The 110,470-nt window shown below is 48.3% G+C and overlaps 1 protein-coding gene across 6 annotated transcripts; it reads right to left on the reverse strand.

The window, feature by feature from the left end:
* Positions 1–6,837: 6,837 nt before the first annotated feature.
* Positions 6,838–101,978, reverse strand: Adck1 (aarF domain containing kinase 1). Of its 6 annotated transcripts, none has more exons than XM_075947922.1 (11): positions 101,904–101,978; positions 93,599–93,744; positions 90,987–91,070; positions 66,039–66,242; positions 39,047–39,205; positions 29,044–29,202; positions 23,775–23,891; positions 14,018–14,167; positions 12,445–12,642; positions 10,285–10,478; positions 6,838–8,451 (listed from the first exon to the last, which is right to left on the reverse strand). In XM_075947922.1, the coding sequence occupies exons 2-11, from the start codon at positions 93,731–93,733 to the stop codon at positions 8,280–8,282; spliced, it is 1,572 nt and encodes a 523-aa protein (XP_075804037.1). In that variant the 5' UTR covers positions 93,734–93,744; positions 101,904–101,978; the 3' UTR covers positions 6,838–8,279. The 6 variants fall into 6 exon arrangements, with proteins under 6 accessions (XP_075804037.1, XP_075804038.1, XP_075804039.1 ...); XM_075947923.1 differs by lacking the exon at positions 101,904–101,978 and adding an exon at positions 101,528–101,685; XM_075947924.1 differs by lacking the exon at positions 101,904–101,978 and adding an exon at positions 100,228–100,251.
* Between the last annotated feature and the right edge of the window lie 8,492 nt (positions 101,979–110,470).

Here is a 110,470-nt window from a genome sequence, read left to right on the forward strand (position 1 = left end):
GAGCCCTGGCCTTTGGGCAAAGGCTGCTGGTAGACTCATTCACTGAAACACTAAGACAGTGAACACATGCTCTTTAATCATAATGAAATTCTGGGACATTCTAGTCCCACAGAGATGATCTCGAATCTTCCTTCCTGGTAGGGCTGCCAACAGAAACTATTGTTCCCCAAGAAATGCCAGAATTCCTTTCTCTCCCCTAGATCATAGACCCACTTACCACTGTACTCCCTAGCAAAAGACAAAGCCAGCTCATGCCCACGGCCCCAGCCTTCAAGGCAGCATCACGTCAGACTAACCTGGCTTCTCCAACCAGGACACTGGCACTGGGGCCAAGGCGAGCGTGGACAGCCATATGTAAATGAGCTGACTTTTGTCTCTGATGTCTTGGGGTGGAAGAGCCTGAGAGAAAACCATCATGAAGCTCAATGTCTAGAGCTGGAGACAACACAGGCAGGGGAACAGTTGAGGGCTGGATGACTGGAATAGAAAGGAGGGTCAGAGGACTGAGATGGGCAGATAAAAAAAAGGAGCACAGTGGTCTAGAGAGGTCCCCACAGAAGGCAGGACTTGAGATTTGTCACCAAAGTAGAGGGCAAAGGGTCAGATTTATAGATTCTTTAGTCACTGGATTTGGGATAAACCTACTTATCTGGGAAGGCCAAGATGGGCCTTTTATGAATCTATAAACAACGATACAGCAGACATGGGACGAGGTGACAGCTGTCCACCGAGTTCTACTAATCAACTCATCCAGATGCATGGAATGAAGAATGGCAGGAGGGAGTCCACACATGAGCCCAGCTCCCACACTCACACACATGGCTCAGGTAGGTAGCCTAGTACGCAGCAGTCAGGGGAGGAGCACCTGTGGGAGCCTGTCTTTATCCTAAACCTTCCCAAGAATGTCTGTATCAAGTAAATCAGTGATTAAGGAGCCAGTGCCTGCCTGCTCTCTGGGGATCACCTGTGTAGACACCAGCAAACAGAATCAATAGGAAACAAAATTAAGCCAAATAGCCTGTTCTAACTCCCTTTTCCCCAACCTGGGTCATCAGAAAAAGAGACACAGTCAGCTTACAAAGCTAATCTCTAGTGTGGGAGGGGTCACAGATGACGTATAAAGCACCCAGTCCATAGTGTGCCTTTCACGGCAGCAATGACAGTAAGAGTGTGTGGCCATTTAACTGTCTGTTCTTGCTCAGCTCTCTGCAGAGTCTCCAGCCTGCAGACTCATTTTCTAGCCCTGCACACGGGTTCACATCTAGACTTCTCTAGGCTCCAACATAGATCCAGGCCCCCTAGGGAATGACCAGGACTTCTTCCCTCCAAAATCAAGTAACCGACTTAAAGTAACTCACATAAAATGACAGAGTGACGGACTGCAGGTTTATTGGTTCATACATTTGAAACCTCGAGGGAGGATCTGGCCTGCAGGAATGGCGGGGACCCAAGAGAAGTGGTTATTCTCCACAGCTCCCAATAGCCTGCTCAGGAACACCACTGGTACTGGATGCCATCTCTGTGACCATGATTTGGGCAGGAGTCTGTATGCTTGTAAAGATCAGTATTTGTGAAAGCAGCAGGCTCCTGGGTAGATAAGCTGCCAGCGCTGGGCTGCACGCCACTGGGTTTGCAGTGTCGCTTTTCCATGTCACCTTTAGCAACTCTATTCACAGCCACTTCAACACGTCAAGAACACCCAGGGACAGCTGCCGCCCTCCCACAGAAGGGAAGTAGTGGCTCAGAGACCTGGTGACCGGAGAACTAGGAAGACCAGACTAACCTCTGGCTGCATGGCCCAGCGTGGTGATGGACTGGAGGCTACTCAAGGCGCGGCTGCCGTGATACTTATGAATCAGAACTACTCCAAGACAGAACTCACTCAGCTCCTTCAAATCTCCTGAATGGATGTGGTTTCCCTCCCAATCGCCTCACATTCTGGCCACTCTTCCCTGATTTGGGGGGATGGAGGGAAAGAGAAAAAATTTGCAACTACTATATTCCTAGAAAGAAAAATTGTACTTCTGATACTAACTCCCATGAGAATTTTCTGGAAAGGGTGTATCGTGGCAGGCAGTGTTCCAAGATGCCTGACTTTCAAGGACTCAATGCCTAAGTGAGAAATAACACTCAAGAGGTACCCTCACCTAGCGGTACCCTGTGCTCAAGTGTCCAGCAACTCCAGGCAGAAGAGGTTTTGAAAAGCAGCAAGGGCCTCTCCTCCAGCAGCCTGGCAAGGATCAAGTTCTAGCCAAGCTGTGCACTCCAATGGAGGAAAACAGAAAGTCAGAACAACATGTCATGCAACAAAGGGCAGAGGACAAGTCCTGGCTGTGGTCCACCTCAGCTCAGAGTCTGTCTCCATGATGGCCCTTGGTGGCCTCCCACAGTGACACACGCCTTCTGTACAGTGTGTCCTATCTAAGGTGACAATGGTGCTCCTTAGACCATGTAGAGTTGTCCTATAAGCTGAATCCATGCAGAGGCAACATGTGATCAGTGTTCAGTATTCACTATTAATATTGTTATCTTTGCTGCCTTAAAATAGTATTTATTGGTAGGTAAGTCTTCCACTCAGAACAACACCGACTTAGCACTACCAGTACCATGGGAAGTAGAGTATTCATGCTCTTGGCCCTCAAAGATGTCCACAAATGGTACCCTACATGGTCAGAGCGCTTTGCAGATGTGATCCTATCAAGGTAGATTCCTCTGGGTTAATCAGAGGTCCAGTTTCATTAAAGCAGTCTTTCTGCAGAGAATTGGAGGCTCAGAGAAGAAACGTGACAGCTAGGAGAGGATGGAGTGATACAGCCACAAGCAGGGGATGCAAACAGCCTCCGTGACCAGAAAAGGCCAAGCAACACGTTCCCTTCATTCTCTGTAGCCTGACCAATGTGTGGTTTCAGACTTCTCACCTCTGGAGCCAGGAGAAACTGAAGCTGTGAGGTGTGTGCCACTCCCTAAGTTCATGCAAATTCGTCATAGCAGCTAAACAAACAAACCACACTCAATACAAACCAGGACCTTTCAGATCTAACGTGGCTCTCCTGGTGTCAACCACAAATCACAGGCTTAGGGACAACTCATTGACAGACACAAGGTCCTCCTGGTGCTCTGAAGCCCCCAGTCCCATTTTCTACAACAGACATGTATCCTGGGTCTACTCTCACAAATAATCATGGTCCCACCCCTGACCACAACGAAAGCCATTCACAGAGGTCAGAGAGGGCACTGGATCCCCTGAAACTGGAGCTACTGACCACTGTGAACTACCAAGCAGGTGCTGGGAACCAAACCCATGTCCTCTTCAAGGATAAGTGAGCCACAGGAGTTAATTGTAAGTATTTACTGGGCATTGACTAGGTGGCTTTCTTCTCCAAGAATACATTATCATTTATATAACCTGGTCCTCTCAGTAATTATAAGAGATAATAAATAAAGTGAAAATTATTATCTCCACTTTTTTCCCTTTTTTGGTTTTTTTGAGACAGGGTTTCCCAGTATAATCCTGGTTGTCCTAGAGCTCACTCTGTAAACCAGCCTGGCCTCAAACTCAGAGATCCCCCGCCTCTGCCTCCCCAGTGCTCGGATTAAAGACGTGTGCCACCACTGCCTATGCACAGCTGCAGCTCTACTTTTCTAACTGAGAAATTGTGGCCAAATTTACTTGTCCAAGATCATATTGACAATCTAGGGTAAACACATGAAAAGAAGACTAGAACTTGGGCCAACTCCTGTCCTTACCCTTCAATGCTACCCTAAACTGTCCGACTTGGAGATGGTGCATCCACCGTCTGTGGACACTCATGGCCACCTGGTTACACCCGCTTGCTTTGGGCTGCAAAGGAGCTCTAACTACCTAAATAGCCCTGGCAGTTGAGCTGTGCCTTCTCGAAGCACCGTGAGGGCAGAAACAGCCAGATCCCTCGCTTTGACCTCTGTTCTCCAGCTTGGTGAGTCTGAAAGGACTTCATGTTCACCCAACGTCTATACTGAAGAGAAGAAAGTCTCTGATCCCTCTGACTCTACCTCTTTATTATCACCCCGGGGAGAGGTCCAGCCATCACCTCCATCGCTCATGACCAGCAGATCTCAGTACAGCTGGCCACAGTCCAGGGAAGGCTCTTTTGTCCCTGCTAGAGTTGTAAGCACCAGTGGGCTGCCAGGTCAGACCCACCCTGCATGACTGGCTGACGGCTCCCTATGAAGCCCACAGGTCATTTCCATTCTCAAACTCCCATCAGTGAGTCTGCCTCTTGGGGAGGAAGGGGATTAATGGTTAAGGTTCTGGTGGTGCTATAGCCACTGGTCACTACAATTAGGGATGGTTAAAGAGTTCATTTACAGCTAATGTAAACATGGAAACCACAATACCATTTTAATTACCTTGTGCTTATTGACTTGTGTTATCTGTGGGGTTTATTTCTTGAAAGCTTTTTTGATTTGGAAGAGCCTCTGCCTGATGCCCAGAGATGAGGATTCCTAAGCTGTGTCTTCCTTCTCTGGAAGAATCTGGAAGGCATATGAGACCAAAGCAGGAGTCCCAACCCCAGCTCGGGAACTTCAGAGAGCAATGTCACATTAGAGTTGTATTCCTACAACAGGGTGGGATAAAGAAGGTGAGCCCCTAATCGAAACCCCTCAACAAAGTCTAGTCTCAAGCGTTAGACACCAGACAGAGCCAGTCTACAAAATCCCTAACCAGCACTGTTCCCAGGAGTCAAGGCCTCAGATCACAGGAAGTTTTGAGAGGCTGTGCTGTTCCAGATCAAATGAGTCTGAGGAGATGGGATAATGAAATACAGTAATGGTCTAGACGGGATCCACAGCGCAGAGAGGGCATCGGGGAGGAACGGGCCAGATCAGCAGCCCCTGGACTTCGGTCATTAACACTGTACCAAAGCCGATGTCCATCTTACTAATCAAGGCAACCTGGGGGTGTGAGATGTTTCCCAAGGGAAAGGGGGATGATGAATCTGCAAATCTGCTGGCGATTGAAAATTATTTCAGAATAACAAGTTAGCCACAAAGCTTGGGACGGGTTTGGTGTGCACTGGAACCAACTAACTCAGAATCTCAGGCACATAAGCTCTGCAGGGATTCTGCTATGCAGGAAGCCTGAGAGCCACTGAGGTGGAACTTCAGAGGTAAGCATGTGTCAACATATTCTGGAAGAATTATTAAAGCAACTGGCGGCCTTGGGCCAGGGTTTGGTTCAGTGAGTCTGGGCAGAGCCCTGAGAGTCTATATTCCTAACAAGTTCCTGGGTGGTGGACTGGGGGTTGTCCTGGGACCACACCCCAAAAACCACTATTCTCCATCCTCACAATTCAGTATGGTCCCTGGTTCAGCAAAACTACAACCCCTGGAAGCTGATTACCAATGAAGTGTCACCCAGACTCGCAGAGGCAAAACTCAGGACTTAAGAGGACCCCAAGCCGCTGGTTTACACAGGGGAATCTATAGAAAGATCATGCATGGTGCCGGGAGGGGGAGCAGGGAGGAGCTGGAAAGGCAGAGCTGAACACCCATCGCTGTACTGCTCTCAATAGCCTGACCCTTCCCCAGGAGGAGAAACGTGGGAAGAAAAGTCAGGAGTTCCGCACCTCGGAACCAAAGGCAGAGTTGGAAGAAAGAGTCTCATGATCCCTGCAGTCCTGGCCAACGACAGCAGCCTGGCATAGAGGGGAGGCAGGCTGGTGCTGGGCTGCCATAGCATCTCCTGGAAACCAGCAATGGCAGCACAGTCCAGGCCTCCCACTGACCCTTCCTGGGGCTGAGCCCTCCTTCCATCAGATGAAGACCACCTGACCCTCCAGGCTTTGCTTCATAGACTAGGGCAAAGAAGACGGGGGAAGAGGGGAAGGAACAAAAGAAAACGGAAAGAAGAAAACTATGGGGAAGGGGACAGCAGAGGGCTGTTGAGCAAATGGCTCCTTGCCAAACATGGCTGGAGGCACCTCCTTCAGCCCAAGGCGATGTCCCCAGTTAGATCCTTGGGCTGCTGAGGATAAGGAACCTGAAATGACCCTATCCTATAGCAATACTGACAAAGCCGGAACAGTAGCACCAGGTTACCTGGGGTTGAAGGTCTCCTGCTAAATATGGACCCCCCCCCCATGCAGTCAATGTGCCTCGTGTCCCCACTGCCAGGAATGCACCACACTCTGGCTTTATTTATTCTGCCAGTTCTATTCATTGTAGGCCACATGCTGGCTCAGAGCCCATCTCTTGCTCCAGCCACACCTGCCTGACTGTTTACCCTGCTAAGACCACTCTTCCACAGGGACCCACACTGACTGCTGCTGATCTCCCATCTGCCCCACTACCCAGGATTTGCTTGGGGGCCTCTTAGAGCCGTTCTGTCTTCACAGGGTGGCCCTGTATGGTGTCAAGAAGGCCCCTACAGTCTGCAGTATAGAGGCTGACCAGCTCCCATCCTGCTGTGGAAAAGATAAATTGTTGACAGTAACCTGGCCGTCCTCACAGCACCTCCTCGGTGCCCGTGAGAGAACATGCAGCCTTTTAAAACAGTTTAACCTCCCTGAAAATGGCGAAGTCTGCCAAGATTCCCACTATCTCCATGCTTACAGAGCACTAACCAAAGGCCAGGGCATCGACGTACTGGGTACTTAGAGGCACTCGGCTCAGGCACATAAAACAACTCGTCTACAGTGCCGTGGGAGGTCACCCGTAAGTACCAGCCTACTCCTAGATTTACAAAGTACCCTCCACTCCCAACTCTTTTCTCACCCTCCTATCCTGAAACTGTTTGAAATCCCAGAGTAAGCCAACCATTACATCCGAAGCAAAAAAGCAAGCGACCATTATCTTGAACAGAAAAAACATTTATATTTACTTCAGGGGCTGTAAAAGACGCCATAAAATAGAATATGCAGTGCGTATCCTTGTGATTAATAACAGAGTTTGCGAATTAGTCCCCCGGGTCCCTGGGTACATCCAACTGGTCACCAGGAACAATCAATTCTTTGAGAAAATAAAAGAATGTAATAGTCTCTGATCACTAGAAAAATCTGTGTGTTGTATCATTAGCAAAGAGAACAGGAATAAGGCTCAGATGTGGGGTTCTCTGATCAGAGAGTCACCCGCCTGTAAGCGTGGGTGATCGTGGAACTGAGCCTGCCACGTGTGGGGTCTCGGAGCCCCAGAGGCCATGCAGACGTCCGAGCGATGGTGGACTTGGGAGAGGTGAACACTGACAAGGCAATATGATTAGACACAGCGTTTCAACAGGTGACATGGATGTGTCCGAATGCTCCATCAGGAAGGCTGATGTCTCCAAAGACCTGGAAGGACCAGGTACAGTCCTAGACCTGAGGCGGAGGTGAGAGGTAAATTAGGACCTAACCATCTGAATGAGCCCAGTGCCCCAGGCATCAGAAACAAGGGGGAGCCTATCTCTGCCCGAGGTCCGAGCTTGCGGCTTTTTAATACCGACAAGGAAGATCCAGGATGTAGATGGAAGAGGAGAAGCCTCCAAGAAGCAGGGTGTGGCCCTGTGGCAGGAGGAGTCTTACAGCCTGCATGGTTCACAGGGGCAAGGTCCCAGTGTAAGTGGTGTTCAAGTCCACCGCGAGCCATGTGGATTTGCTCCCAGCCTAGCAAATGAACCAATCCAGACTTCATTCTCCTAGGCCTCCCTGAGAAACCTAGGGGTTTCCCAAGGAAGCAGCTACCAAGAGCAACCAAAAGTCCAAATGGAGCATTGGAGTCAGAAGGGACAGTGCCCGCAACCTCGAAAGGGTTTATTGAAACAACACATACAACACTGGAGGTATCACCCCGACAGCATGAACCCACAGCGGCACCGTTTACTCCCGGATGCAGCCTTCCTCACTGAGGTGAGACACCGTTGGGAGTGTTATGGCAAAAATGCGAAGTCTGTTCTTTAGCAAGTTCAAGAACCTGCTTATTTCCTACAAGTGAAATGCCCTGTTGGCGCATGTGGTTGGTCCTTTCTGCCAATCCCCAGAAAAGTGGGGATGACCAAGCCCATGGCACTTACAGGAGATGGGAAGAAGGTTGCTTTATCCCCTCCCTAGAAGAAGCAAACTCACTCCGCAGTACAGTCCAGGGCCCCAAGACAAGATTTCAGTGAAGAGGGCTCCAACAGCAGAGCTAGGTGGTGCCAAGGACGACCATCCTGGCACCACAGGCCAGCCCTTGGCAGACACAGGTCAATTGGTACTCAGAGCAGGAAAGAAGGAATGAGGTGTAGAGAGACACTAGGAAGGGGCAGGGAATGACAGCCACACTCAGTGTGGAGCCCGAGTCAGCCAGCCCAGGAGAGTGGAAACCCAGCAAAACAGCCTCAAGCCCTTCACTCGAAGCAGAAGTTCATGCAGGTTGATCTGCCAAAGACTAAAGGCCTCGCTGAAAGATATCTGGGTCCTTCTGAAGAATGAGCCGGCATCTCTCTTCCTGTGCCTAGAGGAGGGAAGAAAACAGAGGTGAGAAAACACCACCTCAGCATCATGGAGAAGAATCAGAGACGGCAGGTGACCTGGCCAGCTCAACAGCTCCCTGACCCTGGGGATCGCTTGCTTACCTGACTATACAGCTGCCCAACTGAGGGGGGTGGGGGGATGGGGGGACAGGACGACTCGAATATCCCAAAGAAGATATTCAAAGCAGTAAAATAATGAGGCACAGGGGCTCTGATTCCCTCACCCAGTAGAACACTCCATGGTTTAATTGAAAAGCACAATAAATATACGTCAACGCAGAGTCCCATTCCACCCCAATTCAAATACAGTTAAAGTCTCTACAGAAGGTCTGGTGACACTGGGAAGCTGAGCACTTTACATGTCCACCCGGCTCAGTCTCTCTGACCAAACAAAAGACGTAACAAAAACTAGAATTTATGATAATGACCTCTTGTTAGGTTTTCGGCTAGCAGCTAATCAAGCCACAATGGTAAAAGCAATGACAAGGCTCCTCTGGGAAGCTATCCGTGAACCTGTAAGCCCCTGGGAGACTCCCCAGGTGTCTGGATCCCAGGAGATTAGCAGGCTCCATAATTCTCATTTCCCAGAAGACATTAACAGAGCCAGGTTATCAGATTCCAAGACATCAAAGGGTGCACCCTCCATCATATGAGTTTACCTAAACTGAATGTGGCCCTCCTCCCTCATCCTTGGGGTCACACACCCTTCCAGGAAATGTAGCAACCCCCTCAACCCTTGCTGTATGGCAATCAAGGACAGCCTACACAGGGCCCTGCTGTGTCAACTACATGGTGTGAAACCCGCTCTTCCTCTGAAACCTGTAGGAAGGGACTCCCTCTCTGCTACTTGAGCCTGAACTCTCTGTAGAGGCCCTGCCATGCTCTGTCTGCCCGTTTATCTGTCTATGGTGCTAGTGACTTCTAAACAGTCTCTTACACCAAATGGCTCTCCACCTCCCAGACCCTGCTGAGCTCCAAACCCAAGACCTTTCTCTTTTTAAGACTTGGCTTCCTTGGCCCTCAGCGAAAAAGAGAAACCACACTCTGCCCTTCATTAGTAGGAGTATTTTGTTTTAACCCAACCCATATTTGCTAGTGAATGATCTATGCAGCCAAATAGTTGTCCAGAATAATCCATTCCTTTCCCGGGATTGACAGGCTGAGATGCCACACTAGCGAGGTTTCTTCTCTGGGCTGAGAACATCCTGCCAGACCACAGCCTTTGCAGTATATTCACCCGACTCCACTGGAGGCCCAGAGCTTGATCCCCTAGATCCTTTATCCTAGATCCTGAAGAAGCATGGTTCTTATCATCCGTGTCTCCAGGATGCTAAGGCATCTAGAAGGATCTGTGACCTGAGAGAGCCTACTAGTCACACCTCCCCAGGTCACAGCCACATCTCCAGGATAAAGAGCAATGGCCTCCATGTTTAGGCTGGTACTAGGAGCCAATTAGAAACAGGGATGTTGGGACTTCCTGATCACAAGTCTAGAGGGCACCTAAATGGGTTGAGATGCTCAAAAACCAACTTCAAACTTTTTTGAGGGAAAGAATCATCTGGGAAAGCTGGGCTGGGAGGATGCGATCCCAGGTGCCATCATTTGGCAAAGCTCAGGCGTCCTAGACCACACAAAGGAACCATCTCAAGGCACCTGCTGACTCGCTGCAGCTGACTTTGCCCCTCTGGTTCTCTGAAGGGAGATCTAGAGCTTGATAAACCAAGATTGGGCCCTAAGGATTGAGTGGTAGGGAAAGCAAAGCCCATGGAACAGTTCCTGGAATTTGGAGGTGGCCGAGACGGGAGCATACTCACTCGGCCAGTGCCCTGATACAACACCGAGACATGTTGAGGAAGGAACTGGCACTGGACCGGGTGCCCAGGGTGGTCTCAATGCTGCGGAGGAGATCATTGGTCTTCAGGATGAGTAGCATCTGGCGAGGCACGTGGTTAAGGAGCTGGCTGATCTCAGACAGGTAGCTGGCCGCATTATTGCGGATCTCTGAGTCCTAGAAGGTGGTAAGAAGACATGAGAATGGGTGGTATGGCACACAAAGCTCACAGTGCCAGGGGTGCGGGGAGCCCAAGAGAACACTAATAAGCTTCAGGTGGGAGCTTCTAGCACATAGCTGTCTTGACACCCTGTGGAACATCCCCACACACACGAAAGGAAAGCAAAGCATTGGGGCCTTGTGATCTGAGGCTGACTCCCAGGCAAGCCCTGGAGACGGCACTCGTGTACACTGAGAAAGGCCAAGGACTCTCAAAGGCTACTGGATGCCAACGTCAATTGGCCTGGAAGAAGCCCTAATCAAACCCAGCCCTATATAGTCCGTGGATAGAACTCCCAGGTCCCACCCCAGCCCTGCACATCCTATCTACTGTCCTCTGTGCTCTACCACTGCCTGGGTCCTGATGATGGGTATGTGCCCAACAGCCAGAGCCCAACTGTTTATCTGACCCTTCAGGTCACCTTCTTCAGGAACCAAGAGCTACTTGCTAGCCCTAGGCTACTGGTTTCCTTCTCAACCAGCGGTGGCTGTGAGCATTTATTCCCTCCTAAGTGACTGGCCCATCATACTTCACTCCACAGAAACTCTTAAAAAAGCAGACCTGAGCATCCTGCTCCAAGCCTGCCAAAGGCTTCGTTTCCTCCTGAGAGCTGAGTCCATTCCTCTGCCCATAGCACATAGTCTCACGTGGTGTTCTCTGGGCCCCGCCACCCTCCAGACCACACCAAACGCTCTTGCCATTGGGCCTTGGTGTGCTGGGAGTGTGGGGTCTCTCGTAGCTTCACACCTCAGCTCGGCTATCAGGCACTACCCCAGGTCTGAGCCAGGCCCCGAGCCCCTTCCTCCCATCATTTTGTTTCCTCCAAGGCGCCCGTAACCTGCAATTATCCCACCTGCCTGTTTGTTCAGTTGTTTACTGTCTGTCTCTCTCAACCAAAGTGTAAATTACACAAAAGACCTGTCTGTCTGTTGATCACAGGATCCTGGAAACACGCTCAGGGGCCAGCGAAAGCAAATATTTATTGAATGAATGAACTCCAGGAACTGGGAGCAGGCACTTGATATGCCATGACAGTAAAACAGAAAGCGTAGCTTCTACCATCCCTAGATCGCCCCTCTTCTAGGGGGCCTCTTAAGGCTGGTGAGCCTGGAATAGCGGGTGGTTTGAAGGAAAATGAGCTAATAACAGGTGAGGGGTAGACTCTTTAAGACATGGTTTGAGACTCTGGATCCAGCCATTGTGAGAGGTGCTTGTGACAAGCCAGCTCGCAGAGAAGGGCCCTGAGGCCCAAATGGCTGATGGGAACATGGAATGCCATGGGACCAGGGAGAAGAGGGGCTGGAAGCAGTGTCCATGGTCTCCAAAAGCATGAGGAGGACCACATCTGTACCTACAGTGAAGAGAGGCCTCAGGGAAGCCTGCGTCTGCTCACTAATAACCAAAAAAACTCCGGTGAGCCTGGGCGGGTATGCAGAGGTGGACAGGAACATGGGGAACATGAGCTCCCTAAAGTCTGCATCCTGTCTGGACAGACTAAGGTCATGAATGAAGGAGGGGCTGCTTCACTGGGACAGAGCTGTTTGTGATGGAGAGGAAGCCAGAGGGGACCCAGGCAGAGGGAACAGTGCCCAGTGGGTGGAAGAAGTACAAGACCCACAGGAGTAAGATGGCCCCTGGAAGGTGCCGGAGAAAGCCTGGCATCTCACCAAGCTACTGAGGTCTAGGATTTTAAGTCCACAAGCCTCATCTCTCCTCCAGGCTAATGAGGCCCCAGGGGACACAGAAGGCTATCCTTCCCCTGCCCTCCTCACCCCAGTGCCAGTTCCTACTCTCCTCCCTACTTCTCATCCTGTGTAGCTCCAGTCCAGCCCTCCCTCCACAGCCCACCAATCACGAACCTTAGACGCCGGGCTGGAAGGGATCCCCAGGCCCCAGCCTTGCACCTGGGAGAGGGTCACCTACCTCAGTGGCAGAGACGGGAGCTTGGCCGATGCCTCTTTTGACTGAGTCCCAGGACCGGGCTGTCAGCATACAAGCGAACAGCGGGTAGAGCTCGGCGGCCCCCAGGCGCTGGCTATACTGTTTCACCCGCTCCATGTCGGTCCAGATCAGAGACTGCCACAGATGGCAGTAGTCTAGGCGGAACTCCTCCGTGAGCACCTAGAGCAGGGCAGCAGTCAGCAGGCAGTCTCTCTTGGCCCCAGGCCTGAACCCTGGACAAGTGCTGACCACTGCCCAGGGGGATGAGGAAGGCCACAGCTCCCCCAACACTCAGCCGTTTCTAGGGGCCCAAGTTCAAAGCCAAGAGTTTGAATATAATGAATCTGAAATTCCTGGGACCAGAAGCATTCTAGATTGCAGTTCTTCTTTCTCGGATTTGCATATCCATCATTTCTTGGGGCTGGATCACACATCTAGGCATGAAATTCATTTGTTTCTTACATGCTTTACATACATGGCCTAAAGGTGGTTTTATACAATGTGTTTAGCAATTTTGAGCATGAAATGAAGGGACGTGGCATAGAATTTTCCACCTGTGGTATCACAGAGCTCCAAAGCTTCAAGGGCTGGGAGTGCAGATTTTTGGATTAGGGATACTCAACCTGTACCGCAAGCCTTGGTCCTAACTGGCAGAGACTGCTGACCGCTCTCCAAAATCTATACTACCATCTCCTTTTTAGGTACAGGCTACTTCCCTGGTCCCCCACAAAGACATGCACAGTCTCCGCCTCCCTCGAAGCTCTCCCACACATCCCCTAGTCCTCTCTTCTGCTGTCTCCTCCTGTGAATCCTAGGGAACAAAGCCCTGTGGACTCCAGCTGCCACACCCAGGACTAGCATGTGAGCAAGCCAAGAAACTTCTGTTATGTCAGGGCCAGCTGTCACTGGGGCTCCATGTGACACAGCTGGCCAAATTTGACCTGCACCCTATTTTACCAGGCCTTTCAGAGGAGGCTGAGACTAGCGATGTGGTACCACGGCCTGAGAAAGGAGCTGAGGTGGATGTGGAACCTCTTCAGGACCATTTGCCACACGGAATCAAGTCAAGCCAGGGTCCCAGGCTGACGGTGAACATCCCACTTTGATGGTGCTGATTGCAGCTCATTCCTATTGGCTGCTTATCCCAACTTCCGGAAGACAAAGTCTACGGCCTCCAGTCCTAGCAGTCTCAACCTTGTTTACTTCATGAGGGCTAAATATGCAGTTATCCTTCTCCTGAAGATCCCACACACACCCAGCAGAGTCTGAGGCAGCCTGCAGTTCCCTGGGAGGACACAGCCACCCTGGCACACTCCTCCTACCTGCTCCTCACAATGGCTATAAAAGAGGCCCGAGCAACTTCGCTTTGTTGCACGGATGCTGAGGTTCAGGAAACCCTTGAGCTAGGACTATACAAAACTGACAGTTCTGGTGCTGGGTTGGGGGAGGGGAGGCTCCCAGTCCCAGCTACCTTAGCTATCTGTCCCCCATCTGCAGGGCTTCTGGAGGGCATCAGTGGGCTCCAAACCCATGAAGGAGCAGAGTTTTCTCCTACCTGGTAAAGCCCATGGTCCAAGAGGACAATCTCAGCCTTGCCCGTGTCCGAATGCCTCCGCACTAGTATGTTGCCGGGGTGGGGGTCACAGTGCACGAAACCGTTGACAAAGATCATCTCACTATACATTTTGCCCAGGTGGCAGGAGATCTGAAAGAGAGGCAGTTGAGTGGGTGCTCTGCCCTTCCCACACCTGCTGCAGGGACTTCTTTCCTCGTCCCGTCTAGCCACGTTCAAGAGATTCCAGGCACCATTGGGCCAGAGCAGTCTGAGACAATGCCATTCTCACATCGAAGACAGAGGCTCAGTTCAAACACGGCCACACAATAAAACCACTTGGAACTCAGTCGTGCTGGGACCCTAGCCTCCAGAGTTTTCTGAGTTCCCACTGTGACTTCCTACGTGTAAGGGAGGAGAATGATGGCTGTCAGTCTTCACCTCCCACCGTCCTGCCCACTCTCCCCATCTCTCTCTCCTCCCTCACCACTCTTTCCCAAAGGTGAGAATGGGTTGTGGGAACAATCCCACCCACTCCCTCAAGGAACGGGGTTGGGTCAGGAACAAGTGACAGATACAAAGACCCTCCTCTGGAGCTGCCCTGCCTCCAGGCTGGTCCTAGACGGCCCCAGAGTCCAGGCCCTGCTCCCCTCTCCCCATCCCCCAGAGCCCAATGCTAATCTGATTTATGATGTCTGTACAGAAGAAACGACACTGGAGAGGCCATTTAAATCATCCTGTCACTTCTGCACGCCCTGCCAAGGCAGACTTCTTATCTCTACTGCCTTTTTTTTTTTATTATGAAAGCTAAAAGCCTCTTCCCAGTTAGGGAGCAGCTGGTGAATAGAACCAGACCAGGGCCCCCAGATGATCTGTCAATGGGTATCCAGGGGACAGTGATAGACTCGGCCAGAGGATAGACACCCCAAGACACCCACTGCCCTTAGCGTTCCTCCCAGCCTCAGTTGAACCTCAAAGTCATTAACAAATGAACGCAGCGGAGATGAAGGAGGCTGAGGATTAAGATTCTCCCTCAACCGTTCTGTGCCTCTCTCCTGCTCTCACGGTGCACCACACACACACACTCGGACCACATCAGCCTCCTCTCCTTCCATGATCCCAGTCCTTCCCACCTCAGGCATTTGTGCAACCCGTTCCTGCTGCCACAAAGCCGTCCTGCCATCTCCCCACCTCTAGGTGCCGGCCCTCTTCCTTCCTATCCAGGGCTGGAAGATGCTCTCACCATACACCCCTAAAGGATACGTGCCTTTCTCTTTTCTGGCACTTGCAATGACTCGTGTGATTGTTTGACAAATGGCCATCTGGTTCACTATCATAAACTCCTAGGGTAGCGGGGACTGGCTCTGGTCTGTTAAACGGCTTTACTGAGGTGTAATGGATGTGCTATAGACTGGCTCCGTTACACATGCGCTTGCTTGTACCAGCACCAGACAAGCAAAGGAAGACTCTGCACTCGCTGTGAGTGAGCTCTCCATGGGCTTTAAGATGCTGTGTCCCCCTGGCATTTACGCCAATCCCATCAGTCTCCCCCAAGACCCATTTATAATCAGCACCGTCAGGATATCAAGAATGCGTAATGATCGAGAATGGTGGCACAGACCTCTAACTTCAGCACTCGGGAGCCGAGATGGGAGGGTTGCAAGTCTAGGGATAGCCTAGGCTACAAAAAAACTTGAATAAAATAACCCTGCATTAGAACAACAGCTGCCATCCTGCTAATAATGCTCAAAAGGCAAGAACAATTATAAGCCCCCCCCCCACTTTGCAGACAGGGGACTGAGAACACGGAGGTTAAAGCTGCTCACAGCAGAGCCCCCTTTGTTCAAAGCAGGTATGCTCCCCAGTCACCTAACAAAGCCCGTCTATAGGGCTCACACCCACTTCTGTACTTTTCCCTTGAGACCTTGAACCAGCGGCTTACACTGCTGATTTCAGGGACTAGCCATTCTCATGGGTGACTGCAGAAGTGAATGAGCATGTCACAGGGCTTGGGATCTAGTGACCTCTTGTAGATGTCTCTGTGGTATTTGTCACTGGTTCTTCAAAACAGGCCAAAGGCACTACCCTACCCCACCAGCACTCAGATGCCTGAAATTTGCCCCAGGTAAAACATACCTTGGGACTTTCATTCTCATTAGGAATAAGACTTTGCCCCAGGTCGAATCTCAGGGGTCCCGGGGTCACTGTGTTTTAATTCCTGGGAGATGAGTCTTGGCCATAGCAAGGCCTGGATAAGCCAGCCAGTTTCCCACGTCTGTGTCACCAAGAACCCTTTTTGTTAGGCTCCTTGGAGCTCCTCGAGGCACGCTTCAAAAGGCCCTATCTGACAAACCGATTCCATTTATTAAGTAATCATTCATTTTTATTTGTCAAGGACGCATATAAAGTCCAATCAGGGCTCCTGATCAGCCCAAGATAAGCAGCGCAGCCAGACTGAGCTGACGGAATTCCAGTCAAAATGTGGAGAAGTGACATTTCATTTAGTCTGAGCAAACCTGTCACGGGGAGATGTATGATCTCCCTTAAGCTTTCTGAAATATTGTTAATCGCTCCGGGCCCCTTATTTCTACAATGAAAGATGGCCTTTCAGGGGCATGGGGATCCAGGGTGGGGGTGCTCATATCCCTGATCTTCATGGGCAGGTGGGGGTGCTGCTGACTACTGCCATACACACGCGTGGAGACACCAGAGAGAGTGTGCGCACGCACTCACACGCACACCCTTTCAACACTCCCCAGCCAGCTTGGGAGCAGTTCTGAATGTTCAGGTCAACCAGATGTCATTAGGATCGACAGGTAGAGAAGGCAGAGCGCAAAGAACAGGAGTTGGCTAACGCCGATAACCCAGCACTAAGGCCATGTTGGTGCTGCCGCTGTGGGCACGAGTGGCCTGAGAGGTAAGCCACCCCAGTCCTCGATCTCCAAGTAGCAGCTACGTGGGACTGACGTCATCTGACGCCATCTGCTCGGCCGCCTCACAGGGCAACCTCACAATTCAAAGTCAAATACCACTACCCAGGAGAAAGCCATTACTCAAGGTTAGATACACAAATGTCATCGCTTTGGTTTTTGAATGCGGTACACACTGTTTTAGACACAGAGAAAAATGTATACCAGTTCCTACTGAGGGTGACTGTTGGTGTCATAAGCATGGCTCACAGACACGCCAAGAATGAAGTGGCCAAGGCTTTTAACCCATCAGTTAGGAAGCAAGTGCGATGGCAGACATGCTTCGAGAGCATCTGTGAGCCGGGACTTACTGGGAGCATTTAAGTGGGAAGAAAGGAGAGTTCCTGGATGAAATGGGAACTACTTACTGTCCTATGGGGTCTTAAGGGAAAAAAAGTTTTTAAAAAGATCAACCTTTAGGATTATCTTTTCTACTGGGCAGAAACTATTTGCATCCCAACTGGAAAAAAGCTACAAGCTGATGCATGACTTCAGGCTGAGCTCCTAATTCTAGAGAACAAAGAAAAGCACATTTCTTTAGATATTAAAAAAAATCCTCAGGGGAAGGGAGTCGGAACTGGCACAGTGCTGGGTGAACTACACTCAAGAATGATTTTGAAAGGGCATGTCACTCTTGAGGTTCTGTTTTCTTAGTTTGGGGTGAATTTTCTTTGCATCTTGCAGAACTAGGCCGACAGCCTCTCTAGGAATCAATCTTTCCACAGGGCATCTAGCCCTTCCTACCAGCACAGGTATTCAGGGCTCTGGAAAAGTCCCCAGGCCTCTGCTGGGCTGGTGGCATCCCAAAAGAAAGGCTGATATCCCTGAGCCCGTCTGACTACTCCTTATTACTTCAGCTGTACCATCTGCTGAGGCACGGTCCGCCACGCCCCCAGTGCTGCCTCTGGTGTCTGCACCCTGATGGGCAGGGGCACATTTCTGGAGTAGCCACGATGCATAGGGCTCTGCGACAGATACTAGTCATTCTCTGCAGGAAATGGCTGAAGGGGCTGGGGAGGGGGCGGGGGGGCGCGATAAAAGACAGGAAGAAGCCTGATAGCTTGCTCAGCCCACAGTGACATCGATCTGTCAAGTAACCTGACTCCAGAGAACAGGTGCTCAATGGTCAGTCCGCCTGCTTCTCCACTGCAGGGGGAGCTTCCCTGAGGATGACTTCTGAGGTGCTCTCTGTCTGAAGAAAAGGACCTAGGAGGAAATCCTGGCTGGGTGACTCCCCCCCACCCCCACCCCCGTCCACACCTCGAGGCAAAGGCACAGGACAGTGCTCTTTACTAAAAAGCCCCTCAGAAGTCGGAATTGTACTGTGTGAAAGGAACGTGCCACTCATACGTGATTTCACTAATTACAAACGCCTTTATTCTCTAACAGTAGGAAAGACGGGAAAAACAGGACTCCATAAAAAGGCTGAGTAAAGAATTAATTGAGTAAATAATATTTAAATCAAGGAGTTATTCTGGGACTTTTCTCAAGGCCTGAAGTGGCTGAAAGTAGTTTAATTGGTCTATAATTGTGTGGATTAATTCATTCCTACCCCCAAGGAAAAGTCTATGTATGTTCCTGGGTGGGGGTGTCTCCAAAGCAAGGCCAGCGTCTGTGGGAGAAAGGGGAGGCTGCTGTCGTGACATCTGTCCCCAGAGCCAGCCAGATTCTCCACAGAGACCAGCCTGCTGACTGGGGCATGTCACCATCACCCTCCTCCTGTCACCAGGAACAAAGAGTGAGATACAGAAACCGCAGACCACTCCAGCTGCCCAGCACTGCCCAGTTCTGCCCAGCGCTAAAGTCGATGCATTCACGGCACCACGGCACACGGCTGTCCAGGATGAGCATGGCACATGGCGATCCCAGATGGGCAAGCTGTGAGGTGATGTCCCTGAACTCCTCAGCCTTACACTGTGGTAGTGAGGACAGGAGCAGAAGTGCCAGGGGGTCACAGGAAACTGGGGAGTGGCTCTGATGGTGGCACCTGGAAAGCCTTCTGTAAAGACTCGTTTTAACCACACCACGGGCTGGTGCTTTCAGTACCTGGTCCCCACCATGTGACACTATTTGCAAAGTGGTTGAGATTTTAGGAAGTGGGGCCTGGCTGGTGAATGTAGGTCATTTCAGGTCATATCTGCCCCTGGTTCTGCCTGAGACCTGGTTTTGGATCTCCGGCCATATGAAGACCCACCCTGTCATGGCCCCCTCCACAGACAAAGCCATTCCAAGCACCACACCCTCCCCGTCATGACAGATGCAACCTTTAGAAACCATGAGCCAAAATAAACTTTTCCTCAAGTTACTTCTCTAACAACAGTAAGTGCTTTATCACAAAAAGACCAAGGCGGCTTCTCTAATTAAGCCTTACCAGACTTAACATGAGAGCCAGCCATGAGTACCTGAGAGACAGAAAAGCCTTCATCTCTCTACCAGAGATGCCCTGCAAATCAACCCCAAGGGGCAAAAGTGAGTCCCAGGAGTCACTGCTATCAGACACATGTGAGAGGAAGGAACTGGTATGGGCATCTGGAGTCTTATTTCTAGGGAGACAACTCACCTCACACAGAGACTGCACCTCAAAATTAAAGGCCAGGAGAAGGATTCTCCCTCCCTATTTCCCTTGCCCTTGGACAGACATTGTCCTGCCAAGACAGTCAGAGACTGGAGTTTCGGTGTCATCGTGTACTGGCGTATACTCTAGGCTCAGCGCTGTGCCTCGGCTATCAAAGGATACTCCAGGTCACCCGCAGACTCCTGCACACAGGGAGACCTGGGTTCCTAACAGCAACACCACAGCAGGACAGCTGACAAATGACCGTCCAGAGACAACACTGGACGCCACAAAGAGAGGCTCCAGAAAATTCCTTCGGCCCAACCAATACCTCTGCAGTGAGAAAACAAGTCCCCGGGAACTACTAGGACCCCCTAACATTCACGAGCAACTAAGAGGGATGGGAGTGAGAGAGCAGAACTATTTCCCTTCTGATGATTGCAGGAACTGAGTCCCCAGCATCTTCGGATACCAGCCAGCCAGAAGGGCTGGAAGATGCTGAGCCAGCCAGAAGGAGGTTAGAACAATACTGACAAAAAAACGGGAGAGTTCTATTCTGTCCACATAGGGTAGAGACAGAAATGAAAGTAATTAAGGGAAAGGCAGAAACTTCAGCCCGGCTTTTCTGATCGATGGCACTGCATACCAATCAGGTACGTCCAAATCTATACACTCACAGCCTACAGAAAGGGGACAAGAAGGAAACAAAGGTTCGCAAAGACTCTAAGAGGAAGAGATGCCTCCATGAGTAATAATACCCTCATGAATTATGAATTATAGAAAATGTTTTTACACGATCCTATTGCTTATAAAGCTTGCATGATAGCATCTGTCCCATACATAGCAAAAAGGACGTGGACTCCTATCTCAAGTACTTTACTCAAGAGGACCAGAGCAATGAACGGCAGAGCCAGACAATCCCAGGTACCCATCCTGTCCAGCACAGGTCTCTTAGAAGCCCCATGCTTGGCTCTACCCACATTTCTATTCTAGCACACACAGGCAGTGCCTGCACATAGTAGGTACTCAGAAAACATGCTGAAAGGTGACTCTGACTTCAAAGGGAAAGAAGAGGCAACACCTCTACCACAGGAACAGCAGAAGGCAGCCAGAGCAGCCAGCATGAGACAGCAGGGGCACGACCTGGGGACAGCGGGCAGCAGAGCAAACTAGGGACAGCAGGCAACAGAGCAAAGGCTAAGGAGCCTTGAACCAGCTATAGGTCCTCTGTGCCTATGACCACAGCTCCAAGGAGGTTCAGTACCTTGATCTCTGGAAATGGGTTCTGAGGTACTAAAAGAGAAGATTTGTTAGAAGGTTTCAAAGGTTTCAGCTAAGTCCTAAATCCAACCCCCCACTCTAACAGAAGTTTGCTCCCTGGAGAGGGAGGAGACAGACTCCATAGTCATCCTCATCCTCATCCTCTTCCTCCTGGGGATCCTGGGTACCAGAGCTGAATCCAAGACCATGTAACAATGGCCCACTTTTCCGACTGGCCCTCTCCCTAAGGAAGTACCTGACTGGCATCTCTGCCCAGTGCCCCTGGATCCAGTCAATCTTGTAGTCATGTGATGTCTGCCCACCAGGCCTCCTGCATCTGTCCCTGCAGCCCTGTGGTACCAACTCACTCACCTCTCTCTTGGCTAATTTCAAGGCAATTAAGTCAGGCCTCAGCCCAGGCAGGATCTTCAACCCACACTCACTGAAATCCAATTAACCTTCGATAAAGGTCTTGCAATCGATAGTCCTTCTGTGGCTAGAAGAAGCCCTGTCTGCCTGCAGAAGACTCCTGTACAACCTTTGCTTTTAATGAGACCAATGACAATTGCTGCCACCAGCTCTGAAAGTTATTGGCAACTATGATCCCTGGATATATATGCTGCTAGGCTCAGGGATATAAACGGAGCAGCCCTGGCAGGCTTCTGGCTCCCAGAAGGTGAGCATACCTAGGCAGGGCTGCCTGTGCTGCAGGTACAAATGACAGGTGAGCACTGACCACTCAAGGGCTTTATACTGTGGTGAGGTCTTCTGTGAAGACTCTGCAACCCTTCCTACCCCAGATACTCATGTGCACGTATAGATATGAATAATTTGCATTGGTATGGATCTTGGTTTATTGATACAAATTTAAGGTCAATTTTGCTATATAATTGTGCTCTTGATTAAGTTATTGTGTTTGTACAGCTCATTTAAAAATGTAATGTTTAATTAAGAAATATAGCTCAATAGAGAATCATCTGTAATAGTCAAGACTGTAGTCATGTTAGATTTTCTAGATGTACAGATGTACAGATGTATTTCAGATAGGTAGGTATTCTTCAAACCTTTCAAAGACGACAGAATATGGCATTTAAAATGTTTTAATAACTTAGGACTTTTCATGACAATGAGACACGTCTGCTCCTGGCAACACCAATCTACTTCAAGAGGAAGATGGGCATCAAAGAGGCTCCTTATAGAATTTGCTAGACATTTGGGCAAGAAATTGCTCTTGCCTGGATTGCTTTACTGGACATGCAGGACCCACAGAGAAATGACTGCTGAACTTGCCTAAAGGTGAGATGCTCTTTCAGGGTTCTTGCTACATGAAAGAGTCTACTAGACATTCTGCAGGACAGAAAAAAGTGACTGACAAACTGTCAATATATATTATAGATGATTCTCTATCGAGCTATATTTCTTAATTATACATTACATTTTAAAATGAGCTGTCTTTGGAAATTCCTCCTTCATGGAAAAGTCTGCTGGTCAGTAGGCTGAAGATGGATGCCCCAACAGTACAGAAAAACTTTGGGTGACTGTCCAGACAGTGAGATATCTCTGTCAATTCTAGAGGTTTAGAAGTTGCTTACAATGTACTTCTTATTTATTTAGGTAGTATTATATCCTCTGGAGTCTTTGATAAAGTTGAAGAATTTATAGTTATAGTTTTCTTTAGTAACGATAAAATATAAAGTAGATATAAATATTGTAACTGTAATTCTTGTTTGATACCTGTTTTGTTATATGTAATCTTACTATGTTAGAGTTAAAGCCTTCATTTTTATTTAAACAGAAAAGGGGAGGTGATGTGGGAGTCCCCTCTGTGTGCTGTGACTACCATTAATGAATAAAGAAACTTCTTTGGACCTATCACAAGGCAGAACTTAGGTAGGCAGGGAAAGCTAGGCTGAATGCTGGGAGAAAGAAGGGCAGAGTAAGAGAGATGCCATGGAGCTGCCAGAGTCAGACATGCTAAAACTTTGCTGGTAAACCACTGCCATGTGGTGATACACAGATTAATGGAGATGGGTTAAATTAAAATGTAAGATTAGCCAATAAGAAGCTAGACCAAATAGGTTAAGCAGTGATTTAAATGGTACAGTTTTTGTGTGATTATTTCAGATCTAAGCTAGTTGGGCAGTCAGGAACCAACAAGCAGCTTCCTTCAACATGCACCCTGGGTTATTTCCCAGGGATCTGCAGAGCTACACAAACTCCCCTATTTGTTCTGAAACAGGCGGCTCCTGAAGCACCCTGAGTCAGTGCTCACTCAGCCAGAGTCACTAGCCTATAAAATACTCAAATAGAAAGGCTCCTTAGAGGTCATCAGGTCCATCACCTCCACTAAGAAAACTGAGGACCAGAGAGGTCAGTCTGGCTTGTTTCATTCTTGAAAACTCAGGGTGTCTGATGCTAGCCTGGGCATCCTGAGTACCCAGACCCCACACATGCAGAGGACTTCAGTAACAATGCATGTGGGTGAAAAAGCACAATGTCCTTTTTCCTAGGGGTCCTGGGGTGACCAGGAAGCAGAAGGTTGGGTAGAGCCTGCTCTCAACTAGCCAGTTTCCCTGATACTGGGGAAACAGGAAGTAAGGACACAGCTTCATCTTTTCCCTTGCTCTGAGAAACTGATCCAGGTGACTACCGCAGTCATCTTGGTTCCATGCTGAGTCCTGCAGTGGCGGCCCAGGAAGGCAGGGTGGAAGTTGATAAACAGGCACCAAAGAGACAGACAGACTGAGTCCCTGACTGGGCACCACTGCCCAGCTGTATGGACCTAGCTGCTGTGAGCAAAGAAGCCAGCAGCAGCCTCACGCCCAGAGAGGCTTATCCCCATTGCCACTATAACCCAGGACTGGATACGGATGCTTAGGAGGACCCAGCCAGGCTCTCAGTGTCTCAGAGCCCCAGGCCTAGCCAAGCAGCCCCAAGCACACTCTGTCCCCCTGCCCTCGGCACTAGCCCACCTCACCTCATTCACATCGATCCCGTTCTTCTCCATGTAGGCCCTGTCATTGACCTGCCCTCCCTCCACGAATTCCATCAGGAGCACCCTCTTGGTGGACAGCTCCCAGTGGATCTGGGGGACCTGGAGAAGGAAAAGACAAGTCCCATCAAAGGAGGAGGCTGTGGTCAGGGCCGGGCCCTAGTATGGACACCGGCTCATACTGCTTTTAGGATGGAGCCGCTGCCAGAGAGGAAGCCGGGATGAGGACTAGGCAGACTGCCTCATCGGGTGGCCTTTTCAGCAGACCTCCCTCAAGGTCCTTCATGATGGTGGGAGCGGCTTCCTGACTGCCCCACTGCCACTCCCCTAAGCCTTCTACACCACTCACCCCCCACCCTTACCACCCCTCCATCTTACTGCAAGCCAGACACTATACAGATATGGGTACTTAGTAGCAAAATGTTTCCTACCTACCTGGAAGCTGCCACTGTTAAGACTTCAATTGGAAATGTCCGCCAAAGGCTCACCATGCTTTGAAGCCTGGTCCCCAGCTGGGGGCGCTATGTCGAGAGGTTTGGGAACCTCTAGGAGGTGGGCCCTGGCTGGTGGAAGAAGGCCGCAGTAGAGGCCGGCCTTTGGGACAGGAGCTCAGGCCCTGTATCTGGAAGCTCTGTTTTCTGGTCCCCTATGATGGAAAGAGTCTCTAATGCCCCCTTCTAAGTCACCACCATAATGAAGTGCAATCCTCTGAAGATGTGAGCTGGAACCAGTCTTTCCTTCCTTAGGCTGTTTCCATCAGGTGTCATGGTCAGTGTTACACACGCAGCTCACACTGGTGTTAAGAGCTGTTTCCTTCTACCTCTCCCTCCATCAGAGCCTTGCGGGGCCCTACCTCTGCTACAGTGTTCGGGAGGTAGAGATTTTGAACCAGAGGATAAATTCGGTTTCCTGCTAGCTTCCTATCAGCCTCCTATGGCAGACAAAGCTGGATCGGAACTCAGTGTCTATGACCCATCTTCCTCTTCCCCACACATGGGAAACTTAAACCCTTTCCCAGCTGGCACATAGTAGGTGGTCATGGGATACCAATTCATGCCAATCAAATGCAAGTGGCCGTTTGCTAGAAGATCCAGTGAAGGGTTATTTTCTCTTTTTAAAAGGATGTTTGTGGTACTACTCCTCTCTTTCTCTTCCACCCTAAAAGTGAATGTGGGTCTTAAAACAGTAACTGCCATCTTGTAATCAAAGGGGTTAAAAAAAAAACCCTCAGAGAATCACAGGTACCATCCCTGATGTTGCCAGACTACTAAGTACCATCAGGAGGCAACTGAGGGACTCCTTCCTGCTTTATAAAGACAATAAACATTTTGTGACAAGTTTTTAATAAGTGCATGGGGGGTGTGTGTGCCCAAGGAGACCAGAGACATTGCATCCTCTGGAGCTGCTCTTGCAGGCGGTTGTGAGCCACTTGATGTGAGTGCTGGGAACCCAACTCAGGTCCTCTGGAAGAACAAGACATGCTCTTCAGCACCACGCCTTCCCTCCAGTCCAAAGAACAACCATTTAAAAAAAAACTGTTGGATTGGCCTTTTAGTCATTTGCAAACAAATTATAAACTAATTGACACATTCCTACCCTCTGTGACTCTAACACCACCTAAAAGAAAAGAGAACAGGTTCCCTCAGGAACAGCGAGGGGCAGAGGGCACCACAGGTTGCACGATACCACGTAAGCGGGTGATGCAATCACCACCACCAAAGCCATGATGTTTTCAGCATGCTGTTTCTCCAAAGTGTTGATAAACTATTTCCTCTTAAGGAGAAACACCAAGGGCGACTTCTTCAAGTGTTTTGGAGACTGAGTCCTCCCTCACCATGCAAGACTCAGCTAGACAGCCCTCAAGTCCAACCACATACTTGTCCTAGTTCTTCTGAGAAAGCCGTACCATCAGTCACCCTCTTTACCTCCTGGTGCCCCCATCTCCATCACTGGTGAGGGGCCCTTCAAGGGGTGCAGCTAACCACAAGAGCTGAGAACGCAATGAGCCTAAGCTAGGTTTTCCCCATCTGGAAATCTAGACTGATCAGGAAATCTGTGCCTCTTGTGTTGTTTTGAATGAAATATTTAGACACACTGTCAACTGAAGACAAGTGCATGTCTGTTGTTATAGCTGGTCCTGGTCTCCTGAGAAAGGTACATTACTCAGGGATTGAGTTCTTCCATTGATTTGGAAACCTAAGCTTGGCAGCGGGCCCTGGGGCTCTGTAAACATTAGGCCAGAGCCCCAGCAGGACCTACTGGGACATTTAGAGGACAGCCAGGGGAGCACCAAGGGCGGAGTGGGAGCCCAAGGCTGCAAGCTCTCTGGGCTGCCTGAGCAGGGAGAAGCTGGGGCCTCCCTCCCATGTCTTCATTCCCTACGATGTGACCATTCCACCCTGATAATCACAAGCCCTTTTCCTCACCTCCTCGGGACTGGAAAGTAGAGTGGATTATCACACGGAGATGGTCACAAAACAACAGCAAACTGCGTGACTTAGCCCTCAGGTCCCCAAATGGCTACATCTCACCACTGCACATCTACTTCTTCCATCCAGGAAGAGAACGTGAGAGACAAACACAGGTAGGCAGCCATAAAGAAAGCAAGCTCTGGGAGGCACCTCACCAGGTACTCACAGGCCCCGCAGGCCACCACTGACCTAGAGAACCCTGAATGACAGTCCCATAGAGCCCCACCTGAGGATTCCACCTGCTCCCACAGCAAGGCCGTCCCAAGCCCAAGAAGCAGTCTATAAAAAGGTCTGAGATCTTAGGTAGTCTTGGCCTCATGGTGGGGCCTAGCCTTGGATGTCTGCTTTGTCCATGCGCTGTGGCTTGTCTAGCCCCTCAGCTATCACCCAGGGTGCATTCCTTCTGCAGTCAGAGCCTGGCCAGGCAGAGCACAGCTCAGCCTCCTACTTGCTGTATTGACTACGGACACAGGCATAGTCTCTCTGCATCTAAGTGCGCCCCCAGTTAGATGCTGGTGATGGTTGCAGGGGAAGCTGCTTCACCTTACTTACCATTGGCATGGAGACACGAGATGCTGACCTGCTGGTCAAACACCGGCTGCCCTGTGACAGCTACACAGTGACTCAGGAGGGTCCTGATCCATCTCAGGGCTGAGTCAATGCAATACACTCATGCAAGCGTATGTGGCTCTGTGATTCAGAAATTCTTCCAAGAAGTGCTACAAAGGCAGTTTGATGCGCGGGCTTTAAGCATGACTGTTTCCACCCTAACCCTGCTTCTGTCCCCTGCTGGTTCCACTAGGCTAATGACTTGATCGCTTGGGACTTCTGCTTCCCCACTGATGACATGGGGTTTAACACGACACCACGGGGCTGTTAAACATTAAAGAGGAAATACATGAGCAACACTTCTAGGAGTGTCTAACACGTTGAAAGGTCAGCTGTGATCATACGTGTTGTTCATCTGGGAGTCTAACGAGCTATGACATGGCTCCAAAAGCACACATATCCCTCGGGCTCCTGAGCTCATATGAAGAAACTCTGGCACGACCCTGCTCAATGCAACCCACCCTTGTCCCCACTCTACCCATAGGCATGCTCTGACCTCTTCCAGCTCCAAACCTATGCTTAGAACAGCTTCTCCCTTCCTGCCCGACCCCAACTATCCCCCACGTTAACCGCAAGCCCGACTGCCTCTGCCTGGCTGCCTCTCACCTCCTTCCAGCCTCCTCTCCAAAGGTTTACCGTGAAGAGTCAAGGTTATTAGACCCCTTCCCCCCTTAGGCACTAGAAGAGGCCTCGCACATGAGAGGCAAACTCTTTGCTGCGGCTTGATTACGCACAGATGTTGTGATGGGGTGCCAGCGTGCAGGAGCAATCTATCTATGGTTTTAAAGGCTGAGCTGCGTTTGCAGCGCAAAATTTGTTTCCTGCTTATGATGTGCTTAGGCGAAATTAATTACTCGGGAGCCCTCGTTTCCCCCATTGTCTTAGGAATGGTATGTGAGTTCTGGCAGCCGTGGGTCAGATCAGTATGTCAATTATTTACCAATTTGGCATCCTTGTTTCAAAAATCTGTGTTGTTGTTATGATTATTATTATTCCATGTCTTGGTCTGGCGGTTGCTAGTTGGCTCCAGCCAGGGGAGGATTCTGCTGTTTCCATGGAAACACTGGAGGAGACTGTTGGGTTGTCTGGCTCAGCACTCTGGCACAGAGGGACACCTCTGCCAGGTAAAAGGTGGCAGTAACTCCGAGGGGAGCAGCAGACACAGAGTCAGAGAGCCTGACTAGAATTGGAACTCCACCCACGACACCACTGTGCGCCGGCATGGACTGGAAGAGGCCACCTCCAGATGTGCGCCGGCGTGGACTGGAAGAGGCCACCTCCAGATGTGCGCCAGCATGGACTGGAAGAGGCCACCTCCAGATGTGTCAGCGCTTTGTTAGAACAACAGTGCCTGACACACTATGACACTCACTAAACACTGATGTCTCTTCTCCCCTCTCCAGCCAGCACTTTGGAGGTACTCTGAGCTCTCTGTCCTGGGTAGACTAAGCACGTCCTCGTGGGAAGGCATCAAAACGAAGACAAGTGTCCTTTGTGTGCAAAGCACTTTGTAAGACAGGCAACACATGGGTCTGCTTGCTCCCATTAAGAGGGAAGTTTCTAGAGCAGGGGCCCATCAACGGTGCCTACCACAGCAAGAGATCAAGAAAACAATAAATACAGAAAAAGAAATTTTTTTTAAAAAAATGGGACATGCAAGTGGGCACTTGAGGCCCTGCAGCCTCGTGCTTCTTTTTCTGCGTCCCTGATGCTGTGGAGTGTTGAACCCCGTGCCTGTGTCTCCCACGCACCCTGAGGTTTCTGTTAAACAGTTTTGTACACTGTAGTGATGGTCAGGGACACTGCTGTAACAGAACTGGGTACTGCATGAGCAAATGTAGTAAGTCTCTTCGGAACAGGATCCAATTGCAGCAGTGCTGGCTGTCACTGTCGCCGGCACCAGCATCGTTCCGTGTTCTATGGCGGCCGAGGCCACAGCACACAGTCCCACAGGGGTGCTCAGTTCATTGGCGGGCAGGTCAATGGTCGTACCAGGATTCGCTCTTTTGGAAATGGCCTTCAAGGGCTTTAACCTGGGTCTCCAACTACCAATCACCTACGTAAGAAACTTTGGCAGAGATGTCCCAACTCCCACCCAACTCCCTGGGATAACCAGGGTAGGACTCAATCCCACCCCCACCCCCGCACTCATTCCTACTGCCCCGCCCTCCTACCTTTAGGAAATCAAAGTGCTTGAGCATGTGGGCCACCTTCTCTGCGTTCCTCCCTTCATTCAGGAAGTCCAACTCGAGAGGCAGATTCTTCTTGGCTTCATCCACCAGCCACATGAATTCAAAATCTGGGAAGAGTTGCTTCACAGCCAGGACAAGCACCTGAAATCCAGCACGCAGGCTGTCAGCCAGCTCAGGGTGCCCAGCAAGGAAGAAACACTTCTGACCCGCTGCCTGGGTTTCCCGTAGAGGACACATAGGAGGGGAAACTGTTCTCCTGGCCTTGGTCACTATAACTGTACCAATTCCAAGACAATGAGAAGCTAACGGCATCCAGAAGTAACCTTGACGACCGTTGGCTAGGTGCTCCCTGGCTGGGTACCAGCATGATGCTGAGCACTAATGTCCCTCTGAATCCACACAATTATGGGAGACATGTACCTGCCATGTCACTAATTAGGGCTCTGAGAGCTCCTGTGGTCTCCACAGCTGCCCAGCAAGGAAGCCCGATGCCAGTTTCAGGTGGGTCTACCAGGCTCCCAAGGCCTTGATCAGGTCAGCTTCCATAAACCATGCTGTGGCCACTCCCATGTTTGGTCTTACTTTGTGGTTTGTTTGGGGGTCGAGGAACTAAACTTGGGGCTTTGCATGTGTTAGGTAGGCAGGCTCTCGACAGCTGGCCCAAACCCCTGGCCCAGAGTTGTTCTCCGCCAGTTATAAAGGGTGGAGGGGGTGCTGCCGCAGTAGCTGACACTTTGCCTTTGAAGCAGTTACCATGCAGGCCTAGCATGCCTGACTCAAAGTTCTGAAAGCGGAAATGCCCGAGAGCTGAAACTTCGAAGGCTCGAATGACATCACAAATGGAAACTTCCTCACCTGACCTCATGACAGGCTGCATTCAAAATGCAAGCGCACTAAAGTTATTGTATAAAATTACCATCAGGCTACGAGTGCAAAATGTATATGAGACATAAATGAATTCTGCCTTTCGACATCCCCAAGATGCCTCATTATATAGGTACAAAATTCCATAACCCAAAAGATCCTAAAACACTCCTGGTCCCCAGCATTTTTTATTAGAAATATATTCACCCTGCCTTATTTTCTGTTGCCTTCATAAAATAAGGCCTTTCATAATTTAAAAAAAATGGAATAAATAAACCTACAGGCTTGACAAGACAAAGGTTTGTCCACCTAGATGAAAAACTTAGAATTCTGGCACTGGGTTCACCGCAGCTTCTTGATGGACAGGATGAAGATGGGAGTCCGAGGATCTATCTGACATCTGGGTGCGAGTTTGAGGATGTGTGTTAAACATCAGAGGAAGAGGACAAGAACCCAGTGAGAGGAGCCAAGCATGTACCACATCCTGACAGGTGTGGACACTCGGTGTCAATGCCCCCCTTGTTCCCCACCTTTCCTTTCCAGTCCCCAGAAGGACTCTCTGATTCCCCCACCGACAGGCTGCTTCTGTGCCTGCTTTTGTGCTGGTCTCAGATTATGCACGCTATACTAGACACATGTGAGAGAAGGAGAAATCAAAATCTATCAGAAAGCCGTCACCCTAAAGGCGTTTGCTGCTTTGTTTTGAAACCTTGTGATCTCTGTGATGTACCAGGTACCGTTTTAGAGCCATCACACGGGGTTACTATGGTCAATTTCTAACAAAACAATTTTTAATTACATTGGGACATTGTCTAATTTCTTTTCAGTCTTGTCCAGTCACTTACCAGCTAGACCTGTGACCTTACACCAACTGGCTTCGTTTATTGTGTTTCTGTTTGTGTTGCACGAAACAAGAAGGGGGTAGTGACCCAGTGGGCCAGGGCACTGTGCGTCAGACCCAGGCACCTGGACATAACACCTACAGGCACCGCTTCTCATCAGGTATCCTCAGATGACCCTGATAGATAGAGCAAGCGTGCAAAAATACAAGTGGCTGTCCTAGACCTAAGTCCAGCCTGGGGCACCAAGGCTACTGAAGGCAACTGAATTCCTCTTTCTGGGCCCAAGTTCAGAAAAAAACAAACAAACAACAAAACTCTGGGTGTTTTGCTCAGGTCTGAATGCTCAGTCTCACCTAGAGGTGCAGGAGAGCAGCCCAGTGAGGTCTCTTACTTGTCCAGTTAGGACTTGACCTCTTGGGCCAAACCAGGGTATACACAGGGAGGTACCTGTAGCCTACACTAGGTGAAGCTGCTGACCAAGCAGCCATTACTCACTGCTTTCTGTATGTTCGTGCTATTTATGAAATTTTTTAATTATTCTTAATATCCAAGCATACTGAAAGGCATTTTAAAGGTTTTTCCATCACTAACCATTCATATAATTAGTCATTCCTAATGCTATTGGTCACCATTAGTACTTTACGCCATTCATCACAAAGGCAGACACTTTATTAATATTCATTGCTAATAACTAATTAGCACATTAGTTCATAACCCAAATCTTCACAGGACTCATAGAACTGGGTCCCATTCTATGGGTGGTGGGTCGCTCAGTGACTACACAGGCCCTCTTTCCAGGGGAGAAAACAAGAATCCTGAGGGCATCCAAAACTACAGACAGCACCAAGCCCTTTGTTTACTATTCTTTCCTATGCATGAAGGCTTATAACTCATACTGAGGCATAGCAAGAGAATAAGGAAAATAAGTATTTGTGATAAATATACTGAAATAAAAGTTATACAGATGCAGTCTCAAAATACCTTCTTGTGCTGTGCAGACTGTGGTTGGCGGTGGGTAACCAAGCCACAGACACCTGAAAACCGTGAAAAATCAAACCGGATAAAGGAAGACTCTGTCCTTCAAACTGAGAGGTTTGCAGGTCAGTAGGGAAACTCAACTATACAATCCTGATGATTTGAGTTCAATCCCCAAAATCCAGAGTAGAAGGGAAGAACCTGACCCAAGAGTGTCTTCTGACCTCCACGCAATGCCATGGCACGCAGGCACCCGTATATTCTCTCTCTCTCTCTCTCTCTCTCTCTCTCTCTCTCTCTCTCTCTCTCTCTCTCTCTCTCATATGCATGCATACATGCAGACCATACATAAACACACAAGCAGCCTTTTTGGAGGAAGTGTGTCACCGCTGGGGCAGGCTTTGAGGTTTCCTATGCTCAGGATACCAGTGTGACACTCAGTCAACTTCCTGTTGCCTGCAAGATGTAGGACTCTCAGCTTCTTGTATAATACTGCATGCTGCCATGTTCCCCACTACGATGATAATGGACTAAACTTCTGAACTGTAAGGGAGCCACCACAATTAAATGTTTTCTTTATAAGAGTTGCTGTGCGCATGGTGTCTCTTCACAGCAATAAAAATCCTAAGACAGGAGCATACACACACACACACACACACACACACACACATATATATACATACACACATACCCCATACCCATACCTTTTTTTTTTTTTTGTTTTTTCAGACAGGGTTTCTCTGTGGTTTTGGAGCCTCTCCTGGAACTAGCTCTTGTAGACCAGGCTGGCCTCGAACTCACAGAGATCCACCTGCCTCTGTCTCCCGAGTGCTGGGATTAAAAGCGTGCGCTACCACCGCCTGGCACACGTACTTTTTTTTCATGTGAGACCTGTTAAAGAAGTCGTCAGTCTCACAGTTACAGCAGGTCACCAGCCCGCTATGTGAGGTGGCCAGCCTGAAATCCTGATGTCAGTTATGAAGCCCAGGATATGTGCAGTTTTGCCTCACGGGGTGAAGCAGAAGAAGGGAGGGTCATGGGTTCGAGAGGGTTAGCTGCTGTTCTCTCTTCTCACGGCTTACGAGAGTCAAGAACGCCCGCTTCCCCTTCTCTATTCACTGCACACCCATCTAGGAGCCCAACCTAAGGATATTCATTTTGGTTGCTTTCTGACAACAGATGCAACCGACTAAAATAAAGCAGGTGTTGTCTTCTGTTTGCCTTTTTAAAATTGTTTCCCAAAATGCACTTCCTCCATAAAACCCTCCCAGCAGCCAGTGTTCGCACCAGCAGCCACCACTTACTCAGCCTTGCAGATGTCTACTGGGCACTCACACGAACGGAGAAACGGAAAAGCAAACGAACACAGGAACATTTCAGGGTATCCATCTTCCCCTCCAGACAATTGCATGCACGGTTGAGTGATGGGAAGGGGCGAGGTTTCGTTTTGGAGGTCTGGGTGGGAACAGGGTTACCTCTGAGCTCTAACAGAGAATTCGCTTCCTAATCTGGAATCAAGGAACAGTGAGCAACTAATGCCTCCCTTGGGGTGCAGTCATCAAAAGAGAGCAAGGCACTGTGGTCCAGGCCTGGTGATGCCAGCACAGGAGCAGCTGAGACCGGACTGCGCTGAGTTCACAAACAGCCTGGGCTACAAACTGAGACTCTATCAAAAAAAGAAAAGAAAACTAAAGATAATGAAATTATTTTCCCATATAGTAATTTGCCTCACAGTAGAGAAAAATCAGTTGTCAGACACACAATAATACAACGGAAAACTAGAATAATGTGGAAGTTTGAAAGCAAGTGATGGTATTTATTTATTTGTTTGTTTTTAAAAACAAGATCTCTTAATCCAAGGTAGCCCTGGATGTACTAGAGCTAGCTATGTAGACCAGGTTAGTCTCAAACTCACAGAAATCCTCCTACCTCTGCCTCCCGAGTACTAGAATCAAAATCGTGTACCACCATGCCCAGCCACAGTGGCATTTATTTATAATTGAAAAAAGGAAAGAAAACACTCGTCACTTAGTACCCATAGTGCCCCAGATGTATGCTACAGGAACTTTGCAGACACGCTCATTCCACCATCCTGCCTACTTTCTGGGCACCCCTGAACACCCCTGGAACAGTTTCTATCCGCCCAGCCTGAACCTGGACCCAGGTTTTCCTCCATCCTTCCTGGAGTCCTGTCTCCTACGAGACAGCGTGAGCTGATACAAAGAGGAAGCTCGGGGAAGGTGCAGAGCAAGCTGTGCAATCAGCAAAGCACAGCGGAGGTTACTGCTATCGGGCGCTGCGTGGAAAGCAGCACACAGAGACAAGGCCCACACTGATCCGCGCTGGTAAAGATGGGTGCTTCAGGACGGACGGTCAGCTCGGGGCATGTAAACACCTGCCACTGGCTGGGTTTATCTTTCTCCAGGTAAGTTATTAAAGCTCATGCCTTTCAGAGCATAAAAGAACAGAGTGAACACAGTTGCCCATGGGATGGCTTACATCCCTGCATATTTATGTATCTGTTTCTTTTAACTAAAATCGGCTGTTGGATTCTGTGCCAATCCAGGAATTACCTAGCCACCCACTGTTCAATCCACCCATTTAGAAAAGAAACAAGATGACAGACACTGTGGAAATGCTACTTAAAAAGTTACCAGTCGTTTCTTTATAAGATCCTTGTGAAAGGCCAAGTGACATCAAGCAATAGATCAGACACTGGCACTCAGGCTGGAAAGCTCTGCTTCAATGCATCAGACCACTCAGGGGCCGTGGCACATGCATGGCCCGGCAACGGCCATGATTTAGATCCTTCGGGGGTGACAGAGCGAGGGTTGTTCTCCACCAGCTTCAGAAGTTCTATAGCAACAGGGGTATGGGGGGGTGACATAGGGTGGTGCTGTGGGAACTGGGGATGTCACCACCACCAGCTTAGAGGCTACCAAGTCCCACCCTGCTCCAGCAATGACCACGGCAGTATATATGGCCTGCTGAGCTCCCACCACCTTGGGCAGGAGAGAACTGCAGCGCCGGCCCGCAGGTGGAAAAACGGTGCCCGTCCCCTCGGTCCTTCCTGCTGAATCACTGTTTCAATCTCGGGGCCCAATTAGTCTGGCTCTGAGCAGTCACACAAATCAATAAGCGTCACTAGCGGTGCATCTAGAAGTGGAGTTACCCCGACTGCTCAAGGGACAGTAGCGGGTGATAATGACAAAGCTGAAACGCGTCCCTGGCTGAGCCTCTCTTGTCTGCACAAAGTCACTGGAGTCATCAGACTTGTCAGGCGCTGGGCTCTGAGTGACTTCCCTCTCCCTGCCATCTCGCTACGCTCTGTCCCAGAGACAGTCCCCCATCCCCAAGGGTATGGCCTGGTTTGCAGAAAACACCAGACCTTAGGGTGGCACGTATTCCAGGGACCAACCCGGGAGCCAACTCCCCCACCCACCTTTCTGGCTAAGATGATACTAGGGCATCCTCCGGTCAATCAGGGAAGACAGGCTTCACTGAGAAGGTGATACTGGACGGGCCTGTGCCATTCAAGGGGACTCATTCCTCTTGCCAGGACAGTTAGTGCCAGAACAATCATGGTGTTATTACTTCAAGCAACAACAAATGAAGAGACTCCTAGGGGCTCCTTTTGGAAGTGGGAGCAGGGGAAGAACAGAGGAAGAAAGCAATTGTCTTTGGCATCTGAGTGATACCAGAGCCGTGCAGCTGTTTGGGGGCATGTGAGGAACTCTGTTAGGACAAGTCAGGAAGCTGAGGAAGCCAATGGCCAGCTACAGATAGGAAGAACCTTGGTCCTTACAAACCACAATGAGGTGTCGGGTTAGCAACCTTGGGACAGCTGGTACAGGTGCCTCCCCACGTGTGAGAGTATGGGTATTCCATCTGCCTCGTTTCTCTATGGGCACTCTAATAATTGCAGCCAAAAGCGTCCTAGCCGGCACAACCTGTAGTCTTCACCTCTTCACTCTCAAAAGTCTCAATCCAGGAAGCCACTGTGCCCTCCATCTTTAGATGAGATATATGTTCAGATTCATAAGCTTGCCTTCCTAAAAAAGCAATTATCCAGAGGCTAAGACGATTAGTCCTTCTCTTTTTAGTAGGAATTACTCTAATCAGATTGCCCTTCCAACAAAGAGGCAAGCCTGAAGGCATCTGATACCTGGAATTGGTGCAGAATGAAGCCCAGCAATCTATGCAGAAAAGCCAGCCACCTACGCCTGCCCACCAGCTTCTGGTACCTAAGATGGTCTTAGTATCCCCTAGAAATAGACCATTTTCCTCCTGCCATGAAGACTTGCACACCTTCCTAGGGTTGTCATTCCTAAAAAAAGATACCCTTTAGATCTGGACTTTGGGGAAAAAAAACTGATTTCAGATGTCAAACAACCAAAGTTTTCAAATTGGGTTTCCTGGTGGAGAATGGTAACTATGACAGGACTTTCCCACCAAAGACCCTGGTCCTGTTCCTGCTGAGAGCTGGGTGGGTAGCAGCATCAGGTCCTCCTGTGCTCCCAACCCTAACCCTCTCAGTCACTACCAAGAGGACGTTGTGTGCTCTGCAGAGGACCTGCCAGGCATCCATCCCAACAAAAGCATCCTCAGGAAGGAAGATGTCAAACTTTTACTACTATTCTTAACGCCATTGACTCTACAGCCACCATTCCTTAAGAAGTCAGCGAGGATCTGAACAGAGCAAAGTGACAGCTCTCCTCCTGGCCCGTGGGGCTATGATACCTAGGCTGGGCAAAGGGAGGCTCTTGCCTGACTCTAGAACCATCAGAAACCCATGGATCCTCCCTGGCTTCTGTTCCCTCCTGCTTATGACCATGTCTTAAGTCACCAAGAGAGTCTCTAAAACCAAGGCCACTCAGTGGTCCTGGTCCCTCAGCCCATCTACTCCCTCCGAAAGACACGCAGCAGCTATTCCAAACCTTCACCCCCTCGAGCCTCCAGTGCCACCTCCTACCCTCTCATTCTTGGCAGATGGTCTGGCCTCCTACAGCAGAGAAAAAATAGAGGCTATCAGCCTGGTACACACTCTGCTGCCCACCTCCCCTCCCCTCTCCAGGGCCCCACACACTCATTTGTACGCAGCCTCGCTGCCTTCTACTTACAAAGCGAAGACTCATCAAAGGCCAATGTGTTTGTGTTCGCAGTGCCCAATCTCCTGAGCACCCTCCTCTGACTTGACTTCTCAATTATGTCTCTCTGCTGAGTCTCCCATATCCATCCCCCATCAGCTAAGGCCTCCTTGTGTCTCAGGAGCACTGAAGTCTACAGTTTGGACTAACTCTCCCCAGCCTCCCATGGCTGAACACTGGACAAGACGATTGTATACTGTGCCCCACTTCCTTGGGTCTCAGTTCTCACCTTCACACCTTCATACCTTCATAGCTGCTCTTCCTAACACCTCTAGGATCCCCCAACCCCAAATACCCTTTTCAGTGCCTTCCTGATTTAGTCTTCCACTTGGCAATGCTAAGCAATTCTAGAAAACTCTACTTTCCAAAATGGTTACAACAATGTTCCCATTCCAATATGCCTCTGGAACCTCAGATACTCAATACTTTCCTAACCTAGAGCAATTTCTTTTCCCTCAACTAGACTCTAGCTGATATATAGGCAAAGATTTTTGCTTGTTTGTTTTTTCTTTTTGTTTTGTTTTGGCTTGATTTTTTTTTTCTGAAGCATGCATAGGCAGCCCATATATGGCGGTTCTGTTGAACTTGTCCATATTGGGTTTCATGGTCTAAGTTGATGAAGATGACTGACCAGGTCTCTTCCTCAAAAGGGCACCAGACCTCATTGCAGATGGTTGTGAGCTACCATATGGTTGCTGGGAATTGAACTCAGGACCTTTGGAAGGGCAGGCAGTGCTCTTAACCACTGAGCCATCTTACACCAGAAACCTAAGATACACTTTTACCTCCTCCTCGGCCCCTCCCCACGAAGAGCTAGACACAAAGTCCAGATGACTCCTCCTCTACCCCCATGATACTGTCTTGCTTCATATCTTATTCTCTCACAACAACACAGCAGCCCTTCAATTATTCGGACTATGCAGACTTTGTGCTTTCCCAAAGCATTCTCCTGACTGCCCACACACTTTTATTTCCAGTGCATATCTGATCACAGCAGTCCCCTGACTAGAATTCTAAATGGTTCCCCCACTGAATACTGAACATGTTGTCAGAACCACATTGTTGACTATGGCCAGTGATCCACCTGAGCCTGGGATAAGGGTCCTCTCCTGCCCCACTTATCCTCCCAGTCTCACTCCCAACCCCTCCCACCATCTGAGTTAGTGGAATTCTCCAAGCTCCTTCTGCTCCTATTAGCCTCAGGGCCCTCCCACATGTGGGGCTATCCTTGCACTGGCCAGCAGTGTCATGAGTCCTTCGAGTCCACAAGGACATTAACCTTGCAGGGAAGCCTTGTCAACACTGCACATCCTGACATAGCGCCTTCCCACGGTTGAGAGCTCAGGTTTCTACTTGATGAGTGTTTGTTTACATACCTGTCTCCTGTACTAAACGGGAGGGTAGGGACAGAGCTCACTTACTCACATGCCCTCATTAGCCAGTGAGAAGGGACCTTGGTTGAGTCCAGATTAAGAAGGAAAGGAAGAGAGACTAGGAAGGAGAGGGATATGTGGGATCAACAGACCGTTGACCTCCACGTATGAGTATTGGCTTCTTCTCCAATAATAGGAGCACATACGTTCCCTCCCTTGCTGGACACTCATGTAGAAGATTCCAGGAGTACACAGGCCCTCTTGGAACCTCCTTAGGGCCATTTGCAAGAATGTTAAGTTTGCTAATTCAAAACAAACGTCAATGAAGCAAATGAGTCATCCGCATAACTATTTCTATGTGATCTGCACATCATTTTTCTGTGCTTGGCTTATCACGTACGTTCTTAAGCTATAATCTAATACATTATGATGCATCTCTGTCTACCCCTGAGGAGACTGCCTTTGGGGCCTTTCATGTCCGCTGCACCTCACTGGAGACCTCCCTGTGACTCAGGTCCCCCTCAGGACCTGAATCAGCTCGGCCCCATCAGCCTCTCATCGTGTTCCGATACATATCCCAGAGTATCTCAGGACAAATCAAGAACTGACCAGCCTTACCAGGGTGTGATTCCAAGTTCTTATGACACAGCCTTGGTCGTGCCTCAGCTCTCCTCTCCCACTCTGCTCCTCAGAGGGCCACAGTCCACCCACCAGCCTGAGTAAGTATCTGGGAGGCTGTCTGGCTCCTGAGGAGAAAAGGAGAGAGAAAGGGGGAAGCACCCACCTCCATCAGGAGAATGTCCTTGGAGCTTTGCGCCTGAACCTTCGGGTGCTGGACCTTCACGGCCACAGTCCGACCGTCATGCAACACTGCCTTGTGGACCTGGGCCAGGGAGGCTGCCCCCAGGGGGGTGTCATCGAAGCTCAGGAACAAATCATGGATCTGCCAGGAGGGGAAAGAGAAGAGAGTGACTGAGAGGAAGGCGGCCTAACCTGGTGAGAGGGTGAGGTCGAGAGATGATGCCCCAGAGCTGTCCAGCATCCCACAGCAGATCTATTGCCTCATCGGTTGTGTGGGTCCCAGATGGCCCTTTTGCTATGGTCAGAATTCACACCAAACACATGGATAAGACAGGACAGAAGACACACCTGGAGGGCATGTCTGCACAGGAGCACAGGAGCCCTGTAATCCCCATCAAAGGCCATTTAATGATCCACCACTGAGTCTGCTGACCCTTCACGCACAGATCATGACAAGTTCACAGAACTGGAGCCAGAGCAGCCTGACAGGCCAGAGGGCAGACATCCCAATCCTGCCAACCTAGACAGCTCAAGGCCCTTTAAGCCGGAGGCTTCGAGTCACAGCTACCAGTTACCTTTACCTGAGCAGAGGCCTTGATACGGGTTTCTGAGCCACTGCTGGCCTGGCCACACCCTAGCAGGATCCTAGGGTTGCCAGAGACCTAAAGTGAGTCTCTGGGAGTTCCCTTGCTCTTCCGTGCCTCAGTTTCTCTCGGCATGAAGTAGCAAGTGCACCCTGACTCTTGCTTTCTTCCCCACTTCTGTCTCTTTTAGAACTGCCACGTTGGTTCTATCTGACTAGTTGGTCACCACTACATGGTCCAAATACAAATACCCTACTAGATGGAAAGAGAGCCCCCCACAACCAGAAACTTTTCTAAAGATTGGCAAAGGCTGTGGTTCAAATCCTCTCCATTTCTTTAAGCCCAAGCACAGGCTTAGAGTTCCATTTTTGCAGACGAATACACACCAATCTATTTACTGTATTTAATCACATGCCTCTGCTTCCCTGCTCCCCATTCAAGGTCAATTCAGTCCTCTTTCCCACACCCTTCCTGCCTTTGTCCCCACTTGCAACCACCTTGTCCTGTCCTCAGCACTGTCCCTTTCTCTCCTCAAACCTGAGGTGCCAAATGTCACACAGCTACCATCCCAATTCTGTTTGCTAGGACTCCCTGCAATTCTCACGTCACAAATGGTCCCAGCTCCCTGCCATCATTCCTGTACCTCCCACTAAACGTCATTACATTTACCAACATTCTCCAGAGGACAAGACCCAGGCATCAGGGAAGCGTCTCAAACATTGGTCGTGAAAGACGCCTCTCCAGTGGATTAGATACCAGGATGGTGTCTAATCTCCTTGTTCCCCCAACAACATACTTGCCTTTCCCTCCTCTGTGAGTGCTAGACTTCCTAAGGGCAAGTCTCTTCTGCTGTCTACTCACTTGCTCTGGCTCCCTCAGCACAAGAACTATCATCATGGACTTGCTCTTGGGATGGAAGAACGCCAAAGCCACCTCCCCCAGATGCCATGTGAATGGGTGTGGGGGTGGGGGTGCTACGCTGGCCACTGCTATACCCCTGTAATTTGTACAGGAATGGAACTAGCTAGAGTCAAACAAGTACCTGTTGAGTGGCTAACTCCAGTGTTCTCTCCACTGGAGAACAGAATCAACCTAGTTTTCCCCTTGAAACAGCTCGGCCTTGGCACTCACACTGCTACGACCACAAATACTTCAATGGACGTCTGTCCAGAATGGGAAAAGCATAAACCATGTCTGAACTTTACCTGGGCACAGGTTATTCCAGGTGAGGCCTCAGCCTGGCCTGTCAGAACCCTCAGGAGCCCCAGCCACCCTGATTGGCTCAGAAATGGACATGTGGCCCAATCAGACTCAAAGTAGCCTAATCATATTCAATTCTTCTACGTCTGTTTAAACACTGGGAGACGATGTACTTTCTTTTGAAACTAGGAAGAAAAATACAATTCTGGGCATGCCAAGGGTCACAGGACAGAGACATAGGAAGCTAAGGCGAGAAAGGAGGAATCAATCCTATTTAGTTTTAGCCCTTCATCTAGCCATCCCTCAATACCTCGCCTACAATTCCTTTTCTATTTGTTTGCCTTTTTGCCTGCTTGCCTGCTTGCTTGCCTAAGTCAATTTGAGCAAAGCTTTGTAACAGAGACAACTGAAGAAGCTCTAACTAACACCATCAGACACCCGATGAGGTGACCGAGGGAGACCCAGGCCCCGGGGCCCCTTAGAGACATGGAAAGTGTGGGTTTCAGCCCCTCCCTGCCCCCTGATTGGAAGAAGGACTCAGGCTCAGTAAAAGCAGAGCTTCTGCTACTGCATAATGAGATCCACACAGATCCCTGTGGAGACTAGCAATGCCTGGAGGACCCCCAAGGAGACCATTTCTCAGGGCAGGGCTGTGGACCTCGCCCAGTCTTCCTGTGGCCCCATTCCCTAACCCTGGCCCTTGCCTGGCCCAGGGAATGGGTCACCTCCTTCTCAGAGGACAACCAGTTTTAAGCCCGTGTCATTGCGGGGACACTGCAGAGTCACTGCAACCAAAGAGTGACATGGCATCTCTAGGGCTGTGTGACAGGAACAGCTGCCAAGAGCTCCTCACAGGGAAGTGGAGGAAGGAAAGGGCTGAGGCAAGCAGATCCTAATCTCCAGAATGAGAAGAAGCCAGGCTTGCCATTTCACCCAGGAACGGGAAGTGCCTGCCCTCACAACCTCCTGCCTCCATCTAAGGATGGAAGAAGCCCCCAAGATACCCCCTAATCCCAGCTGCTAACTTGGCATTTAAACCAGCAGGAAGGGGTTAACCAAACTCTCAGTTTCACCAGCAGAAGCAAAGGAGTCATAGAAAGGGTACCAGGAGGTATCTGTTGGGCAAACCCCTGTCCCATGCCCCCCCCAAGCCCCAGCATCTCTACAGCCATCTTTCCTTCTCTAGCCAGAACTCCTCCACCTTCCCATGCTCACGCAAACACATACACACATACACAATAATTGATCGCTACTGGATGCTCCTAGCCGGCTTATAAAAAAGGTAATTAAAGATTGGTGCTTCAGCCTGTAATTAAATATGAATAAAGTATCTCTAAATGGAACCTTAATTCAAAGTGTTCAGTGAAAGTACTTTATGCTGATAGATAGTAAGGAAAAATAGACCCTGTCCCGAAAGCAGAATTATACCCCCCGTGCAGCTGGAACAAATGCTGCCCCTCCCCTCCAATCGCCAAGGCCCTGCCTCATTCCCTAGCCCTCTCGGCAGAAAACCATTAGCAGAAACAAACGGCAGCATCTTCAGCAATTAGAGTCAAGCAGGGCCCTCGGCTGCCTCAGGTTCCTCGTGGAAACTTGTCTTTCTTCTACAGCTTGCTTCCCTGTTCTCTCTCTCTCTCTCTCTCTCTCTCTCTCTCTCTCTCTCTCTCTCTCGGCAAAATCAATTAAGTAAAACAGCTGAATTTCAAAATGACTAGTTGTGTGCTTTTTAATTACCATCGGTCTGAGATTCAAACATATTGATGATATGGTCATCTAGAAAAAAAAATTATCAGGGAAAAAGTTGTTCCTGTTCTGTGTGGAGAGAAACAGGCAGAAGGACAGAACATGAATGTAAAGGGGATGGTCTTTTAGGAGGAAAAACATTGGCCAGGCAAAAAGATTAGCATCCTCCCTGGGGCTCTGGCCATTCAGTCATCAGTTGTCTGTCTTGAGGAGAAGGGGTCTCAGGACCTGAAGACTAAGTGACACTGTGCCTGGACAGGCATAAGTCAGGCCTGCAGGTTCCCAGAAAGGAGGCCCTGTAGGTATCTTTTCCAAAATACCACATGGAGTGGCTAAGTACTGGCCAGGAACCTCATTTGGCCCAAAATAAGATGACAAGTCAGGGTACCCTGGAGGAGGTAAGGAGTTCCGCTTCAATTCCGTATCTTAGCCAGCCTGAAGCCCCTCATGGCCACTGGCTCAAGGTCACAGGTTAGGGCAGAGTGGGGAGGGACTTTCTAATAAGGCCCAACATCAAATATCCCACCCCATGGTCCCCATACCATTCACATCAGGTCAATTTTAGCTTCAGAAATGCCACCATCCCAGGCATAGAAAGCATCTCCCAGGCCCTGGACAGCCTGGCTCCAGGTGACGATAGGAGCCTGTCTCAAGCAGACCTAAATGACAAGCCAGACAGCTCTTTAAGAGCTGGGACGATGCCCTGGGCACCTGAAACAGACCAATGCATCAGGGTTGTTGGAAGGTGGGGGAAGCAGGTTACCATGGCATCAGCAACCAAGAACATCTGGCTCTCTCTTGTGGAGCTGACCCACTCCATACCTGGCTGGGCTCCAGCTGCCATTCATTCAAGTCTGCTAGGCAAAATCTCAGTCCATGCTAACAGAGTAGCTAGAAGGAACCTCAGCCTAAGGCAATCAGGACAGTTCCAGCCTTCCAAGACTCAGCAAAATGCCTTGAACAAACAATACCTATATACCCCCAACACCTTCCAGCATCTCTACCTGGAACCCATCCCCCATCTCTGCTTCTCTCAGTCCCACTGACCTGCCCCAGGTACACCATTCCATTGCCGCTGATTCAGTTTGTGCAACTCCTGCTCTCCCTCTGGAACATGCTCTGGTCTGTAGTTCCCCCACCCCCACCGTCACGGTCATGCCTTTGCCTTCGAAGGTCACGTTTGGCCGGGATAGCAAATGAGTGACAATGGGGGCATTCTCATTCCCCCTGTGGTGGTTTTAAAATATGGTCTGAGTTTTTAAATGTCCCCACCTCTTAAGGAGTCTATTCCCCTTCGCTTAAATGTGAACTGGAATTCATGACCCGTTCCTAAATTACATAAGCCTCCAGTCAATCTATCCCCCTCCCTCTCATTTTCTCTTTTGGAGTTTTGTTTTGTTTTGTTTCTGGTTGGGGGAGGGAACAGATGTCCTACCACAGGTCATACCTATGGTGAGGGGCCAGGCTTTCTGCACAGACAAACCCCAGACACAAACCACATGACATGAGCCACGTGAGAAACCCTGAACGTGATTACTAGTGTCAAATGCCAGTTTGACTGGATTAAGTCCCACAGAGGGACCCGGCAAAGTGTCCTCTGGCTGTGTCTGGGAGGGTGTTTGCAGAGAAGTGAGACCTGTGGGTTAGGAGAATGAGAAGATCTGAACTCCAACTTGGTGCCATCCATTTGACTGAGGGTTCAGACAGAAAGAGATTTTTTCCTCCTCCCTTCTGGAGTTGGGGCCATGTTCTCCTCAGGCCTCATACATTAGGATCATGAGGACCTCAGTCCTTCCTCCAGTAGTCTCCCCAAGTCCCACTCCTGGGTTACCAGGCCTTTGGCCACAGATGGCAAACAGCCAATGGTTCTCCAGCTCTGAGGCTTTTTGACTTCAGAATCCTAGCCCAGGTCTCCGTCTTCCAGCCAGCCTGTCACAGAGTTCTCATCCTCCACGACTGCAAGAGCGGTTCCGCTGAGGAGTCTTCCCTTGCAAGTTTACCTCTATTGAAATCTGCCCAATTGGTTCTGTCTCTGTGGAGAACCTTAACAACCTCAGTCCAGAATCATCCAGTAAGCTACTCCTGAACTCCTGACTCACAGACACACAGAAACTTTAAGTAAAATGCTCCTTGTTTTAAGCCACGAGGTTTGAGGCTAACTTTTTCTGCAGCGATAGCCAAGCGATGCATCCAGCCACACCATGCCAGACATCACTAATCCATGCAGCATTTGGTGCTACTGTAGCCCCACGATGCCTTACAAGCTCTCACAACGCAGGGCTCCAGGCAGCCACTGCCAACAGAGCAGCTCTGTCATGATACAAACCACTGTCTTCATTTCCCCAGAGACTACACCGGCCTCCTAACCAACTCATCCACTTAGATCCTAGCTCCTCTTCTACCACACACACAGCTGAACTGTGCCACGTCTCTATTTAAATCACCTCACCAGATACCTATGGTCTGAATCCCTAGCAGGCCCACCAGGGCTGGGGCCTATCTGCTTCTCTTTTCCAACCTCCTCCCTCTGTCCCAACCAGAAGGCTTCCTTAGACTCCAGACTCCTCCCTAGCCCCTACAGGTCTTCTCATGTGTTAGCCCCTCCACCTGGAAGGCTGACCTTCCCTCACACACTGCCTCACTGTCACCCACTCAACGACTTCTCCTGAATACATCCTCCTGGGCCCTCCTTGGGACTGTCATGGCTGCACGTTCACCTCCTCCTCTATTTCCTCAGTTTCCCTCACCCCCCTGGAACTAGAGGCTTCTGGTTTTACACAGCACTGTATCCCAAGTGCATGACACAGGACTGAGCTCAGTCAGTTACGTTCTTTCTATAGGGAATGGCTAGAGCAGAGATGAGGTTCCCTGTACCCATCATGGAAAAGGAACCTGGGACCTTCCCACTGACCCCGGTAGCTGAAACACCTCCAAAAGTGACCACGGTACCTTCATGGTAGCCAAGGGGAGCCTCCTTGGCCCTGGATAGCTTGAGAACTGTGGCTGGAGGAACTCTGGGGAATTTTTTTGTTAATAATGATTAATAAAAGGCAGATAAACACCCAGTGTGGCTGGCTAGCCTGGGAAGCCAGCCCATTAGAGCTGTCACTCATTAGCGGTTGGGGGGGGGCGTCCAATCAGATCTCCTCAGCTTAAGCAAACCTTCTGTAAATTGGAGGCTGCAGGCACTGACATTTGATAAATTATTCTTCATAATCCACCATTGCCTGTCATAAATCTAATCCTTCAACTTCCCCATCTTAATAACTCCCACAGTCTTGGAGGGTGGTGTGTATCCGCCTCTGCCAGTGACAGAGGTCTCTGGGACCAGAGATCCTGGATAAAGAAGATTATGAAATCGTGCCCCCCCACACACACCAGCCAGGGTAGAACCTGACAGCTGTCCCCTGGGTGATCAGAGCATAGGCAATGAGCCGCTCTTGAAGCCACGGTGCACCTCAGCAGGCATCCCACCAGAAAGCAGAGATGTGGGTCCAATACACAGGACTAGAAGTCTGGAACTTTCTGCCTTCCAGAGCCAGCTGGTACATGGAAACACAAAAAGGCTTTTCTACTTCCTCGATTCTGAAGCTAGGTATGTCCAAGGGAACATCAGGATAACTTAGCTTCTCAAGAACGGGATATTTGAGTCAACCACAGGCAACACGTTACATCTGAAGAGTGCTTGGCGTCCTCAAAGCACTCTTACCTAACCCTCCACTCCCTCTTAAAGTTAGCTAGGGAAGCGAGTACCAACCCCATTTTACAGAGTACAACATAGTCACCAAAAGTCTTTATTCTTTTACACACACGACAGCAACAACAAAATCCTAAATGATTAACATGTACGGGGCATTGTGGTTGTCACTGGGGACTTAAGGGGGAGTAAGTACAAAATGAACGGAGCCACCATCAACCGAAGTCACCAGCAGGACATAAAGGGACATGGGGGCAGTTAGGAATTTATCAACTCAGCACCAATGAAGAATACAATGTCTGGTCCTTACGAACACTGTGAAGGGTTCTCAAGGAACGCATGGGTACAGGGCTTCTCTAGAAAATAACCAGAATAAGACCTGAAGACTGAAGAGTCAGCTAAGTTGTTACAGGAGAGAGAGAAGGAAGAGTCTTCCAGAGAGAGAACTGTGAACTGAGCAACAGCAAGAGACCCAAGGATCTGACAGCAAGCAGCTCCCAATACAGAACCCAGACCAACCTGGGCCTCTCCCCACAGAGAAGGGGTCGTCTTCCACAGTTCATGATCACTTGAAGTGTTCTGTGCAGCTAGTGAATTCTGAACCCTAGCAGACTCAGCTTTATAAACCCCACAGGCCTTCTCAACCACCTTCAGCTGTCCTTAGACTCAAAACAAGAGAAGCAGGGAGAGTATGAAGCATGGTGTCCTTCATGTACGGACACTCCATTTGCTGTCTGGACAGCCTCCCTGGGCTTTGGGAAGTGGCGGCAGGGTGAAGCTACGTTCCCATGCCTCAGAGCCCAGGACAAGGATTCGGAGCAAGCATGCAGCAAGTTTTCTGGGCTCGCTCACTTTCCACGTGAGGAAGACAACGGAGTGCAGGGATTTAAAAGGAAGAAAAACTCAGCTGCTGCAGAGCTACTGAGACCACAGGGAAAAGAGTGCGCTACAGCTATGGAGCTAGCAAGACGGCCCAGTGTATAGAGTGTTTTTTGAAAGAACAAAAGGACCTGAGTTTGGATCCCCGGCATCTACAAAAAAAAAAAAAAAAAAAAAGCTGGGCCCAACACATGTGCCTATAATCCTGGACATGCAGGTGTAGAAGTAGCTGGATAGCCAGTCACCCTAACCAAAATAGCCAAGTGTTCTGAGAGAAAGGCCCTGTCTCATTAAGAGAAGGCGGGAGCTAGACATGGTGGCACGCGCCTTTGATTCCAGCACTGAGGAGGCAGAGGCAGGCAGACCTATGAGTTCAAGACCAGCCTGATCTAACAGAGCGAATTCCAGGCCAGCCAGGGCTACACAGAAAAACCCTGTCTCAAAAAGAAAAAAAAAAAGACAAAATGATTTCCGCTCCTCTTTCTGTGCAGCGTTTCGGTCTGTCTGAGGTGGGCTGTTCTCGAATCACGGAGAGGCCGGGGGCACCGCAGCATGAGGCTGATGTGAATCCACAGGCCTCACAGATGCCCACCTCACCAAGAAGCTTCTGGACCTTGGTCAGCAGTCGTGTAACTACCAGCAGCTTCGGAGAGGAACCAATGAAGCCACCAAAACCGTCAACAGAGGCACCTCTGAGTTCATTGTGATGGCAGCAGATGCTGAGCCCTTGGAGATCATTCTGCACCTCCCGCCACTGTGTGAAGACAAGAATGTCTCCCGTGTGTTTGTGACCTCCTAGCAGGCCCTAGGACGGGGTCTCCAGACCTGCCATTGTCTGTTCTGTTACCATCAGAGAAGGCTCTCAGCTAGAGCAGCAGGTCCAGTCCATCCAGCAGCCTATTGAAAGGCTCCTGGTGTAGGCCTGTGGCCTCTGCCCTTTCCTGTCTGTTCCCACCATACTTGTGTATCATACTGTCTGTTAGCATGTAGTGTTTTCAGCCAGTTTCTATTATAAGTATTGTACTACATCTGTTTTTTTGTATTTTTTATATGTCTTACAGGGTTGTTCTGTCCCATCTCCCCATCGTCTCATACCATTTTCTAATCTATTTCACTTAATCTAAGTGAAATGATACCTAATGCAGAAGAAAGGCAGACTGTCACAGTTCAACGGTGGGAAGAACCAGGAAACACCTAAGCCAAGGATAGTGTCTGCTATCACCTGCGAACTCATCCCTCTGTGCAGGACAAGGTGACAGTAACACTGGTCCCTCACGCCTTTGTGTATGAGATCCCCATAAATGTTACCATGACTGAAGATCTTTCTTTGGGGGGCAGCCCCTCCCGCCCACTGTCATTTGAAGAGGAAGTCTGATAATGTTAGGCCTATGTCCAAGTGCCATTTATTAATGTTTGTATGTTTTTGATATGTGTAACCTTATATTCTCACCCCACTCCCTACTGAGGGTATCAAGGCAGTAACCATTCAAAGGGATGGTCTACAGACTCAGAGGCGGCCTGAGTTGGACTGCCTGGACCGAAGAGTGACAAGGACAGAATAGTTCATTCATGTTGGAACAAAGGATACCGGGGCTGAAACTTAGAGCAGAGACGATGCTATCAGGAGCATCCTGTCCTTTGTTGAATGGGGATTCCTTGTGGAGCTGCTTGACACCCACTTTAGGAGCCCTTATCCCTTTCTCCCTCAACATGGGTCAAGTGTATTCTCTATCACACGAAGGGAGTGAAATAATGTTGTTCATTCTTGAGCATGCTAATAAAGAGTTATGTTCATATTTCATTTTAAATGAAAGAAAAAATGTGGAAAGCTATAGATGAAGACACACCTAATGTTGACCTTTGGCCTCCACACACAAGCACACATTCATACACACACACATGCACCACAAACACAGAAAAGCATACATGCATACACACATGAATAGTTGGAGGGTCAGTGACCTCCCTGCCAAGCTTCCAACGACATGCCCGTCTGCACAGCTCCCCTCATCCCAGGCAGTGTTGAGTCACTGTGACAAAGAGATTACGAACTGTGAAAGACAAAATATGGACTTTCCTGGCCTGGGGTATGCATAAAAATAGCCTGTGTTCCCAACCCAAAAGGTGTAAATGTGCTCTTACATGGGATAAGAGACTCAGCAGGTCCGACGGAGTCAGCGATCCTGAAGTGAGGAGAGCAGCCAGGACCCAGTGTCACAACGGCTCAGTAGGTAAAGGTGCTTGCTCCAGGGCCTGGTGACGTCATGACAGGTCCCACATGTTGAGAGGAGAAAACCAACTCCCATAAGCTGTCCTCTGACCTCCACATATGTATACACACATACACACACACACATAAAAATGTGATTTAAGAAGGGATGAGGGGAGCCGGGCGGTGGTGGCGCACGCCTTTAATCCCAGCACTTGGGAGGCAGAGGCAGGCGGATCTCTGTGAGTTCGAGGCCAGCTGGTCTACAAGAGCTAGTTCCAGGACAGGCTCCAAAACCACAGAGAAACCCTGAAAAAACAAAATAAATAAATAAATAAAAAATAAGAAGGGATGAGGGGAAATGAGGGTGGATGCTGGCACCTTCCTCTCCTGCAATGCCCACCCCGACCCCCACACACATTTAATTCAGTCCTCAAGTATGCCAAGGCATCCTCTCCAGCTCCCCAACCTTGGTCCAAGCAACAACCCTTCTTGCCTGGATGACTATGAAGACACTTGACTGGTCTTCCAGATAGTTCCACAGACCAGCTACCACACATTAGACCATGCTGTGCTTCTCACAGGGCCCACGGATGGCTGCCGGTCTCAGATCTCCTGAACACACACAGCTCACTTCTCCCAGCCACTGCCTGCAGTCACCCTCAGTCTTGTTCCTGACTGGAGTGCTTATGCCCTGAGGCATATACAATTTCCAGGTGTGCATCATGTCCTTCTGTCCCTTAACTACCCTTGGCTCACAATGTCCAAACCACTTGCTCTGGCGGGCCAGCTTCACCTCCTGCACGTATTATCCAGAACACTATGTACTTCTCCTTGGGACACTTAAGCAAGTGTCAATGGAGTTTTATTGTTGGGATTGCCATAACCAAAAACTATGAGCTCCCTCGCGGAAGCTTGTTCAACTGCATAACACAGGACCACACAATAAGAACGATGGCCAGGTGAGGGTCGGGGAGTGCACAAGCAGGCAATGCATGAGAGACGACAAACCCCAGTGCCCCGGCCTTGGACACTGGAGCTGTGCAGACTTAGAGACACTGTCCTCCCCGCTTCTACTCAAGATTCACATACCTCCCTGGGGGGACCCTTTCAGTACAAAGAGATTTTTCTTTGGACCATCAGCTCGCAAAAAACCAACATGGAGACTTATTAATTATGAAAGCTCAGCCTATAGCTTATGTTTGCCCCACTAGCTCTTATAACTTAAACTAACCCATTTGTATTAATTACATTTTGCCTTGTGGCTTTTTACCTCTCTTCCATCTTGCACCTCATGTTTCCTCTCCATGTTGTCCTCTGGCATCTCTCCAGCACCTAGATTCATCTTATCTTCTTCTTTCTCTGCCCACAAGTCCCACCTAACCTCTTCTTGCCTAGCTATTGGCCATTCAGTTCTTTATTAAACCAATTACAATGACACATCCTCACACATCGTAAAGAAATATTCAACACCCCAGCATGACACACCTGTACTGCCTAAATTGGCAGCCAGCTCAGGACACTTCACCTGTGTAGGGGTACCCAAAAGCCTTCTTGCTCCTTCTCTCTATGTCCTGTGTTGTGGTATATTATTTTAAGGTATGTTATATTTGTTTATGTTGTGGATTATTTGTTTTAATGATGCAAAGATGTACTGTACTGCATTCTTTTATGTTGCGTTTGTTTAACTCTGTAAAGCCGTGTTACTTTGCCTGTCTAAAACACCTAATTGGTCTAATGAAGAGCTGAACAGCCAATAGCAAGGCAGGAGAAAGGATGGGTGGGGCTGGTGGGCAGAGAGAATAAATAGGAGAAATCTGGGAGGGATGAAGGAGTGAGAAAAGATTCACTGACCTTTCCAATCCCATGAAGTTGCAACCCTTTCCTTCTAACTTGAAATTTCCAAACTATGTTCAAAGTCCATAGCAATCAGCATACACACAGCAACATATAGGTACACACGGTCAAGTAACATATATACCCAAGCCTGAATCTCTATCTAGATTCAGTCTACACCCAGGTTAAAGATGAATGCACACTGGCACATAAGTTGACTCATACTACATGTGCCTGTACAAACAAACATGCATACCCAAGTCTGATTCTCCATCTGGAGTCAGGCTACATCCCTGATGAGATGTGAAGTGCACTCAAACAAACATCCATGAAATAGGACCGCCACTAGGCATCAGGTTATTTCCCTGGTTAGAAATGTAAACATGCACACACACACATACACATAAACATGCAGATATAACACACATATATACATACAGATATTTGTATTGTGTACACACAGGAATATACACATTCACACATGCAGACACATAGACACATATGTGAATGTGCAATATAGGTGCATACATGCACATTTAGACAGACACACCTACACATACATGCATATGGAGCATACATTCACACAAACATACATGCACAAATACATGGATGCACATATATGTGAATGCATATGTATGCACATACATGTGCATGCATTCACATGCACAGGCACACACACACACAAGCACACACTTATTCTCTTCCCATGGGGTATAGGCCCCAAGAAGGGGCTCTCCTTGAAACAGGACCTCCGGAGCACATATTGCCACACAGGCCCAAGTTAGGAAATGGATTTGTTCCTGAAGCGCCATAAATGAAGCAGCAGGCCCACCTGGCTGACTCATAATCAGCATAAAAAATTGATTAGCCCTTTCCAGATTAAACATTATTGTTTCAGTGGTGAACATAAATCAGCTAGACATGCAGAGCGCACCTCCCTCTGCTGCCCAAGGGCAACATCAGGTGGAAAGCAGGTGAGGAGAAACAATGATGGGGGGCTCTTCCTGGAAGAGAGCACCCCTCCCTCCAACCACAGCTTGCACACAGAACAGAGGCTTCTCCAGAGGCGCACGCCAGTGCCTGACCATCTGTCCTTGCACTTCCTGAGGCCTCCACTTAGCCAACAGCTAATTGGCTCTTCAGGTAACAGGTCAAGGGCAGCCAGGCATAGAAGGCAAGATGGCAGACCCAGGGGAGACCAGAGCAAGGAGAACAACCTCACTGTCTCCTGAGTGAGTGTCACCAGTTTCACCAGACTAGGTCCTGGCTCAACCCAGTGGCCTTGAACCACGCCCACCTCCTCTTAGGGGCGGACTAACTAAAGTGGGTGTGTCTCTGGAGTCTTGCGCATTGACCAAGCTCCTCTGCCCAGTCCCTAGCTCATTCACTGCTGTGTGACCCTCATTCATCCAGTGTCTCTAAGTCTCACCTTCCACATCTAGGAACACTGGGCCAGGGACCCCAAACACACTTTACCAAGCTGCTCTGGGACTAAATGAGACCACGTTCTTTTTTTTTTTTTTTTTTTTTGGTTTTTCGAGACAGGGTTTCTCTGTGGCTTTGGAGCCTATCCTAGAACTAGCTCTGTAGACCAGGCTGGTCTCGAACTCACAGAGATCCGCCTGCCTCTGCCTCCCGAGTGCTGGGATTAAAGGCGTGCGCCACCATCGCCCGGCGAGACCACGTTCTTGAAAACACCAGTGTCCATGTCAGACAGAGGAGGCACTTAACAAATAAACAGTAAATAGTAGTAGCAACAGCAGCAGGAGCAGCAGCAGCAATAGTGGCAGCAGCCCCTCCTCTGCCTGCCCACCTTCTCTTAGGAATCACAGGAAAGCAGTCCCCGGCCAGGACAGGAACATCCGTGTAAAGCACAGGCCAGAGAAAGTTGGCTCATGACTTTGACCTCTCTGAACTGTTTGGCTGTCAGCAAAAATGAGTTTCCCCTCACGTAAGAATGAAGAAACCGGCCCTACCTGCTCCCTGGATCTTGCCTCTTCCCAGTTGCCCCTTCCATGTGAGCATCTTGACTACAGTCTTGGGAACTGACAACCCTAGGGGCAGCCATATGTAAGGAGGTTAAAAGGCTGGAGCATTAAAAACTGTGCTCCCTTTGCCCTGGGTGTGCAACCCCACCTCCCAGTTACTCCACAAGACTAAGTCCTCCCTGCCTACAATGGCAGCTGGTTTAAGAGCATAGGGGTATCAGTTGCCTCCCCTTCCCGCAGCCACATGACCACTTGCCACGTGGCAACCCCTGAGTTCTCCAAAAAAAATTCTCTGGAAGGCTTATCCTGGAGTCCACTTCTGGGAGAGCCCAAACTGAGAAGAACACCCACCACGTAGTGAGTGCTAGCATGCTATGCTCTATGGCAGACTGGCAGAGCCTAAACCCCACCTCTAGCCGTCTCTTCTTGAACCATCACCAACAATGAAACCACTTCTAGTTCAAGAGGAGACAAGGAGACAACCCTGCTCTGGCCTAGCCCCCAGCAGCCTGCAGAACCACTCCCCTTCTTGCTATCAAGGCGAGGGAATTCACAGGCTCTGTTCTGAGAGGTGATGAGGATGCTGCAGGCCCTCTGACAGCTCTGGGAGGCCCAAGGACAGCTGCCAGCTCCTCCAGAGCAATAGCCACAACATCTGTCTTCTACCCCTGCCCAACTGGTAACACTCACACTCTGAGATCTAAGGGCTGGTAGGAGGAAGAACCACCAATCCTGACCCACTCCACAGACCCGCCCCCTATGACACTGCACTGGTACCTTCTATTAGTTCTTCACTGTGGACTCTGCCTAAAGCATCATTAGATCCATGCCAGGCTTGCATGCACATGTTCCTGTTCGAGAACACACACTCACACATACACACGCTATCTATCTATCTATCATCTATCTATCATCTATCTACCTATCTATCTATCTCTCCTTTGAGTTTACTTATATATACTTTACTATATAGCCCCTGACTAATTAATGTCTCAGGGTCTCTGACTCTTCAACTAGGAAGTATGAATGTGAGGATGTCACCTTGACAGGATCTAGAATCTGGGCATATCTGAGGGAGTTTCTAGATTGAGTTAACTGAGGTAAGACAATTCATCCTAACTGACGAATCACAATCACAAGGGATGAGGAGGTCTTGAGTAAAATAAAAAGGAGAAACAAGCTGAGCACAAACACAATCTCATTCTGTGGCTTAGCTACCAATGCAGTGTGAGCAGTGGCCTCACACGCCTGCTGCCGTGATTCCCTTCCCATGGCTGCCTGTGTCCATGAACTGTGAGCAGTGGCCTCACACGCCTGCTGCCGTGACTTCCTTCCCATGGTTGCCTGTGCCCATGAACTGTGAGCCAAATAAATCTATCGTGAAGTTGCTTTGTCAGTTGTTTCGTCATAGCAACGGAAATGAACTAATACTGAGAAGACAACTACTGAACCCTGTATAGCACCTGGCAGAAGCCACGTTGTCTTGATCTGTAATGTTACAAAACAAAATAGGGAGGGCTCATTCTCTCCTAGGGGCAAAGCTGTAAAGAGAGTGGAAATGGCCAGGGCCGTCTGGTCCTGGAGAAAACTAACTGTAGTGAGTACGACGTGCAGGGAGAGGTTGAGAGGAGAGATACTAAGACTCAGGAAGACTACACCGAAGTGTTGTGGAATAATCTTTTTGTGCACTGTGGATATGTGTCACTCTGATTGGCTTAATAAAAGGGTGAACGGCCAATAGCCAGGCAGGATTTTCAGGCACAAAGGATGCTAGGAAGAAGAGCGGAGACGGGAATAGACACAAAGAAAGCAGGAAAGCAGGATAAACAGTACAGAGATGAGGTAAACAAGCCTCGGGGCAGAACGTAGATTAATAGAGACGGGTTAATTTAAATTCTAAGAGATAGTTAGAAACAAGCCTGAGCTATCAGTCAGTCTTTCATAATCAATAATAAGTCTCCATGCCATTATTAGGGAGCCTACAGTCTGGACAAAAAAAACCAACTCCACCGAAGTCCACCCCTGCCCCTCCTTAGGTTCATGTTCCCCTAGAACTTAGGCACATACGTTAAAATCCTTGAGCTGCAATTAGCTAAGTCAAATGAGGTCATACTGGAACAAGGTGGACCCTCAATCTAGTGAGCAATGGCCTTATAAAAAGGCCAGGTGACAAAGGAGTCTGAGGTTCGGGCTGTGCAACTACAAACCAACTCCAGAGAATGGCAGCAGCTGGCAGGAGCTAGATGAGAAAGGGCAGACCCTCCCCAAATCCTGCAGGTGTGTGTGTGTGGTTCAGGCCCAGCTTCCGGAACTGGGGGAGAATGACTTTGTCTTTTCAAGACACCCACCTGGACAGCCAGTTACTGAAAGTCTGGCAAAAACAACAGAGATGTCTCTTCTCAGACCTGGAAATGCAGTCAGAGGAGGGGTGGGAAACTTGGGATTATCCAACATAGAGCATGCGCCTACCCCTACACACCAGGGATTCTGTGGCCTGGAGGGATGGATTATGAAAATATATTTTCTTCCAAGTCCACAGGAGACCACAGGGTCTCAAGGGAGGAGTGAAGGCTCCTTGGATCCTGGGATCCAGTGATTCCTCAGGACCAGCCTCTCTCTGAGGCACTAAATTTCCACTCTGGACCACGACAGTCCAGGAGGAAGAACCCCAGATAAGAGCAGGGAGACACGAATTCGACTCCCCATTCCGCCACCCAGATGTCCCACACCATGCAAGTTTCCTCACTTAGATATACGGGGTTGAACAAGAAGGCTTCTAAATCCGCATGACCCGTCAGTCTGGGTTCTTATGGGTTGCTTCTGCCTAATCTACCTATTTATCTACAGACAGTGTGAAAGAAAATAGCTGTTTGTCAAAGCCCAGGAAGACCCAGGAACCAGAAGCTTCCTGCATATGCTTTGAGGGCTCGATACATCGGAAACACAGCTGACGGTTCCTGGCATTTACCCTACAGCAGGCCCTGTGCTGCGGATGGCGTGTCTGTTTTTTTTTTAATTGACACGTACTAATTGTGCATACTTATGAGTGTACAGAGATGACATCTCGATACGCACATACAACAGGTGATGATCAAGTCAGAGCAATCAGCATGTCCATCACCTGGACCGGTCCTCATTTCCGTAAACTGAGAACATCTGAAATACACAGCATAATACTGTGAGCTGTAGCCACCCACCTGGAGAACGCTACTGCTTTTTCCTCCTATCAGACTGCGGCTCCATACCCTCGGCCAGCCTCTCCCCAGCCCTACCTCCTCATACCCTTGTCCACCCCTGGTGACTATTCTACTGGCTACTTTCGGGTGGTGAACTTCTTCGGCTTCCATATATGAAAGAAAACCTGCCAGCATTTGCCCTTCAGTGCTTGGCTCATTTCACTTAACACAATGATCTCACAATGACATGTCACTGCAAGTAACAAAATTTCATTCTTTTTTGTTGCTGGATAATCTTCTCTCGCTTATATGCACCACGTTTTCTTTTGGGCACTTAGATGGGTACCAAATCTTGGCTCTCACAAATACTGCCTGATGATACAGATGTCTCTTTGCATGCTGATTCTTTAGACATGAACCCAGCAATGGGACCGCTGTATCATATGGTAGTCTCATCTTAGCATCTTGAGGAACCTCCACACTGTTTTCCACAGTAGATCAGAACGTGCAGGAGAGGCAGGGAATACTGAAACACACCAATAACCCCAGAACCTGGAAAAACGGGGCAATCTAATCTACATAGCAAGTTCCAGGTAAGCAAGGGCCACACAGCAAGATCCTATCTCAGACGGGGAAGAAAGTGTGGGAAATTCCCAGTTCTCTATGTCTTTATCTTTCTCACTATTGTCATTTTAACTGGGGTGAGGTGTCTCATTTTCAGGAGATGGGTTGTGAAGAGGTTGAAGGCTGAGGCGGGGTTTTTGCTGTGTATCCCAGGCTACACTTGAACTCACTATGTGTCTCAGGCTGGACGCCAACTTACAGGAATCCTCTGGTTTCCGCCTTCTGCTGGGCATACACTACCACTGATTAGCAATGGTGACTGCTTTGCTCAAATACTTATTAGCCACGTGTGCTGTGTCTTCTTTTGAGATCACCTGCATATTTCTTGCTGTTACTTGTTCTTGTTGCTTTTGAGACAGGGTCTCATCATGTGGCTCTCGTAGGCCTAGAACTCATTATGTAAACCAGGCTGGCCTGGAACCCATAGAAATTCTCCTGCTTCTGCCTCCCACGTGCTGGGACTGAGGGAACATACATCACATATATTTCTTAATAAGTCTTTTTCTTTTTCTATTGAGGTTGGGTATGGGGTTTTTACTGTGGATTTTATGCCTTCATTGAGTAGAGTAGACAGCCTGCAGATACTGTCTCCCACTCTGCGGGTTCACTTCAATCGGTTGACTGTTTTCTGTGTAGAAGCTTCTTCAGTTGACAAGATCCTGGTGATCTAGTTTTTGCTCTTGTCTGTGCTTTTGAGGTCTTACCTAAAATACCACTGCCCCACCCCAGGTCCTGAAATGGAGCATTTCCAAACTGCCTGTATCTTCCAGTCCTTACCCCAGCCCTACTAATACACAGGTTCTTCGAACACCCCACCTACAGACAAGGGAACCACGGCTAGAAAGATCAGACCCAGGATGGCACAGAGCAAGACTCCAAGTCCAAGCCGAATAGACTCTCCATTCACCTAACACACCACTGCTAAGCACTTCCAGATGCAAGCCCTGGGCAGCGCCCTGAGGAGATCCCAAGATGCCAGTGCAGAGCTGACCAGACTGTAAGGCAGGGCACAGGATTTGGGTCTATGTCATATGCTTCAGATCTACAAGACAGTCCACCTAACCTGCCTGAGGAGGTTAGTGATGATTTCAAGAAAACAAAAACAACCCAATTCCAGGATTCCATTGAACAACATTTATCAATACCTACTGTTGGGCACCATGAGAGAGCCAGTACTAGAAAGTGACCAGCTATAGGTGTCAAAAAGGGTCCCTGAGCCGGGCAGTAGTGGTGCACGCCTTTAATCCTAGCGCTCGGGAGGCAGAGGCAGGCAGATCACTGTGAGTTACAGAGAAACTGTCTCAAAAAAAAAAAAAGTCACTGATCCTGACCAGGGTATCCGAGGAAACCACAGGAAGCTCAGGACCCCTTCTGAAATCACAGCTAACCTAGCAGGCAGGTGGTCATGGTGCCGGCTAGACATGGAGGTTCAAAGAACGGGGACAAATCCAGGGAGCACTTGGGGAGAGGAGAACAGAATAACACAGGGCAGATGTGGGAGATGGGTCAGCAGTAGGAGGACTCATGGCACTCACGGAGGACCTAGGTTCAGTCCCCATCACCTACACGATGGCTCTCAACCATCCGTAATGCCACCCCAGGGGAACTGACACCCACCTCTGACCACCATGGGTCCCAGGCATGCATGTAGGCAAAAGATTCTTCCACGTAAAACAAATAAATCTAAAAGTAAAAAATAAAAATAAAAGGACAGGAGCCCAGGGTGGCCCAGGCAGGACAGGCTACAAGACTGAGAGGTTCAGCAACGCCTGCTCTTCTCGCTGTGGGGCTCTCTGGACAGCCACGAGGGCCACATGAGCCCAGGTCGATATTACTCAACAAGTTACAATAGACTGGGCATAGTGGGGCACGCCTTTAATCACAGCACTCAGAGGTGCATCTCTGTGAGTTCGAGGTCAGCCTGGCCAAAAAATGAGACCCAAAACAGCTAGGGCTACATAGTGAGACCCTGTTTCAAAAAAAAAAAAGTTGCACCAATCAGAGGGAGACTAGAGAGGAGACTCAGCAGGCAGAGAGGAAGGAGCAGACTGAGGAGGACTGGGCAGGAGTTGGGGATATCAAAAGAGGACCAACCAGGCTGTGTAGCCATTGCTCGCCTCTCCTCCAGTAACTAATGGCAAGCCATCCATTGTGGCTGACGTTAATGCTTCCCGCCATCCGTCTCCTACTCATTAAATTACCATTTTGTGGCCAAAATCTCTCCCTCTCATAATTGATAAAAATCTCCTTTTGATGTTCGGCATTATTGGGGGAAAATGTTTTTTATTCTTCATTGTGTTTTTAATATAAATGTATTTTTTATCAAGATCTGCCGGGAAGGCAGGACGAGGACAAGCCTGCAGGAGGGGTACTCTCCTCCCGCCCCACACTGATCCTTCTGTTCCGTTCCCAGAACACTCCCTTGGTGGCCTTCTTAGAGACACTCTGGGGAGACAAGCCAGGTGCCAGGACAAACAAGGGTAGCATTCAGGCCAGGAAAAGCAGGTCAAAGGATCTACAGATGACTGCGGGCCAGTAAGACTAGCTGAGACCTGAGAACAAGCAAGCTGACCTCATCGGGCCCCTGCCGGAGTAAGAGCACCCACTGGGAACAGGGAGACGAGCAAGGACTCCCAGGGCTAACACCATACCTGCACAGGAGGGGCCCAGTAAACACATGTGCATAACAGGAGGACAGGGAGCAGACAGGTGGGCACCTGTGTTCAGTCTACCCATGCTCACCCACAGCAAGGCCACCCTCAGCAGAGTCTACAAGAAAAGAAATGGGAACTAGGAAGCCCAATGCCGCAAAGCTAATGAACCAACGGGGAGTTTGGCTCCTGCCTGTCAGTTGAATACAAACATCAGGTGTCATGTGAGAGGACCAGGGGTCCAAGCACACGGCTCTCCTCAAGGGCCATGTGGAGAACTGGGAAGGTTTATCTGGGCACCATCCTGACCTGCCCACTGTGCCCAGACACCAGAGCGAATGCTACCCTAGATGGAATTTTCTCTTTGGTTCTTTTGTCTGGTGCTGAGATCAAAGCCAGGGCCTTGCGAAAGCTAGGCAAGGACTTTCCCACTGAGCTACACTGGAAATCCAGAAGCTGGCTCTTGTCTCACACTGTCTCACTATGTAGACCAGGCTGGCCTCCAACTCTCAATCCTCCTGTCTCCACCTCCACAGTTCTGGGATTGCAGGCCTTCCCATCCAATTTATTAGGAAAACAGGTTGCCCTCCATATGTGAGTGGGCCTCATGCAATTAGATGATATCCCTGAAGCGAGAGGGAAGTCTGCCAGCAGATGGCCTTCACATTTGAACCTGAACTACAGCACTGGTCGCTCTGCCAGCTCTGGACTTGCTAACCTCTATAATCACATAATCCAATGTTTAAAAAGCCAATGTATCTCTCTATTTGTTTACATACATGCATATTATACATGCATATAAAAATACATATATTCATCTCGGTTCAGTTTCTCTAACTAACCCAGAGTAACACAGGAATGAAAATATCCCCAGCTCTGGCAGAGAGCTAAGAGCCTGAAGGAAGGGCGTTCTGCAGAGGACATTTTGTCTTACTTCCCACCAAGGTCGCCCTGAGCCAGCTGCAGTCCTATGTGTCCCTATCTTGGCTATCCCCTCCCCTACCTGCCCTTCCTTCCTGTCTTTGTTCTGGCTGGTATTGCACCCCACCGTGTTGTCTCTCTGGCCACTACCCACAGGTTGAATAATCAACTGACATCTTTAGGGCACAGGCTTCTTCTCTCGTCTTCTGAACTTTCGATCCGACCCGAGAAAAACAAGACAAATAAACCATCCTCCACGTGTTCCTGTGGGCATATCTACCTCGTCCTCATTGACACCCCAAGATCTCTTCTGAATCTCCATAGAAACTCCAGGCATGTATTCCACCAAGAACACTAAACACCTGCAACCTATAGCACTCATGAAAACATGATGCACTCAACCCTGGCAGCGATGGGAAGCCACACACACACACACACACACAAAAAAAAAGCTGTTTCTATATTCCTACACTCCTGACAGTGGAGTTCAGCCGCGTCTATATTCCTACACTCCTGACAGTGGAGTTCAGCCGCGTCTATATTCCTACACTCCCGACAATGGAGTTCAGCCGCGTCTATATTCCTACACTCCTGACAGTGGAGTTCAAGTGCAAAGGACTGACATAAACGTGTTCTGGAGGACAGAAGCCACACAAGGGCTTCCCCTAAACAACATTCCCACATTAGACTCTAGCCAGTGACCTCATTTTTAGCCTCTCACCCCGTTCCAGAGGTGATAGTCTATATTCCATGACAATAAACCCCCATCATTTCTCTTTGGATTGCTCTGTTTTGCTTTTCTGTATTTCAACAAAGTTTCCTTATACAGCCCAGACTGGCCTCAAACTCATGGTCCTCTGATGTGGGATGTCCTGCTGTATATGTGTTGTTTTTATTGGTTGATAAAGCTGTTTGGGCCAATGGCTTAGCACAGTAAAGTCGGGCAGGAAATCTGAACAGAGATATAGAGAGAGAGTAGGCAAAGTCAGAGAGATGCCATGTAGTTGCATAAGGAAGAAGACACACTGGAACCTTACTGGTAGGCAACAGCCTCATGGCAATATACAGATTAATAGAAATGGGTTAATTTAAGATGTAAGAGTTAGTTAATAAGAAGCCTGAGCTAATAGGCCAAACAGTGTTATAATTAATATAGTTTCTACGTGATTATTCAGGTCAGAGCAGTCTCAGTTTACAGCTCTCAGCCTCTGAGTGCTAGGATAATGGATGTCCATACTGTGTTTACATGCTTGGACCATTTGCTGAAATGTGATACATCCTGACTCACCTGTGTTTTTGGACAGGCGTGTGTGTGTGTGTGTGTGTGTGTGTGATCAAAGATGGCCAATAATCATTATCACTTCCTAAGTTCCACTATCCCCAAACCCACTTGTAAAAGAGAACCACATCTCTGCACTACTGAGCCAGTCAGGCTCAGTTTCTCAATGGCTTCCCTGCTCCACTATCTACATGTCACTCCCTTCCTCCTTCTTTTGCCCAGAACCCCTTCCAAGTCCTTCCCTCCCTCAGAGGCCCTTCAAAGCACGGCCTCTGCTCCTAAACACTACACTCTAGTCAACAAAGCTCAGTCACATCCTGCCTGTTGCCTCTCCTATGACTACACCTTTGCTGAGCCTGTGTCATCCACCCATGAGTCCCTCCTCCCATCTGCAACATCTCTAGCCCCACCAGTCTACGAAGAACCTTGGTCAGATACCACAGGTTTCAGAAGATCTCTCTGCTTAAATGGAACCACTCTCTTGAAAACCCCTTGGACCCTCGTGTGACCGGGCATTTATTGCCTAGATCAGTCTATCTCCTGTCATGGGGTCTGGAATAAGGTAAAACCATTCCACATCAGGTTCAAAATAGTTCCCTTTTCGCATATTCCAGCTGTTTCTAGAAGCAAGGAAAAAAGAAGAAGGAAGGAAACGGTGTTGAGCCATCCAAAAGGCTGTTAGAACTGGTGGGAGGCCCCAGAGGGTACCTCCCCAGGTGAAGAAGACATAAGGTTGGGTTCATGGCTGTCCAGGGGACTCATACATGAGGCCAAAGTCTGGGTGGGGGCAGGAGGTGCAGAATTCTTGCCTCAGGATTAGGAAACAAAGAGAGACGGGATGGGGCTAACAATTCCCTTCAAGGGTCCCTATGATGGTCAGTCTTAGCGGTCAATGTGATGGTATTTAGAATTATCACAGAAATGAACCTCCGTGTGTCTGTAAAGAATCCTCTCCGTTGGGTTAACTGAAGTAAGAAGACCCACCTTGAAAGGCCTGTGGCAGGCTGGGGTCCCGAGTCGAATGAGAAGGAGGCAGAGCTAAAAAGCAGCATTCACTGCCATGGGCTTCCTGACTGCAGGTTCACTGTGACGGCCTCCCACTCCTGCCACCGTGCATGACGGATTTCGTGACGGACTTTGTGACGGACTGTGCCCTCAGACCGAGAGCCACAATAAACCCCTCCGTCCTGGCATTGCTTCTTATCCGGTATTTACCACAGCAATAAGAAAAGTAACTACGGCAGTTCCCGATGGCCTGAGGTCCTCCCGAGGGGAGGTAGAATGCCAGGGGTCCAGGGCTCAAGCCTTTAAAACACAGAGCTTTGGAGAACAGAACAGACAACAGCCTTGTGACTTAGGCCTGCACCTGCCCCCTTCATGGTGAAGAGGTGTTAGTCTGGCTTCCTTGGGTCATGCCCAAGAATAAAAAGAGCCTGAACCTCATTCCCAGGGCATCCCTTGGCAGGAAAGGGCCGGGGCTCCACCACACACCCCTGACTTGTGAACTTAGGTGCCATCTGCTGGCCAAGGAAGGTACTGCATTTGGACCTGCCGCCCTAAGGGTAGTCAGGAAACAGGGTTGACTCAATCCAAGCCATGGTCACTTCTGAGATAGCAGGAAATGTCCCTTTCTTTAGAGACCAGCTCTTGGGCCTCCTTATTACTTTCTGCTGACCTTCACTTAGCCAAATGTCCCTCAGAACTCTTCTAATCCAGTCCCTACGCAAGGATGAAGCCCTTCGGTGACCTTTTCTCTACACCGATAGGACCACCTGATGCCAAGGAGCTGGGATTCATCTGGAACCAAATGTAACCATGGAGTTAAGAGTACAGGGATGCTGTAGACTCCATCTTGTGCACCATCCCTAGAGTGGAGATGCCCTCTTAGACCAGCCTGAACTACCTGGAACAGGAAATGGCTTCAGTGTACAACTGATGTTCAGGGACTCTGTGGGTGGAAAGGGTCCTGGAGAAACACGTGAAAGCATCCTCCACTCCTGCCCACCCTTGCTGTAGTCTGAGAAGCCGGCGTACTCACACAGTCTTTGAACTTGGGATGATCTTAAACTTAACTTGGCTGATGAGCCAAGGACTGGGGAGCTAGGAAAAGAGTGATATATATGATATTCAGTTTCTATATCCTGGAAACGAGGGGCGGAGCCCGGCTGCCATAGGAGGGCCTGCAGCTGGAGGGGGCAGGAATTCGCGCAGCCTGTCAATGCTGTCCTTAAAGAGAGAGTTCTTCCCCAGCAGTGTCATGGGAGGGGTTGGGGGAGGAGAGAGCGCAGAGTGAGTGATTTCCTCCGCCCTCACACCCCCACACTCACCTACCCTGCCTCCCACACAGCCCCGTTCCCCTCCCCTCCACCCACAGATGAAAAAGTGTGTCACCAGGGAACAAATGCCACCTTCCCAGGGGGTGGGGGGACTGCCTGAGTACCTATGGCACTGGAGGTTTCTAAGCCCCCCAGCAATGAGGGACAGCCACTCAGAACTGTGACCTGGACACCACTCTTGCAAGAGAAATACAAACTGGGGCAGTAGCCATACAACTGCTAGGCTTAGGACTACGTGGCTAGAGGAAGCTGGAGAAGTCGGCCTGATACTCAGGAGACATCTTCCAAGCCCAGACATTCTGCGGCCAGCTGGTTGGCCCGCTGTGACTGCTGACACCTCTGACCTTTCACTTCCCCCTGCCCTGGCCTGGTGTAGAAGCCACTGACCTATTCTTGCCCCACCCCTCACCCAGATGATCCCAGGGGTTAATCTTCTACCACCCCTCTCTCACATCCACCCCTGCTGAGCTGCCACGTGCCAGCAGTGATGCCTCAGCACTGTTATTTCGTTTCAGCTTGGGAGGGGGGTGAATCTCACACTGTTGGAAGCCAGAGGCCAACAGTCTCAGTGAGAAGCAAAGGCAGGCCGGGCTAGCACCAGGTCAACCCTGACCCTGCTGTGCTGGGCTCCTCTACCCCAGCCCTGCCCCTCCTGTGCTCCAGCCCTAAGTCGGGTCTGCCATTCATTCCTTCTCTCTCCTTCTGGAAGAATCATTCCTCAGAGTTGGAGGCATCTGTGTCTGACCCAGGCCCCACAGAATCAGACCATGAGCCTCTGCAGGCCAGGCCATCGCTGATAGGCAGGCACCCCTTGTCTGGGTGCTGGATACTTACCACCAGCTCTAAATATCAGGAAGGGGGCCTCTGTGCTCAAATTGTGCTCAAATTTTAGCACACAGTGTCTCAAGGCTGGGCCTGAGCTGCTGCTCAGCCACCTGCAGTGGGTACTGTAATCCTTCCCCGTGTCCAGAGCAAACCAGTGGGGGGGGGGGGGGGGGGCCAAGCAACCATACCCAGGTTTAGCAAAACAAAGCAAAAAACACCTTGCAGGTCACCATCTTGAGGGTGAAGGTGAGACAAAGACCCTTTCTTCTCTTTCTCTGTCACTCCAGGGTACAGAACAGACATGACAAGTTGAGTTTTGAGGAGCTCAAGTGCCTCTACTTTAAGGAAGCTTTTTTTTTTTTTTTTTGAGATAGGGTCTCACTATATAGCTCTGGCTGTCCTGGAATTCACTACATAAACCAGGTAGGCCTCGAACTCATAGAGATCCACCTGCCTCTGCTTCCCAAGAGCTGGGATTAAAGGCAAGCAGCAGAAGCCTTCTGAGTGACAGAGACCACTGGAAATAGAATGGAGGAGGACCTCGGGCAGTAAGCATTCCTTCCCTGGAGATCAAGCAGGCTGGATAAGTGTCTACCAGAGGAGCCAATGCAGTGAGCCGGACGGTCTGCTGACGGCATCCTAGCACAATGTGTTATCCCTCGGCTGCAGTGGAGTCTGCACTAGTTCTCACCTCACACGGCTGTGAGGACTAACTGTGACAGTGTCACACACGACACTCATCAGCATGCAGTAAACCCCGAGCAGCTGACTGTATTAGGTCAAAGCATCCAAACCACCTTAGGTCACCAGCCAACATTGCTGAATATGGACATCTCATATTTCAGCTGATATTTTTTTCCTGATGGTCACTGAGGCTCCTTCTAGCTTCTGGTTTAGCACTGAATGTTGCTGAGACACCTGATTCCACATCAGTGATGGCCACTCAGTACCCTAGGCCCAGGCAGCAGGAACTCTTTTGTAAGGGCTCCCCTTTGTTCCGGTCCCTCCCTGCTCCAGAACAAGGTACCTCCTTGCCCAGGTCTTCCCGGATGACCTGTCGGACCTCTTGCATGCTGCTCTGTGGGGCCTGACTGTGCAGCACCTTCAGCGTGCTGGTGTACTCCTCTGGCAGCAGGTAGTCCAGAGCCCCCAGGTGCTGGCCCACCTTGATGAAGGTGCCCCGGTTGGCACAGCAGAGCTCACAGAGACGTCTGGCGGAGCGGAGATGCACCTGCAAGGGACAGGCAAGCCAGAGAAGTGAGAGCAGCCTGTTCCTTAGACAGTATTCCCTTCTGCCTCTCTGCTCAAACACCTTTGTTTACTTCCCAGTGCCCAGGGCAGGTACACACACATACACATGCACACACACATACACACACGTGCACACACACATGCATACAAACACACAAACACATGCACACACATATGCACGCACACACATGCACACAAACATGCATACACACATGCACACACACATTCATATACACACACATGCACACATGCATGCACACACACACACACACACCCCTCTTTTCATCTTTTACTTTCCTGGTCCCCAGAGAAGTCAATTCTAATCTCACACTGAGACCAGCCTCTGCACACAGCCTGGTGATTCCAGTCTCCTCCCATTCTATCAAAGCTTAACTGGACGGAGCCTCGCTCACCACACAGCTATTAACCAAGACAAACGTACTGGCTCGTTCAAGGGTATACCGAGCTAATACTTCTGCCACCTACTCCCCAGCCATCGAATACTTCAAGTTGTTTGCAGTTCCCCCACTGACAGGTTGATAACAGTAATAATAGTAAATAATAACAACTATTCATATATATCATATTTTTTAATCCTCAAAGTAGTTCAGGGAGGCAGAGTTGATACCTTTAAAAGTAAGAAAATCAGTTGTCTTATTTAGAAAATAGAAACAAATATCCAAGGAAAGGCTACAAAACACTCCAAGTCTGGGGCTTCATTCCCACACATGGAGCAGACAGCTGGGCAGGTTTTCAATGACGGGACCCTTTATTGACACTCTGATGTGACTTGGTCCTACCTGCATTGAGAGGCATCCCTACATGCATCCAGGCTGGTTCTCCTGAGTCATCAGTCGAGTCCAGCTAAAGGTCTTGAGATTAGGGGGTCCTACCTTATTAGGTGTCAGATCCCGGAGTTACAGATAGTTGGGTGCTGGAAATTGAACCCAGGTCCTCTGGAAGAGTAATCAGTGCTCTTAACTACTGAGCCAGCTCTCCCGCCTGGGAGCTACAGCTTCTGAGTAAAGATGGGCCCGGCATGTAATTTAGGAGACAAGGAGCCCCAGTGTGCTATGGGGACCTGTTATCTGCTTCCACCAACAAGGTAGCAAAGGAGTTTGAACCCTGAAGACAGACTTACACTCCCAGGTGCCAAGAAGAAGAATGATATAATTTGCAATAAACCCAGGTGAAGAGTTAACCCGGATGGAAGAAATGTCTTCCTGTAAATTTAGTTGCCGGGTGAGTCACACAGCACACTGTTCCTTTAGACAGTAGTTCTCAACCTCTGGGGATCAAACAACCTTTTCACAGGGGTTGCCTAAGACCATCAGAAAACACAGACATTTAAATATGGTTCATAACAGTAGCAAATTATAGTTATGAAGTAACAACAAAAATAATTTGATGGGTGGGGCTTGCCACACGGAGAGATTGTATTAAAGGGTCACAGCATGAGGAAGGTTGAGAACCCCTCTTCTGATAATAAGAAGAGAAAGTTGGGGGCTGGTGGGATGGCTCAGCAGTTGAGAATGCTTGCTGCTCTGGCAGAGGACTTCGTTTGGTCCCCAGGACCCACATAGGAGCTCAAAAACCGTCTGTGACTCCAGTTCCAAGGGATACGTGCCTTCTGACCTCCGTAGGAACTCAGCACACGCATGGGTCACACCCACACATGTGGGCAAACACTCAGACACACAGACTAAATAAAAATTTAAGAAAAGAAAAAAGAACCCTGCAGCCCTGAACACCCCCGTCCCAGCTCCAGGCTGTCTTCGGGCCCACAGGGACCCATCCATTTCCAACCCTGTTGTATGGCTCTGACGCTCATCACAACCCATTCTAAGGGAAAGCTATGGTCCCACAACCCCACCCCCCTCAGTGGAGTCCTCCAGCCTTGATGCAGACGGGGTCCAAGGGGCACTAATAGTCTGCTTCCTCTAGCAGGAAACAGTAAGAAATTATTCTGGCCTTGGAGAGTGACCCCAGAGGAGTTAGAGTTGGGAGATCCCTGCGAAGTGCAAGAACGGGGAGCTGAGGATGCAGCTCACTGGCAGAATGCCTGTCTAGCATCCCTAGGGCTCGGTTCAGTCCCAGAACCACAAAGAACTAAAACCAGGACGAAGCTATTCAGTGTCAGGCAGTGGAAGGACGTACGGAGCCGGGTTAAGTTAGCCATAGCTGTCGAGGCTAAGCTGGAGTTCTGAGACGAGATGATGTGGGCTGTTGTGGGCAAACGACTCAGAACGTGTGAGTCTGTGTGGGGTCAGAGGCCAACATCCAATGTCCTCTTCAATCACACTCCACTTCAATCTTTGAAACAGGTTCTGCCACTGAAGCTGGAGCTCGTCCAGACCTCTACACTGGCTGGCCAGTGAGCTCCAGGGCCCCACCTGCCTCCTGCCCCTAAAGGTAAAAGATATTAGTAAATCAAACCCCTGTAAATGGAACCATCTACACTGCCTCTCAGCTATGGCTCCGCCTCTTCTCTGATCCCAAAGCTAGGCATCAGGTTTGGGCAGCAGGGGGATTCTTTAAGGCCTAAACAGAGGCCAAACATTGCCCTTCATGGTTCCAGGATCCAGAAGAGATGAGCAGCCAGCTGGAGCAGGCACGGCTCAACCTAGAACCTCACAGGTTAGTGGTGGCCGTACCCTCCACATCTTGTGGTCTCCTTCTGTGAGCCAACCAATGCGCTCCATAACATGTTGAGCACCCAACCATCTGTCCCTACAGTTTAGCTTGCTGCCATACCCACTAACAAGTTGCTCTGCCAGCCAGCAGGCTGCCCGAGAGGTGGAAAGAGCTTGGCTACCTCATCAGACCCAGCCTTGTTCTCTGCCCCAGCATCTCCACGAGTAGCTGCTATGTGCGTTTACCATTATCGCCATTAGAATCTCATTGGACCGCTTTTAAGACTTAGCCATCTTTCACTATTTAATAATTCTTTACATCCAATTTCCTCCGTTCAAATTACTTATGTGATTAGAAGCTGGGTGATACACAGGGCTAAACCCTGGAATTAAATTTGCAATGATTAAGATGAAAATTGAGGGATTTTTCAGATCAAGGAAACTATTAAAGCCAGTGTGTGTGTGTGTGTGTGTGTGTGTGTGTGTGTGTGTGTGTCACTGTGTGTATGCGTGCCACTATGTGTACAGCATATGTTGCTATGTGTGCCTGTATGTTATGGGGTGCCCTGGGAGCAAGTGTGTGTATGCACATGTGTGTATCATTGGAAAGACCTGCCACTGTGCTCTTTAAGCTAGATTCCCATCTACATGTCCCTTTGGCTGTGAGTCCTTAGAAAACATTGGCCTCATCCTGTCCAGCACCTCCAAAAGGAAACAGGGTTCACTGTCCCTCATCTGTGGCTTGAAACAGTGACAAACGTATATCTTTTTTTTAATTCATACTTTTAAAATATTTATTTATTTATTATGTATACAATATTCTTTCTGCATGTATGCCTGAAGGCCAGAAGAGGGCACCAGACCTCATTACAGATGGTTGTGAGCCACCATGTGGTTGCTGGGAATTGAACTCAGGACCTTTGGAAGAGTAGGCAATGCTCTTAACCGCTGAGTCATCTCTCTAGCCCCAAATGTATATCTTGACACAGAGGAATGGTCACCTTCAAACACTGTCTAAGCAACACAGGGATCCATGGTTCACCCAAACCCACGGAGACCACCAACCCTGGCTCAACTATCAGCTCCTGGGTACAAAGGCTATATGTGCCTACAATATAGTCTGTGTAGCTCAGGGTAAGTCACCCAGCCACCAAAAATGTAGACCAAAAATGATGACAAAGATAGGTCATATACTCACAAAACTGGGATCCATGAAACTGTGTCAGCACCTATTGCAATATGGCACCCCCATTTCCACTAAAGACGCCCTAAGGTCACCTTCATTCAGCTTCTAACACACACAAACACACACAACACTCAGAGACAAAGAGCATTGCCACTTACAAAAAACTTAAAATATTCTGTTATGGTGAAAAACCCAAATGCTGAACACCAGAGTAACATGCAGACCTCCAGGGTCCCTGCACTGCTCCAGCTCCCACAGGTCCACTGTCCTTTTGGATCAGAAGCCAGGCTCATTCTAACATTCAGGAAAAGTTCCTGGCAATACGAAGTTTCTGACTTTCACTCACTCCATGGTGCCTGAGCCTGCTGGTGGCACGGAATCCATGGAGGAATGGAATCCATGGAGAAATAGAATGATTCCTTCTTTCTGGGACCATCTTCCAGCCATACACATACGCTTGATGAACAAAGCATCTCCTGACCTCGTCACCCTCTTGAAGCACGCATCTTTGAGCTCAAACACACCCAGAAGTATAAGAGAGATGAGGTGATAGACAAGACTGCCCAGTCAACTTCCTGTGATATAAAAAATGCTCTGGTCTATGGCCCACAGAGCGGCTAGAAAGTTCTAGGCCCTCTCACAAAAAGTAAGAGATGGAGCGAGGAAAGAAAGGAAGGAGAGAGGGAGGGAGAGAGGGAGAAGATAGAAATACACATAGAAGCGGAGTGTTATTCTAAACATACAGACTTCAGGGTCCCCTCAGAGACCTCCAATTCCTGCCTCTACCTCTGACGTCTGGTACCCATCTGCTCACTGGACCACAGTTATGCACTTACCTAGGACCTGGCTTCACTCATCAATTGGATGTAAGGGCGCAGCACCCCCTCACCAAGATCCCCAACACTTGCCTCCCATCCCCACTGAACTATCACAGAACAGCTGGCATGGTCTCCCTGCCCGGGCTCCTTCTCCCTTCTCACTCCCAGTTCAATAACATGCCTTATGATTACCTCATTATCACCTTGCTGTAATGAGTTTTAATCTGGCCCATATTAATTAAAAGCATTGTCATTCGACAGCTTGGTTTGTGGTTTGAGGGGGGGGACAATGAATGACTAATAAGATAAACCCAGGGCTGATTAATTACTGATCTGAGCCAATGGAGCAAAGGCCCAAGCAGGACCATTCTCTCTCTCTCTCTCTCTCTCTCTCTCTCTCTCTCTCTCTCTCTCTCTCTCTCTCCATGGGAGAAGGAGCCCTACCTCCCCAAACTTGGCAGAAAGGTACCAACATCAGACTGAATCCACAGGTACCCCATCAGAACTGATCAAGTTTGGGGATATCATGAGACAAGTGCCCCACAAAAGATGGGAAGGAGTGGGGGACAGTGAAAGATAAAGTCATAGATTCCAAATGGAGTCAATCAATCTTGAAGGTGATTAAGTCTATTGTGCGCATGTCATAATGAGCTCATTGCACTGCACATTAACATGTGCATAAAGAAGACAAAGATGAGCACAGAGACAATGACAATGAACAGCAGCATCACCATGGGCAAGTTACACAACTTCTCACAACTCGGTTGTCACGTCCATAAACAATAGCTACCTCATGGGGTTGCTGGGAAGTGGGTCATATATGCGCTACTCTTTGCCAAAGCAGGTATTTCTATACTTGTTGTAGGGGAATCCGAGAAGCGTTTTAATCAAGTATGGTAAGATATATAAGCACTGCCATAATTATAATGAAGGAAAGTTTAGAATTTTAGTCACAAATCCCCAGAAGTCATGGCATACCACATGGGGTGTCAAGGAAAACTACCAGGGTAGGTAGAAAACATGGACAGAAGTCTTTGTTGCAGTTTCTACAGGAAAGACAGGTGAGACAGCAGCTTAGGACTGGCTGGCTTGAGTCGTTACTACAGGCTCTGGAGCTCAGAAGCTGTGCCTAGTTGACTGGGACCTGGTCCTGGACATTTAGAGCTAAGGGAATGAAGCCTTGAGTGTAAGAGCTGAAGGGAAGTGGCTGGAGAATATGGATTCTGCATCGGTAGGTTTGCCTACAAAAGTCACAGCGCCAAGAGAGACGCTAGCCCTCTCAGACTCAGTCACTGAGAGGAAAAGCCCGTCTAATGCCTACAAAGAACTAGGACTTCAAAGCATGCAAAGATAGAAAATTCCACAATAGCTAATATGATCCTCTAGTTTTACTCCCTCAGCAGCCTCCTCCTGTCCCATGCACTGAGGGCACAAAGGCCAGCATTACCTGCCCAGACTGCTCTCCAACCATGAGCTGGACAGAGTCAGAGCTCTGACATCACACTAGTGTCCAATCAGTGTCTCAAGCATAGCATGTCCTTCCCACCACACCATGACCATAAAACATGACCCCCCACCAGCCCCATGCTTCCCCACCTAAGGGAATGGCAACTCTAAACTTTGGAGTCTCACTGGCCATAGACCTTGATGTCCCAAAAAGGGGTTTCTCTTACCTTCACATTTGGAACACAAAACAGTGCTTTGAAAGACCCGGTGCACTGTGCAATGAAGGAAGAAAGACCCCACAATGTCCAGGAAGGAAGATGGACCCCACGGTGTCCAGGAAGGAAGAGGGACCCCACGGTGTCCAGGAAGGAAGAGGGACCCCACAGTGTCCAGGAAGGAAGAGGGACCCCACGGTGTCCAGGAAAGAAGAGGGACCCCACAGTGTCCAGGAAGGAAGATGGACCCGCTTGACTGCAGAGTCTCTGTGAAAAGGACTCTCGAGTTAAGGAGAGGAGTTGAGTCTAGAACGAGTTCACAGGACAGGACAGAGAAGTAAAGAACAGTAATAAAGGAAAATGGGCCTCTGCACAGGGCCTGTCCCCTGGTAGTCAGCTTAAGGCTGATCAGCACACAGACATGCAAAAACTGCCTGAGTCCAGAGAAAGAACAACCCTATAGATTAGAGTTAAGTAGCAGGACTTACATGCGGCCTGGTCTTAGCATCCAGGCTAGAAAAGTCTCGTGATTCGTGGGACACTGTTCATACCCAAGAAGTTCCAGCCTCAGTAGCTAGCCAGAGATAGCCTAAATATTGCCTCATTCATGACTAACAACTATTAAAGCAATACCTGAAAAGAAAAACTAACTATGCCCCAGAAACTCAGCAATGCCCTAGATCAAATTTCAACAACATCCATTACAGAAATATATTAACACCCATAAAGAGAAAGTACAGTTTCTAACATCTGAAGGAAAATTAACAGATATGCAGAGCATCGAGAAAGCATGGCATATTGTGTGTCATGAGAAGAGGGTCAAATACCAAACCATATCAACTCAAGCCCAAAACCAATGTGACAATTAGTAACGAATGCCACTGGAGACAAGCCTGGTGATGCAGGCCTGGATTTCCAGCACTCAGAAGCTGAGGCAAAAGGATCCCAAGTTCAAAACCTGCCTAGACTATAAAGTACATCTAAGCCCAGGTAGGAGGACCGCGAGTTGGACAATCTGGGTGCATCGTGCCACCGTACTTCTAAAGAAGAAACAGAAGTTAAAACAGATACTTTCCAGATCAAAGATGTCCCTAGCTCCTTCTATAGGCAATGGGGTTTTATGGCAGCAGTGTAAAGTAACGAGAAGGAACTCACCATGTAACTCCAGCAGGCGTGGAACACGCGTGTAGACCGGGCTGGCCTCAAACACACAGAGATCTGCCTGCCTCTCTCTCCCAGGCTCTGGGATTAAAGGCGTGTGCCACTGCATCTATCTGGCTTTCTCCGAACATGGATTCTGGGATTTGAACTCAGGTCCTCATGCCTGTATGGCATGTGCCATCTCCCCAGCCCAATACCTGTACTTAACTGGGAACAGGGTTTTAGACTGAAGGAATTAGTCTCTAGTGATGGAATTCAAACTGCTGACAAGGACTGAGGGAGGCAGGAAGCAAAGAAAGTTGTCCCAGCATCCCCAGAATCCACACAAATGAGCTGTCATGACAGCAAGCACTCAGCAAACGAGCTGCAAATTTAAGAGAATAACGATGTTGTTACTGGCAACCTGCAGCTCCTCCTGCCAAAGAGCAAGCCTGCCTCCACAGATGCCCACAGGAGCTGGGGACCTGCACTCTTCAAGCTGGAAAGTAACTATTGGCCACTTGACAGGGAACCTCGTGGCCAGAAAAGCTACAGAGAACTCTTCCTTCCCTCCACCTACCCCTTAATCACACATGGTGAGAAGATACGTAATTAATTTGTTCTCACAGTCGCTCTGTGGCCGGGAAAGTGAGGGCATTTCTGGAATGGCGATCATGGACAAGAATAGCAAACACTAAGACCATGAGCAGAATAACACAGCAGCCAGCCGGCCTCCCCTCTTTTCTCTCCCCACTTGCTCAGGATACTGGCCTGGATGTGGGATGGCATTCTCTTCTCATAGCTATACAGCCCTGTGCTTTCATGACTGATGGTAGGAAACCAAACCAAACCTGCTGCACACTGTGAATATGTATTATTCTCACTGGTTAACAAAGAACTAACTGGCCAGGAGCCAGGCAGGAAGTCTAGGCAGGACAGCCAAACTGTGGAATGCTGCGGAAGAACGGCAGAGGGAGTAGAGTTGCCAGGAGACACGGAGGGAGCAAGACATGCTGAGGACAGGTAAAGCCACGAGTCACGTGACAACACATAGATTAATAGAAATGGGTTAATTTAAGCTGCACAAGTTAGTAATGATAAGCCTGAGCTATAGATTGGGCATTTGTAGTTAATATAAGCCTCTGTGTGGTTATTTGGGAGCTGCTGGTGGGACAGACACTTCCAAAAGTTATAGGCAAGAAGGCCTCACTCTTGGAAAGGGCACGAGGCTGGGCGGCAGGCTCAGGGGCATGTGAAGGTATTAGGTAGGGAATCTAGGCAACTGACCATAGGTAGCAATTAGATGATGTGATCGTCAACGTGACAGGATCTGGAATCAACTAAGGGGCATGCTTTCACAGAAGAACTATCTGAGGGGGAAGACACGCCCCAAGAGTGGACAGTACCGTCCCACAGCTGCCCAGAGAGAAGGTGATCTGAGGAGAGAGTAGTGTTGCCTTTGCCTGCCCGCCTTTGCTTCCTGAGGTTAAGTCCCTCTACTCTGTGGCTGTTGCTCCCACCACTGCCGCCATCCTTTGCCAACGTTAGAACCCAGTTCCTTGGACCTTCCTACGAGGACCAAAGATCAGTGGGTCCGTCCTAGGAATCTTCCAGATCTTTGGTGTCAGACTGGAGCAGCAGAGGCGTCCGTTCTCCTGCACTCTCGGTCTTTCCAGTGAACAAACAGCCACGGCTGGACAACCCAACCTGTCCACATCAGCCAATGTAATTATTCCACTTCGGACACCTTCATGCTCGATGTTCTGTTCCTCTAGAGCGGAGGTTGTCAACCTGTGGGTCGCGGCCCTCTGTCTCCAAAAATATTTACATTGTGATGCATAACAGTAGCAAAATTACAGTTATGAGGTAGCGGTGAAAATAATTTTATGGTTAGGGGTCACAACATGAGGAACTTATAAGGGTCGCAGCATCAGAGAGCCAGAGAACGACTGCCCTAGAGAATCCCAACTAATGCAGATGAAATTAACACTTGTTAATCTCATTACATGTACTTATGACACTGTGATTCCTTAGCAAAGTGTCCTGGTTTAGAGACAGAGACTGGAATTACAATTTAAAGTTCCCCAGCAGTAAGCAAGCAAAAGAATTACGGCAGCGTATTTCAGGTGGGGGCGCCAGATACAACATTCCCGGAAAGAATGGAACGTAATATAATGTAATGACATTTGGAATTTTTCATAGGGAGATTTGTTTTCTTAACAGATCCAACAGCAGTCCACAGTCCTGCGGAAGAAAGGAAGCTTGTTAATAACCCCCATGATCTTGATAGTGAGATTAGCGGCATTGCTCAGGTGCGCCCAGGTAATCTCCACAGCGCTCGGAAGTGAAAGACAAAGGCAGAAGAGAACCAGGGAGACAGCAGCATGAGAACTGGACCAGATGCTGCTGGCTCTGAAGGTGGGGAGAGAGATCATGAACCGAGAAACCTGCGGCATCTCTAAAACCAGAAAAACAGTCAGGTGTGACGGCACACACCTTTAATCACAAGAGAAGCGGAGGCAGAACAATCTCTATGAGTTCAAAGCCAGCTTGATGTACGTAATGAGCTCTAGGCCAACCAAGGCTACACAGTGAGAAAAAAAGGAAGGAAGAAAAGAAACAAAATAGAAATCAGAAAAATCAAAAATCCAAGAGATCGATCCTCCTCCTGAGCCGCCATAGGGAACACAACCTTCATTTTGTCCCAGAGGATCATTCTGGGCTTCTGACCTCCAGCATCCCAAGTCTGTATTGTTTTAAGTCGCCATTCAATAGTTATGTTTCAGTAACCACAGGAAACTAACACAGCGGCTGTCTTGAAATGCTTTATTTCTTAATTGATGTTTCTTAGGGAAATCTAGCTCATATGGAGTCCCCAGCCTTAGAGTGGGTTCTTGGAGGCTATTCCCCGCGCTCTGGCACACTGGCTCTTCCCAACCCCAGCCTCCCTACCTCTGCCCTGCAATCCCTGAAGCTCCCCTCAGGGTGGCTTGTATTCTGCCATTGCCCTGCAACCCTGCAGGGATCCTGGTACAGGCATGAGGAAAATTAGAGTCACACAGGAGCCTTATGGCACCCATCCCCAACCATTGCTAGAATGACCACTGTAATGTCCAAAGGTCACATGACAGGGATCATCCACCACTTTCAGGGGCAGACCTTGACCATGTCCCAGTATGGGGGCTGGAACCTCTTGAGAGAACCCATCATCAGTGTGGCAAGGTAACACAGACACAAGGAAGGAAGAGGCACACCTAGCCCCAGCCAAGGCCACTTTTGCAGAGCCCCAGGAGCTGCAAAGCCAGCTCTGACAGCCTCCCCTTCTACCCTTGCTGGCTGCTGGACAGCTCTTCAGACACAGCCCAGGTCAGAGAGCTCTCCTTAACTCCGCTCTCAGTGGCTCTTTATCCTGTGACTACATTTTATCTCCTTTAGGACACTCAACAAGAGCTCAAAATATCTTGCTCATTCCCTCGAGAACTCATCTAAGAATATACACTGAGCCTACTGTGCCAAGTGTAACAACACGGCAGCAAGCAAGAGAGACCAAGCCCTTGTCCTCTTGGAGCAAGGTGCTCTTGTGAGATGCCCAGCTGTTACTCGCCTCCTGTCCCCTCAAGAACGGACTACTGTATACACAGCATACCACAGCGTGGCAGGCATGCCATAGGTGCTCACTAAGCAGTGGCTGCTCCATTGGTTCTATGAATGTTCATGCCTGGATACTCTGCCCAATGATGAAGCATAGCATGGAGATGTCCCCCCCTTGCCATACAGATGGTCAGGATGAAGATCTGTTCCCTAAAGAAAGGCCTAGGTTGAGATGAGGGAAGAGGCAATACCCCAGTTCCCAAACTTCTTGGTCTTAAATTAGCCGCCAACATGTGCCAATGTTGTCAGTCAACAGTTTATTTGTATATTTAAGCAAAATTATTCTGCTAATTGGACATATGTCTCATGGTTCTACGAGGCAGAATCTATTAAAAGGTCTTGCTGTCGCAGGCAAGAGCCGGGAGAGGAGTTTTTATTCGGGGACAGGAAGAGCACTGAGAGGATTTTAATTTGGTAGAAAATAGCTGCTTGGGGCCACAATAGTGAGAAGGAGCAGGAATGAAGAGCAGCCTGCTCGACTGCTGCGGCTTGGAGCGAGCAGCCAGACCACCTACGCAGCTGCAGTGACCACCTATGCAGCTGCAGCCAGCCCACCTACGCAGCTGCAGTGACCACCTACACAGCTGCAGCCAGCCCACCTACGCAGCTGCGGCGACCACCTACACAGCTGCAGCCAACCCACCTACGCAGCTACAGCCAGCCCACCTACACAGCTGCGGTGACCACCTATGCAGCTGCAGTAACCACCTACGCAGCTGCAGCCAGATCACCTACGCAGCTGCAGCAGATCACCTACGCAGTTGCAGCGACCACCTACGCAGCTGCAGCGCCTTCCTCCACACTTCACTGGTGAGATCACGCCATCCACAGTCCTATGGTAGAAGTGCGGTCACAGAAGCAAGAGCACCACATCCATCATGCCTGCTCAGGTATGAAGCTGTCCTCACAGCCCCTGACCTCCTGAACTCCTTAATGGTAAGGTGGGAGAATTCTTAAATCCAAGGGGAACAGACCAAAAGGCTTCAGAAGAAATGGCCAAGAGCTGAAGGGGTGGTGGGTAGGCAGAGAGCAGAGTATCAAGACTTAGCAGCCCATCCTCTCTGATACAACTAGCAAATCCATGTCTGTGTGGCTGCCGGCTTGAGGAGGGCTGGGTGCGCCCATCAGGAAGTAGTGGGCACAGGTTTAGGAAGGACTATACCATGCAGCTCATCTGAGCTCCTGGGGTGTGCTGAACAGCAGCCTTCCTTCCCAAAACACATGTGCGCACGCACACACACACACACACAGAGAGATGCAGACACATCCTAGCCCCTGGAACTTAAAATTGTAACCTTATTTGGAAAGAGAACTTTTGCCAACATTACTGAGAATTTTCAGATGTGATCAGCCCAGAGTACCTGGGAGAGGCGGGAGACATGTCTATACCAATGACAGCTGTCCCTACAGGAAAGAGAAGGGACGATGGAGGCCAAAATCCGAGAGATGCAGCCACAGGGCTGCTTGGAGCTCCCAGAGGAGGCCAAAGATTCTTCCCTAGGACCCCATAACAGCACAACCCTCTTAGTCCTTTGATTTGGGGCTTGAGGCCTCTGAAACTACAGGAGGATGCATTGTTGTTGTTGTGTGAAGCCACTCATTAAGTCATCTGTACAACAACCACAGGGAGGTAATTAGTGGTGACCCAGTGATTAGCTGTGGACTCCTAGACAAGTCACTTAAGGAGCCTGTGACAGTTTCTTCATCTGAAAGGGGACTGACTGGGAAAGAAGGGACCACCTGGAGGAAGGGCACAGGAGAGATCAGTGAGAGCGGGAACAAAAACAAGAACAAAGTCTAATAACATATGTATAAGGATGCATTGGGGAACCCAGTGCTTCATATTTGAACTAGGAAATTTACTTCTTAAGCTTCTTTACAATGGGAACAACGGGAACTACACAGCTGGATGGTCTAGGAGTTAGGACGGATGACAGAGTCCTTAGCATCATACCTGTCTCGTAACTGCTGTTCGGATACATGTGAACACCTGCTCTCAGCATCAGAGAGCCTGTCTTTGTCAGACTGGGATGCATCTAAAATGGGCAACAGCAGGTAGAAGCTGGGTTTCTGCAGTTCTTGCCCTGCTGAAGGCCTTGAATTAGGTGCAGTGTAGAAGAGTAGAGAGAGAGAGAGTGGCCAGATTCAGCAGCGGAGAGAAGGTAGCCATGGTGGGTGGGTACCAGCCAAAGTCTGGTGCAGCATCCCTTACAGACGGTTTAGGCTTGTTTCTCAAAAGGTGACCCTATGCCAGTGACAGTGTGAAAAGGGGTTCAATAGGCAGTTGTAGGTAGTACAGGGAATGCTATTTGCATGTACATTAAAGAGGAGAGAGGGCCAGCAAGACGGCTCATCAGGTAAAGGCATTTGCTGCCAAGATTGAAGGGTTCAGTCTCCAGGACCCATATGGAGAAAGGAGAGAACTGACTCCTACAAGACACACACACATACACACATGCATGCACACACACATTCACACACGCATGCATGCACATACATACATGCTCGTGTGCACATATGAACACAAACATAAATAAGTAAAGGTAACTGACTTATTTACTTTAAATTTACTTTACGATTTTAAAGTGATGACTTGCTGTGGAATAATCCTCTTGTACCCTGTAAAGATTTGTCACTCAAATTGGTTTAATAAAACACTGACTGGTTAGTAGCCAGGCAGGAAGTACAGACAGAGCAACCAAACTAAGGATGATGGGAAGGAGAAAGGCAAAGTCAGGAGACTCCAGCCAGACCTGGAGAGAGCAAGAGGGGCATGCCGCACTGAGAAAAGATACCACCACATGGCAGAGCATAAATAAGGAATATGGATTAACTTAAAATGTAAGACCTAGTTACTAACAAGCCTGAGCTATTGGTTGGGCATTTATAAGTAATATTAAGCCTCTGTGTGGTAATTTGGGAAGCAGCTGCTGGGTATTTGGGACCAAATGGCTCCAAGACAGGAAACTTCCACCTACAAAGGCTCACCTCGAAGAGCACCAGGTTCAACTCATAGCACCCACATGGTGGTTCACAACCACACATAAATCCAGTTTCAGGGGATCCTATGCCTTCTTCTGACTTCAGTGGGCACCAGGCACACACATGACCACACATACACACATGCAGATAAAAAATGTACACATAAAATAAAATGAATAAGTCTAATTTTTATTTAAAGGAGTTCAAAACTGTAATTTTACCAATATTAGTTGTTCAATGTTTCACATGTTTTAAAAAACAAGATCTATATGCAGATATGACAAAACGGGGTATTATTAATGGCCAAAGTCCCTAGGCCACTAATGAGCCTAGACCAAGTAAGAAGGCGCTGGAATGTCCTTGGGCCTACAGAGAGAGACCACCACAGGAGAGCCTGGTCTCCAGGAAAAAGCTGCAGTCCCACCATACCTCCCCACAAGGGAATGCAGGGTCTCCTAAGCCTCCCAGACTGCCAATCCCAGGATCACAAAGGCTTCAGGCTTAGGGTCCTGAAGAGAACTACACTGATTTGTGGTGTTCAGGAAGACTTGGGGACACAGTAGTCCAGAAAGGAGATGCCAGCTCAATCACAGACTGCCTCCCTCACCCCCAGCGACCCAATCCTCAGGTGACCCCACCCCAGCACATTACACGCAGCTCAGACTGCAGAATTTATCACAGGCACTAAGAAAGCCAGTCACAGAGATAGCAGGGATTCAATTTCCCTTCTCGATGCAGAATGTTCACTGGCGAAAGCTCATGATAACCACGGGAAGCAGAAAAAGGAGGTCTTAGCGGCACAGGGCGTAAAAAATCCACTGAAAAGGACCCACACAGGGTGAACAGGCACCACATATGCAGAGGACTGTGGAACAATGATGCAATCCCCGTGCTCCAGATTAGGCTTTCTCCAGCATGCACCCACCCACACTGCTCTGCTGGAAGCCAGCTGACAGGGGTGAAACGCAGTAATTCCAGCCAACAGGGCAGAGTTGTGAAGACAGAGCTGTCTTCCATGCCTGCTTGGCCTCCCCAGCACACAGTAGGAGTGACTGGTGGGGAGAGATTGGGTCTCCTTCCCTGCATAGCTTCTGAGCCTCAAGCAGCACCTAACATAGAACAGGTTAGTTCAAATCAGCTAAAGGAACAGTTAAATAGAAAAATGGTTTGGGCTGGGTGTTGTGGTCCACATCTTTAATCCCAGTACTCAGAGGGCAGAGGCAGCAGATGTCTGTGAGTTTGGGACCAGCCTGGACTACAGAGCTAGTTATAGAACAGTCAGGACTATTAAACAGAGAAACCCTGTTTCAAAAAGCCTCCCCAAAAAAAGAGGAGGAGAAGGAAAAGTGGAGAAAGAGGAAGAGGAGGAAGATGAAGATGAAGAAGGAGGAGAAGGAGAAAGGAGAAGAAGGAGGAGGAAGAGGAGGAGGAAGAGGAAAAGGAGGAGGAGGAGAAGAAGGAGGAGGAAGAAGGAGGAGGAAGGAGGAAGAAGGAGGAAGGAGGAAGAAGAAGGAAGAAGGAGAAGGAGAAGGAGGAGGGTTTGAGCAGGATGGTGCTCACATCTCCGAGAATATTCCTGAAGAACCACGCATTGCCACGGTTCCCCTATGCAAACCAAGATCCTTAGAAAGCTTCCTGAATAGCCATCCCCCTCTAGGCTTGAGGGAGAACTGTCCTCAACACAAGCAGCAGTTCAACAGCTGGACGGTTGATTCTCCTTCCAGAAGCAAAGAGCTGACATCTACTCGCTCCTCAGAGGGTCCGCTCACCCCTCACTGGGGAATATAATTGTTTAATTAACTGCTTGTCTGGCTGAGCAGGTAGGGAAGAAACTTCTGGGAAAGAAGCTCTATGGCCTGTGGCCCTCCTTCCTCCTCCTGTGTACCCCCCAGGCCCACCCCAAGGTGGAGGGATAACTCCAGCAGCAGGAGCTAATGGGAGCCACCACGTGAATATCCTGACTTCTGCTTTCTACCTGCTGTCGTGCTTTCCTTGAACTGGAAGCAGATAACAAACAACAGAGTGTAAGGTGGAAAGAACATGAGAATTTTTTTTTTTTTTTTGGCTGTGGTCTAAATGTCACTATCAAGTCTGGGATGGTGGAGGAAGCCAAAAGAGTCCCATCACCGCCTTGGCCTTTCAGTCCAACCTTACACTGGAAGCTACACCTAGCTGATGCTTCTCAAGTTCAATGGAATAGTCATCTAGAAAGGCCTTTTGATAACCCCCACCCCCTAGCCCATTACTATACTCTAGTCGGAAAGGGAATTCCTTTTTACATCCAAACACCCTACTACTACCTCAAGATTCTAAATGATAACATCAGACCCTTCCTCCTAAATGCAGATCTTGGCAATACCAAATTCAATGCCTCACCTCCCATCTAAAGCAACCTATACTCAACCAAGGTCAGTTACAACAGTTCTCAGAGTGTGATGGGCATAAAAGATTCTCATAGCAGACTTAGATATACCTTCCATCTCAACTACATGTTGCTGGGGAACCCCTCTTCTTAGTTTCACAGGGGGTGGGGTATCTCAGTGGGACATGAAGCTAAACTCTCTCTTACCTCTCCTGCTTGGGACAGGAGGAGTCATTGATTAGATTGGTGGGGACAGCAAGACCAGATCATTTGTACTTCCTCTCTTCTTCTCTTTCCAGATCTGCTTACCTGCCTAAGAGGCACCCCCATGACTGGTGTGTCCATCCAGAAGCCTGGATAAGGAAATCTATCCAGTTAGGGGTAATGTTCGGCAAGCTGACCCAAACCTCACACTACAACCTAGCATTTATCAGTAACATGGCTGACACTTACAGCATCCTGCATCTCCTTGGCTCTGCTTCTCAAGCCGGAAGAGAACGTATAATCCATTACCTCCTCAAGCCCAAATACCACAGTAACGAAGAAAATAATCCTGTTGAACTCAAGCACCTTACACAGGGCCCAGTGGTCTGCAAGTAACACAATGTAAGGTCAGCTGAAAGGCTTTGTAGGTTCAGGGCAATCGAGATCAAGGTCCCTTCCTGTGTTATGACATTCTTCTCTGCCTTCTCTCTGTGTCTCTGTCGTGTGTGTGTGTGTGTGTGTGTGTGTGTGTGTGTGTGTGTGTGTGTGTGTGGTGTCTGCTTCTGTCCCTCTGTGTGTGGTGTCTGTCTCTCTGCTTCTGTCCCTAAGTATGTGTCTGTCTGTCTTTGTCCCTGTGTGTGTATATTTGCCTGTCTGCCTTTCTGTCTCTGTCTCTCTGTCTCTTTCTGTGTTATGTGTGTGTGCACACCTGCATGTGCTGTGGGACAATGGTTTTACCCTGTAATGATTTGTTTCTTGTACTTGTTTAATAAAATGCTGATTGGCCAGTAGCCAGGCAGGAAGTATAGGTGGGGCAACGAGAACAGGAAAATTCTGGGAGTCAGTCTGTAGTCGACACATAGGAAGGCAGAAACAGAGCAAGCAAGGTAAGAATGCCTCACTAATCAAAGGTACCAAGCCATGTGGCTAACACAGACAAGAATTATGGGCTAATATGAGTTACAAGAGTTAATAAGAAGCCTGAGCTTATAGACCAATCAGTTTATAATTAATGTAGGCCTCTGTATGTTTATTTGGGACTAAATAGATGTGGGACCTGGTGGGATAGAAACATCAGTCGAGGCCCAGTCATTCACAGTCACTATGGAAAACATGTCTCACTAGTAAAATAAAGCAATCCAGTGCCTACTGTAAAAAAAAAAAAAATGCTGTTCTGGATAGACCTGGAGGATGAGTCAAAAACTCCAGGAAATAGCAAATGTATATTTTGGCAGACTTCTATAAACGATCAAAGACCAAAGCTAAGAGTGCATAAAAAAGACATTGTAATTGAGGGATTACTAGACACAGATGCAGACTATCATTACTCGAGAATATTGAAATCCAGATTGGCCTCTTCAAAAAGCAGATATTCAATTCCTAGGATCGAAACCCTATCTCAAGTAAAAAAATAAAAAAAAGCATGAGGTGGGCTGAATGCATAGGACCGGAAGGACAGAAGGGAAAACTGAGGCCATATGTAGCTAATACTGCAGTGAATTTATGGGACCATGACCTATTGCAGCAATGAAATACCCAGGTGAGCCGGGCGGTGGTGGCGTACGCCTTTAATCCCAGCACTCGGGAGGCAGAGGCAGGCGGATCTCCGTGAGTTCGAGGCCAGCCTGGTCTACAAGAGCTAGTGCCAGGACAGGCTCCAAAGCTACAGAGAAACCCTGTCTCAAAAAACCAAAAAAAAAAAAAAAAAAGAAATACCCAAATGAACATTCCTGCAATTCCAAAAACTCATGTTTCTGGGAAGGATATTATAAGATACTATAAACAAAGGTCACCAGCCATTCAGGCTATACAAGAACACAAGGCAACCAGCAAGCCTTCAGAGGTATTAACGGCCTTGCTTTTAAAATGATTAACTGAGAAACCCATATGGGTTAAACAATGGCCTTTAATGGAAGACAAACTGCAGGCTTTAGAACAGCTGGTAGAGGAGCAACTAGATGCTCACCATACTGAAGAATCAACCAGCCCTTGGAATTCTCCTATATTTGTTGTTAAAAAGAAATCTGGAAAATGGAGAATGGTGACAGATCTAAGAGTGGTCAACATGTGTGTCTGTCTATCTGTCTGTCTCTGTCTCTCTGTTTTTATCCCTATGTGTGTGTGTGTGTGTGTGTGTGTGTGTGTGTGTGTGTGTGTGTGTGTGTGTGTGTCTGACTGTCTCTTTCTGTGGTGGGTGTGGGTGTCCATCGACAGAATAAAAGCTAAAGAAAATATTCAGTAACTAATGACTTTAAACATTCTAATTTCACTTAAGACTTAATAAAACTGTACTTGAGAATACTCTATGACTTTCTACTCAATGATAAGAAACCTGGCATCAAGTCCCTCTGTGACTTGGCTCTAATTCTGCTTTCCAGTGTGTCCTAGTCTCAGTGTTTGAGTCTGCTTTGTACCCCAAAGGTTGATGTTTTAAACACTGGATTCCCACCTTGTGTTGCTATTTTGTAGGCTATTTTAGGAGACAGGGCTTGGCTGACAGAAGACAGCCAAGAGCAGGCCTGTGAAGATTACACCGCTTCCAGTTCTGACTGGAGTACTCTGCTTCCTGCCTGGCTAGCTGTGAACAGTTGCTTTGTGCTCACACATGGTAGGCCTTGTATGCCCACCACGATGGATTGAAATGTCTTTGAATCTGTGAGCCAAAATCAGTCTTCCCTTCTGGAAGACATTTCTGTCGGGTATTTGCCCACTACAACACAAGATAACCAAAACATACTGAATTATCCTCTGCTTCCTATGGACGCCCCCCCCAATCTTATCCATGAGCCTTAGCCAGAATCACTTTGTCCCTGAGAATGTATGTCTCGTTTTACCTTTCCACTCTCAGCTTCAATACTGCCTTAAGACACAACCTTACCCACCCGAGGCCACTCTGTTCTCGTAGGCCTTAGGTGTCTTACCTGCCCTAGGACATCTGTCTACGGTCATACCACTCTGAATGCACCTGATCTCATCTGTCTTAGGCCATCTAGAATTATACAAAAAAGACAATATACTGGGGCAGGAGAGATGGCTCATCAGCTAAGAGCATTGGCTGCTCTTCCAGAGGACCCAGGTTCAATTCCCAGTACCCACATGGCAGTTCACAACTGTCTATAATTCCAGTTCCAGGGACCTGACACCCTTACATGGACATGCATGCAGGCAAAACACCAGAGCATATAAAAATAAAATATAAAAATATTTTAAAAGGCAATTTACTAAGGGGGTAAAAGGTTGGCTTCTTCCTGTCAAAGACAAAGGTGACACAGAAGAAAAAGGAAGGAGCCAAATTGAATCTTTGGAGCTGGAAGAAAGAAGGGGCCTTCCTTTCTCATGTAGAATCCCAGTGTGTAATGAAGACAGGGTGAAGAAATCAGGAAAAGTAAGAAGCAGGCCATGGAGTAACCCTGTAACCCTGTGTTTTGAAATCTCACCTACAAAGAAAAATAATTCACATGCTTACATATACCAAGTTTCTCCTCTCTGTCCATTCAACAGCTGGGGCCTTTGCCACATCCTTATGGGAGGGAAACAGAGGTGCTTGGCAGGGACTAGGATCAGATGAGATGGCTCCTGGTCCACAGTGGCTCCATCTCAACCCTACACCATACAAACCACTCCTTGGCATCATTTTCCTTGAATTAATTGATCTTTCCATGACCTATCAAAATGCCAATCATGCTTCAAACCCAGACATTCTTCTCCGAGAGTTCCCAGTATTATCAAGACTCATTGGTTTCAATTAACACTCAGTGCCAATCACCTTAAACAACAAAAAAGAATTTACTGGAAGACATAACTAACCGAGAAGTCCAGTGAAAGACTGGCTTCAGGACTGACTAGATACAGGAACTGAGATCACCCAATTCTTTAATACCAGCTTCACCCACAAATGGGCTTTCTCTTCACAGTGGCAAGGTGGCTACCAGAAGAAATTAGCCAACAGCCTACGCTCTCTGTTAGCACAGCAGAAAGAGAAAGTTGAAGTTCCAAAAGAAAATGTCTTGGACCTAATGTTCACTGGTCAGAACTGACTCTAGAGACCATCCCTAAATCAGTATCTGGGACCAGCAGAATTGACCCCACCAACTGCTTGTGGGGACCTAAAACTCATACAACTCTGTGTGTGTGTGTGTGTGTGTGTGTGTGTGTGAGAGAGAGAGAGAGAGAGAGAGAGAGAGAGAGAGAGAGAGAGAGAGACAGAGAGAGACAGAGACAGAGAGAGACAGAGAGACAGACAGAGAGAGAGACAGAGAGAGAGAGAGACAGAGAGAGAGAGACAGAGACAGAGAGAGAGAGAGAGAGAGAGAGAGAGAGAGAGAGAGAGAGAGAGAATATGGTAGATCACCAAAGGAAAGTCCAGAAGTTGTTCCCTATGAAGAGGATACACACTATAACCCAATCCTTCATTCAGAATCAGCTCCATCCTGTCCTGTCACCTCCAGCCTCTTGAAGGGACATCTACACTAGGAGTGACTTCCTTCTGGACGGTGAACGTGCCCATTCACGCAAACCTCAGCTATAAGCACCCAGGCACCAGGAATCCAGTTCTCCAGAGCCCATCCTTACCTACAAAGCGTCATGTGCTTTCTCTCCTTCCCCTTCATGATGCAGTGGGAACACAAAGCCAGCCAGTGCCAACCTTGAAAGTGCTTCAAGTCACTGACTGCTGTCCTAGTCCCCTGGCTCTAACACACTCTGGAGCCTGGAGACGCCGGCTTGACAAGCGAGATAATGATGCTTTTCCTTGCTCACTTCTTTATCAGTCACGATGACGAGAACACTCCTGCAGCATCTATCCCTGCTTTTCTGTTTCTGCTGGATCCACCAGGAACAACTCCCAGGCACCAGCCGACACTCTGCTATCTGGTACATCCAGCCACCACGTGCTGCCCTCTCATCAAAAGCCTGGCTGTACTCTCCTCACCAGATCCCCGAGCCGTCAGCTTCTGGGGGAGCGGCAGTATCACTGCCTTGCAGATGACTGACTTACTGGAGAGCAAGTCTCTTCACAGCCCACCTGTTCTTCGGCTTCCCCAACACAAACCTCACCCTAGTCCTGGACTAGAAATCTCTGAAGAATGTCACTCTGGAGGATTCCAAGGACCACAGCACAGAATAGATGGAAAGAGGACATGGGGGAAAGCAGAGGGGAAGGACACCTCAAAGACAATAGCCTTGAGATATTACAGTGAGCCCTTATGCCATTCATTCATTTCTTCAAACCTTTATTCAGAACCAGCTGTGTCCCGGACCTGGGAACTCACATAATACACCAGGTCTCTCCTCATGAAGCCCTCCTTCGAGGAGACCTCTGATTTACCAGCGCATCTGCCTTATCTTTCACTGACTCCAACGGTGACTACATTATCCTCGAAGTACAATAGCCATCTCTAGTTTACAGACAAGGAAAACAGCCACTCCACAAGCCTAGAGGACATTCCCAAAGCCAAGGCACAAACACAGGACTTCTAAATGAAAACCTTAGTCTCCTTCTGTGGCCTCTCCAAAGGCAAGAGCATAGCCTGACACTGAAACAGACATTAAACATACTCCATCCTATGCACTATTTTTTAATTATTTAATTTAATTTTACATGCATTGGTGGTTTGCCTACATGTATGTCTGTGTGAGGGTGTCAGATCTTAGAGTTACAGACAGGTGTGAGCTGCCATGTGGGTGCTGGGAATTGAACCTGGGTCCTCTGGAAAAGCAGCCAGTGCTCTTAACCACTGAGCTATCTCTCCAGACCCCTAGGCATTACTGCTGATGATTAAATATACAAATTGAGAGCCCCAATCTCCAGTGTAAGAGAAGCAGCAGCTTGTGAGAAGATGTGTAACTAACCATCATATATAGCAGAAATAAAGACACAGTGACTAAATTACAGGAAGATAGCTTTGGAAAGATACACAAGAAATGATGATTGCCTCCAGGCAGGGGAATCGGATACCTGAGGAACAAGGGTCATTTTCTCTATTTCAAATATTGTATACTTTGAATTGCAAGTCATTTGAATGCATTTCCCATTAAATAGCACTTTGAGAGTGCAATCAGCCAAATCCTGAGTGTGGAAATTCTACAGGATAAATGATTTGGCTCTTCGACAAGTGAATAACTAAATAAAAAATAAAATAAAAAAAGGGAGAAGAAATAATAAATTCTAAAAGACTCAAGAAATGTCAACAAAATGCAATATACACACACATACATACATACATACATACCATGTTTGGATTCAGGTTGGAACAAACTAATTACAAGCAGACATCTCAGGGCTGGGAGATGGCTCCATGGGTAAAAGTGCCAGCATGAGAACCTGGTTCAAATTCCCAGATTCTGGGTAAGAAGGCAGATGCGGGGTCATACACCTATAACCCCAGCACTGTGAAGGTAGAGACAGAAGGATCACTGGGACTTGCTGACTGCCAGCCCTATTCCAGGTTCAACTTAAGGAAATCACACAGAAAGTGGTAGAACACAACATTCAATGTATACACACACACAGCTCACACATACTCATGAATAAATAAATAAATACTTTAAAAAGCCATTTCTGGGAGAAAGGCAATCTGGACACAAACCAGCAGTCGCTGTGCAATTGCTCATCTCGTTACCTGTGACCACAGTATTATGGCTGTGGATTTTCAAAGGCCTTTCTCTATTAGAGACACATGCTGAAGAATTTATACACGAAACAATATGGCACCTGAGGTTTCATTTAAACACTTCCGAGTGAGTAAACAAAAGAGAGAAATACAAATCACACATTCCTCAGACAGGACAGTCCCACGGGAAGGGAGGGGTGATTATTCTCTGCTCTGTTCTCTGTTACTTTTGTGGACAGTTAAAATGTGTGTAATGAAAAGTTTAAATTCAAGTTTTCATTAATTATCCCATCCACAAAGGACGCCTGGAAGGAGAGCAGCAGAGAGGAGAGGTATCCACACTGAGCCCAGAACTATATATAACTAAGTGTTTTCTCAGGACAGTCCAGCTGCAGGAACCACCTGAGCAAAGACGCACCGGTCTATTGACAACCTCTCTGTTTGACCTCATGTTTGATCCCTCATCTCCCTAGTACTGCTAATACATCTACATCAGTTACTACATTCTGACTGAGGAGGTGTGTAAGGTCCACACCTCTACTCCTACAAAAGGCCCCAATGACCTTCAGAGGATAAAATAAAAAAAATAACCTTTCTGCCTAATAACACAGCTTAGAAGTCATTATCCCTCCATAGGCAGCCTACATCTCTGCTGTCACCAGAAACACACAGTGGCCTCCCCAACTGCACTTTATAGATAACAGCCTTAGTTAGGGTTTCTTTTTTTTTTATTTTTTATTTTTGGTTTTTCGAGACAGGGTTTCTCTGTGGCTTTGGAGCCTGTCCTGGAACTAGCTCTGTAGACCAGGCTGGTCTCGAACTCACAGAGATCCGCCTACCTCTGCCTCCCGAGTGCTGGGATTAAAGGCATGCGCCACCATCGCCCGGCCTTAGTTAGGGTTTCTATGGCTGTGAAGAGACACCATGACCACTGCAACTCTTATAAAGGAAAACATTTAACTGAGATGAAGGCTTACAGTTTCAGAGGTTTGGTCCATTATCATCATGGCATAGAACAAGGTGGTGTGCAGGCAGATATGGTGCTGGAGAGATAGCTGAGAGTTCTTACATCTCAACTCACAGGCAACAGGAAGTGGTCTGAGACACTGGATGTGGCTTGAGCATATATGAGACCTCAAAGCCCACCTCCACGGTGACACACTTCCTCCAACAAGACCACACCTACTCCAACAAGGCCACACCTCCAATGGCGCCACTCTCTTTGGGGACCATTTTCTTTCAAACCACCACAGTGTGGAAGACCCAGTCTGATGTGGGATGGCAGTCTAAGTACTAAGGCACCTGCACAGGAAGGAGCAGGTAGTCTTCCACTCCCTTTGTCCCAAACCCCATGGCCAGTGGCCATTACCTCAACACCCACTCTGTCCTCAGCCCAGCTTTCCATAGAAGTAAACTGGCTGTGCTCATTCTTTAGACATCCTGGCCCAGTTCTGATGGGCCCCCCAAGTCCCTTACCTGGGATCGACGCTGCAAATACTCCTCTGAGCCATATGGGACACTCCTCAGGGAGGTGAGATAGTCGTAACTGATGACGGCTGTCTGTGAAAAAGGGGAGGAGAAAGCTTAGCACTGAGGACAGCAAACATCACACCTCTGCCAAAGCTAGAAGTCCCACACAGGAGTTACTGGGTCTATAAGGGTAGCTGGTCCCACCCCTTGGATGCTCAGCCCGCAGATCTTAGCCTGGATGCTCCTTCCTGGCCTTCAGGGGTGAGAACAAACGACACTCCTCCAGAGATGTCGGATCTCAAGTTCCCTTTAATTGATCATAACCAACCACCTGTAAACTCACTTGCCCATTTGCTTCCTTGTTTGTGAACTGTTTGGATTTAAGGGCTGGGTTTTCCTACTTTTTACTGATCTCCAGCCTCTTTTACACCACACAGGTAGATAGTCAATAAATACTAAACAAATGAATGTTGTTAAGTTTGAGTTTCTAGTCTAGATCCTCTGGCCAAAACTCTCCGGTGGGAGGAGGGGGGAGCCTTATCCACAGCCAATCAGAAAACCTTGAGCCCAAACTTTCCTTTTCAGAGGAAGTCAAAAGTGTTTGTCTGCAGCCAGGCAGTGGTGACACATGCCTTTAATTCCAGCACTTGGAGGGCAAAGGCAGGAGGATCTCTGTGAGTTCGAGGCCAGCCCAGTCTATAAAGCGAGTTCCAGGACAGCCAGAGCTGTTACACAGAAAAACCCATCTCGAAAAAAATTACGGAAAGAAGGAAGGAAGGAAGGAAGGAAGGAAGGAAGGAAGGAAGGAAGGAAGGAAGGAAGGAAGGCAGGCAGGCACAACTTAATGGCTGGTTTATAAAAGTGCCTATTGATATTTCCCTGTCTGCCTTCCTCTTGGCTATTCAAATCCTAAGGGTCCACTCAAATCCTGCTTCTTCAGGATACTCATCCTGACTCCCGAGTTCCAGTGCTCACTCCTACATCTGACCACGGCAGCAGTCCTGATGTGTGCCTGGCTTTAGACTGCTTTTGAATGCATCCATGTATATGCTCCATGATCCTTCAAAGGCTCCTTCAAAGCTGAGCCTAGATGGAACAATCTGTTTTCACCCCTCAAAACATAAAACAGCGGGCCTCAAAAGGCACTAGGTAAACAGCTAGAGATGATTTCGTATCCCATAGCCTGTTATCCCAAAGCCTGATTGTCTATTTGATTCTTTAACTCAGTTTCCCCTTGAGGACAGGCACCAAGTCAATGGCCTCCCTCTGAGAGCATTTGACAACACTGAGTTCTCGGGAAATAAACTAAACAAACGACATCATGATTCATATCCACATGGGGGGAGCAACAGCAGCTGTTATCTATGCTCACCAGCAGCAACAAAGGAGAGAGAGCATGCTGCGTGTGACTGGCAATCTAGTCTGCAAAGACCGTACTGCAGGGCCTGGGAGAAGAGCCGTAAGCAGAGGTAAGGAGCCATGATGGGTACTGGAGAGATGGTCAGTGGCTAAGCTGACTTCCTGCTCTTGCAGAGATCCTGGATTGGTTCCCAACACCTGGTGGCTCACAACTATCTGTAACTTTAGTTCCAGGGGATCTGACATCCTTTTCTGACCTCCAAGGCCTGCATATGGTGTGCATGCACGCATACTTACATACATACATACATACATACATACATACATGCAGGCAAAACATCCATAGACAAAAAATAAACAAATCTAAAAACTTTTCTAAAAAGACATAACACCAAGAGGATATTGCTATTGAACCACCAGAGAAAACATCTAAAGTCAAATATTCAAATCAGATTCTCTGTTTGTTTTTGGATGGAGTTCTCCCAGCCCCAGAAAAATCAACATGTAAGTGCCAACTCTTCATATTAGCTCACTGGAGTGAAATCAAGTTTGCTGCCAGAAGTTTTTCTTTCTAAAGAAGGATTGTGTACGTAAATATGTGTGCGTGCATGCATGCATGTATGTGTGTGTGTGTATGCATGTATGTGTGTGTTTTCAAAACAGAGTTTCTCTGTATGGCTCTTACTGGCCTCAAACTCACAGAAATTTGCCTCCCTCTGCCACCCGAGTGCTAAGATTAAAGGCATGTACCACCAGGCCTGGCTAAAGATGGATTTCTTTCGACTTGTGATTTCACAGTGTTCAATCCATGTTAGCTTTGCCCCATGCTCTTGCTGCAACACCATGGTGGTGGGAACCTGTGGTAAGGAAGGCCTCCTAAAGAGTTCACCTCAGAGCAGACAGGAAGCTCAAAGATGGCAGGCAGAACTGGACTGTCAAAGTCTTCTTGACACTAAGTCTTCTGTCCTCGGCACTGTCCAAGGAGTACTGCCCCTCTGAGTGATCACTACCGTAAGACACGAGCCTCAGAGGCTTCAGTGCAGGGACCTGGCATGACCCTGTTGTGTTCAACCACAGAGTGGCGGGGGTTGTTACAGGACCGAAAGCCTGTGAGGATGCACACGTGAGCCTGCAGCTCTGGAGACAGAGCTGACATGCCTGCATATCCACAAATGCCAGCACACCCACAAGCCACACCCACGGAACACCTACAAGTAATGCTGTAACTCCTCTGCTACCCCCAAAGGAGAAAAACCTACCGTAGCAACAGCTCTGCCCACTCTAACAGCGCCAAAGTCATTGGGGTCCAAGTAGTTGTTACTGTAGAGGTAGACACCGGAGGCAGCAAGAGCCACACTGGTCCATGAAGCAAGCTTGAGGGCCTTTCTGGCCATGTCCCCAGACCCTGTGCAAGAAAGGAAGGTCAAGAAAGGTCAGCAATTAAGGGTTTCATAGAGTGTCGGTCCAGAATACAAATCCCAGCTCTGCCACTCACAGATCGATGACCTTATGTCGTTTTCTTAATCCCATGGGACCTCAGTTTCTCCATTTATAAAACAAGAAAATGCCTACCTCAAAATTAAGATGAAGTAAAATAATCACATAAAGTGCTTAGTATAGCACCTGGTACAAATCAATTCCCAGCATCCTTCCTTCGACAGCACCAGGTGCTGTTCTAGCTACAGTGGAGGAGGCGAACAACAACAGTTCTTGTCTATATGGAGCTTACGCTCTAGGGCGGGGCAGCGGAGAAGCAATAAAGATACAGAGCACACTATCAGAGCTACCAGGAAGTGTCAGGAATCAGAGAGTCGAGGGGCTAAAGGATCCAGAAGTGGGTGCTTTTTAGACAGGAAAAGCAGGAAAGGCATGTTCACTTTGGGCACTTGGCACTAATATTACAACAATACACAGCTACAGACACCATTCACCTTGATGCACAGATCGGAAGTAGGCAGACCCCTGCCAAAATGGTAGCTAGGTAGAAGCAGCCAGTAGTGCCTCCATATCTAGCCGATATCCAAAATGCCTACTACAGGCAGATGGTTCATACTGTGCTCCTGGGGGAAGACTGATGCTACCCTGTCCATACTCAGTCCTTGGTGTCTATTGGGAACCAAACTTAGACCACTGGGCAGAAAGACCCTATCCGCTTTTACTCACCCCTCCTCCTACCACCAGGTGGCTACGCAGACATTGTTTGGTGACAGTGCACCCAATGGACGACCTCCTCAACCATCCCTGAGTACTCTACAACCAACTAAGCCCTTGACCCAGCTGCAGGTGCCAAAGGACAGGCCCCAGACAGAAAGGAGCATCACCAAGCCTCCTGTCAGTGCAAGGACTTCAGAGACACAGTAGCAAGATGCAGGTCATCGCCTCCTAAGTATCTGCCCTGGCCCCGTTCTGTCACTTGGTTTCTCTCTGCGTAGAAGCTACTGCTACAAACAGTCTTGTCTTCCATTTCTCTGTAGTCTATTTTGACTCATGCCTCATGACACAGACACGGGCTTTCCTTTAAATATACACAAAGCACATCTTTTTCCATTCTTTCACTTTCAACTTAGACTATATACTATTTCTTTAAAGAGCGTATAGTTGGCCTTCTAGGCATACATTCAACTAGCTTGTGCATCTGTATTGAAATTCACCACCTTCTCTCGACCCTTCCAACTTTTCCTACCTGTTCTGCTTCTTGCCTTTCTTTTTTTCAAGATTTATTTTATTTTATTTATGTGTATATGTATGAATGTGTATGTGATCGCATGCCCAAAGGAGACAAAAGAGGATGTCAGAGTCCCTGGAGCCCAAGTTGCAGGGAGTTATGAGTCCCTAGACACAGGTGCTGGGAACCACGTCCAGTCCTCTGAAAGAGCAGCAAGCACTCTTAATTGCCAAGCCATCTCTCCAGCCTACTTTCTCTCCTTTCTTGACGTCTCCTGGACCCAATGTTACTTTGCATTGAGATCCATTATGTTTCCTTTTGCTGCTGCTCTAGTTACTGTTGAAGAGACACCATGACCAAAGCAACTTATAGATGAAGCATTTGATCGGGGGCTTGCTTACAGTTTCAGAGGGTTAGTTCATGGTCATCATGGCAGGGAGCATGGCAGCAGGCAGGCAGGCATGGTGCTGGAGCAGTAGCTGAGAGCTCACAGCCTGATCCACAGACAAGAGGAAGAGAGTGAGAGACTAGGCATGGTGTGGGCTTTCGAAATCTCAAAGCTCACCCCCCGTGACACACTTTCTCCAGCACAACCATACCTCCCAATTCTTCCTAAACAATCTACCAACTAGGACCCAAGCATTCTGACTGATGAGCCCACACAGGAGTGGGGAGGTCCTGTCATTTAAAACAGCACAGTAACCTTGTTTTCCTAGCCCAGAATTTGTCAAGGATGGTCTGAGGGACACCTGAACTGAAACTAGCCTTTGTGCCGCTTCAAAACACAGGGTGCTGAATCCCACCCTACGGTCCGCTGAGCCACCAACTCTGCAGTAAGGCTGTGAGCAAGCTCGCGGTGATTTTCCTCAAAAGCTCAGGTCAGCAAGCACTCTTCCCTACCTGTACTCCAAGTGGATGCTGAAGCCACGCAATATTGCAGGCACCCAGTCCACTCTATTATTCATTTGTCGATTGATAAACGCTGCTGGTAGAGGAGGCAGATGGAGGCTAGACTGTTGGGGATAGAAGAGCTTAATTGTTAACATCCTCCACTAACTCTCCCAGACACCTATCGGGTCAAAAGTAAGATGTATGACCATGGTTATGATTTTAATAAGAAAAAAAAACTACAGGCACATGTGTCAAACACCGGGCTGGCAATATTTTAGGAGGTTCTAGGAAAGTCAGGAAATGGGGGTCTAATTGGAAAAAGTAAGGCTTTGAAGATTAGACTGGTCCTTGGCCATTTCCTCGCCTGCTGCATCCTGTCCACCAAGAAGAAAGCATCCTCAACCACAAGATCCTACTGCCATGATGTTCTCTGCCCAAGAGCATGGGAGGCCAAATGACCCCGATGTGAAACTATGAGCAAAATAAATTCATTCTCCTTTTGCCTATATCAGACAGCATAACGAGAAAAAGAATTATGATACAGTCTGTGGTGGTTTGATTACGAATGACCCCCACACACACACATAGGCGCACATATTTGAAAGTGTGGTTATTAGGGAATAGTACTACTTGAGAGAGATTTAGGAGGTATGGCCCTGTTGGAGAAGTATGCCACTAGGGGTGGGCCTTGGCTTTCAAATACTTGAGCCAGGTCCTGTCCTCCCTTTCTCTCTCTCTCTCTCTCTCTCTCTCTCTCTCTCTCTCTCTCTCTCTCTCTTTCTCTCTCTCTCTCTCTCTCCCTCCCTCCCTCCGTCTGTCTCTGTCTCTCTCTCTGTCTCTCTCTCTGTCTCTCTCTCTGTCTCTCTCTCTGTCTCTCTCTGTCTCTCTCTCTCTCTCCTGCAAATCTGGATGTAGAACTCTCAGCTACCTCTCCAGCACCATGTTTGTCTTTAAGTCACCAAGCTTCCCACCATGATGACAAAGAACTAAACCTCTGAACTGTAAGCCAGCCTCAATTAAATGTTTTCCTTTCTAAGAGTTGCCTTGGTCATGGTGTCTGCTCACAATAGAAACCCTAAGGCATAGTTATTACTCTAAAACAGTGGCTCTCAACCTTCCTAATGCTGTGACCCTTTAATACAGTTCCTAATGTTGTGGTGACCCCCAATGATAAAATTATTTTCGTAGCTACTTCATAACTTTAATTTTGCTACTGTTGTGAACTGTAATATAAATATCTGTATTTTTGGATGGTCTTAGGTGACCCCTATAAAAGGGTCTCTGAGGGGCTGGAGATATGGCTCAGTGGTTAAGAGCACTGACTGCTCTTCCAGAAGACCCGGGTTCAATTCCCAGCACCCACATGGCAGCTCACAACTGTCTGAAGATCCAGTTGCAGGGGATCTGACACCTTCACACCAATGCACATAAAATAAAGTTAAATAAGCCATAAAAATATTTTTAAAAAAATAAAAAATAAATAAAAGGGTCTCTGAGAATCACTGCTCCAAGACCTCAAGATCAAAATAGAAGTAAACACAGTAAGCCAGCTATTAAATAGAGCAATTCTCTTCCCTCAGTAGGCTTATTGGTTGGTTGGTTGGTTGGTTGGTTGGTTGGTTGGTTGACTGACTGACTGGTTTGAAATAGAGTCTATGTAGCCCTGGATAGCCTGGATCTCACTATATAGACAAGGATGGCCTCAAACTCCCCACTTTCCCAAGCTGATGCCTATGTAGAAACTAAAGTTCAACTATTCACTCTGTGCATGCAGCTATCCAAATACTCTCAACTGACTCACAAGAGCCAAGGTCTTAAGAGATCTGCCGCCAGATTTCTCGAAGGATCTCTGGCCCTTCCACCCTGACCTCCACTCACTCTATTCCAACTTGCTAGTTTTCCAACACGACACAAGCTGCACTCCAAGGAAAGTAAGGAAACTGTGTGCTTTCTTCCTAGAACAGAGGCCACCAAGCTCTTCTACAAAGGGCCACACAGTAACTACTTTTACCTTTGGGGGCTACTCCATCTCTAAGGCCACTCCTCAACTCCCCATTCTAATGCAAGGCAACCAAAAGGGCCATGTAAAGCAATGGGCCTGGTCAAATGTGGTCCCCAGGATGTAATAAGCCAGACTGTAAGTGTGCCAAAACATTTACTAACTGAATTAATCAATGAATGGAACACCTATATGCCCCATGAGGCCTGTGTAGAGCCAGTAACACAAGTCTCTAGATGAATATACCCCAGACTTCCAACTCAATAGTTATTCTCTCCCTAATACCCCCATACTGCCCCCCACCTTTGCTCCTCTGAACCCCACCCTCCTGCTGTACCATCCTCTACAGCAGCCCATGATGGACTGCGGTCTCGCCTACCCTTGAGACCACCTCTGAGTATCAAAGGAACGGGGAGGCAATCCCATTTTCAAACCAATGTCCTCAGTAATAAAAGCAGTAGGAATTGAAATACATAAAATAGATGATATAAGAGCCAAACTGTGTCTAAATAAATTGGAGTTGGAGCTTTCCATAAGGTGTCAGAGAGTCTTCAACATATAAATGAGCTGTTTCCCTCGGGGTATTTTAAAAGGCCTGTCACGCATGAAGTATGTCTGTCAGTGAAAAACACCTTTCATTATTAAGGCGTCTGCTAATGAATCACCTGCCCCGTTCTGTTTTCTTGCCTTGACTTTCACCTGCGTTACCTCTGAGAAGGCCCCACACCTTACAGGAGGTCTGAGACTACCAACAACCTAAAACATAATCACTAGATGACATTATTAGCAATAATCAACCTTTACAGAGTTCTCTACGCACGCGGGGTCGGGTGGGGCACACTTTTAATCCCACCACATGGTGCACTCACTGTGTTAATATTCCACACAGAGCAGTAAGGTGAGGCAAGCATCATCCTCCCAGGTATAAACGAGGACACAAAGACACAGAGTGTCCAGCCCCAGGTGGCACAGCCAGTAAACTGGCAAAGAGATGACATAAACAGGACTTTCCACTGCAAATGTTCAGCCAGTCCTTTTGTTCTTTTTAAGATTTATTTTAACCTGTGTGTGTGTATGTGTATGTGTGTCTGTGTATTGTTTCTGTGTGTGTCTCTGCACGTGTGTCTGTGTATGTTTCTGTGTCTCTGTGTGTGTGTTGTCCATGTGTCTGTGTGCGTATCTCTCTCTCTCTCTCTCTCTCTCTCTCTCTCTCTCTCTCTGTGTGTGTGTGTGTGTGTGTGTGTGTATGTGTGTGTGTGTGTAGGTGCCCGTGGAGATCAGAAGGGGAGCACAAGATCCCCTAGAGCTGGAGTTACACATTTGTGAGTCATCCGATGTGGGTTCTAGGAACCAAACTCCAGACCCCTGAATAAGCAACACATCTGAGCTCATATCCATAAGCCAGCTCTCCAGCCCCATCTTTCTCTTTTTTTAACAATATATCTCTTTGGTAGTGAGACTTGGACCTCAAGATACTAAGGAAGTCCTTACTACTGGCTTAAAGTAAACAGAGCTGCTGCAGACAGAAGCTATCTTTTCTGACCTGCTACCAAGCCCCCAAAGAGCTAAGCCTGTGGAAGGCAGTGTTGGCAGCTCTGGAAGTCACTAATACCACGTCAAAAATCAAGCAATATTCCTCACTAGAAATGATACATTCGAGCCTGAAGTGCTGACCAACGTGGCTGTTTAATTGTCAAATCAATGGGAAGAATGAAATCTTTGTCCCTGGGCCAGATGAGACCCCCAGTTTGTCATGACACCATATACCAGGAAGCTGAACAAGCGGAAGCTGACGGTCAAACAAAAATGTCCATCTCAAGGACAGAACTAAATAGGAAATCAAGCACTGATTGTGAATGGCCTTTCCAACTAACGCCTGCTGGCCGCCCCTTCCCAGGCCGCATCCTGAGAATACCAGCCTGAAATTACAGCCCCCACTCACATCCCCCTCAAAAAACACCACTGAGGGAAGTCACGGAGGCAGCAAATTCACTTTTTCATAAAAGTGACCCTGGCTACCTCCCATTTCCCACAGAGATTATTGGACAAATGAGCACTAATTTGTGTTTTGTTCGTTCTCCAAAACAGAAAAGACCCAAAAATACTCTTGAAGAGAAACAACAAGATGAGTCAATACCCAGGAACAGCTGACCTGAGGAGACTCCCAAGTCTTTGCCATCCTACAAATAGTGGTAAAGTTCAATGCAAGAGTGAGCTTTAACTACACTGTCTAGAGTGTAATGGCTAGAAGTTACTCAGATCAATATCAATTAAATTAAGGAGTACCTGACCAAGGCCAAGGTTCCTCAGCAGATAAGGAAAATAAATCTTACCCAGGCACAGTCGAGAAACATCGAACTTAGCTCATCTTAGAAAAGGGACTAACAACGTAAGGCCAAGAGCAAAGGGCAAGCAAGCAGCAGAGAGGTCAGGGAGCTTCCCAAAGGTGCTTAAAGCAATAGCTCACGTAACTTACACAACTAGATTCCCAGGTGGTATCCTTGGAGTTTCACCCTACAGACAAGGAAGTGGAAGGAACTGCCCAAGGGTTAAGAGCCAATGGAACAAAACCTTGAATCTAGGTGTGTCTACTCGGCCACCAGAACAACAGGTGGATATAAACAAAGAATTGGCTGGGTCCTGGGGTGGCCAGTGGTTCTCTGTCATGGGCACTGAGACCTAGGTGACCCAGTGTGCTGTCTATCAGGGTTGGACAAGACAGGGAGGGATGACAAAACCAAGCATTCTTCTCATTCACCAGAACCTTCTCCGACAAAAATCCGGTGGGGTGGAGTCTATTTGGAAAGGAATGAAATGCAAATTCTCTCAGCGGAGGTAAAAAATCTCACACCACACGGCCTGTTGAATACCAATCAAGCAAATAACACAGTAAAATAAATTATGCTCTAGCCCGGGGGGGGGGGGGGGGGGGGGTAATGATTCGAGTGACGAAACTACGTGAGTATACATATATAATGTAATGGGGAGGAGGGTGGGCCACAGGAAAGCAATGGGGGGGGGGGGGTACAGCTACAGTAGTGAAGCTGGCAAACATGGACAAAAGCAAAAACAAAAAAAAAAACACAACCATAACCAGGTATGAAGAACTTATGGATTTTTTTTTCCTTCTAAAATAGTAGCATCCAAATCACGGTCCCCAGGATAACAACATTGCATCTCCAGGATTCATGTTGGACATGCCGATTGCAGACTTCAAATACCATCCTAGAATCAGAAGTTTGGAGGGGAGTGGGCAAAATTCTGTAAAGTAACAAGCCCTCCACATAATTCTGAGGCAAAATTCAGCCTGAGAACTACGGTGACGAGAAGACGCTTAAAGAAAATTTGTGCGAGGACAAAAATCTAATTCCTATCAACTCAGCAATTCTTTCTCGAGCGCCTACTAACAGCTAAGCTTCCCTCTCGGTGGCAAGTGAACGCCACTGAAGTCTGGGACAGTTGTACTGGGTGTCTTCTAATGGCTTTCTCTCCATAAACCAGCGGGATGCACAGGGCATCTAGAAACTAGACGCGCGGTTCAAAAGTAGACTGGCGCCTGTTGCAAGCTTAGGTGACCTGGTCTCTAGGGAGCCCCCTGCTCTTCACCACTCCACGCTCACCGCCCCCGGCTACCTCCGCGTGGAAGCCCACAAGGCCACCAAGGTGTGAATGCTTCTGGCGGAGCCACTCGCAGCCCCTCTCCGCCTCCGCCTACTCCGGTGCACGCAAGGTTGGGCCACCTAAGTGACCAGTCCACGCTAACGACCGCTAGGGCACAGAGCTACAGAGTCGCAGAGAAAGGGGGCGGGGCACTGAGAGTCACCAGAACCACGTGGTCGCTCCTACTGAGGTGACAAGGTCACACGCCCTTGTTTCCTCCCAGCTTCGCCAGGGTTGCAAAGCCTGAGCTCAGGAGATGAGGAGCAGGTCTGCACCCGCTCCCCCGTGCTCCACGTGCCGCGATCTGGGGGCCGGATCTCCCCGGGCTCGGTGTGCGGATGCTACTCACCCAGAGGGAAGAGAAGCAGAACCGCCGCAGCCGGGATCCCAAACTCCAGGAAACCGTACCTCCGCCACCCCGGCGCTTACTAAAGCCGGTGCCGCGCGGCCTGCCGGGACTTGTAGTTCTCCTCGGTTCCTTAGGCCGCGGACTCCAGCCAGAGCACCTGCTATTCTGAGACTAACTACGCCACTCTCCATCCCTGAGCCAGAGCGGAGTCTTTCTCTGTCGTTTCTCTCTGCCTGAGATACCGACATGGAATCTTATCCAGAACGTTTTTCAGGAGTCAGGTTATGGATTCGTTTTTAGTGGGAGGATGCAATTGTAGATCTGTAGGTTTTAAGTAGGCATTAGAATGAGTCGGCGAAGAAGAAATTTATTGATAGTTGTCAAATAGTAAGAATATGCAGATGGATCTGAGTTATCTGTAATCCTGATATATTGAGCTCTAATGACCAAATGTTGACTTACAAGATGTACTTTGAAAACATTACAAGACATCCATGCTATAAACATCAGAAGCTGTTCCCGTTGTAGGAAGACAAAGATAGAATGGGGGAATTCATCTGTCAATTCAATATAATTCTAATCAAATCTCCAACAGGACTTTTACCTGGCCCTTCACTAGCTGATCTAAAGATTATATAGAAAAACAGAATAAAGTATAATCAAAACATTAGTGAAGAACATGCTTCAAGGACTTGGACTTCCACATTCCACAAGTACAATTAGGCCATGAAAATTAAGACCATGTGACATTGGCATAGGCATGAGTAGAGGGATGGAATCTCCAAAAGAGCCCAGAAGCCTCCAGACCTCTGTGGAAGCTTGATTCTGATAGGCAGGCATTCCAGATCACGGGGCGGGGTGGGGGGGGGGGATAGGGATTCCAGGGCATAAGCTGAACCCTACTTATATGTGGGACCCTTCAACTAGTTCCACATGCAGAAACTAATTGAAGTCAAGAGTCCAACGAGAAAATTAAAGCAAATTTTAAAGGAAAACATCCTCATGAGCTCAAGAAAGGGCTTAGGTGTCATATGCACGAAGTGTAAAGGAATCCTTGATACATTTATTAAATCAACTGTATTAAATGTAAGAACTTAGCTTCATTGAAAGGCATCATAAATGAAAAGTCACATATTTGATTGAGTGTGGTGGTGCACATTTAATTCCAGCACTCAAAGGGTAGAGGCACGTGGATCTCCGTGAGTTCAAGGCTAGCCTGGTCTACAAAGCAAGTTCCAGGACAGCAAAGACTACATAAAGAGACCCTGTCTCAAAAAAAAGAAAGAAAGAAAAGGCGGTGGAGGATACTTCAAAAAGAATAAAAGAGCCACATGAAGACTGGAAGAAAGTGATCGCAGAGGCTGGAGAGCTAGCTCATCAGTTAAGAGCACTTCCTGCTCTTACAGAGGACCCGGGTTCATTCTCCAGCACCCACATGGCAACTCACAACTACCTGAAACTTCAGTTCCAGGGGATCCAGTGCCCTCTTCTGACCTTTGTGAGTGTCAAGCACACATGTGGTATATACACATATATATAGGCAAAATACTTATAAAATCAAATTAATGAATCTGTTTTGTCCCACGGTGCACAAATAATGGGGTACAGATCACTGAAGTCTAGGAACAAGAAGCTATCTTTATTCCAGTCACGCAGGGAAAAGAAAAAGAAAAAAAGAAAAAAAAACCTCCAGCTCGCTGGGGCCACTAGTCAATAGAAACCAGTTTGAGCCTCTTCTTATAGTAAAAATTAAGCATAGGTATGGGTCAAAGCGCTTTTACAATCTTGATGTTAGGCTTAAAGTCACGTTACATTTTAAGATTTACAACTTTTGATCATAGGATGCAAACTTAAGATGCTTGCAGAAGCCTGTGGATGATGAAGCTGTTTTTCGCTGTCCCTGAAAAAAATGTAAGGCAGAGAGTAGAGTTGGAGGGGGGGGCAGTTAAAAGCAAAGCAGGGAGTCTCTGATAGAGGCCATACATATAACCTTTGCCTGCGGTAACTGCCTAGCTAGAAGGCAGGAAGCAATTGTTAAAAGTTTGCAAAAAAAAATAAATAAATAAATAAAAGTTTGCCTCTGTACACAGGTAGCTGCCAGAATGTTGGCTCTTACAGCAGAAATTAATTGTTACAAGTTAACAGTGGCTGTCAGCTTCAACTTCCTCAGAGTGTGTTTGGGTTTATGACTTTTATATTCTGGGCTCTTCACTAGCTTAAATAAAAAGATAAGGAGAGAAAGTGAACACAGCACAGAGACAGTGATGACATAGAATTGACCAACATAGTCCTCACCAATTCAAGTTTGCAATTCATACACAGTGAAGATCAATAATGTCCAGATGGAGCAAGAATCAGTAAAGTTACATATGAATCAAGGAATATCAGGCACAAAGCAGGAAGCATTAACTCTGTCCAGGAGGAAACTAAAAGTTGGCTCATAGGCTGGGAATTAAAAGTTGAACAGGGAACTCCCCGAAGGAAGAGTGTTTGGGGGAACAACCCAGGAACAGAGAAAGTCACCCAAAAGCACTGAGAGGGAGCAGAATGCGGCCAATGGTATGGTTCTGGGGGTAAAATGTGTGTTTGCTACACACACCTGATGATATGTGTTGGACCATCACACCACATACTGGTGAAAGGAATGACTCAGCTCCACCAGGATGACCTCTAACCTCCACGTGTGTCCACATGTGTGCTGTGCACGAGCCCATGTGCATGCACACACAGCCACGCAGACATACGCAAAATAATAATTAATTTACAAAATTTTAAAGGTTGAGAAAAGTATAGCAAAAGACTGTGATATTTAATTTTCAAGGGGTTGGAGGTGAAGCCCAGTCATACAGCACACTCTTAGCGTGGCCGCGGTCCTGAGTTCAATTCCCAGGACCACAGAAAATAAAGAAATAAATCTCCAGACGAGAGCAAATGAATGTATTTGCCTAGCATGAGTGAAACGGCGGGGGGTGGGGGCGGGGAGGGGACATAATTTGGTTGCTATAATTAAACAGTAAGTTTGACTAAGAAACTGTTAGTGCTACACGCCAGCAGTTGTCACTGAGGAATAGAAAGTGTAAAGCGCTTTCAATTTATATAGTGAATGTGTAAACTTTCATATTAAAATTTAATTAAATTGATTTTTCAAGTTTGCAGACTCTCAATTAAACATGATAGATTAAGCACACCTACTTAAATCCTCTCCCTTCTGAAATCCCGTGAAAATTATAAGGGAAAAAAAAGAATTAAAAATGCTTCTCACCCAAGAACACACAAAAAGACAAAGCAGATAGAAAAATCAGAAGAACAGAGTAAGAAGCTCCAAAGCAGACAGGCAACTGAGGTACCTTTAAAACAAGTAGTGACTCAATCCTAACCCCCACAAGATTCTTATTTTAGAGTCTAGATTGGGATCTGGGCCTCAGTAATCTCCCAAAGGCTCATGGGTGGTTTCACCAGGTCAATTGTCTTAGGGTTTCTATTGCTGTGAAGAGACACAATGACCGCAGCAGCTCTTTTTGTTGTTGGTGGTGGTGGTTTTTTTCTCTGATAATTTTTTATTACTTTATAAATAATAGGAATCAAAATCTCCACTTTCTCCCCTCCTCCCACTTCCCTCCTGCTCCCCTACTCCAAGGCCCTCCCCACTACATCCAGGCTTAGGAAGGTGTGCATCCAAACAGACTAGGATCCCAAAAAGCCAGTACATGCAGTAGAGACAAATCCCAGTGCCATTATCATTGGCTTCTCAGTCTGCCCCAACTGTCAGCCACATTCAGAGGGTCCAGTTTGATCACATGCTCCTTCAGTCCCAGTCCAGCTGGCTTTGGTGAGCTCCCCTTAGATCAGTCGCACTGTCTCAGTGGGTGGACCAACCCCTCGTGGTCCTGACTTCCTTGCTCATATTCTCCCTCCTTCTGCTCTTCAACTGGACCTTGGGAGTGCAGTCCAGTGCTCCCATATGGGTCTCTCTCTCTCTATCTCCATCTGTCGCTGGACGAAGGTTCTCTCCGGATCCTCTCAGCCCACACTTACTCCAACAAGCCCACACTTCCTAATAGTGCCCTGTGGGCCTGTGGGGCCATTTTCTTTCAAATCACCAGCCAAGGGAAAGGTTCTAGCAAGAAGGTAATGTGCTATGGTAAAAAAGAAGCTGCACTGAGAGTTGTTCTCAGTCACATCGTGTTTATCTACAGAGCCCTCAGCATCCTCCCAGGCCATCCCTGGACCAGTTATATTCAGCTTCCATGGGCAGGATCCAGATATAGTACTTTGTGGAACTTCCGAGGGGTTTTAGTCTATAGCCAGGATTAACAGCCCTTAGTGCAGACGCAGTGAATTATGTTTGCACCACGTGCCTTACAGCAGATTTTCTAATTTGATGGAATCTTGAATTCCTTCTTGATAAGCATTCCATTTTCTTGGCCTCTACTTACTTAGGAAGTCCTTGTAAGAATCAGCTGAATATTGATGTGCAGAGTTGTTACATTACATATAAAAATCCACCAATGCTTCTCTCCCCTGGCTCACCACACTCCAACGAGAGTAGCTTCTTTTTCATTCCTCAGCCTACCAAGCTGGCTGCTGCCCTCACACTTGCTACTCCCCCTATCTTCATAGGTTTGCTCCATCCTGGAATGTCTGTTCTCTGTGCTAAGGTCACTTCCACAGGCAGGCCACCTGTGCTGGCTAGTTTTATGTCAACTTGACACAAGCTAGAGTCGTTTGGGAAGAAAAAAACCTTAACTAAGAAAATACCATCACCTGATTGGCCTTCAGGTAAACCTGCGATGTATTTTTTTTATTCATGATTGATATGGGAAGGTAAAGCTCACTGTGGGTGGTGTCTCCCTGGTCTGGTGGTTCCTGGGTTCTATGAAAAAGCAGGCTGAGCAAGCTGTGAGGACCAAGCCAGTAAGCAACACCCCCCCCCCCATGGCCTTTGCATCAACTCCCGCCTCCACATTTCTGCCTTGAACTCCTGCCCTGACTGACCTGGATAATAGACGCTCTCCTCCCTACGTTGCTTTTGGTCATGGTGTTTTATCATTGCAATAGAAACCTAAGACACCATCCTTGTTTAAAACTGCCCAGCCACCCCAACATTCTCTGAGACTTACTCTATCCCCTTTATTATAACATTTTATTATAGCACTTTTAACTTGAAATGATATCATTCATTTCTTCAAATGGCTTTGTCTGCTGCTAGAATATACATCTAGGACATCGAGGATTTGGATCCACAGTGCCTGGCATAGAGTCAGTATTCTGTGCTGAAGACAGAATGGTGACAGAGACAAAGTCCCTGCCCTGGTAGATAGAGAGCATCGTTGGGCTAAGGTGGAGAAGGAAAGGAAATGATAAGAAAACAGTTTATTACAGTCATGCGCTATAATAAACCCTAGGGAGGAGAGATGCAGGAGTGGGACAGAAAACCTGGGCAGAGGCTACTGATCCCCACTTTGGAGAGCATTGTCAGGTAAGATGTCACAGGTGAGAAAGCCAGCCACGGTGGTAGGAAGAGGGCTAAGCGTATTCCAGAAAGAAGAAACAGCAAGTTTGAAGACTCAAGGGTAAAGGAAAGCTTGGTGTGTTTGAGAAACAGAAAGGAATCCGGTGTGACCAAGGCAAAGACAGTCGCGTGCAAGAAGGTGGAAGTGCCGGCCTTGAAGGGTTTAGATTTTAATCAATGCGTGATAGGAATCCATCGGAGAGTTTTAAACCAGGAGGGGGTCTGACCAGAGAAACTCAATAGAAAATGCAAAATAAGCAACAAAAACCAGAAGAGGAACATTTCAGAATCTCCCCAAGCCCCAGCTGTGTTTCTGCAGCAGCAAGATCCGAGGCTGGTGATTGAGTATTTAGGATTTCATGCAAGATTGTGTGTGTCTCTGTTCCCGAAATGAACCATCTGCAAGAAGACGCAAAGAACAGGGTTCCTCTTAAAGGCCGGAAACAAAATCACTGTAGAGGAAGCGATTAGGAAACTGCTCCCCGTGTTCCAGGGCAAAGGAAAGAACAAAGAGCCTGTTTACGGTAAGCGAGGGAGCAAAGCCAGTGTGATGGCCAGTGGTACCCAAAGGTGAACGGTGCCCTTCAGTGAGGAGAGCAGCTGTATGAAGCACTGACCGAAGCCAGGAGGCTTGTCAGTGCCTTCCCAGGACGGAAAACAGGTCACAATCCAGCTGTGTTATCCGCATGCCAATCTCCACGCCAGCTACACTGGGGTGCAAGGGCTGGGATAGCAGAAGCAGGGTCTAGTGTGGGGCAGGGGGAAGACCTCTTGGGTCTGGACAATTTCTAGGCACCTGCCTAGTCTGCGCCACAATGCGGTCAGCTGTTCTGGGCCTGTCGGAGGCAAAAGGAATGTTTCTGATATCAGAAAGAAATCAATAACGCTGCAACAAAGCACCATGACCAAAGCTTCCACTTTCACCTTGCTGTTCATCATTGAAGGAAGTCAGGACAGGACCCCAAACAGGGCAGGAACCAGGAGCAGGAGCTGACGCAGAGGCCATGGAGTGGCGCTGCTTACTTGTTTGCTTCACGTGGCTTACTCAACCCACCTTCTCATAGAACCCAGAACCCCCAGTCAGGCATGGCACCAGCCACAATGGGCTTGGGCCCTCTCTCATTGATCACTAATTGAGAAAATGCCGCACATCTAGGTCTCAGGAAGGCATTTCCTCAACCAAGGTTCCTTCCTCTCTGAAGATTCTAGCTTAGGTCAAAATCAGCCAATAAAGTGAATAATCCAGAATTTCTGACCTGGGAGTTGAGTACCATAATAATCAAGCTGAGGAACCCCACACACGGCATAGTAGCTGGGAGCATCCTGGTCCTCATCTGTTCTGAAAGGAAAACTGCCTTGTGAAAATATTTCACCCAACTCAGTTACAGCAAAAGCCATATGAATTCTTCTGTGTGTGTGCACGTGGTGATGTGTGTGTGTGTTTGTGTGTGTGTGTGTGTGTGTGTGTGTGTGTGTGTGTGTGTGTGTGTGCACCTGCACATGCTGGGAGTGCACACTGGGCTAGTGTCCATGTGGCTTTCAAGGACAGCCTCAATGTCTTTCCTTTTTGAGACAAAATCCCATTGGCCTGCAATTGGGCAAGTAGGCCAGCTAGCTAACCATCAAGTTCTTGGATTCTTGGAATCCCTACGTGGGTGCCTCCCTGGTGCTGGGATTACAAATTTGTGCTACCACACCCAGTTTTGGAGGGTGTGGTTTTGGGGATCAAACTGAGGTACTCATATTTGCAAGACAAGCATTTTACCCACCTGAGCTCTCTCCCCAGCATCCCGTGTGAATCTGAATCCTAAACAAATTTCTTGAAGTGAAATAAATGTGTATATATTTATATTCATACTAGTCTGGATGCTTTAAGTATATTTTTACATTTACTCTTCATGATATATGCTATCACTATTATTATTACCCCCCATTTTACAGTTGAGCAAAATATGGTCCAGAAACCTAAGTATTTGTACAAGATCACCCCATAGACACAAAGCTGAGACAAAGCCCCATGATCCTTGACTCCAAAACTTCCCTCTAAAATGGGAGGCCCACTTTGACCAGTGATGGATTCAGAAAGAGAATCATTTCAGGCAAACATATAAGGCCAAAGAAAGTTGCACGCTAAGGTCCTCAACCCATTTTGATAGGAACAGAGGAAAATGGTAAATGGTAATTCCTTTTAACTGGCCAGTCATTGACCACAACTCCCACTAATTGACCACAGGGTCTCAGGGTCTTCTCTTGTAGAGCAAAAGAATTTCATAGGTAGAACTCCAAGGGTTCTTCTAACCTTCATAGTCCATGATTCTTCAAATCTATAGCAAGTTCTGATCTCCTGTTGATGTTCGCACACTGAAAAAGTGAAACTCGTGTAGAGGTTACCACTGAGTAAGCCTCTGCACTGAGTATTCTCTGTATTTATCCCAGAGACTCTCTCCATCCTTTCCTTCCCTGTGCTCCAAGAAGCTGGCCTCTGCTGTGGAATATTCCTTCTGAACACTGTGAAAATGTGTTGTTCTCATTGTCAATACAAAGCTGATAGGCTGATAGCTAGGCAGGATTTTCAAGGCAGAGAGAATTCTGGGAAAAAGAAGGGCAGAGTGTGAGGAGTCTCGAGCCAGACACAGAAGAAATAACACGAGAAGTTCATAGAAGAGGCCAACAAGCCTCAGGGCAGCACATAGATTAATAGAAATGTGTTAGTTTAAGTTGCAAGAGCTGGATGGAGATAAGCCTGAGCTATCAGCCAAGCATTTATAAACTTTTTAAAATCTTTCTCATTTTAATTGTTTGGATAGGGATGTGCTATACATTTTTCCCATTCCCTTTTCCTCCTCCCCTCTCCACTTCGCTTTCCCCCTGCCTCCCCATGCTCCCAATAAACATTAATAATTAATATTAAATCTCTGTGTGGTTATTTGGAAGTGACTGATGGAAAAGAAAAGTCTGCCTACAGGCTCCATGTCCAGCAGCCTCTGTCTTCCAAATGGGCTTGTTCAATGTAAACCTGAGCAGGAACTAGAACGTGTATGTCCGTTTTTCTTTG

This window comes from Microtus pennsylvanicus, chromosome 14, assembly GCF_037038515.1.
Source record: "Microtus pennsylvanicus isolate mMicPen1 chromosome 14, mMicPen1.hap1, whole genome shotgun sequence".
Taxonomy (NCBI): Eukaryota; Metazoa; Chordata; class Mammalia; order Rodentia; family Cricetidae; genus Microtus; species Microtus pennsylvanicus.

Excerpts from the sequence above, each read along its gene's own strand:
- Adck1 (XM_075947922.1), bottom strand. The coding sequence starts at position 93,733 with ATGGCCAGAAAGGCCCTCAAGCTTGCTTCATGGACCAGTGTGGCTCTT. Across the intron at positions 12,643-14,017 it reads TGGACCATGGGCTTTACCAG|GTGCTCACGGAGGAGTTCCG; the intron begins GTAGGAGAAAAC and ends GCCCTGCTCTAG. Across the intron at positions 8,452-10,284 it reads TGTATCAGGGCACTGGCCGA|GCACAGGAAGAGAGATGCCG; the intron begins GTGAGTATGCTC and ends TCCCTCCTCTAG.